The sequence below is a fragment of the Nothobranchius furzeri genome, chromosome 6 (assembly GCF_043380555.1).
Source record: "Nothobranchius furzeri strain GRZ-AD chromosome 6, NfurGRZ-RIMD1, whole genome shotgun sequence".
In the NCBI taxonomy this organism is placed as follows: Eukaryota; Metazoa; Chordata; class Actinopteri; order Cyprinodontiformes; family Nothobranchiidae; genus Nothobranchius; species Nothobranchius furzeri.
In genome coordinates this window covers 36,913,977-37,045,764 of record NC_091746.1, presented here as the reverse complement: position 1 = coordinate 37,045,764, position 131,788 = coordinate 36,913,977, and the positions used below count along the sequence as shown (strand labels likewise).

At 41.4% G+C, this 131,788-nt stretch overlaps 5 protein-coding genes and 1 long non-coding RNA gene across 9 annotated transcripts in view; 3 read left to right on the top strand and 3 right to left on the bottom strand.

Moving 5' to 3' along the window:
• ajm1 (apical junction component 1 homolog) overlaps nt 1-14,523 on the top strand; it is a 24,863-nt gene extending 10,340 nt beyond the window's left edge. Inside the window, exon 2 of the mRNA XM_015941735.3 lies at nt 9,343-14,523. Within this exon, the coding sequence (XP_015797221.3) occupies nt 9,397-12,666 (3,270 nt within the window). The 5' untranslated portion in view covers nt 9,343-9,396 and the 3' untranslated portion in view covers nt 12,667-14,523. The remainder of the gene's footprint in view (nt 1-9,342) is intronic.
• On the bottom strand, nt 2,657-7,474 carry LOC139070457 (uncharacterized). 2 transcript variants are annotated; one of them, XM_070552718.1, is made up of 4 exons: nt 5,689-7,474; nt 4,815-4,906; nt 3,892-4,017; nt 2,657-3,447 (listed from the first exon to the last, which is right to left on the bottom strand). In XM_070552718.1, exon 1 carries the CDS (start codon nt 7,012-7,014, stop codon nt 6,508-6,510), a length of 507 nt encoding a protein of 168 aa, XP_070408819.1. In that variant the 5' UTR covers nt 7,015-7,474; the 3' UTR covers nt 2,657-3,447; nt 3,892-4,017; nt 4,815-4,906; nt 5,689-6,507. The 2 variants fall into 2 exon arrangements, with proteins under 2 accessions (XP_070408819.1, XP_070408818.1); XM_070552717.1 differs by lacking the exons at nt 2,657-3,447; nt 3,892-4,017 and having other exon boundaries at nt 4,691-4,906.
• A 1,107-nt stretch (nt 14,524-15,630) lies between the features above and the next one.
• On the bottom strand, nt 15,631-17,777 carry LOC129157039 (uncharacterized). The gene is made up of 2 exons (XR_008560430.2): nt 17,670-17,777; nt 15,631-17,131 (listed from the first exon to the last, which is right to left on the bottom strand). It is a non-coding gene; the product is annotated as an uncharacterized lncRNA (long non-coding RNA).
• An 8,801-nt stretch (nt 17,778-26,578) lies between these two features.
• Nucleotides 26,579-61,482, bottom strand: mapkap1 (MAPK associated protein 1). Of its 2 annotated transcripts, none has more exons than XM_070552191.1 (12): nt 61,268-61,482; nt 59,201-59,647; nt 37,223-37,312; nt 35,965-36,113; nt 35,595-35,767; nt 34,166-34,342; nt 33,349-33,458; nt 32,946-33,053; nt 29,647-29,787; nt 28,911-29,048; nt 28,147-28,244; nt 26,579-27,143 (listed from the first exon to the last, which is right to left on the bottom strand). In XM_070552191.1, exons 2-12 carry the CDS (start codon nt 59,481-59,483, stop codon nt 27,021-27,023), a joined length of 1,590 nt encoding a protein of 529 aa, XP_070408292.1. In that variant the 5' UTR covers nt 59,484-59,647; nt 61,268-61,482; the 3' UTR covers nt 26,579-27,020. The 2 variants fall into 2 exon arrangements, with proteins under 2 accessions (XP_070408292.1, XP_070408293.1); XM_070552192.1 differs by having other exon boundaries at nt 35,965-36,110.
• A 10,078-nt stretch (nt 61,483-71,560) lies between these two features.
• Nucleotides 71,561-83,597, top strand: mvb12ba (multivesicular body subunit 12Ba). Of its 2 annotated transcripts, none has more exons than XM_015973993.3 (10): nt 71,561-71,762; nt 72,737-72,859; nt 74,888-74,995; nt 75,116-75,212; nt 75,358-75,487; nt 76,401-76,547; nt 80,741-80,835; nt 82,187-82,242; nt 82,573-82,632; nt 83,369-83,597. In XM_015973993.3, exons 2-10 carry the CDS (start codon nt 72,749-72,751, stop codon nt 83,453-83,455), a joined length of 891 nt encoding a protein of 296 aa, XP_015829479.1. In that variant the 5' UTR covers nt 71,561-71,762; nt 72,737-72,748; the 3' UTR covers nt 83,456-83,597. The 2 variants fall into 2 exon arrangements, with proteins under 2 accessions (XP_015829479.1, XP_070408291.1); XM_070552190.1 differs by lacking the exon at nt 83,369-83,597 and adding an exon at nt 82,782-82,985.
• Nucleotides 83,598-90,506: 6,909 nt separating this feature from the next.
• Nucleotides 90,507-129,978, top strand: LOC107394638 (LIM homeobox transcription factor 1-beta.1). Its single transcript, XM_054744034.2, has 8 exons — nt 90,507-90,932; nt 91,610-91,793; nt 119,952-120,184; nt 120,328-120,500; nt 121,822-121,899; nt 123,608-123,671; nt 124,578-124,742; nt 128,707-129,978. Exons 1-8 carry the CDS (start codon nt 90,866-90,868, stop codon nt 128,838-128,840), a joined length of 1,098 nt encoding a protein of 365 aa, XP_054600009.2. The 5' UTR covers nt 90,507-90,865; the 3' UTR covers nt 128,841-129,978.
• Nucleotides 129,979-131,788: the final 1,810 nt, after the last annotated feature.

Genomic DNA, 131,788 nt, shown 5'->3' with positions numbered 1-131,788 from the left:
TGAATACCTTGGAGACAGAACTCAGGGCACAAAAAGGCCCACAAACACCTGGCCCAGCAGGATCAGTCTGCAATATCAGAGCTGTGCTTCGAACGGGAGAATTTGGAGTCTGATTTTCAGATATTTAGACATCTTGCCCCAGATTGGATAAAAGCAACGCGACTCTCCCACTGACTGTTTGCTCGGGGACGTGGATGTTTTATCTCCACAAATAAGCTGGAAGAGCTTCTGTCATATGTTTGAGTTGCTAATGTTAGCAGTTAGCTTCTGCTGAAAGAGATGTCCTCTGCTGATTCTGGACGCTAAAATAACAACCTTCCCGTCTGACACAAATAAAAGACAGAAAATATGATCAGAAATGAACAATTGCATGTTAGTTATTTTCTTTTGCTGGTGACACATTGAGAATGTTACTGTGGCTTTGCGCAGGTCAGCAAGAAGCATCTGGAGTGACTGAATAATCAGCGCTCTCCATACTTGAGAATATGCTGAATAGACGTGAGAGAGGTGCACAGACTTGGAAAAGAAGGTGGAGTAACTCCACATCTAAAATAAAGTCTGTTAATTGATCATTTCAGTGGTGTGTGTGTGTGTGTGTGTGTGTGTGTGTGTGTGTGTGTGTGTGTGTGTGTGTGTGTGTGTGTGTGTGTGTGTGTGTGTGTGTGTGTGTTGGGCTCGATAGCTGAGTCAGTTACTGTATGAGGAATGTCTCCCTGATGTTTCTCTGTTAGGCATCTTTTTTTCCCCTTCCTTGGGCTGTTCACATGGGCCCCCAGTGGGCGTAGGCCCCTGGGCCCATGTCCATAATGCCCATTGGATAATCCAACCTTGTTAGAGGGCCTACACGATGTGGTTTATACCCTAATATACACACATAAAAGGTTCAAAACTATACTCGTATCCACTTTTTGAAAAGGCAGCCAGCGTTTTGCCACCTGTATCTTCCATCAGGCCAGTGATTCTCAGGTTTTGGAATTAGACTTTGATTTTCTAAAGAGTCCACTCTGTTATCCTTTGGATCTGAGCTTCCCAAGCTTTTACCCTGGATGTATGAGGCCAGAACAGTCTCAATAAGAATTAAGTCACACAACGTTTTCCACAAATGCACACGTTCATTCGGAAATCCACATTCTGTGTTTCACAAATATAATTCGGAGGAACACAAATCCACACGCTCATTCGGAAATTCACACTCTTTGACTCATAAATATAATGTGAAAAAATAAGTCACGCAACATTTTCCACAAATGCACACGCTAATTCTGAAGTTCACACTCTGTGGTTCACAAATATAATTTGTAAGAACACTTGTAATATAAACTCAGATCATACGAATTGCTGAACGTGCATTTACGAACAGCTTCTCATTTGTGAACCTTTCTGCGTTTGTGAGTGAAATCTGTGTGGTGCATTCACGGACAGCTTCTCATTTGTGAACCTTCCTGCATTCGTGAGAGAAATCGGTGTGCTGAATTTTGAGACTCTCCTAACGTCGCAGGTCAACAAACGTCACCATTGGCTAATGAACCTGTCAATCAAATATATGCTTCTGCCAGGGCTGTTCGCTTTCAGCCAATGGCTCCTTATGTTACAGAACAGATCTGCTGTGCGCATAAGTCGGACACAATTTCCTGCATGTGTAGCTCGGGGGTGACGATGGATGAAGATATCGCGTTAGCGTTCATACTTGTTTAATTTTCAATTTTAATTCTGGTGCCTGTTAGCAGCTGAAACACATCATCACGTGCTTGTGGATATCAAATATCGAATATGAAAACATGACTGTAATAATAAGTAAAGGTTAGCAGCTGTAGCTTCAGTGTGCTCATAGGAAACATGACAAAAGAACACAAACCACATTTCTCTTTATGGCCTATATAGTTGTCATCATTAACGTTACATGATTTACAGAATACATGTGACCAACTAACATTTCATGTTCTACCACCGGATGTTTGGATCAAAATATGAACCAATCAGATCTTAGATCAGGTGAGAGCCAGGCGTTTCCCATCATGCCCAAGGTTTTGCAGCCAAGGGAGAACAACTGCAGCGCCTTGCTCCAAAATCTGCGGCCGCCTTGATCTCAAGTGGTTATCGTTGCCTACGTATGCATGACGTCAGAGCAAGTCGGCGTCAAGTCGGACACAAATCTAACCGGTTACATTACATTACCAACGCTCCACCATATGGGTGGCCTCTTAATAATCTTATTCAGAAAAATTATGCATTTTTACTAAGTGAAAGCAAACCCGTTAGGGGCAGAGACCTCTTGAAGCTCATATTAAACATTGTCTGCAGAGAAGGTAAGAGAAGCTAGTAAATCATCAGGCCTATTCCATGGGAGTGACTCTGAAAAGGAGCAAAAGCTCCAGGTCTTTATCTTGGCAGGTGTCTCTATTCTCCTGTGTTCAGGCTTTTGGTTACATCAGTTACTTTTCCTTTTAATGAGCTGCATATATTTCTAACACAGCCTTCAGTGACATCAAGAAAAAAAACTTTTTAATTGTAAAAGACATTATTCTCATTCTAAGAACAAATGAACAAACTGTGTGTGGGTATGTGTGTCCAGTTGCAACTTAACACAGACTCAGAAGCATAGAGAATCTTCTCACAACACCTAATCATCCCTTGATCAAAAAACCAGTAGATAGAATCTTGTCATGTTATTCCATTTAATAAGTAGATGGACGGAGGTATAGTACAAGTTTTCAAGTGTAATGAAGATGATCGCAGGGTAACACAGTTCCCCTTAAATGTTGAGCAAAAATTATGAAACGAGACAAAATTCAAACAATAACATGTAAAAATAAATGGATCTCCTGATAAGTAGGTGCTTCACCTTTAAATGTTTTTATTAGAGCTGGATACACAGGAAGATGCATGTTACTAAACCAACTCTAGCAATGATAGCACATTTACATTTTGAAGAATTGTAGCATAGATTAAGTGGACAGCAGCCTTTTCAAATACATTCCTGGTCTAAAATAAATCAGGCTGACACAGCCTTTAAGGAAATACACAACTATAAATGAATTTAGAAATCTATTTTGGGGTCTATCCTTTAGCATTTCATATTTACAACGGCAAATCCCTTGAATAACAATATACAGTACATTAACCTTAAAATGGACCACTCCTTCACTTTTTAACTTCCTTCCTTCCTGTCTCTTTATTTTCTTTCTTCCTAACTCCCTACCTTCTCTCTCCTTCCTTCTTCACACATGTAATCATCTAGCCTCAAGTAAGTTCTCAACATACTGGACAGTGTGAAGATATGTGTCCACTCCCAAAAGAGTCTGAATGTTTCAACGGATTAATGTTGTCCTGCAGTTCCAAAATTTCATGATCTGTAAGAGGACTGTCCAGTACAGGGACATTGATCCCAGGATGAGGTTCAGTCATGTATCCATTCTCCTCCCATTCAATCTCTGGTACCGGTATACCCTGGAAAAGGAAAGTGTGTATGAGCATTGTGCATAATGAATCTCAAGAAAACACATTTAATAAAGCCCTATCATGACCTTTTAACAATTACTTAACATCAATGATTTCAGGCAGAACCTAGCATCTCCATTATTTCATAAATTATTATTTTTTTAATTAATGGGCTACTTTTATGTTAAAACAGCAGTGAGAATATCACATCTGGAAGGTCTAATGCCTTGCATTTTGAACTTGCAGATGTGTCATGACTTTGTAATGTCATGACATTATAGTTGACAGTGTCCATTTCAGTAGAGGTGCACACAAACAGAACTGTAATTTCAACAGCCATTTTGTCTTGAATCCAAGAAGCATAGAGCAGAGGTAGATTATCAAAGTGTTGAACATTTGATTTTTAGTTAAGGATCAACTTGACATGTGATCAGTCATTTTAACAGAACATACATTTGCCCCTGGATCAGAAACAGGATTCAGAGCCTGGCCCAGATGCCACAGCTGATTTGGTGTCATGTTTTCCTGTGTCCTGATTGGATGGTTGTCCCACGCATCTCTAAAGACATCCAGGCTGGCCTGGATGCGAGACAAGAAAATATAGTGGCAACAAAACAGGTGAAGGATGTTACTGATGTCGAGCAAGTCTTGGTCTTCCAGAGAGTGCAGGATGTTGTAATATAGACCAGTAACACTCATGAAGACATCACGCCACAGGCGCTCGATCCTGGATTTGGAGGGGGATTAAATAAAAGAAAATTATTAATATACACACACATTTACATGTCCATACATCCGTTTTCAACTTGAGTTATCTTTTGAATGGTCGCAGGAGGACTGGTGCCTATCTCTAGCAGTCACAGTGTGAGACGAAGGGTACACCCTGGGCAGGTCAACAGGCACAGGCACGCGCGCACAGACACAAAGCTTCCAAATTAGGTTAAACTCACCGTTGATTGTGTACACTTTTTCCTGCAATGAAGCTGTTGGTGTCAGTTCCACGAACTGAGAACATTAATTATGCAACACCTACATTTTCTCCGCCATGATCTCCTCTCACCATGAAAAAAAAAACATTAGAATCTTGCTTCAAACATTTTTAATGCACATCTATAACAATCTACATCAATTTGAGTCTCACAGAAATTTCCTTATGTACCTTGCTACTAAGTGAGTAAACAATGTGGCATTATTAACCCTCTGCTGGGGAAATATTTTTTGAAAGAGGGAAATGTTCACCCCCCCCCCCCCCCCCCCCCCATAGATTTTACTATATGACCTCAAATGGCATGTTATCTTTGGTCAATAACACACTTTAGGCAAAAGCAGATTTGTAACAGGGTAACAGAGGGTAAAGTTGGGAATAACATGAATACCTCAGAGGAAAGCCATGCTCATTCACAGCTTCACTGAAGAAGGCAAGGTGGGTGTCTGCCCGGTTGTTGTCAGCTACCTTCAGGTACATGATCTATGTAATTCAAGCACAAACACTCGTCTCATATGACACATTTTTATAGGGGTCAAAACAATCAATTACCAAATGAAAGGTACAACAGCCATACAATAACATGTTAGATAATTAAATAAGTTAAGATCTGTGAAAACCAAAAATAGCAATTATCTTCTATGAAAATATCTCAGTTATTAACGTTCATGCTTTGGAGCAGAAAAAGTGCATGACAAATATTTCAAGCTCAGTTCGCTCCACTCTGATGGTCACCTGTTCCAGCCAGATACCTTCTTTCTAGGCATTCAAAGTCGGAAACTCGCTGAGTAAACTGGGTGCTTAGAGGAGTATCTTCAGTTGTTTAAGACTGAGGGTAACGCTGCACACGCTGATTCGACTAGCATGGATGCTAATGATGTAAACATAAAAGAGGGCTTGCTTCGTCTCGCGCGCTAACGCCGCAAAGCACTGTGGGATTAGTAGTCTTATTAGCAAAATCGCCCGGCGGGCCAGTTTAATATTATATATTTGATATTTGATTTCGCGGGGCAAATAAAAATAGACCAAGGCCTTGAGTTTGACAACCGTGGCCTAAAAAATGGTACCTAGATACGCTAACTAAACAAATGTTCACTTGAGTTTAGCTTGATGTTAAACTAGATGAAGAATGGACCAGACTTCACGTAACGTCTGGACTGAATTTAACATAAAACATTTTACTTGATCATGAAGAACGCTTCTACTCATAATTCTATAACATTGCATAAATTACAACGAGGGAATAAGATAAAACTATTACTCACAGATCGTGACCGGTCCATCCTGCTCTGCCGTGTGAACTGCAATGCGCATGCGCACAGCAGATCTGTTCTGTGACATAAGGAGCCATATGATTGGCTGAAAGCGAACAGCCCTGGCAGAAGCATATATTTGATTGACAGGTTCATTAGCCAATGGGGACGTTTGTATACCTGCGACGTTAGGAGAGTCTCAAAATTCAGCACACCGATTTCTCTCACGAATGCAGGAAGGTTCACAAATGAGAAGCTGTCTGTGAATGCACCACACAGATTTCACTCACAAACGCAGAAAGGTTCACAAATGAGAAGCTGTTCGTAAATGCACATTCAGCAATTCGCATGATCTGAGTTTATATTACAAGTGTTCTTACAAATTATATTTGTGAACCACAGAGTGTGAACTTCAGAATTAGCGTGCGCATTTGTGGAAAATGTTGCGTGACTTATTTTTTCACATTATATTTATGAGTCAAAGAGTGTGAATTTCCGAATGAGCATGTGCATTTGTGTTCCTCCGAATTATATTTGTGAAACACAGAATGTGGATTTCTGAATGAACGTGTGCATTTGTGGAAAACGTTGTGTGACTTAATTCTTATTGAGACTGTTCTGGCCTCATATGGATGTGTCATGATGTGATGGTGGAGATGATGGACCATGTGTGGTGGAGAGTTCCAGGAGGCAGGAATGCTGGCACGGATAAAGTAAAAGATGAATTTAATTACAGAACGGGAACGGCAGGAACAAACACAACGATGACTTGAAACAACAATGATCTGACAAAGACTGGCACAAGGAGGGAGGTATAAATACACAGGGAAATCAGGAACACATGGGCAGGCTAACAAGGGGCAGGTGAGGAACACAGTCAGGAAGGAAGGGGCAGATCGTGACAGTACCCCCCCCCCCCCCCCCAAAGGGGCGGATACCAGACGCCCACAAGGCCACACAACACAGGAGACTGGGAACACTTGACTTGCCTTGGGACAGGACCGGGAAGACTTGACACGGACTCGAACACTTGACCAGGAACATGAGCACATGACCAGGAACACGAGCACTTGACTGGACAGGAAACAAACTGCAGCAGCAGACGTGGGACCCAGCAGGAACTGCAGCAGCAGGCATAGGACCCAGCAGGAACTGCAGCATGAAGGACCTGCAGGCATAGACCCTGCAGGCGTGGACCAGGAAGTGGGACGAAACAGCAGGAGCGACGTGAGGAAACCAGGAGCGGTAGCAGGCACTCGGCAACAGTCCTGAGCAGGTGCACACCGTGACTTGACTGGATCCAACAGGCGGAGGCTTGGGTGAAGGGAAGCAGAACATGGAGCAGGAAGACCAGCCCTACCACCCCGGTGAATGTTGGCGTGCGTAGGGGGTTTTACCTCCATCAAAACTCCAGGGTCCTCGGCTTCCATCGGAAAAAACAGGACGGGGCAGAAAGCAGGAGAGGAGAAGGGGTTCGACCACCCCGGGAACGAGTAGGATGCGCCAAAAACTCGAGTCAGAATCTCCCTCTGCTAAACGGAGAAAAAAGAAAAAAATAACCCTCCAGAACAGATGTTGCAGAGCTCACCACAGGTCCAGGTTGGTCAGATCATTCTGTCATGATGTGATGGTGGAGATGATGGACCATGTGTGGTGGAGAGTTCCAGGAGGCAGGAATGTAGGCACGGATAAAGTAAAATATGAATTTAATTACAGAACGGGAACGGCAGGAACAAACACAACGATGACTTGAAACAACAATGATCTGACAAAGACTGGCACAAGGAGGGAGGTATAAATACACAGGGAAATCAGGAACACATGGGCAGGTTAACAAGGGGCAGGTGAGAACAATAAGGGCTAATCAGGGCAGGAGAGAGACACAGTCAGGAAGGCAGGGGCAGAACGTGACAGGATGCTGTCGTTGCTGATACATCCGGATTATGGTGGCAAAGGAGTTAGTGCCTGCTGCAGGAAGTGGGAGTGAAGTAAGACTCTGGTAAGGAGTGACTTGCTCTTTTTTCACCTGCCAGTCTTACTCCACTCCCACTTTATGTTTGAAAAATGCAACAAATGCTTTTGCTTGGCAGACTGAGAGGGCAGAGCTGCTAACAAATACACACAGAGACTCACAACAACATTTGTGACATCATAATGTACTAGCTAATGTCATAGTGTACCTCTTAGCCAATAGCGATGACAGATTTAAATTCAAATGTAGTGCATAGTTTTTGCCTGAAGACAGCGCAACACTGTCAGTTTTATGCAGAATATTTAAATTTGAACTAAGATGTACTAAAGTGCCAAATTCTTGACTACAAGTATCTTCGGCACAGTTAGACACTCGTTTATATAGTTTATCAGCAAAAGAAAGTTGATTTGGAGGATGACTTGCTTTTTAAGTAATGAAGCGTCTTAAAAATCTCACTAACTGGCTTAATTGTCTCACTATTATTTTGTTTAGAGTAACTCTGTTGATCATACATTTACATGTATCTTGTGGAATGAAAGATGTGGAATTAAATTTGTGCATAACATCTTCTAGATCGAGCTTGTCGTTTTGACTGACTGTGGCCTCTTATTTTTGCTTGCCTCAGGTTTAGTAAAATACACGTAGAGTGACATTGTTAGAACTTACCACTGGTAGAAGATATAGTAAAAAATAAATAAATAAACTAGTTTGCAACAATCCAGCAAGGAGCTATTACTTCCAAAGTCATAGCTTTAGATTATTTGATCCCTTTGTTAAAGTTGTGAGTTGTAGCATGACATCAGCATGGAGCGGTGGAGAACATTTTGAAATTTGAATGGCTAAAGCTGCCGCGGCTGCTTCCCCTTTTGGAAAGAGATGAAAGCCACACCTCACACCATGCACAAGAACACAAAGCGTTAGAGGAGAACCACTATGGCTGGATAATCTTGACATTTTCCTGCTTAGACATCTCAGTTATCTTCTCTGCCTTCATTTGGGTTATCCTGCTGATAAATCGTTTTAATAAAATCTGCAGTGTTCAAGCATTAAAACATCAAAAACCAGCAAGAAACCGGTACTTGCGATTGTTGCTAATTCCACAACTGGTTAAAACAAAAGACCAATGCAGAGCAAGGTTGAATGCTACATTAATCAATTAGCTCCGATACGCAAAGGACAAATCTCTTTTTGTTCCCCTCCCTCATCTTTCACAGTTAGCCTGAGGTTTACTGATTGACATCAATTTAATGCAGGTTGGGTTAGCATTCAAGCTAGACTAATGTGCATCAGAGTGCCACCCCGTGGAGCCTGCTGGAAACTGGGCTACATTCTTAATGATTGCCAGCTTCCTTTATTGAACAATGCCAATCTATTGGTCAAAGCTGTAGCCTCGCAAATTGTTTAGCTGTAGAGGCTGAGGGAAATGTAAATTATGAAATATTACTTCATATAATTTAAATAGGTCAAATAGTCAAATGTAAGCAGTCTTTGAAAGTTAATTTATAATTTTTAAATTAGGTACCCAAGGTTTAAGTATTTTAATACGTTTGGTCAAATCTTGATTACAACATTTTGTTCAAAGGAACTTGCTCACAAGAAATCCATTTAGAAAAATTGTCTTCATACTTTATAAGTGGTTGAAATATCTTGACCATAAATTTTCACTCACTAAAACTTTCTGTTTGTTTTTTCAGGCAACATCAGCACAAAAGCAACTTGATGGAGAAAAATAAAGGAATCCCTTTAAGATGACACGCACAGACCCACCTGACATACTGGTATCAACTGTGCATCAAGATATAAAAGTGATTCCCATATCTTCACACTGCAAGTCTCTGCAGCCATCCAAACAATGTGATTTTGTGAAATACAGCACACTGGAGGACAGGAAGAGCAAAGTCAGTAAGAGGCACTGCCGAAACTTTGACTATCAATCATTGGAGAGTCCCACGTCAAACAAGAGCTTCATGGAGTCCCCATACAGGAAGGCTGACAGACAGGCAGCCAACCCTGATGTTGCCTGGAATGCCTTGGGACGCCAGCAGAGATATCGCTTTTCTGCCCCAGACATTTTCAGCAACAGATTAACTGCTCAATCCTTGGCTGCAGAAATGGCCAGTGAAGTAGTTGCCCCAGAGCATAAAAGAAGGACCAGGTCAAAAAGTGCCTCTCGGGTCCAGACCAGCCTCACTCCTGTGTCTTTTGAAGAATCATCGTCTTCAGGAAGGAAAGGCAGAGAGTCCCAAAGAGCTCCAAGAGATTCTCATTGGAGACCTCAAGTATCACCACGTAGGGAGTCATCCTATGCAGCAACAAGGACTCATATGCATGAAGTACATCCCATTAAGTTGCAACCTCAAACTGGTGACAGCTGTAGATATTCACCACACTATGCTTCTGATAAATTTGAAGATGGAGGTCTGGATAAACCAGCAACTAGCCCTCATGTTAGGTGTCGAGTAGACATTAAGCCTGATGGATTGCATCATTCAGGACGGAAACAGACTACTGCTGCTCCACTGGACTTTCCCTGGCAAAGGCACCACAGTGTGGGGAGGAGTCTGACTGTGCCACGTCATTTCTCTTACTCTAGGACCCCAACTCCCACTGACTCAATGGGTGCAGAAAGCAGGCAGGCCTATCAATATTCCAGCAGCATGCCAAGTAGTTACCTACAACAAATGGAGCATCCCTCACAAAGAATGCCTTCTTCAGGTTACTATGGTAGAGAACGCCGAGCTCATTCCAGTCCTAATGTGCCAACCAAGTTCTTTTATGCAGGTGACCCAGGAAGATATGTGACTACTGTTCCTCCACAACCAAGCTCTTATTTTCATGATGAACGTTACACACCAGGACAAGCATATTCTCCAAAAGTGCAATATGTGCAAGATCCAAGGACTCAACTGGTGCATGCTGTAGCTTCAAGACCACATTACCCTGAAATGGAGCCCTATTCATACTCTGTGCAGACAGGGTACCCCAAACAATATGCAGCAAGTGAACCAGGCCCGTATATTATAAAAACACCCCCAACAAGAATATTTTATGGTGACGATCCAAGATCTTATCAAATTCAAACTGCACCACCAAGATTTTATTATTCAAGTGACATGTATGCAGTGCCACCAGAACACCACGTTCCCGCAAGGGCATATTACACTGAGGGCAGAAGACATGCCAGAACTACTCAGCCACAAACAGATGACTGGTATGGCTCAGATGCATCTGGTTATTCCACCAATCCAACATCTTATACTTCTCAAGTCACTCCAACCAGAGTTCGGCAGGAGCCTGTGCTCCCTCCATGGTATGCCACCCCATGTGTAGAACCTCAAAGAATGGGCACAGATTCCAAATCTTACTCAAGGTCTTGGGACAACATTCTCAACTCACGTGTAGAAAGAGAACAGCCTTTCTCTGTTCAAAGAGGTCAGAGCTATGATGATCTTCTTGACTCCAGAAAGCCCTCTACAGCCACTGGTGACAAGCTACAACCAGTAGTAGTCAACCTTTCTACTTCCCCAAGACGATATGCGGCCTTATCAGTGTCTGATAACTCACTCATAGACAAAAGCCCAACAGAAACATCAAAAAGCACTACCAGTAAACTCTGGTTTGTCACTCCTGAGATAACGATCACTGATAATGACATTAGACCAGGGAATCTTAACAAGGTTGAAGGACGTTCTGCAAGTTGGGATATTCTTAACTCTCGAAGCACCGAAAATCCAGAAATGTCTCTACGCGATTTTGAAAGTCCAGCCAAAGAGAAGACACACGACAATGCCTCACTTCAGCAGAGCCTTGAGCAGCTTGATGAACTTCTAGCAGATCTTGTGACTGACTACAAGCCGCCAAGTAGAAGGGCAAGTGAGGACATTCTGGATCAAATAAAGAAGTTAATTGACGAAGAAGAAGCCGTATCTCTGTCCAGAAAAAGCTCAAAGGCAGGTGCAGAAGAACCACCTCCCTTGGACAAACAGCCAACTTCAATCAAAATAAATCCTGATGCTTTTTGCGACCTGGATGGAGCAAGTGATGCCATGAAGACTGCAGAAGAGTGCTCTCCTGATCAGAGCCCAGATGAAGATGATACAATGATGTGTTCTAACAACAAATGCCGAAGAACAGAGACCCTATTTAATGCTTGTTTGTATTTTAAATCCTGCCACAGTTGTTACACCTACTACTGCTCCAGGAACTGCCGCAGAGAGGACTGGGACATCCACAAGGAAAGCTGCTTGTATGGAAGAATTGGGAGCATTTGCCGCCACATCATAAAGCACTGCCGGGAAACTGTTGAAGTCCACAAAGCCTTTTCCCGTATTGCCAAGGTTGGTTACCTTTCTCGAGGTAGGGGGGTTCTTTTCCTTGGGTTTCCAAATCCTGCATCATCCAGTAACTTCCTGCAGTACGGTCTGGATAGTTTACCTATGTCTCCCACATATCTATCCCTGCGAGAGCTTGAAAGTTTCAAGGATAATCTGGGTGAGTACTGCAAGGAGCTACAGGAAGCTGGTAAAGAATATGACCCAAACGAATGTTTCATCTTGAATGTATCCATTGCTGTGGGCGAGCAGCTGCCTGATGGGCCATCACCAAGGAATCAAGCACCAACAGTAAGAAAATATGCAAAGGTCGCACTGGCTTCCTTTAGCCCCGAAACAAAAGTTCACAAAAAAGAAAGTGATATGGAAACACTCATCCTGACGCCACCTCCAGGAACAGCAGACATCGACAAAGAAGGGGAAGAAGGTCGCAAGGCTAGGGAAATTTGTTTCATCAATATTCAAAGAGAGTTAAGAATACGAGGGGTATTTCTGCGTCATGAATACCCACAGGTGTATCAGCAGCTCTGTGAATTTGTGGAGAATAACAGAAGGTTCACGCCCACAACCATATATCCAATCGATAAAAGGACTGGTAAACAGTTTATGTGCATGATTATGGCTGCCTCAGAGCCCAGGACATTAGACTGGGTTGGCACTCCACATCTCCTTGATGACATTATTTAAGTGCACCTTTTGTTACAAATATATATGTATAGAAATGCATATATATTGTTGCACATATTTATATATTGATCAATTACAAGCATTTGTAGATAAGTATTTTGTTATCAAAATGATATACATTCATGTCTGCTTGGTCAGTATTATACTTTACCAAACAACTTCCTATCAGGTGCAGAAGAAATACAATATATTAGGTATTTATTTTAACCCTAAATACTTTAAATCCACCACAAGTCATTTTGTAGTTAAGTACTTTTATGAGACATTCCCTTTGGTGGGGAGCATCTAAATGGACATTCTCGTGTTTTATTATGTCAGGTAAACATGTACGGAATATTCTTTTGATCTCAACCTCTGACATAATTTTACACATCTGTGAGTGCAACACAAATATTTTCATATGTGACTTCAGCGGTGTATCATGCAGGAAATATGAAACAATATTTTCTTAGCTGCGCAAATACTTTCTATGCAAAGCTGTTTGAAGAGTTAAAGACTGCATTCCTGCAGATGGAGTAAATAAATAATATATATATATATATATATATATATATATATATATATATATATATATATATATATACACATATATATTATTATTATTATTATTATAAAATGTATCTAAACACATCTAGAATGGAACTGTTGAAATTAAGATAAGATGTAAAGATCTCCTGTGGGTGTGTCAACTCTCATTATGGGTGGCTGAAAATAAAACTGTGCTTCTTGAGACATCTATGAAAATGGGCACACGTGTTTATTTTTAGGATGGTGTACTCTACTGAATTTTTTTTCTATGTTTCTGTCTAAGTAATACTTTGAAAAAAAATTCTAATTTTTGGGTTTTCCTGCTCTGCATAGCTACTGGAGCAGTGCTGGACTTGAAAACTTCCAGAACGGAAATTAACATGGTGCCAGTTACAAGCCAGTTGGTGCTGGCCTGTACTGTTCAATTTAAACACTGTGAATAGTCAAAGATATATAGTACAAATAAAGAATAATAATGAAAAAAAACTTGGCAGAATGCCAACAAATAATGCAACTCCATTTAAGATGAAAGATTATGAGTTGTTTGTTTTTTAAGAGATATTTACAGAAGAAATGATAGACGTTATTGTCTTTAGAACAAAGTGAGCCAGGTTTGGCATGGTAGCTAAATGTTAGGCCACAAAAATGCTTAAATGCAAACCTAGATGTGTATTTGTGGTGAACTAGGTTTATTACATGTATGATGTTCTTTTCGGTTCTAGCAAAGCCACTTCCTTGCTTACTGGGTTTAGAACGTTTAGCCTTATTGCCTCATTCTTTTATTAAAACATTCCATCTCTTTGTGTTTGTAGCATCCTGAAGCTTCATTTCCTTGACAGAATACGTTGTATGTTTGGAATGCTGATCTTCCTCTAGTTTTAAGTGATTCCACTGAGGATACTTGGCTGAACATATTTGGACGATGTAAAGACAGTCAGCCAGTTGAGAAATCCTGGTGTCATATTGAATCTTCTCAAGTGGAATGACGGTAAGAGAAAGTTTGAAGCCGGCTTCCCAGAGTTCCATGTGTCTGTCTGAGAGGACGTGTTGTACAGGTGCTTGATGTGTTCCTGTTTTCTCTGCTTTGATCTCATTTCAACATGACATTAATGATAGTAACCTGCTTGATGAATGGGCTTGTGAAAGTGAACATTATTCTGTGTACGATTAAATACGTTTTTCATTTTTGTTACTACATGTCAAAGACAAAGAAGAAGAGACCTCACTAAAATGTTTAGAAAATCCTGTAATCTTGTATTTTTTATACTTTCAATATATATGTGTGTGTCTGTTTATAAACCATGCCCAATAAATGGAATAGGAACTGCATTGTGCCTTTTTTTTAAAGGACATCACTTGTGATGAAGTTGTTCTAACTACAGGGGTAACAATTTAGTAAAGATTAATAACGAATATGTTATGAAATGCTTTTAAAATGGGCACTTTTTCAATATTTGGGGAAATATTCAACTTGTGAATTTAACCAGTTTCTTCATCAGAAGAATCTCTGTCACCATGGGAATGAATTTCAGAGTCAACGATGAGTAGGATAAGGTTGATCTCATAAAATCAAACATTTGTGATCTGAAAATTAACCCCAACCCCAAGAGTCGGTGCGCACAAAGTTTTAATTGTTTCTCTGCTCCAACACTCTTGAATAGGTGGTTGAATTGCATCTTCAGCTGCTCATGGAGCTCTTCAGAAGCCCGTGAATCACCTGCTGAATAAAACCAGCAGGGAAACAACTAAAACATGCTGGATAAGGGGGTTGCCAACATCTTTGGTAACAAATCATATAAAGGTTTATGTGGAAACTGGAAACCTTCAGGATTAAATGTCAGACAGAGACATACATTAAGATTAAACAGTGAGGGAGGCAAATGAGAGCGAATGAACGAGGGTAAATTTGGGGAAATATCACATGTAAATAAAGATTTCAAAAGGGATAACCATCAGACCTGACCACATCCTGTAGCCAAAGTCGGGGTTTTCCAATAAGATTTAGCAAAGTGCTTGGGTACTGGTCTGGGTAGTGATGTGTCCGATCAGGTGGAAGTCCCAGAAGATGGGTCAGCAGGGAACCAGCTGACTGCTGAGTTCTGTTCTTATCTGGAGGACATGGTGGCGGACATCTGATGGGTCCGGATCTAACAGCCAGTGAAAGACGCCATGATGTTCGACGGATGATTCAGGCAAACTGAGATTCAGGTGAGCTGTTTAAGCACAGCCATGTTCTGTCTCCTGGTGTCAGAAATGTCTGAGTTAGGACAAGCATAGCAAAACGTGTTCATTTGAAACAGTAATGATGTGGTGATGTACTCAGACATAAACAGAGGCAAAAATCTAAATCCTGACCCCTTCTTTAAACTGGCCTATACTGAATCTCCTTGGTTAGATTTCAAACAACTCTTACCTAAAATAATGATTACACATAAATTCTCATGAGGAAAATGCATTTTATTTACAAGAACCAAAGCCGAAAGAGCACAAAAAAGCAAAACTACTTTAAATCTGGGTTTTAAAAAATTTGCATTTAATCATTAATGAGCTGCTGTGTTTCTGTGGAAGACACAAAGTTATTTCATGAATATTAAATGAACACAAGATATAAAGCATAAAATTATAAACAACCATTATTTGTCTTTAAACCACCTGGCAAAATGTTCGTGATCAAATCTCAAAGGAATGTGAGGGTCTAGGTTGGTGGTTTGTCTCAGTCTGTACTGGGACACAAAGGCTGGGTGGTGTTGTGTTCTTTAGTTAGGGGCCGTGGGAAAGCTTCAAACAAATAACCTTCAGCCAGGCCATGACCTGGAGCAGTTCATGTCAGGAAACAAAGAGGGTTTGTGCTACACAGCAGAAAAAAAGAGAATATACTGTAGGTCTAATGTTTTCTAATTCTTGTTCAACAGCTTTTAAGTCACACATTTGAATACATTTAAATGCTTGTGATGTTTCTAACAGAAAAATCATAAGTTACAGAATTAAAAGGCTGTAAACAAACAATTGTTTTAAATGCTACATCAGCATTTGGCCAGTTAGGCACCAGGGATTGGATCAAACCCGCAGGGACAATCAGAGGGCAGGTCTGAAAAAGGGGTAGGCAACTCTGGACCTTGAGGGTCACTATCTAGCATGGTTTGGTTCTTTCCCTGCTCCAACACACTGGTTCCGCTGTACCTGGACCCATACATGAATGATGCTTTATTATGAGCCTAATATGTGTTTGTGTATCTAACTTTTAGAGGTTTAGCTGCTTCAACACACCTGATTTTTATTCGAGTGATTAACAGACTTCTGCAGAGCTTAAAGATCTGCTAAACAGGTAATTCGATAAGTGGATCAAACGTGTTGGAGTAGGGAAACAACTAAAACATGCTGGATATGTGGATGTCAGATACCAGAGTAGCCTGTCCGTGTGGAGAGTACAATCTGATCTGCAGTCATCAGCTGGAGCAGCAGCTTCAGAGCCAGTGATTGCAAAAAGCTGATGAAGAAGTCTGGTTCTGCTCTCTGAAGCTGCAGATGTGCAGGTATCACAAAATCTAAAGATGAGACCACCTCCAAACTCTTATGATGGAAATTTGTTTGAATGGGTTTCACTTTGATGGTGTGTGTGCAGTGTATGTGTTTACACTTGTATGTAGGCCATGCCAGTATAGAATGTAAAGCAGAGGATGAAGCAGAGACCTCCCTCCTCTAGCTTCAATTAAGAGTGGCTCAGCATCCTTTGTGGAGACGTGAATGGGAGCATTCCAGGACATTTTAACAGGGTGGCCAAGATGGGACACGGTTCATGAAAAGAGAGGCTGACCCAAAGTGGAAAGCCCCTGATGAATGTGATGAAGATAAACACTTATCTTCTCTCTGCCTTGGATGGACCAGAAACATTCTCTCAGCTGAGCCTGAGTGTAACTTGATGGTTAAACATCTGAACCTGGCAAAAAAAAAATTCAAGTTCATCAGGGTGAGACATGGTGTTGTTACAAAGTCCCAACATCAAAACATCAGTAACAAACCATGACTGAAACATGGTCTCTGAAAAAGCATTTAGCTACTTCGGTTACTCTCTAGCGTAGATCAGTGAGAAACCGAGAAGCAGAAACAATATTTTATATAGATAAAAATCACAAGGTGCTTCAAAAGTGAATATATATATATATTAGGCCTGTCAATTGATTAAAATTTTTAATTGCGATTAATCGCCTGATTGTCTCTAGTTAACTTAAAGTTAATCACAAACTTAATTTTTAATAATAACTTTTAATAATGATTAAAAAATGTTTTTATTTCTAATATGGAGAGAATAAATATAATTTTTTATAAAAAAAATGTTTATTATAACTGGAGCAAACTCAAACATAACAAAGAGTTCAGAATCCTCCTGAGAAAAACAAAAATATTCAGGTTAACAACATTTTCATCCCAAAATTAATGCTTGGTATCGTTAAAACAGAATGAAAAACTGTGCCTACCTCCATTCTGCCAGCTACCTCTCTCTCTCTCTGTCATAGTGATGTGTCGGTCGCAAATGAACCGGCTCGAATGACGGAGCCGTCACCCCCACCCCCACCCCCACCCCCCACACACACACCCTTGTCTTGTCTTTGTGAAAACCACAGGCGAATGGTCAACACATGTAAGTGTGTGCCTAGACTGTCCACACACAGAGCAGTAGGGGCGGGAGGGAGACGAGAGAATGAGGAGGAGGAAAAAGGCAAGCGAGAGAGAGGAGAGTGCAACGAAGACGGTGAGAAAATGAACGACAACAGTCAGAAACGGAGCCAAATTTTGACCCATTTTAGTATTATAAACAACTCAAGGGTTGAGTGTAAAGTGTGCAAGGTGAAGATATCACATAGAGCAGGCTCCACAAATAACCTGCACAGGCACATGAAAACTGTTCCCCCATCAGTGCAGTTAGAAGAAAGTAGACAAGCACGGCAACCTGAAAATAAAGGTGCCAGTGTGTCTACTGCAACTGTTGCTGCTGCAGTGTCTACAGCATCATTCAATACACCACCTCGACCTACCCAGAGCTCTATGAGCCAGTTTCTGCAAAAGGCTATGACCCCAACCAGACAGAATGCAATTGATGAGTATTACGTCCCCGGCTCTCTAGGAGAGATGAGGATAGGAGAGTAATAAAATTGGTGTGCGGGTGAAATAATAAAGTGCTGTGTCGCTAAAATAACAAAGGATTTTATTACAAAAGGAATATTTACAAGAAGGATATCAATAAATACAATACAGGAAGGAGCTATATACAAAAGGGGAGAACGGAAAACGCCACCCCAAAAGGGGGTGCTGGTGGTGGTCGGAGGGACCGGTGGCACTTGTGCTCGGCAGCCTCGCCTCTGTCAGTGCGCCCCAGGGCAGCTGTGGCTACATTGTAGCTCATCCCCACCAGTGTGTGAATGTGTTTGTGAATGGATGAATGATACACTGTAGTGTAAAGCGCTTTGGAGTCCTTACTCTGAGAAGCGTTATACAAGTGCGGGTCATTTATCATTAAACAACCGAGAATAATAAGAGCTTTCCTGATAAGCAGGAAATCTCTGGGGAGATCAAAAGTCAAAGTCAAAGACGGTCCGAAGTCGAGAAGCCAAATTATCTATTCCTAAATCCTAAATCCTAAATCCTAAAGAGTGTGTAAACCGAAGACTAGCGAGCGAAACGAGCTTTACCAAATGCACACGAGGAGAAGAGAATAGTATAAACTCAACTGAGTCTACACTAATCTGGACCTTCTCGTTGACTGGATGCCGGAGAGCCGCTTTTAGCACAGACCAGGTGATGACTAATTCGGAACAGCTGGCAAGGGAACCGGATGAGGAGGAAGCAGCAGAGGCCATCCAGTGGCTGTATAGGTGAACGTACGTGCCCCCCCCCGAGAATAAATGGGAACTAATTTATTCCAAACATGAGGTCTCCCGCTGGTCTATACACACAAAACCCTAACCAACTAACCCTGGTCTTCGTGGACCACAGAAGGCGAGCTGATTAAACACAAATTATCTCGCTGCGCTGATCCCCAGTGCTGCGGAGTGTTCCCGAGAAGTCTGCTTGCGCAGACAACACTAGCCTTCATCGGCTCCAATATCTACAAACAAAAAGCCTACAAGGGAGCCCCATGATCAAAATTGCGGGACAGAGCGTCAGCGATGAGGTTGTCAGAGCCCTTCTTGTGGCGAATCTCCAAGTTGAATTCTTGGAGCAGGAGGGCACACCGCATCAGCCGCTGGTTGTGGTCATACATCTGGGAAAAAAAGACGAGAGGGTTGTGGTCTGAAAAAAAAATAGTTGTCAATGAACTGTTTCCAACATAAACATGGAAATGTTGCAGAGTCCATCTGAGTGCTACAGTTTCCTTGTCATCCTCAGGGATGAGGACAGCTCCAGCCCCTGCTTGGCTGGCGTCAACCTCCAACTTAAAAGGTCGGGTGAGATCTGGAGCCACCAAAACAGGAGCACAACAGAGTAGTTTTTGCAGAGACACAAAAGCAGTTTGACACTCCGGGGCCCAGGAAAAAGGGACGCGAGAATTAAGCATATCAGTAAGGGGCTGAGCTACCACTGAGAAATTACGGCAACCACCCCTGCATAAATCAGCCGAGAAATTACGGCAACCACCCCTGCATAAATCAGCCGAGAAATTACGGCAACCACCCCTGTATAAATCAGCCGAGAAATTACGGTAACCACCCCTGTATAAATCAGCCATCCCTATAAATCGCCGGAGCTCACGACGAGTCGCGGGAGGCGGAAAAGACCTCATGCGTGGGACAGCGGGAAGAAATCCGCGACGAAGCAAATTTTGTTTGGTCTCAATATAACTGCTGGACTAGTAAATAGAAACCTGAACAAGGACTCGGGGTTTTCGTTACATTCGACGTTCAAGGACTCAGAGCTAAAAGATACTCCTAGACGATGGAATGAGTTTGCAGTTTCCAAAACATTAAAGAAGAACCAAATGCCACTCGGTTGAAAAATCGAGAGGTGAAGTCAGTGCCCTGATCCGACTGAATGACCTTAGGTAACCCCAAAACCAGAAAAGAACCCAGGTAATGCTCTTATCACAGCCTGGGACGTAATGGAAGACAAAGAAATATCTTCAGAAAAACGAGAGGCGATATATGTTTGATTTAAATGGCCGGACCACTCGCAGTCAGGGGTCAAGGAGAGAACATAATTCCGTAAAGTTTCAGGGACCACAATCTGTTCAACTTGGGCCCAATCAGACCTTTTTGCCAAGGCTGGAGTCCGGCGGTGAAACAAAACGTTACCCTCAATCCAAGGCCGGATTAACCATATGGGCACCTGGACAATTGCCCAGTTGCCCACAAACTCTAAAGGACCCAGGGCACGAGCAAAATACTGTATCTGTAATTTCCCGCTTTCTGACCGTACGTCCTGTTTTCCCCAGACATGTCCACTTTTCACTCTATGTCCGGGGCGTCCGGACTGGGGGTTCTTGTATTGATGAAAATGTCCGGCTTTTGCAGGAGCAGGGATCGAATTATGGGGTAGCTGGATATCCTACACATCCGGGGAAGCCGGAAAAAAGTTTTCTACCTATATTACATCATTTATGGACTCTTGAGCAGAGAGCACAGAGAGCGGCACAGGCAGCTGCTTCCAGCGCACGGTCCATTCTCAAAGTGGCGCAATCAAAAAACTATAATTAGCACACGATCGTTCATGTCCGCACATGTTCTCTATTTTCTGTCTTATTTGCACCTGAAGCGCTCTGCCGCTGCGGAGCTCATCACCTGTGCTGCGGTGATTTCACCTCACTGACGCAGCATCGAAACGCGCTCTCCGCTTTGTAGTCAGGAGATCCCTTTGATCTGCTCAAAAGTAACTGATGAGGTGAAAAAGTAAGAATCCAGGCAGCAGATTTTCTGGAGAGTTTAGAGGAGATGCAGGAAGATGAGAGACAGACAGGACAGGAAATAGTTAAATTAAAACAAGAAAACAAAACAAAAAGTAAAATATAGGTAGATTTATCTCCACTACATGTTTTTACCTGTATAAAGCAATAAGTTACACACATGTTATAATTGTACATCTGATACAATTCAGATCACCTTCAACACTCAGTCACACAGCCAGAGCTGTTTCAAGACATTTCGGGGGCCAAGACAAAATCCACCCCCCCCCCCCCCCCCCCCCCCCCCCATTGCTGGGATCCCCAGAAGCCTCTGTGTAATTCATACCCTCTCCAGGAGTATTAGTTATACAGTGTTTGTAAAAAACCCTCAGACATTGCTGACATGTTCTAATATTATCAGATGAAAAACTAAATTATCAGACATGCTGTCTCATCTGCTTCTTTTCTAAACTTGTAAAAAGTAACAAAACCATTTGAAGGCCGCTATTTGTGGATTCTCTGAAAGTTTCCATGGAGTGTGTGACAACTTATTTTATCATTGATCCTATCGTCTAATCTCACAGCTGAAACAAGCATCCTTAATGATCTGTGCACAGGAAGCTTACCGATGGTGTAGTAAAACAAAAGGTATAATAATTTATTATTAATAAAACCTTGTTGCAGCACTAAAGAAGAAAAATGAGATTTTGCAATAAATATGCAAAATATTTACATATGAATTGTTTTTGAGCCCTTTTATTGGCAGAATCTGATATTAATTTAGTTCTTACAAAAAAATGGGTCCCAACGTGGTTTATGTGGCGTTGCCATAGTGTGACGTCATAGGCACAGATCCCCTGTCCTCTTTTTTGGAAATGGAAATGTGGTCGCCCTACATTAAACTAACTGTCCACCCGAGCTTTTGCGCTGCACAGAGACGCTTCGCTGCCTATGACTTTGAACGTCAGTTGAGAGCGGTTGAGAGTCAGTCTCGTGCAGACTGACCAATGAAGAGAGGGCCTCAAGTTAAGACCCTCTCCTCATTGGTCAGTCTACACAAGGTGGGTCAAAGGTTAGCCTGAGCAGGTTACGTGATGTCAGGCATTCAATTATTGAGTATATTTACTGCATATTACAGTAAAATATTCTGTATGTGACCATATTATGGTGATCCTTGGGTCGTGATGATGGGGCCCTTGAATATTGTTGCCCAGGGTACAACAAAGTGTTAATCTGGCCCTGCTTCAAGGTACTCATCAACGAAAGACTAAAACCATCCTGATCAACGGAAGAGGACGCTGACCTTCCAAACTATCTTCCAACCGGGACTCTCAGTCCACGGACAAGCCCTCTGATGAAGAACGCCTGGTTTGCCTCAGCTCTGCTGTAGTTAGAGCTACGTAAATTAATATTTCGCCTTCATTTTCCCTCATTCACAGAAAGAGTCATCTGGAACTTGAAGCTTTAAATTAAATTCATCTGATGTTTCAATAAACTCTGATGTTTTATATTATATGGTTTTGCTAACCCTTCCCAATCCCTTTACAGGAACTGCTATAAATTGTAGAATTGTTGCATCACAGTAAATTCACTTCAAAATGTACGTAATAGCTCTTCTTGAGTTTATGATGGTGTTTATTTAGCTGATTTCCATTATCTCACTTATATCTTTGTAAACTGCTGTTTAATGTTATTGTCAGTCATGTTTGCCTTATCGTGTTTTATTATTTTATTAGTTCTTAATTATTTTACTTATTTGTTCTTTGTTTTGTTGTTTTCTTTTTGTTTGGTTATCCTATTTGGATAATCAGGAGAGATTACGTTATGGGAATTTTATATTTCATTACTTTAATCCTATTAAAAGATGTATTACCTTATGCCTGAAAGCATTCCCACACACACATTCTTGTTACCTTGTAACTTCCCACATATATACCAGTACACACACACACACACACACACACACCTCTGTTCTTTCCTTATCTCTGGTTATAAAATAAACTTGCATGGCAGAATTCGGGGCAGTTGCCTCGTTGCTCTGCCACAAATTGCAATTTGGTTTACTCGCCTGTTTATTGTGTCTCTCCTCTTCGACTGCAGGAAATGGGTTTATTGATAAAATATATTGATAAAATTCCTAACATATATATTTTGATATTATAATATAATGATAAATTTAAGTAATAAAAAATAAAAAATACAATTGAAAATGGTAGTAATAAAAATTTCCCCTTTCACTTTACAATTAGTTCTCAAACTGTCATATCACCCAGCAATTTGATAATACATGTTCACTGTCTACTTAAGACTTGGTTACATCCATGTACTCTTGCAATAGATTTTTTAATATATTCTTTTTTAAATGCCTCATATTAAAACAGTGTTTCAAGTCCTCATCCATACTGTTCCACAGATTCACTCCACACACAGCTGTGCACGTTTTCCTCATTGTTCTTGTTTTATGTTTTCTAAAATTGAGTTCTCCCCTTAACTCATATCCCTTTTTTCTTTCAGAGAATATATTTTTTAAATTTTCAGGTAACTGATTATATCTTGCTCTGTACATTATATGCCCAGTTTTGAATTTGAAAAGCTCCATAAATTTTTGTATGTTTGAATTCAAAAATAATAAATTTGTGTTTTCCATATGTCCCACCTTATGAATTATACTTATTGCTCTTTTTTGTAATATTTAAAGTGGCTGTAAAGTACATTTGTGTTTCCCCAAATCCCCACACGTTAATTAAAGTATGATGGGACCATTGAATCATAAAGTGTCTTTAGGGATACGTGGTTTAACACATGACTTGTTTTTGCTAACACTGCTATACTCTTTGCTATTTTTGCTTTGATATGTTTAATGTGAAGCTTCCAACAGATTTTATGATCACACATAACACCCAAAAATTTGCATTCATATACCCATTCAATACATATATAATCTACTATTACTTGTACTGGATCCATAATTTTGTTTTTCAAACCATATAATCTTTGTTTTACTTAAATTTTTTGACAATTTATTCATATCAAACCACTGTTTTAAATTACTAAGTTCTGATGTTATTGTCCCTACAAGCTCCTGTAAACTCTCCCCAGAGCAAAAGATGTTGGTATCATCTGCAAATAAAATAAAAAATTTTAAAAACTTTACATATATATATATGTATATATGGCGGACCATGTGGCCAATAGAATAGGATAACAAGGGTGCCGAATGAAGGCGGTCCCCGTTTCGCGGCGCTTTGGCGGTCGGTGTCCTAGGTGTCAGCTTCTTTAGATGAACGTCATTGTCCCAGAATGCTTTATGCAGAGTTTATAATGGCGACCTCTGTCGGCCATAAAAGGTAGTAAACATTAAACCAGACCAAACAGGTGGGAGTGAGTGCATCAGTGGGACTAGATATATCTATAATTTCTGTAGTACCTCAGGTGCTCTTCAAGATCATAAAAACTTCAAAAGTAGATATGGAAGAAAAAAGTCACGATCTGAGTCTGGCACTCCAAAAAATAATTTATTACAATATAAGCTGACACGTTTCGGTCGCGTGCGACCTTCATCGGGGCATAATCCAGACTTCTCTTCTGTCACTAGTAGCCTAACAACACATTAGAGCCAGCTGGAGTCTTTCTGAGTGGTTTCTAGAAGTGCCCAGTCATGGGCGTATTTGGGGGGTGGGACAGGGGGGCACCACCAAGCCATTTTTGTCTCCCCCACTTTGAAAATCTAATTATTTTAGGCCCAAGGTTTTAGAAGTTATGTGTCAGTAACAACATAATTTCAAGTTTTACCAACATATAAATCTTAGGCCAGTTTTTATAATTTGGACAGAACAAAATTCCCTGATTCCCCCCCAAAAAAGTCTAACTTTCAGTATATGAGCTCAAAGGTAACATCAAGGGTTGTTTTCCAGAACCTCATGTAGGACAGGATTTGTAAAGGTCTCTTTTAGTTATCTTAGCCTCAGTGTTTTAGGTTTAAAGTTCAAATTGTATCTTTTTTTAGAAGAAAATATTTTTTTTCTGACACTCACCAGCCTTAGATTTTCATCTAGGATAAAGATAGCTATTAAAGTCTGTAAGTGAGAACTCATCCTAATATATTCACACTTTACACACATCATATGATCTTTGAGTCCATTTGACCTTACAGACCTTCTACTTCACGCACACAAACACACACTTGTAAATCTGCCTTTCCCGAGATCCACCGAATACCTCTTTCTTATTCTGTTTCCCTTTAATCTAATTTTTAATCAGTTTTTTACTTCTCCCAATTGTATGTTTTTAATAATTTTTTCATCTCTTTTTTTTGTTGTTCTTGTGAAGCACCTCACGACTTATCTTGAGAGGCACTATATAAAAGACTGTTTCTTCTTCTACACACACAGAAAGAAAGAGAGAATGTGACATTAAGACTTAAGTACTAAGACACTCATTTTCATGCTCTCTATCCTCCATTACGTTGTCTGCTTAGAACGCTTTTCAATAATACCATTAGAAAAAGTCATCCTGGGAAAAATATTACACAACTGAATCAAAGACAAGTGTCAGCAATGTTCAGGCACTTCTGTTTATGCTCGCAGACGGTGGAAAAGGTTAAACAAATCAGTAGCTTTCAGATAGTCAGCAAGTAAATGTGTTAAAATTAGCCCTTGTTCTGTGTTTGTAGAAAACAGTTGTCACTCCTATGAGAAAGGGTCCTTATAGAAACTGGCTCTAAGGGAGAAGAGCACACACTGATCAGATGGGAGGTCATGTTGGAGGCATTTTGGTTCAGAGCAAATAATTATACCATAAAACCATAAATTAATCAGATTAAAAGTGAAAGTAGAAACGTGAAACTAAAGCAGAAATAGAAACTAAGTCAAAGAATTGAAACATGACGCTCGACATTTTCATTAGTTGTTTCCTCGTGCTTCGATCCAGCAGAGTGGCAGTGACACAGCAACAATAGAGAACAGGATCTGTGCATCACTGTACTGAACCTTCATGGTCATCGAATCAAAACATCTCTATTTTAATTAAACATGGGATTATTATAAAATTACTGGTGTCATTCTCTACAGACAGTTGGAAAATTTAAAAATGCCGTTTATGTCCTGTTCCTCTGAATTCATTTTCATTAAGTCTCAGTGAGTTTGTCTTTAGTTCGTTCCAAATGTCTGGAAGCATTTAGTTAAACCAGTCTCTCACTGGGCTGTCAATGGAAGCAACACATTTCTAACACTACTGGTAGACTTTCCAGATCGCCTTTAAACCCTCGCTGGGATTCTAAACATCCGTTAAAATGATGAGCAAAAGTTTTCGCCAGTTAGCTGCAGGGTTATCTCATGCTTCTCCAACCCATCTCAGCTGCTTCTTAATTAATTTTCATGAAAAGAAATAGTAGCTTTGTAGGTGATGGTAAAGCGTAGGGCCAGAAATAACCCAGGTGTCTGGTGCAGGTACCAGATGGTTAAAACGATGCTTTCAGAAGGAGGACTGGAGAAAGAAGGTAATTCAAAGCAGTTGAGCTAGTATGGTTTGTAATATTTCATTTCCTGAATAGAAAATGTTTTTAAACAGTACATAAAAACAGGCCCACTCCAGTGGGTTAAAGAAGGAACAGAAGCAGATTTTTGCCTGTAGCTGTGATCTGTTTGTTGGGCTAACTCGACCAACTTGTAGAAGTTTTACAAATACATCTTGAAAGACAGAATTTAAATACAGAGGCAGTGAGAGAACAAAATACTTGACTGCTACACAACAGCCAAACTGTCCACAGTTCTTCAGTCTGTTGAAATTAAGTTTCCGTTTTGACGTGATCTGCTCCCTTGCGGAGATTCAGAGACTCCAGCTTGGATCAACGAAAGCAGGAAAACCTGCCTGTTATCCTGTAGGTCTCCAGCTCCGGATCAGGAGCATCAGAGAGACAGATGGTCAGGAAAAGGTCTGCACCAGCAGCTTCTGTCTACTGACCCGTCTTCTTCTCTTTCTGGAAGCTGAAACTTGTCCGACGACTGAGCTTTCTCTGCTTCTGGGCATAGTAATCAGCCCGAGAGGTGCTGGCCCGAGACTCCAGGATGTAGTTAACCTACGCAAACCCCAAAACACAAAACTGCTTCAGTCATAGCATGTATGGCGTGATGATGGAATGTGTTCTGCTCAGATATCTATTCAAGAATATCACATCTGAACCGTCTCCATCACTGGAAAATGGTCTCCCAGAGCAGAAAGAACCGGATATTTAGGGATGCTGTGGATGATGGATGACGGCATTTTTATGAAAATCACTCAAGGTACATTTGACATAAGTGGTTTCAACAAAAACAGCCAGAGTGGGACTTTAATACTCCACCACTGGTTATCCTCAAAGGTTCAGAAAACCTCAAACTAAACAAATAATCAAAATAATGAGGAAAATAATTATTCTTTTAACTTTCTGGTGAACCAGATTATCACCATGAGCTGCAACATTCCTCTGACCTGAGTCCAGCTGCAGCACTTTGGTGAAAGCAGCATTTCAGTCCCATTTACAAATATCACTGTCCATTATGTTCATTAAGGACGTTTTTAATTAAAGAACATGTGATAAAAAAGCCTAACTGAATTAGAGTGTTGAAGAGTTGCTCCAAATGGACGCACAGACATCAGACTGTAAACATCTGTCAGGCCTGGGCTCAACTTCCTGTTGGGGCGACAGTGGCACAGGAGTTAAGTGCTCGCCTCGTAATCAGAAGGTTACAGGTTCGAGCCCCGCTCAGTCTGTCGCTGTGTCCTTGGGCAAGACACTTAACCCGCCTTGCCTGCTGCTGGTGGTGGTTGGAGGGACCAAACTCACCTCTGTCAGTGTGCCCCAGGGTAGCTGTAGCTACAGTGTAGCTCATCACCACCAGGGTGTGAATGGGTGAATGACTGATTGTGTTGTTAAGCGCCTTGGGGGGTTCCAGGGCTCTAGAAGGCGCTATAACAAACACAGGCCATTTACCATTTAGGTAAACAATTTAAACCAATGAGTTTCTTCCACAGCAGTAGAGAAATGTGAGTGTTTGTCCTCAGACAGGAGCAGGTTACAGTCAGAGTCAGAAAAAACTCACCTTCAGCACTATTTCATTGACCGTAGCAGCATCAGACTCAAAGTACAGAGGCTTATAGTCATGGTTGCTCAGATAGGTGAGTTTAAATATAGCATGACCTGTAAGGCAAGAAAACAACAGAAAAAGCACATCATCAACTCTCTTGGTTGTGTGGAGTCCACCAGCTCTAAAACAAATAAGTCCCATCTCAGACAGGATGCAGCATCCCTGTTAACAACTTTACCCTCCAGTCACTTCATTAACACTGGAGACTAGTCCCAGAAAACAGGAAACTGGACTTGTTGTCCAAATGTTTTCAAACGAAGACAGCTGGAGTTCGTCCAGTGGCAAAAGAAGTCCAGTTGCCTTCATTTGAACCCTTTTGGATTACCATGACCTGGATAACTGAGAACCTTCACCAGCATATGAAACTAGACTTGGTTTGCTTTCTACCTGAGAAAATTCATCAATTAAAAACGAAAAGAACCAAGTTTTAAACTGTAGTGGGATGTTTTTTACAGATTATGTCCTAGCTCACTTCTCAGAACTCCTTCTCTAGTTTAGGGCTTTTTAATCTGAAGACTGTACTGGTCCACACTCCTTAGTGCTCCATCTACAGCAGGTAAGATACTTAGTGCTGATAACACCACAGAACCTTTTAAAGCTCAGCTGTTCTTTAACTGTGTTTGTTTAGTGAAGGTTTAGCATTTTCCAGGGGAGCTTTCATTCAGATCGGATCAATGTTTTAGTCTTTATTAAACAGAGAGAACTGTGACTGGACTTACTGGGACTTCTCTCCTCTACAAGGTCACAGGCACACAGGAGGTCCGAGTCAATAGAGATGGGTTTCTGTCGAATCCAGAACTTAGTGCTCGCCTTCTGATTGGTAACTGGATCGATTTCCACTTTCTCTCCTGAAACACCTGCAAACACACCAGAGACACATTCCCTACTGCCCAAAGCTGGAGAGAACAGTGTGTAGCAGCAGGTAACAGCTTTGGGTCTCTGCTGACTTACTGGATAAAACAAACAGAAATGATTCCTTTATTCTGTCACTACTAATCCCCTGAACTAGCTCTAGCTCTAGGCTGAGCCCTGAAACCTTTCTTCTCCTCTGATTTTAATGTTCATAATAAAAGATGCAAGCTGTGTCTGCGTTATATTTGTATTGCAGAAGAAGGCAGAAACAAAGTGGTGTCACAAACACTGTGTGGACCTCCAAGAAAGACATGAGACGAGGAACGGGTCTGGAGAAAGACCCAAAGCAAGAGACTCCACAGTAAGTGCTAAGAAGCCACAGTCTCTACATCTGATCAAACGTAGAGACACCAGGACAGGATGATCTACCAGCCTCAAACATCTAAAACATAACAACAAAACTATAAAAGGCTCCTGCAGCAAATATCTACTTAGCGACCTAAAAACAGATCCTATATCAGATGTTCTGACCACAATTTCAGTATAACAAAATTGCACTCCTGTAAACACCACCAGTGTTACGGCACTGGGACCAGTAAGTACCGAGCTGCACGTCTGTAGTGAAACGCAGCTTGTGGATCATGCTGATCTTGAAGGACTTATAGTGGTGGCTGCTCAGCATGTCCTGGACCGATGTGATGTCGATAGGAGGGTCCTCTTCTGAGCTCTCTTCACCTCTGGAGCCTGGAAAAATACCAAAAAGAAAGAACTAGGATGATCACCTAATAAATCAGATAATTTAAAGAAGTTGTTTATGGGATTCCGGATGGTCTCCCTTCAAGGAGATTCTGGTCTGTCCATCATCCAGCATCTCAGGAGGGGAAAGCAGTGCGCTCCCAACACTATTTATAGTGGGCATGGCGTAATGCTGACCTCGACTCTGGACAATGTGGATCGGTGGGCAAAGTACTTCGAAGACCTTCTCAATCCCGCTGGCATGTCTTCCAGCGAGGAAGCAGAGTGTGGGGACTTTTGAGCTCTCCAATCTCTGGGGCTGACGTCATTGTGTCAAAAAGCTCTTTGGTGGCAAGGCTATGGGGTGGATGAGATCCACACAGAGTTCTTTGAGGCTTTGGATGTTGCAAGACTGTGTTGGCTGATGCGGCTCTGCAATATAGCATGGACATCGGAGGCAGTTCTACTGGACTGGCAGACGGGGGTGGTGGTCCACCTAAATATTTAAAAAGGGGACAGCAGATTGTGTTCCAACAACAGGGGGATCACAATCCTGAACCTCTCTGGTAAGAACTTTTCAGGGGTTCTGGAGAGGAGGGTCCAGCGGATTGTTGAACCTCGGATTCAGGAGGAACAATGTGGTTTTCATCCTGGCCGTGGAACACTGGACCAGCTCTATACTCTTACCCCCAAATTCCACTACCTCCGCTCCGCTGCGGTCCGCCCCTGCCTTCCGCAGCCGCTCGCTTCCGAACTCAATTTTTACTGGTACCCGCTCTACAACGGCTCCGCTCCGGTGCGGAGACCTGAGGTGGGCAAACAAGCATGCGCGGGATTTTCAAGATCTTGCGATACAGTCCGAGCAATAAACGCGGAAGTTAGATCCAAACACCCGTTGTGTGGGAGAAGCATCGGCATGAGCTGTTTAATCTGCTCATCATTTGTATAGAGATCAGCAATGTTTGGATCAACAAAGTGTGACTACTTTGATAGTGGAAACTGTATTTATGGCTTACTTTTGTGCATTTAAACTTCAGCCGCCACTGATAGTTGTTAAAAGTTGTTAAACCTGTGCATATGAAACAAAAAACGCCTTTTGTTTATCGATTTATTGTGAAAAACGGAAGTTGTGCTTGCTCCTTTTCCTGTTGGGCTGTTGTGATTTCTGTCCATTTACTGCGGAGGTGTTCCGGCGTCCGGCGAAAATAGGATCGATTCTATTTTTGCCGGACGCCGGAACAGAGGGCGGCGCACGGCGCCGCACTCCCGGAGCACGGCCGCAGTAGTGGAATTGCTCTGATTGACTACAACGGGACCGATTTTGCTCCGGCGTTCGTGTCGGAGCGGAGGTAGTGGAATTTGGGGGTTAGGGGGATCTTGGAGGGTGTGTGGGAGTTCGCCCCAACTAATCTACATGTGTGTTGTGGATTTGGAGAAGGTGTTCGAGGCCTTTGATATGGGCTGTTAGGTCCCTGTATGACCGGTGTCAGAGCTTGATCTGCATTGCCAGCAGTAAATCGAGCTTGTTCCCAGTGAGAGTTGGACTCCGCCAAGGTTGCCCTTTGTCACAGATTCGGTTCATAACCTTTATGGACAGGATTTCTATGTGCAGCCAAGGTGTTGAGGGCATCCATTTTGGTGGCCTGAGGATCAGGTCTCTGCTTTTTGCAGATGATGTGGTTCTGTTGGCTTTATTGGAACGTGATCTCCAGCTTTCATTGAAGCGGTTCGCAGCCGAGTGTGAAGCAGCTGGAATGAGAATCAGCTCTTCTAAATCCAAGACCATGGTCTTCAGTCATAAAAGGGTAGAATGCCCTCTATGGGTCAGGGATGAGGTCCTGCCCCAAGTGGAGGAGTTCCAAGTATCTCGGGGTCTTGTTCACGAGTGAGGGAAAGATGGAGCATGAGATAGATGGGCAGATTGATCCTGCGTCTGCAGTGATGCGGGCGTTGTACTGATCTGTTGTGGTGAAGAGAGAGCTGAGCCAGAAGGCAAAGCTCTCAATTTACCAGTAATCTATGTTCCTACCCTCACCTATGGTCACGAGCTTTGGGTAGTAAAGGGAGACAAAAGCAACATACAAAGTGTAAAAGCAGCACAAAAGCATATAACAAAGTCACATGAAGGCCAAATTATAAAAATGAGTCTTCAAACGACTCTTATAAACCTGCAGTGAAGGTGACAGTTTAGTGGAAGCTCATTCCGGAGACAAGGAGCCAAGACCGAGAAAGCCCGATCTCCTCTAGACCTGTACCTAGTCAGTGGCTCCAGGTCAGCCAAGCAAAGGGTTCGTAATGGTGTATGCCTTTTTATTAGAGCAGCCAAATATGGTGGAGCACCACCATAAGGAGACCCAAAGGCATATCACAGAACGTTAAACCTTGCCCGAAAATCTACAGGGAGCCAATGTAATGAGGCATCTGATTAGGATGCCTCCTGGACACCTCCACGGTGAACTTTTCTTGGCACATCCAACCGGGACAACGGTCCTGGCCCCATCACTGTGGAACCAGCTGCCACCTGCATTTAGGCCGTCTACCTCTTTGTTTTTAAGAGTCGACTGAAAATTCTTTTTTCAATTAGAGTTTCCAGAACATGTTTGAAGTCGGCTTGCTTTTGTTATTTTTAGTTCTTGTTTTAAAGTGCTGTTTTATTCCTTGTTAGGGCGCTTTTATTCAATGTTTTATCCCTTTGCCTTATTGCTCTACGTTTTATGTTCTATGTTTTAACTTCTCTTTTTTGGATTGTATGTGTTTTTACAATGTTTTATAGTGCTTTAGGCGCCCGAAAAGGGTTGTGGAAGACGCTATATACAAATAAAGCTTTGATTGACTTTGGAGGAGACCTAAAGAGAGACCCAGGACACGCTGGAGGGACTATGTCTCTTGGCTGGCCATAGACTCCTTGGGATTCCCCCAGAAGAGCTGGCACAAGTTGTTGGGGAGAGGTAAGTCTGGGTCTCTCAACTTAAGCTGCTGCCCCTGTGACCCGACTCTGGATAGGCGGAAGAAATGGATGGTTTCAGGGACTCGGGTGGTACTGGATAGAAGTCTTTAAAGGTTCTGAGGGAGCTGGTGTGGCACGTTTCATCAGTATTCATATCAAGTTTAAGAAGTAGAAGTAACTGAAATCAGCGCAGGTCACTGCTCACAATGGGACGACTTACTGTTTTCTCTCACCAAGCAGAACTCCAGTGTATTCTGGTTTTCTAGTGTTGAGTCCAGATCAACAGCAACATTTGGCTCCATCTGCTTCTCCAGACGATACATGGGCCCTGTCCAGAAACCACAACGTCACAGTTCTGTTCTAAAGTTAGGGTTAGCTAAAAGTGTGTGTGTGTGTGTGTGTGTGTGCGTGCGTGCGTGCGTGCGTGCGTGTGCGTGCGTGCGTGTGTGTGTGCGTGTGAGCATGCGCGCGTGTGCGTGTGTGTGTGTGTGTGTGTGGTGTGTGTGTGTGTGTGTGTGTGTGTGTGTGTGTGTGTGTGTGTGTGTGTGTGTGTGTGTGCGTGCGTGTGTGCGTGTCTCTTACAGGAATAAGAAAGCATAATAAATAATAGAACATCAGATTACCAGAGCCTTTCTGTGAACCTTTCCTCTTCTTGAGTGCTTTCTGAAGGATTTCCTTCATAGTTACCTTCAGGCTGTCTACAGGTATCAGAGAAAAGCCGTGAGCTGCATTTCTAAAAGGAAAAAAGACACAAAAGAAGTTAAGGATGTTAAGGACATAAATGTAGGGCTATAAGAGTAACTGTAGCTCAAGCTCTTTATCAGTTAAATCATCAACATAAAGGTCACTATGACAAAAACACTAACCAATTCATTTATATCAGATTCCATTTGAATCAAGCCACACGCTATCATATATAAAGCTGCTACAGGTTCAGTAGAAAATGCTTTGGGTTGTTTTCCCACTAATGATGGTGAAGGTTCAGTCATCCAGGTCATTAATCCTGGAAGGTTTAAGAGGGAAAGAGGATTTCTTTGAATCCTTGAAGAAGTTTAGCTTCTCACCAGATGAGTTTCATCTGTTCTAATTGGAATATGTGGAGAGTCTTTCTTATTAATCATTTATAAGCTTAACACTATGAACATTCCACATAATCTTTATATTTTATCTTATTTTATACATCTAATTTAATTTGTGTATTTTTAAATTTGATTTTATGATCTGCTGTTTCATGTTGTCACACTGATTTTGATGTTCTTGCTGTTCTTGCACCTGGAAAGCAGATTGAATTGCTTCTGCGTATGAAATGTTCTATATAAATAACGCTGGCTTGCCTATTCACAGTTGAACGTTACAAAATAGCACTATTGGTGCTTGATAACAATCAGGTTTGCTAAAAATGTATTGCATTTTGTCAAAATATGATTATTCTGAGCTTACATTCTGACAAACAGTGATTGTCTAGAAGTGAGGCCAGGGGATGAATATTTCTCCACCAGCGCTAAAGTGCTGAAGCCAAACTTGTGGATTGGTTCGTTGGAGTCCAGCGGCGGGAAGTCGGTGTCCACCTCACCATCATCCTCAGCAATGTGGAGGCAGTAGGCATCTACATTCTCACTGTAGGCAGGAGCAGAGGGACACTTAACAGCTGTCACACAGAGGCAGACCAATACTGGTGCATAATGCACTTCCTGGTCAAGCTGTTATGTGGAAGTTTCAGGAAGGTTAGCCACAACAGGAACAAAGCTGAGAGATTGCAGAATCCCTTGTTCCACGGAGGGCTGTCTCAAAGCCAGTTTCAGGCTCTTCTCAGAGATGAGTCCAGGGTGACAAGATCGCAACCCTAACACCTTCAAGGAGGGAGTTTGTTCTGGAATCATCTGAAGGTCATTGGAACCATCTTTGAGACAGCACTGCAGGCTGGTTTAGAATGGTTAAACCACATTGCTGATTCTTATTATTTCACACACTTACTTATACACAGATGAACATCATTACTGTCATGTGACTACATTCACTGAAAGCTTGAAACAGATCAGGTGTCAAGTAACTTTAACCAACCAATTTCATCATTCTTCTCACATTCAGAACATCATCACATGGGGATTTTTTGGCCTGACCAGCCAGCCCCACCCTCGGAGAATTCTAATCGAGCCAATCAGTGCTGAGCAGCGTACGTCACACACCGCAATGCTGAGTTTCTCATAAACATGGCGTCTGAAGTGGAGTTTGCTGCGGCTCTTTCCTCTGTTCTAAATGACTTGGACATGTCTTTAAAACCACAACAAGAGGAAGCGATAAAAGCCTTTCTTCTAAAGAAAGATGTTTGCACCTTCGCCAAATGCCATTTTTGACTACAGCTGAAAAACTACAGCGTTGCGTGGTACAGTCTGCATTACGCCTTTTTTCTGATTGGTTATTTTTGAGCTGGCTAGTCCCGCCCCTCATGTACCTCCCTGCCTGTGAGTAACCAGACTAGTTCTCTGTGTAGACAGAGGATGAGTCTGGCAGGCCAGGCTAGGGATTTACCAAGACACTACTCATGATCAGTAAACAGCATGAGGTGATCTGTATGCTACGCAGAAACACCACTCAGCACAACAATTGCGATGATTATGAGCATTGTGCTCAGTCGCTGGCTTTTTGTCAGACTCTGAACCAGTGAAGCATCAAGTAGAAAGCTCTGGAATAACGAGTGACTCCACCCCCTAGCCAATCAGTGACTGACTTGGTCAGAACGCTAGGAACCACAATCAAGCAGGTACTGAAAAGTTGGGAGAAAATTACTGGAAGTGCCACAGACCCATCAGTGAAGTGGGTTGAGTGAAGAAACACAGCTGGAATTTTCTTGGGATGTCTTTGAACTCACTTGAGTTTGGGTTCTCTCCCTTCGCCTGTATACTGCCAACAAATGAGCCCGATGAGGTCGTGGACGCGGGCATTTGCAATGGTGACCACAGTCATTGGATGCACTTTCTCCTGAGTCATCTGCATTGAGAGGTAAACGTCGATCTTTTTCGTAGCTGTCGTTCCGATGTGACCCTAAAGTTGTAGAGAGTAAGAACTTTCAGCTCTAAATTAGTTTCTTTTAACATCTCCTCTGAGCCCGCCTACCTACAGCACAGATGAGTTAGTTTTACCATTCAATGCCTAACATACACACCTTTAGCCATTAGGCAGTGGGTGATCACAAAGGTCAAACTAAAGTGACATAGATGGACCGATAAAGGGATTCTCACCTTGCCATCAAACTTGGAGTATTCATTAAAGGGGTTGTTGAGCTGCTGAGGACACTGCTCCAGACGCAGGGACAAGGTGGATTTAGTTCCCAATGTCCGCAGCCTGTCCTTATAATCCCGTTTCTCAAACAGAGAGCCCAGATCTTCTACTGAACAGAAAATCAAAAAGTAGTAAACATAAATATATTCATGCCACTTTTATTTAAAGATGTGGATCACTGAAAAACCATTTTAATGATTATTTCTGATTATAATCAGTCACACTGAGATTTCATGCAGGCAGAACATGAAAATGGTCTCCTACACCTATCTCCTGCATTAGCTTCTAATAGAAAATAGACGGGGAAACTCTACGATTTGATAAGCCTGACAGATCTACGTCACACTGTCATTTAAGATTCATGGACTCACTCATTTTGACTCGAGATGGGAAGGGCTGTTGTTGAGTCAAGTATAGAGCAGAGGATGTCTCAACTAGTAGCCATTAGCATTAGCAACTCCACCACACAGCAGAACTCCTCCACGCTTGAGTTAGATGTGGAGATAAAACATCAACGTTACAGAGCAAACAGTCAGGGGTAAAGTTGCGTTGCTGTTAGCCAATCAGAGGTGAGATGTCCAAATATCAGGAAAGTCCAAAGTCAGGAGAGTCCAAAACCTATCGTCTGAAGCTAGTTTTTCCTCCAACTGACGTCCTGATTACGTGCATCTGAGCTTTTTTCCCCCTGAGTATGACTTGCTTACAAGGCATTTATTCCTACTAGAGACCACTGCAAATGTTTAAATTATGGAACCACTCCTTTAAGAATCATAAAAAATTTGATATTTGATGTTCCATATTATTAAATCACACAGACGACTGCGTTCAGTCCTTGTTTCAGATCTGTTGCAGCCCTACTCATTGTAAAAACAAAAGAATATGTTTAACAGTCACAACATGTTAGTTTTCATGTGTTTAACGGGAAATCCAAACTTTAAAAAGGGTTGTGGATATTTTAGATCTGGGTGATAAGGCCATAAAATATGATCACAATATTTAAATGAATAATTGAATACAAAATAGATCTAATAAAACAAAAATACATGACTATGTTATTTATGCCTTAAATGACCACACATGATCCTAATACACTAAAAGATGTGCAAGAACTCCCCTTTTACAGCAATGTTTGTCTAACCTGTTGGAACGTGATGATGACATCAGAGCTAAAACAGACGAGAGAAAAATTGATTATTTGAAACAATTTAAACTACGTACCAGACTGGGAGGATGTCCGGTCCTTCCACTGAACATTTTTACATTTTATTTGGTTCTGACGTTCTTTCCTCAGTCTTTCAAGCCTCTGAGCTGAAAACAAAAAGATGTTTCATTTTTATGTAATGGGAAAACAGTTCTGATTCACCGAAACCTGGTGAAACAGAGTTGGTATTTATGTAAATCGCATCATAACATGGTAAAACAAAACCCAACTGCACAGTAAAAACAAACGATATCCACTGCATTATTACTGTAATAAACAAAACTATTTGTTTTATTATCAATGTGGATGTTGTGAGTAAACACAACTACTTTAATACATTTTTTAAAACAATAACAGTTTTTATGACAATTAATTTCCTCCTATGTCTCAAACTCTGGGATTAATCACACAGCCTCGTTTTAGAAGACCTTTGAAAATAAAATGACAACAATATGAAATGTAACAATACAAATAAACAGAACCACGGCCAACACCTGTGGAGGCAGCAGTACGTAAACACCAATAACATATCACATCAAATAAAACCAGCAGACTTTACTTTAAAGTGGTCTGGATGTCCTACATCTTACCAGCTGCCCCAGTTTTCTCACGGTTATCTTGTTGGAGTCCTGATGAGACAGCCACCACAGGTCAGTATTCAAGTTACACCTGGAACTTGTCAGAGGATTGCAGCTTCCCCCTCAAACCCCAGAACCTCCAGCATCACCCCGCCAAATGCTTCAGAGAGCCAAAAGGAAACCAACGGTCTGCCTTTGGACTCCCTTACAGGACAACCTTCAGAGTCAAATGCTTAAAAAACACATTTATGATCCATTCAGTTGATTTAGATTCAAAAAAGCAGATTTTAATATTATTATTATGAAGGAGAGATGCACTGATCAGCCTGTTTCAGTCCCATTTACCTATATGAGGTTCACTGAAACACTGTATGTTTAAATCTGGGAATCCTACGAGGCTAAAGGGAATCAACTTTTGGAATAACAAGGAAAGCATCAATCAGTGCATCTCCACGTAGTTCTGAGCACCCACATCCCACCTTAAACACAGTTCATTCCTTTAGGCATGGGCCGGTTCTGGTTTTGAGGTGTACCACAGTCAGTGCGTTTACATCAAGGGGAACCCCAGCCTCTCAGACCTGTGGCTAAAGACTGCAGTTCCACCCTCATCTGCTAGGGGCTGGTACCTGAAGTGAGCAAATCCTCATTGACTCCCATGTGAAAAATGCTAATTTCACAGCAGAAATAAACATGTTAACATCTTGGTTCAAAAAACATTTTAATAGATCTAGTTTACATTCAGGAAACTGGGGGGGGGGGGGGGGGGGGGGGTGTATTTTGCAACTCTTCTGTTTAAGTGTATTTAAATGCTTCAAATTCTCAATAATTAATGAGCATCAGAGCCACGTGACTTCAGAGCTAGCTCCAGGGAAAGGCCTCAGCCTGGGCCTCACGTTAATAGATGTTCTGAACTCTGAACTTTAGTTGTGTTTGTGTGTGGATGTTAATTGTGGAATTATTTGGACACAGAGAGCACACTGTAGTTACTAATATATCATCCAAGCAGTTTCTGCTTCCCTTTTATCAGTAAGTAAAACTATATTTCTGTACTTTATTTTGCTGGTTGAATGGGGGGATGCTGTGTCATTTAACTCATTCACTGCCATTGACGACAAAAGTCGTCATTTTAAATCCAACCGTTCACTGCCAATGATGACTTAAGTCTTCCTAATGTAAGAGGTGATTCTCCTCTTTGTTTTGTTAGTTTTGGCGTTGACATCATCTTAGTGTGCAATGTTCTGCGGCTCTTAAATAAAACAGTAAAAACGCAGAAAAACACTGGCAGCGAAGGGCTTTTCTGATCAGGAAACGGCTGGCAGTGAATGAGTTAACTGCTTGGTGAAGCGTGTTAGTGGGGCTGCATAAGAAACTTAAGCGGGTGCCCAGCTTCTCCTGTCTCCTGTCCAGGAACAGTTGCTAGAGTCCCGTTTCCTGGGGCAGCCGGGACGCGTGGACCGGCTCCGATGCAAGGCTGTAGTCATGCTGGTCACTTGTGGATCTCTGAGGGAGACCACAGAAACACCACAGCTATTTTAGTTGACACTTCTTCACTTTTGAGTAGCTCAACCGCATTTTTATTGCTAATAATTTGCTGGTTGAATCAGGGAAAATTCTATGTGTTTACAGAGACGGGAGATGAGTCAATTCTTCCAATTCTCGCGGATCTTTGACCATGGTGCACCAGCGAAGCCCAATATCCTCGGTCAGCTTACAGTAAAGCAGGCTGAAGGTGCCTTCACTTTGGAGTCACCCGACTGCATTTTTCTTGCTAAAAATGCCTGAAAAAACTCAGTTAGTTTTGGGTTGGCATGTAGCTATTGTCCCACTGATCTCTGACCATGGAGCATGAGCTGATGTAAAAGGCCTTGGCACCTGGCTACGATCGCACCAGTCTAAGGCTCTGCATGTAATTAACAGTCCCAATCAAAAATTAGATCTCCACAGGCGACCAGCATGACTACAGCCTCGCACTGAAACCAGGCGGCCAAGCGGGTGGGCTACCCCAGTCCCCGAAGCCCCGTCTTAGCTTCTTGGGTTAGCGAAGTTAGCTAGTAGCTACACCGGTTCATTTGTTCCAACCGTAACAGCCCCACCCTCCACCTCTTTTCCCATTTTTGGATTGTCTGGGCAAGATGAGATGTGTGACACAGTCAAAAGGGTGGTGGTGGGAACCTCCCATTTGGAAACAAAATTTCAAGCCTATTTCTGCAAGTGACGAGACCGTGAAAAGGGTCTTATGACAAGACCATTGTCACAAAGCAACACACGTAACACCATAAAACAAGACAGTATGTACCAAAAAGCTGTGCTGCAGCATTGTTGTTGTTTATTCCAACAGCCAGTGTGCATAACCTGTTTCAATTCTGTCTACTTCATTCCCACCAGCCTCTGTTTTCTGCTTGTGTTTCTATAGGGAGTCTAAGTCATACCCATCTACTTCCAGACCATGGGTCCTTGGAAGAACAAAAAATTGAATGAAAGTCAATGGGGCTAAAGATGCTATTTTCTAATTCCGCTTGCTATTTACCAAGGATTTCACATATGATGTCAGTGAATTTTAAAGACACATTTTGGTACCAAGAAAGAGCTTATTTTCGAACAGGGAGAAAAGTAATTTTAGGATTTGTGTGAAAATAAGTCCAGAACTACAAATGCACTTCACCAAAGTGACGTCACCATCCGTACACAGAGTAAAACAGCGGGAAAATGGCTGTAAGTTCAGCAAACATCAAATCCTTCTTTCAGGAGGACAGAACCACCAAAAATATGGCCATGTGGTCAAGGGCGTCAGTTTGTTTTCAGAATTGCTGGGGACACTAACCATACACTTGAGTGGGGTTTAAAAATTGCTGGGGACAATAAAGTAGGCTAGCACAGGGGTCGGCGGCTCTGGAACCGCATGCGGCTCTTCCATCCTTCTGATGCGGCTCTCTGTGCTTGTGAAATAATGAATGGATGTTTAAATAAAAAGCTTTATATTTTACTGCATTAATTTTACATCTGTAAGCTAATTCTAAATGTAAAGATTGTCTGCGTAAACCTGAACAGTTCCAACCCGGTCTTACTGTGAGACCGGGTTGACGCGTCACGCTTGTGCGTAATCATATCGGCGCTTCTGAGCTGCTTTCTGACCTTCCCCACCTACAAAGTTTAATTACAACAATCAAACGTGACAGAGCCTGGATTTGTATTCTGAACAGTCTAAACATGTTTTAAAAAGAAACATAGGACAAAAGTGGCACCTGCTCAGTAAAACCATCAACAGGGTGAAAAATACCAAAAATTGAAGGCAGAGACGGGCTACAACTTCTGGATCCATTTTATATAAATTGTTTTATTGATTATCGTCTAATGAAAGATAATTAAGACGTACACGAGCGATCAGGCGCGTTGCAAGCTTTTCAAAAGTGTGGGGGATGTTGTCTGTGCCTAAAATAATTTCATGTTATTCATCTTGTTAGTTTAATTTCTGTAATAGCAGAGCAGGTGCGAATTTTAGACACGTCATGCATGTCTCCGTTTTAAACATGTTTAAACTGTTCAGAATACAAATCCAGGCTCTGTCTCGTTAGATTGGTGTAACTAAAGTTTGTACTGAATGAAACTTTACATTAAACCATGTTGAAAAGAAAAGGATCCGATTAAATCGTTTCCCCCTCATTTACAGTCAGTACAGTGCAGTGCGCACGGCTCTGGGGTTAATCAAGTTTAATTGTAACATTAATATGTTACTGGACACGCTGGTCTGGTTGGTTAGACCAGTGTTTGAAGTGGAAAACACACACACACACACACACACACACACACACACACACACACACACACACACCAATTAAAATAATGCTGATAGCGTGGACTAGAAGACAGGTGATGGGTTACGTATTTAAAAGATGATCAGGCTGCTGTAAAATGTAATCTCCATCCACATCCAGACACAATCATCCTCTATTCTTTCTCTATTTGCTCTGCTTTTGTCTGGGCTGATCAGCTGATGGTGCGCGCGGCGCGCCTAGCGGCTGATGCACATTTTACGCATTTGGAGAGGTGGACTGGATGCTTTGCGTTTACTGGAAGTTGGTCCACTTAACGCACGGTTGTAGACTAAATATTAAGGACAAATGAATGAAAATTAAATTGTGAGTTTTTACTTCATATTTTAGAAATAAAAATGACTGGGGAAAACATTTATGACGTCTTTTTAAACTAAATTTTTCTAGTGCGACCTGCCTGCTTCACTAAGTCACTGCTTATTAAGGTCCGTCCAAAATTACTGTGGCCCACCCAAAAATGAAAACCTGGCGCCGCGCCAGTTATAAACCTCTGCAAATTGTTGTTCTTCACTTTATCAAACTCAGACTTTGTACAGCTAAATTCAAGATGTAAAATTATGAATTCAGTCGAGCTCTTCCGTCCCTCCCTCTCCTGCTCTCCTGGAAACCCGACATCGGCTGGGAGGTGAAGAAGGAGATGAGGCAAACAGAGTGAGTGCGACGTAAAGAAACCAGACTGGTGTGGAGGTGAGCAAAACAGCTGGAAAAGTGTGGGTGTTGAATCCCCCACGGGTGCGATGCCCCCGGCTGCTGTCACCTGTTGTGAGCAGCGCTCTGCTGTCTGAGGGTAGGCCCCGCCCGCAACGCTGCGGCTGCTGCGGTGTTTTCTTTACCGTGGGAAATGGGTAATAATGGCTCTTTGATGGGAACAGGTTACCGACCCCTGGTATAAGATCTGAGCTGGTAAAACAAAAATCCTCATCAGCAGGCTTTTTTGAAAGTGGGGGGGGACACAGCTGCCGATCACGAATTTTGCCGGGGACATGTCCCCGGCGTCCCCGGTTAAAATGACGCCTATGCATGTGGTAAGTAGCAGCTATGCTGGGGAGAGGAGACTATGTGGTGACGTCTTATAAGCGACGTACCAACATCCGATTTGTAGTCATGCTAATTACAAATTTTTACATGCTGATAAATCTCAAAGTACGTGACTGGCATGGTCGAAACACATGGTGTCGGTACAAGATCTGCTCGGGTGCAAGATTGGCTCGGCGTCCTTCGACTGCCGATGACGTCAAAGTACGGCAAACCCACTCGGACAAAATACACTACACACCCATACTGTTGGAAAGAATTTAGCAGTTTCGTTATTAAAATAATGTTTCTTAAGACGTAAGTTTGTGTTTATAATGGTATTTTAAAATAAAACACTATATTGTATTCATAATGTTGAACTCCTCTTTGAGCACATCCCTTGAAGGATCATAGGTATTAGCAACACCTGTGAAATTGTATTTGCAGGAAAGAAGTGTGTCAAGTGGGAGTGAGCACATTCAACGGCATTTGGCAGGGGGATATTTAAGCCTCCTCCCGGGTGCCGGTGCCCACTTCCAATTTTAAACCGCACTTAGACACCGAGGGCTGAGGGTGTAAGTGGGGTGGTGCGGTGGCATCAGCTGGCACAGGCCGGATGATGCCCGCACTGCCCGCTCACCACAGCCATGGAATACACCTCATGATCACACAACACTATAATGGAGTAGGCGGAGGGAGACTAGGGGTCTTAGCCACCTCTATTGTTGCTTGGCTTCCTGGGGCTGGAGGCTTGGAGGGAGATTTGGCCGTCTGGTTGGGGTCTGAGGTGGTAGATTGCTGTGCTCAGCGTTGGGCAGGGGAGCCTGCTCATCAGCACCCCAGCAGAAAGGGTCAAACTCTGGTTACCGGTGATGGTTGTACCCAATGTGCAGCAGTACCGGGACCAGAGTGAATAGGGTGTGTATGGGGAGCATGAGTGGGTGTCCGGCGTGCATTTTTGTAAGTCTTGGGTTGTATGTGCATGTGTGAGCATGAGGGAGGGAGTGTGTGACTGTGTTTGTGTATGACTGTATATGTCAGCTGGGGCCTTTGACTCCTCCCCTCTCCTGGAACTTCTTTTGATGATATAGATCTTCGTCCCCCCTCCCCCTGCCACACCTGGTGTGAGGGGTTGTGCCTTGGTCTGCCTGAGTGTTCGTGGCAACCGGGTCTGGGGGGTTTAAGATTTTGGCATCTGCCTGATAGATCCCGGTGGCTGCCTGGTGGGGTCTGGGTCCCTGGGCTCTGCTGGGTCCCAGACGGGGGTGGTCGCGCCTGGGTCCCGGGTCGCTGGGTCCCGGGCTCGGCCGGCTAGGGGGTGGGAGGCTGCGGGCGGGCCTGAGGGCTTGCCGCTGATGTCTCCCGGGACTCTGCCAGCTGCTGGTTGTGGCCCCCCGGGGCGATCCTCTGTGCCTCTCGAGGGGGGCGGGGGCCTTTCTGGTTGCAGTCTCCTTGGGGTTCCTGTGCTCTGGGGCAGCGCCTGGATCTCTGAGACTTGGAGCTCCCCCCGTCTCCTGCGCATCTTTGGGGGGCGGATCTGTGGTCCCTCACACTCTCTGTTGGAAGCTCCTATAGAGAAACCTTACATAAACAAGCGCGTGTACACACACAGGTGCTCACATGGTGCTCTCAAAAGTATGGGCTTGGGCACGTTAAACACAGGTCTTAAGACTATAGTGGGCACTTAATGCACTGTGATTTATTATCGTGATTCTTCAGTTAAGCAATGTTAATTATATATTTCTTCATCAAGTTGACGCAGTGATAGCTTGATCTTGTTGTATTGTTGTTGTGTCCCTTTTTTTTGCCCTTTTGCTTTTTTTTGTCTTTTTCTGCAGGTTTAGAAGCAGACTCTTGTTCATTTTTGTTTATTTTTGTGGAACCCCCCCCCCCCCTCTCTCTCTCTCCCCACCTTTTCTTTTCCTTTCTCTTTCACCTCTGTCTCCGTGTCTGGTCGGAATTACAAAGCATTCAAAAACAATAACAATAAAGTTTTAAGTATCAGGCGTGACATTAAAAGCAGACGCTTTGATGCTCCACCTGAGAGTAAATCTGTAAGGCTTGTCACCAGCATTCAGACATTAATTCTGTTTGCTTCACAGCCAGACAGGACACGGTAAAAAAAAAAAAAGGAAAGAAGTGTGTCCCGTTTATTGAAGTATTTTGTGTTTAGTTTTTGACGTCTTGTCCATGCGTAGTTCAGTTACGCTCATAGCTGCAAGCCAAAACTCTGGAGTTAAAAGTTTTCTGGCTTTACTAAAATACCTGTCTGTACTTATTTGATTGATGGTAGTTTTACTTTCTTTAAGACTCCAAATGTAATCATTTGGCACGTTTCTAATTCATAATTTGTAATAATGTAATCAGTGATATTAGCATTAGCATTCCTATGGGTTTTTCCACGTATATTAGCATTGCGCTAACCACTCGCTGCCAAAATGCAGCCTTTGCGATTAGAAAATCTCCTTTTGTCACATCGCAATTTAATTGCACATGTAATTAATCGTTCAGCCCTAATATACATGCAGCTCTATGCTAAAAGTGTATTTTCAAAGAGGTAATGATGGATTTCTTTTTAAAAGTTGCCCATCTTTCCAACAGAAAGATTTGCCTGGACCAACGTAGCGTGATAACAATGTAACTGTAACTGTCCCTGAGACAGTTAAAATAAAGTTGTTTATTTCAAATGTTTCTGTGATAGAGAGATGCTTAATTTGGTTCATTTAATTACTAGATAAGATGATAAAAGTGTAACATTGATTTAAAAACATGTCTAAAATATGTGATTAAAAAATATGGGTTTGTTAAATATGTAACGTGCTGTAAAGTTTGTATGAGGTAGAGTTTGTAATGGTCACATGATCAGAGTTTGTTTGACAGCGCTACCATAGCAACCATAGCATGGATACATAGCTACAGATGTGTCTACAGCCTCGACGTTAATGTCATTCTGCATGTGGTCCAAGAGGCGCACACGGTATGGTTTCATGTATAATGTTTGTATAATGTTGCATATGTGTTCTACACTGTTAATGAGAGGACATTTTGTGATTCATTATTGCGCATTTTCTTTCTGTTCTGCTTGCACGAGACTGTTTATGGACAATGGTATGAGAGACTGATAAGTTCAAACCGTTATTGTGTAAACTTTGTGTTTCTTCAGTTTTCACGGTGTCTGAAGATAATAAGAGAGAGAGAGAGAGAAAGAGCAAAATAAACATCCGAAGACATCAGTATGATGCGTGGCCATTCTTTGTTGGACCCCTGTAGTTACAGTGAAAACGTACCGCCAACGTGCCTGGAAGTTCAACGTAAGAAGCAGTGAATGTTTCAGAAGAAGAAAAGAAGAAAGGTTCGTGACAGCGCAGTGTGTGTGGTTCGAGAACGCAGCGGAAAGGAGGCTTGCAAACTCGGAAAGAGGAAACATCATTATTGGCGCTTTGGACGGCAACGACCACGACTTCACCAATAGAGGGCGACATTGACCATCATAAACTACAGCTCTGCAACCGTCTGCAACTCTGCCGTTGCACACAGCAAAAACTGTATAATCCTCCGTCTTCAAGGAAAAGATAACGGCTCTGCAGTCAACGTCAGGTTGGGCTGTGATATATCCACAGCTGTTAGTAAAGTTTGGAGAGGTCTATTAATATAATAATTTATTTTGTATGAGAAAGGTACTGAGCTAAAGGTAACCAGCCTGTCATAGCCAAACTGTTCCCCTTTAATTTACAAGTGGTGTTGTTTAAAGTGTTCTAATGATGTTTAAGAGTTCAACTTAAAGGAAGACTAACAAGGGGTGTTGTTAAGAAAAATTGTTGCAAGAATCAGATTGTATTGAGAATTATATGTTTGCCAGGATCGCATATACATATAGCAACGACTTGTTATGCAGCAGGTTTGCTGAAACATGTGCAATGTCAGTAAACACAGAAAAATCACATATTGAAGAATTCTGAGAACAAATGTATTCCCTTAAGGAAGAGCTAAGTAGATTGAATGAACAATTGAAATTACAGACTGATGATGTTGAAAGGGAGAAATTGGAGTTACTCATAGGTGATATTCATGCTAAAATAGAAATAAAGCAGAAGCCTGCCACTAATACTTCAAGACTAGAGCCCAGGAAATCCTCAAGGGAGCGAAAGTTAACACCCAAAATGTTAGAACTTAAGCAACAAGAGTTTTCTCAGAAGGAGAGTAAATTTATCAAACTATATGAAACCTGGAAAGAACAAGTTAAAGCTACACGTTCCAAACTTAAAGAAGAGTGCTCTGACCAGGAATTAGCTGACATGATGGATACTGTCGAAGGGCTGGAGTCACAAGTGAAAAATACATATGAAGATATAAGATCGCAGGCAGCCCCTTCTACTGAGACTAGAAGAAAAATTGATTCCTGCACAGCAGTAACAGCGGACTTGATGAGAATACTTAAAGTACGTATGAGCGAAGTGGGGATAGAAGAGTTTGATGCTAAGGCAGAAAATGCAAGACTTCACATGGTGCTAGACAGAGAATATGCTCAGTCAATATTTGGGACTACAATCTCCCGACCTTCAGTACGTAGCCACCGCTCAAGCTGTTTATCGGAGCAGCAAAGCATCAATGTAAAAAAGGCAGAGTGTGCTGCACAGCTTGCTGCGAAGCAGGCCGAGATAGAAATGGAGGAGGCTATTGCTACACAAAGGCAAGAGCTTAAAAGACTAGAAAATCAGCGAGATCTTCAGGTAATAACTGCAAAGCTAAAAGCTTATTCTCAAGCAGATTCAAGTGAAGTCTGTGGAGAAGTCAAAAGTGCACACAGTGAGGTAGTCAGTTGTCCTCCGTTAGCTCCTGAAGAAATCGTACCAGAGCAAACCTACAAGAATAATAACAATGAACAACCAAACAATAACAATGAGTCATTGTTAATGCAAGCATTGCATGACACAATGGTCCTCACCAGACTTCCTGCACCTGAACCCCCAGTCTTCTCAGGGGACCCACTTAAGTTCTTAGAGTGGAGCACTAGTTTCAAAGCTTTGATAGAACGGCGATGCACAAATCCAGCCGACAGGTTGTTCTACCTACGCAAATACATCAGTGGAGAAGCACAGTCTGTATTGGAGGGAAGCTTTTACAGAAAAGATGACCAAGCATATGACCAAGCTTGGGAAGCTTTGAATGCTCGGTATGGTCACCCCTTTGTAATTCAGCGTGCATTTAGGGAAAAACTGAACAACTGGCCAAAGATTGGTTCAAGAGAGTCACTTAAACTGAGACAATTCAGTGATTTTCTGACAGCCTGCAGCAATGCTATGCCATACATCAAAGAACTGCAGGTGTTAAATGACTGTGAAGAGAATCAAAAATTGCTCCGAAAACTTCCTGACTGGGTGACTTCTCGTTGGAATCGTCATGTCACGGTGCAGTTACGGCAAACAGAAGAATATCCAAGCTTCAAACAATTTGCTGACTTTGTTACACAAGAAGCGGAAGTTGCATGCAATCCCATAACATCATTTAATGCCTTGAAACACACTGAAGCTAGAGACATAAAGCATCCAAAGGCTAATGCATACATCACAAGTGTGGAAGCATCAGACAGAACAACCACAGGATACAGCAAAGTGGAGAACAATTCAAATGAGGCTGATATAGAAAGAAAAGCACATGCTTTGCCATCAAACTCAGTCACATGTATTTGCTGTGGAGAAAGCCATTCTATTCATAAATGCCAGACCTTTGCTCAAATGTATGTGGAAAACAAGAGAAAGTTCATACTTGACAATAACCTGTGTTTTGGCTGTCTCAAAAGAGGACACAATTCAAAAGACTGTAAGCGCAAGGCGACTTGTGAGGTTTGTAAAAAACATCATCCAACAGCTCTTCATGAAGACCGTCCAACAACTGCAGTGAACACGTTATCACATAGAATGCGGGCAGAAGAAAACATATCTGCACTTTCTTGCTGCATGGACAAAGGAGATGGTGGGAGCACATCCATGATAGTCCCTGTGTGGGTTTCTTCAACCACCACTCCAGAGAGAGAGACCTTAGTGTATGCTTTATTAGATACGCAGAGTAGCAACACTTTTGTAGATCAAGAGGTGTGTGAGGAGATGGGGATGAGTTTAGAGCCAGTGAAGTTAAAGCTAACCACTATGATGGGAAGAGATTCCATTGTTCAGAGCAAAAGGGTTAGTGGGCTCAGAGTTAGAGGGTTTTACTCCAAAGGCTTTATCAACTTGCCACTTGCCTATACCAGAGACTTCATCCCACTTGAACGTTCACACATTCCCACCTCTGAAACTGCCAAGAGATGGAAACATCTAATCAGAATAGCACAGGAGATGCCCGAGTTAATGGATTGCAAGGTCGGGCTGTTAATAGGCTACGACTGTTCTAGAGCACTGGCACCACGGCAAGTAATCGCGGGAGGTGACGAAGAGCCATATGCAATCAAGACAGACCTGGGCTGGAGCATTGTTGGCAGTTCACAAAAAATGGCAACATCAACAGAAGTGACAGGCCTGTGCCATCGCTTATCTGTTAAGGAGCTTCCACCTCTGACACCAGCCACCATCATCAGAGTACTTGAGTCAGATTTCAAAGACACAGCTCCTGGAGAAAAGAGCATATCACAAGATGACATACAGTTCATGCATCTGCTAAATGAGGAAATACACCAGAATGCTGACGGGCACCTAGAGATGCCACTTCCCTTTAAGGCACGCCCTCAGCTGCCAGAAAATAAGCGTCTGGCTCTGGTGCGACTTAAGCACCTGAAAGGGAAGTTTGAGAAAAACCCCAAATTTAAGGACGATTATGTAAGGTTCATGGACAATGTCTTCAAGGAAGGTGATGCTGAAAGAGCTGAAGATGATCCCAGAGAAGGAAATACGTGGTACATTCCACATCAAGGCATCTATCACCCAAGAAAACCAGAAAAAATCAGGGTTGTGTTTGACTGCTCTGCAAAGTACAGTGGCACAGCTCTGAATGATCACCTCTTGACCGGACCTGACCTCATCAACAGTTTGACTGGAGTCCTCTGCAGATTTCGCCAACACCCTATTGCAATAATCTGTGATGTAGAGAAGATGTTTCACAGATTTCATGTAAACAGAGAAGACAGAAATTACTTGCGATTCCTGTGGTGGGAAAACGGTGAAACAAACACAGAGCCAAAAGAATTTCGCATGAAAGTCCATCTTTTCGGGGCAGCGTCCTCACCAGGCTGCGCAAATTATGCAATGAAGTATCTTGCGAGCCAAAATGAAAGGGAACATCCAACAGCAGCCAACTTCATCAGAAGTAGCTTCTATGTTGATGATGGGCTAGTCAGTGTAAAAACTGTGAATGCAGCCATTGAACTAGTGAGAGATGTGCGGAAGGTGTGTGCGAAGGCAAGATTACGGCTTCACAAGTTCATATCCAACAACAGAGAAGTCCTGGAGTCAATTCCAGATAGTGAACGAGCTAGTGGAGCCCAGGATGTGGACATCAGTCATCATGAACTCCCAGTTCAAACTGTGTTGGGAGTAAGGTGGAGTGTAAGCTGTGACACCTTCTCCTTTAAAGTTGCCCTGGAGGAGAAACCAGTATCACGACGGGGAATTCTTTCCATTATCGCCTCTGTGTTTGACCCATTAGGCTTCTTGGCTCCTTTCCTTCTAATAGGAAAGAAAATTCTACAGGAAATGTGTCTAAAGAACATTGGATGGGATGAGCCACTGCCTAGTGAATTGAAGCCACAATGGGAGAGTTGGGTCACTGATCTGAAGAACCTGCAGCAACTCCAAATCCCAAGATGCTTTATACCTGAAAACCTTGGAAAAGTCCAAAGAATAGAACTCCACCACTTTTCAGATGCGAGCAATCGCGGGTATGGTCAGTGCTCATATGTCTGGGTGATGAGTGAAGACAAAGTGCATTGCTCCTTAGTCATAGGCAAAGCAAGAGTTGCACCCACGAGAGTTGTAACCATACCAAGGCTGGAATTAACAGCAGCAGTGGTGTCTGCAGCAGTCAGCAGAATGCTAAAAGAGGAACTGGAGCTCAAAATTGATCAAGAGTATTTCTGGTCTGATTCACGGGTGGTTTTGGGCTACATTAACAACGAAGCCCGCAGATTTCATGTTTTTGTTGCTAATAGAGTGCAAAGAATCAGAGAAGCAACTGATCCAGCACAGTGGCACTATGTTGACACCAATCAAAATCCAGCAGATCACGCTTCCAGAGGCCTCACAGTGGCAGAACTGATCAGTTCAAATTGGTTCACTGGACCTCATTTCCTGTGGGAAAGAGGGTTTGTCACACCAGACTCAACTCCAGACCTTCTGGTAGGTGATCCAGAGGTCAATACGACACAAATACTACGTACAAAGGTAGTAGAGGACAGGAACTTCTTGGAGAGACTCAAAAGGTTCTCAAAATGGCATACAGCAGTAAATGTAGTTGCTAGGATTCAGCAACTAGCCAAAAGAGCCAATGCAACAAAGGGTATAAATGTGGAAGATAGGAGAAAAGCAAGTCATGTGCTTATAAAATTAGCACAAGAAGATGCTTTCAAGGAGGAAATACAAACACTGAGCCATGGTAAATTACCACAGAGCCATCCTTTGTACCAACTTGATCCAATATTGCAAGATGGCGTTCTCAGGGTAGGAGGGCGGTTAAGGAAGGCTTCCTTACCGCTTGACTTGAGGCATCCAATAATCCTACCCAAACATGGCATAATTACTCACCTGATTTTAGATCAGTGCCATGAGAAAACCCAGCATCAAGGCAGAGGACAGACACTTAATGAACTAAGAGCAAATGGTTTCTGGGTTATTGGTGGGAGCAAAGTTGTAGCTAATCACATTAAGCAATGTGTTACATGCAGGAGAGTTCGCAGGCCAACAGAAACACAAAGGATGGCTGATTTACCGGCAGCTCGTGTTGAACCCTCACCACCATTTTCCTATTGCGGGATGGATTGTTTTGGACCTTTCCATACTAAGCAAAACCGCAAGGACTTTAAGAGATACGGTCTTCTATTCTCTTGTTTGTCCTCTAGATCAATCCACATAGAAATGTTGGAAGATCTCACGACAGATGCCTTCATAAATGCTTTACGGTGTTTTATAGCTATTCGTGGAGCCATCAGACAAATCAGATCTGATCAAGGAACAAACTTTGTTGGGGCAAAAAATGAACTGACAGAGGCCTTAAGGGAAGTAGATAAGGACAGACTGTCTGCTTACCTGGCCAGGAAACAGTGCGACTTTGTCATGAATGTGCCTGACGCCAGTCATATGGGAGGTGTTTGGGAACGGCAGATAAGGACAGTCAGGGGCGTCTTAACCAAGGTCCTTTCACAGAGTGCTGGAAGATTAGATGATGCTTCTTTGAGAACATTTTTCTATGAAGCCATGTCGATTGTTAATAGCCGTCCTCTTACCACAGACAGCATCAGTGATCCCAAAGGCTTAGAGCCACTCACCCCAAACCACTTACTCACCATGAAAACCTCTGTACCACTGCCTCCACCTGGAAAATTTGTGCCAGAAGATCTGTATGCCAGAAAAAGGTGGCGCAGAGTTCAATATTTGGCAGAGCAATTCTGGAGTAGATGGAGGAATGAGTACCTCTCAAATATCACATTAAGACAACGCTGGCACTCCCCAAGACGAAATGTTAGAATAGACGACATTGTCATTGTGAAAGAAGAAGGAATCCCTCGCAGTGAATGGAAGCTTGGGAGAGTACTGGATGTTTGCAAAGATGAAGAGGGTCTGGTTCGGAAAGCCAGAATACAACTAGGAAACAGGAAACTATCGAAAGAGGGTGAAAGGCTCAATAAACCATCCACTCTTGAACGCCCTATACATAAATTAGTGGTCCTAATAGAGAGTAATTAGAATGTTCCATTGGAACTTCTGTAAATGTATATGGGATGGTTAAAGTATTAGACTTGACTTGCAAGATTAAGTACTGTTTGGTTCTGAAAATTTCTAGATTTATTCATATTATTAACAGTTCATAAATCTTAGTAATTTGGTGGGAGTGTAACTGTCCCTGAGACAGTTAAAATAAAGTTGTTTATTTCAAATGTTTCTGTGATAGAGAGATGCTTAATTTGGTTCATTTAATTACTAGATAAGATGATAAAAGTGTAACATTGATTTAAAAACATGTCTAAAATATGTGATTAAAAAATATGGGTTTGTTAAATATGTAACGTGCTGTAAAGTTTGTATGAGGTAGAGTTTGTAATGGTCACATGATCAGAGTTTGTTTGACAGCGCTACCATAGCAACCATAGCATGGATACATAGCTACAGATGTGTCTACAGCCTCGACGTTAATGTCATTCTGCATGTGGTCCAAGAGGCGCACACGGTATGGTTTCATGTATAATGTTTGTATAATGTTGCATATGTGTTCTACACTGTTAATGAGAGGACATTTTGTGATTCATTATTGCGCATTTTCTTTCTGTTCTGCTTGCACGAGACTGTTTATGGACAATGGTATGAGAGACTGATAAGTTCAAACCGTTATTGTGTAAACTTTGTGTTTCTTCAGTTTTCACGGTGTCTGAAGATAATAAGAGAGAGAGAGAGAGAAAGAGCAAAATAAACATCCGAAGACATCAGTATGATGCGTGGCCATTCTTTGTTGGACCCCTGTAGTTACAGTAACGTTATTACATAATTCCATAAGGTTCATGTTCAGCCAATCAACTACTTTGACGTCATCGGCAGTCGACGGACCCCGAGCCGATCTTGCACTCGAGCAGATCTTGTACCGACAATGGCATTACTTTTCATTTAAATTCCAGGCAAAGCGGATTAGAAAATAGTGTTTTTAGCCCCATTGACTTGCATTCATTTTTCCGTTCTTCCGGGGATCCATGAGCCAACCAAAAAGGGAGGAGACTTAGGCCCCTACAAGTTAACCGAAAGAATGCCGACATGAAAAGGGGCATGTCGCCACCTACTGTACCGGAGTGGAAGGAACTTTATTTGAGAGGCCGGTTTTCTAATGCACATGTAAATATAGTCTTAAATTAAAAAAACAAGGTTAGTAGCTGATGTCACAGATTTAAATCAGTGTCATTATTAAAACCATCAGATGCTGATTTGAGACATTGTCAACAGACTCCCTTGTTTTCTCTACAGATTTCCACCTGTGCCTCAACCAAAATAACAATATGTTAAACCTATAATATAGCTATTACTAGGGATGTATTGATATGGCAATATATCATGATTTTTTTCCTGTGATACATATCAATATTCAAAAGCCGTGTTTATAATATTTGGAAGAATTTGCATGCAAACATTTGTGTATTTTCTTTTTTTTGGGTGCAATTCAAACGCTGACCGCTAGTGAGCAGCAGTGTAAATGGATTGTGTTTGCACCATTTAAATGTAAATCCCTCTATTATGGTTCTAATACCTCATGTTAAACAAGTTACACATCAGTTTGGACTGCATTTGGACTGCTTATTTAACTTATTTAATTTAATAAATTCAGTCAAAAAATTGATATCGTCTACCTGATTGTGTCAACATATATCGTGATATATACTGTATTGTCTCCCCTGTATCATGATACATATTGCATCGCCAGAATTTCACCAATACACATACCTAGTGATTACATTCATTTGCTTTGTTTCTTTAAAACAGAAGCAAATAAACCCAATGATATATTTTAAATGTTTGTTTTAATGTCAAAACTATGAAACTAGTATTTTTGCTTTTGCCGGCCCATGCCTAATTAATATGATTTGTTGATGATGATAAAAAAATACAAAAGACTTCATTAGATTCAAAATCAGCTGGCAGATTTGGTATTCTGACAAATATTAGTTACAAATATTAAAAAAAGAACATTTCTGCACAGTAAAACCCTTAAATGCTGAAGGAAACAATGACTAAAGTAACTGGATTAGCTGTTATTGCCAACAGGTTTGACTGCTGTTTCTGTTATGATGCTGAACACACTATGTTCCTGATCCAGGCTCATATTCTCAAACACACTTGCCTAAAGACCTCAAAAACAAATAAAACATCCTCTCAGGTGGCGTGTGTTAGTAATGATAACATGACCGTACAGCGAGCACTGAGCTAAGATGTTACGGTCCAGTCATTAAAAAGGTTTAGCAGCTCAGGTGGACAAAACAAGTTAAAGAGCAAATTGCAGGTTAGAGACTCCCATGAACCAATGTTTAGAGAAACATAATAAAAACTCGTTTTTAACGGGGGTTTTTTACACATACATAAATTATTTAGGCTTGTAGAGTCATTTTTGTGAGGTTTTTTTTTTTTTGCCAAACCAAATGACGTCAGCTGAGGGAGTCCTGTTAGCTTAATCCAGAGAAAAATATGGATTCTAATGCGGCTCTGTCACAGAGGAAACTTTAATTGTTTATAGTTCTACTTCTGATGGACCAAAACTATAAAGTTCTGAGCTTGCTGCACGCCCCAGAGAGCAGAGACAAACCAGAGGGAGAAACCATCGGCCAAAGCAGAGAGATTGAGGAGGAGAAGCAGCGGGGGAGCAGCAGGTGAGTAAACAGCTTAAACTCGTGTGCTAACATTAAAATATTGTACAGATTACTATCGTGAACCAGACAATTAAAATTGTATTGGTCAGTTAATATAATATTAATACTAATGAGCATCTGTCAGCTGTCTCACACTCGTTAATATCCGTTCACGTAATGTAGTTTAGTGCTTTAGAAAGAGGGAGAGCTTCCGGTTCTGGAGCTCATGCGGGCTTCTGTGAGCTGGATCCGACCCAAACACCAGCGAGCCAGTCCAGTTGGTATTTTTAAAAGCTGCACATAATCTTCTCCTGGTTGTCCAGGCGGCGATTCTGATCCGGCTCCGACCCCGAAACCAACTGGTGGTCGGTTCTGACGGTGATCTGAGCTCCAGAAATCCGCATTTCATTTTTAAACCCCACCACGGGTGTCCGGAGCCCAGCGCGGACCTCTCTGTCCTGGTACCAACCGATGTGGGCTACAGAAGTCCGTCTTTCAGCTGCAGAAACGCCCTTAGGCACGGAGATAGAGGCGTTGTTCCTCTTATCTGGAAACCCATGGACTCGATGTCTGACAGGCTGGAGTTGGTACAGCCTTCACAAACTATAATTTATCAAAATGAACACAATCCAGCACTAGTTAACACACACACACTGACTCGATAACATGACCTCTCTACCTTAAAACTAGCCACACTCCACACTGAGCTGAGGCAGCGCCTAGCTTCCAACTCCCTGTGGTTACGTCAGAGGTTCAGATTTAGGAAAAAAGAGCCTTTTTAGAAGCTTTGCTGAGAAAGGTCACTTTTTACTAGAAAAACTGCTGTTATGTATTTTAAAATTAAATATCCACGATAAACATTTCAAATAGGATTTTTGGACAGCATTTTATATGAATTAGAAAAAAATTTACCTGCAATTTGCTCTTTAAAAGTCCATAGTCATTATCACACACTGGTGAAATTACATCTCTGCATTTGACCCATCCCGTGGGGTGGGGTGAGTTGCAGCAATGACTGCGCTTGGGACCTATTTGGTAGTTTGACCCCCCAATCCAAACCCTTAAGTGTCAAGCGTGGAGGCATTGGTAACGCTTACACCAGACTACCTCAAATCAGGTTAGTTTGAGTTCCTCCTGTCCTCCTACAGGACACTATGTTAATGATACTGCGATATCTTAGGGCTTTAGCTTTTTTTAGTCACCGAGTTGGTACCAGAATGAAACAATTAGCACAGTTTAGCATAGCAACTAAAGTGTTCCCTGTCTGGAGCAAACACAGAGTTCTTTGTCACCAATTTCTACAGCTGCACAAAAACTTGAGACCAAAAACAAGAGCACAGCGTGTGTGTTCTCTGACGGGGTGACCCACTGGTTTGGTGAGAGCACACACCTTTCTGGTTGCCATGGCAAAGAGTCACTGGCCTGATGCGACTCCACAACAGCGCCAGACTTAACCTGCATGTCTCCAAGTTGAGTGTAGACCAAAGTGTTAAAACATGAACCAGCTGCTGGCTCACTGTTGCTGGAAACCATTTCAGAAGGAGGTTTCTGAAAGTGGGATTTTTTGGTTCACAAATAAACATTTTGATGACATGTTTGTTAAAAATCTGGTATAATAGAGGACTGTTTTGTCAGGATTAGTAAGGTCATGCAGAAGACAACTGAAGCAAAGCTTCCAACAGTGGGTATACAAACTGTTGGATCATCAGCTGGACTCAGGCATGCCAGCAGATTGATTCTGACCCTAAACTTAGTGTCTGCATGATAAATAACATGAAAAAGGTTGAGTATTTCTTTGTCTAAGGTTATTTTTTCATCATTTTAAAACAAATAACATACATTCATTGTTATAAACTTTAGAATTAAAGCTTCTTTCCGGAGTATTTATCTTATCTAATGGCACCATCTAGTGGCTGACAAGCATACCACACAAAAACGGTGTTCCTTTGTTTTTTTTAAGATGGCGACTTCACGTTTCTGTTTATAAATGTGCTTCTGTAGCCGACAAACAGAGCTAAAACACGTTGTTTTACGAGTATTATTCTCATGTCATGTTTTGTTTTCATATATCTATATTTTAGAGACTTTCTTGTCCGTGAAAAGTTCATCAACTCTGCATCAGCCGAAGTATTCCTTAAATTTGAAGCGTCTAAGCGGCAGTCTAACACTACTGGTTAGTTCTGGTCGGCGCTCAGTGTCCTATTGCACAGAGCTCTGCCGGGCAGGGGGCGTGCTTAGCACAAAAAAAAAGGCGTATTGTTTATATTACATCACAGTACATGATAAGATAATCACTTTTATGGATTTCTGACAAATCATACATCATTTCTGAAAGAGGAAAACTCCGGAAAGCAGCTTTAAGAGCCTGTTCCTGTTTGCCTTAACTTATATTACTTACATGGTTGGATTCAAGGAAAGGACCTTTGTTACATTAATTGAGTCATTTCTTATCCATATTTCAACTCACTCTGGGAGAAACCAGACAGGCTGTGCAAAGGGGTTTGAACGAAGGCAACTGAACTTCTTTGGCTTCTTGAAGACATTTAGCATCTGACCCAAGGAGCTTTGTCAAGTCTGTGATATGGCCTAAAATCCATATGACAATTTATTGAAGATTTCACCTCGATAACGACAAATGGACGATAGCTACAGATATGCGCAGAAACAAAAGTTGTCCACTAGATGGGGCTGTCACATGTATTACATTGGGTGCCACTTTTGTGACTCAAGGTGGTACAGTTTCTTAAAGGGACATGAACGTTACCGACCTACACACATCTTTTCATTTTTTCTATCATCAAATTTATTGACATGGGAAAAATTATCTCGATAAGAGTAAAAAATTTCGACAACAATTAATTTTCGATTTATTGGCCGATATCTAAAGATGATTATTAAGGCCAATATATATATATATATATACACATACATACATATAATATACATACATATATATTGGCCTTAGTAATCATCTTAATATATACATAAATACATTTTAGCAGCCCATTGGTTGTGAAAGAACTGAACACTCACTGTGTGCAATATTAATTGCTTAATATTTATTGAACTTCAAATATAAAACAAACTCAAAACATAAAAAAATTAATAAAACGGTCTGTTGGGGTCCTTTGGCAGTTGGCCACACAGGCAGTAGGGCCGAGCTCCAATTGTAGCCACAGCCACGAGGGCGCGCCAGTAGCCACAAATGGCTGTGACTGCTATCCTGTAGCTACGAGAAGAGTCAATGGCCATAGCTATGAATTGCTGTGACAGCACCCACTGCCCAGACAGACTCCTTTACTTTAAAGGTTTTGCGATAGGTTAACACTTAACTGAGAAGGATTGTTTTGGCAGTTTATAAGTACAATGACTACAAAATGTGTTCATATTTGAAACTTTCTTCATATTTGATGTTTAATGAATGTCTTTAGTGTACTTCAAACTGGTTCACCGGGGCTGTGCGGTGCTCTGCCCGTAGCACAGTAGCTGTGGTCATAGAAGTCAACTGCTATGCTCATAGAACAGTGGCTATAACTACAACCACAGACCCAGCCCGCCTAATGAGTACCACTGGCCTATGAGCTTGACCCTCCCATAGTCCAGTCAGAATTGACAAAGCTCCTCTGGTAAGAAGCAAAACGCCTTCAAGAAGCAAGTAAGTCCAGTTGCCTTCACCAACACAGGGAGGTTGTGATGTCATACTGAACAATCAGAAACGTCATGATGATAGTGGTAATGCTAATGTGTTGTACATTTTATAAGGGGATATGTCAAGTCTCAGTTCTGGAGCCTCAAATGAAAAGAAGCAAAGGGCACACGAACACACACACAAACACGGTTCTACCTGCCTCACACCCACACATCCCACAAAACAATCAATTAAATTCACATCGACAATCATGATTCTTGTAGCAGCAGCAACATGTTTTGATAACATGATTTCCTTAAACAAAACAAACCAAACCCACATTAGTCCAGATTAGACCCCTCCAAACCTCTGAGGAACTGTACACCTACAAACACGCCAGAGCCTGGACACGAGCTCACCTGTGTTGGAGCGCCGACGAATGCCAAAGTCCCAGCTGGAGGTGATGTCCATGGACTGAGACAGCTCGCACGTATGACCGTCCACCATGCCACTGCTGTTTTCACTGAGAGAGTTTGAACCAGAAGATCCACAGCTGCTGCCAGGCACCAGAGTGAGCTGGCACTTCTCCAGATCCACATCCTGGTCTATTAATACCATCTCACACATTCCCGTATCATCGCTGGTCACGTGGGACTGTCTGATGTGGGCTAGAATGATGGCCGGATTGTCCAAGAAAGCCATTTCTAGTGCTTTACAAACAGCTTCACTCTCTGCTGAATGAGGCTCTCTCTTCAGTTTTTATTCAGCAATGTTGAAGCAGCAACTGATGATACGCAGAGAGGAATCATCTCTTCCCTCTTGTTCTCCTTACTTCTCCTTCAACTCCATTAGACAAGTCCCACTACCTGTTCAGAATGAAAAACTTAATCCACAAAGCAGGATAAAATTAAGAATCAGGACTGGTAATACATAAAAATTAATATTAATAAAATATTTTGTTTATATTAGTGTTTTGAATAGTTTGCATTGTGATACATCAATTCAAAGATACTTTAATCCCAGCGCTGCAGGAAGAAGAGTGTAGTAGTTATGATGAGAAGCTCTAATTTCTCATAAATATATAAACTGAGCTGAATTCTTGCAGTTTCACTGAGATGACAGTTTGTTACTGGGCACACCGGGCTGCTATGGATGGACATAAACAGAGAATACAACAAAAACAAAATAGGTTTCACACTCAGCTTATCTGAATATTGTTCATAATCTAGTCAGAAACATCAGTTTCTTTTGTTGACACTGAACGACCATGTTGTTAAATTGAACAGATAAACACCATTAGCAGGGTGAACATAGTCACATCCCATAACAGACAGAAATCACGAGATTTGCAGAAGCCACTCATATGTATTCCGCAAATCATAGTATGCTGACGAAGACAACTATACAGGCCATAAAGAGAAATGTCAATTGTTTTCTTTTGTCACATTTCCTATAAGCACAATAAAAATCTACAGTTGACAACTTTACTTGTTATTATAGTCATATCTCCATTTGCACGTGTCTACAATGTGATATCCACAATTATGTGAGAACGTGTTTCAGTTGCTAACAGGCACCAGAATTTTAATGTTGGGAAAACTGTCAACCTACGCCGCTGTTACGTTGATATGTGTTCCCCCCTCTATTTCTGCTTCTTTTGCACCCAGCTGCAAATGGAAACAAACCAAACACAAGAAATAACCCTCACCCTAACCCTTACCCTAACCATAACCATAACCACCCTGGCACCAAAAATGTATGTTTTGCATAAATATATATATTATAAATATTATGTGTAGCACAATTTTTATGCTTGTTTCAGGGTTATGGTTAGGGTAAGGGTTAGGACACATTTTTTTGCGAGTGGATGATTCAAACTCGCTGCTGAGTGCCAAAGAAACAGATCTCGGGGGGGAGACACATATCAACGCAACTTCTAGCTGCTGCGTCCGTCTGCTTCTATCTGTTTTCCAGGCGAGGCGCTGCTCATCTCAAACAAGGCCAATGTCTATGGTGGCTGTTGCGTGGCTGGATGCCACCGCCACGATTTGAGCTCGGCCCTGCTGTTTTAACCTTACACTAACGAAAAAAACCAAACTTGGTTAGCAACGGTCACATCTGAAAGTCAGTTCCAGGAACAACTTTAGCTATTGCTAACATCGACAGGTGACAATTTTCAGTGTCGAGTTTTCACTTTACCCAAAACAGTTCGTAAATAGTTTTGTTATGACTTTATTTTACGTTAAAGGCTTGTTCATTACGTTTGTACAAACGTTTAAAATATCCAGGCTGAACATTCAGGCTCAGCTAGAGTTAGCCTCCCAGCTCTTCTAACCTTCAACATTAGCGTAAAACTCAGAAGTAGCTAAGCCTTCCGTCGACAGCTAAATGTAGCAGCAATCTTTGCAATTTACACCCAGGCCGTGTCACTTCAAATGAGTAAGACGAAAATCAGCTGTGGTGTTTGAGAGAACACTGGACCTAACCTGGAATCAGAGTCAGGGTAGTTAGCCGCTCTCACTGCAGTCAAAACAAGGAGCTTCATGAAAGGCCTCGATGAGAAAGAAAAGTGTTCACAACACAAGTCTTCTTCTCCATGAAAAATAAACTCAAAAGAAAACACTACTTTACTATTTTAAATATTGTAAAATCACAACACTATCTGGAAGCCCGTTTTAATCTGTAGTGCTCAGTGCACTGCTCACCCATGGTAAATCCATTTTTACTTCCGGGTAAAGATTTTCAGAATAAAATATCTACTTTCAATGCACTTTTTGTTTTAACACCATCAACGTGCCTTTTTAAAACTTATTTTTGTTTTCTGTCGATGGGTTGCCGATGTATTACACAGCCATGTCTTCACAATTTCCTGAAAGAAACATCTAGGATTTATTTTATGTGATGGCAAGACCGAAATTTCCAAGTGTAACACCAATACTTTGTAAAACATAAATGTATTTATTCGTTCATTTATTCATTTGTTCATCATTCATTCATTTATTTTTCCAGTACAAATTTGTAATAAAAAATACAAACCGAGCAGGACTACTCACATCAAATGAAACCTCAGAGATCCTCTTTTTGATGACACAAACCACTCTGACACAACAACCACGGCTTTGACACTTAAGCCTTTTTTAAAGTCAAGCAAAAACTTTAAGAGTTGGCTTCTCCTACCTTTGAGGCTCTCTGCAAGTCAAACTTTAACTCATTAGTTTAAGTTTTACTGGCATTATCCTGTTACACAATAACACTGCAATATTCATTATGTGTTCAATACTCGTGCAATACTGGATTTCCATTGCATGTCTGTGTCTCTTGCAGAATGCTGCATAGTTTTGGAACCCAAATTTTTTAATTTTTTATTCATGGTTTTAGTGGTCGAAGGTTACAACACTAGATGCCTATGTGTATATACATGTACCTTAAGGATGCACCGGCAGCAGGCCGATACCGGTATCAGTGAAAGTTAACCAATACCAGGAACCGATACCAATGCAGTTCAATCAATCAATCAAAGCTTTATTTATAAAGTGCCTTCCGCAACCCTGTCAGGAAGCCCAAAGCACTGAACATGGTACAGTTGTAAGTAAATATATTGAAAAAATCAGGACTGGTAATATATAAAAATTAATATTAATAACACACGGGGTGGGGGTGGTCGATGTGCATGTTGTGTGCGGTGGGGTTTGCTGGCTTAGTGTGTTGGCTGATGTGGCAGCAATGAGCCTTTTAGGCATCCAGCCTGCCTAAATTACTGAAGAAGGCTGTGCCATCAGTAGCCTGGGAGACAGCAGTGCAGGGGTCTTGCTGTCCTCCAGGCCTCAGAGAACGAAAGAGAGAAGAAGTGTGGAACGAACACCACGGGGAAAGGAGCCCTGCCCCCCCCCCCCCCCCCACGCTATTTCTGTCAAGCCAGACAGAATAGCTGAAGTGCAACCAGCTTACGCAGACTCGTCCCAGAGTCTTTGATTTCTGAGTTAATTTAAACTTGAGAAAGCGCATCTGCCGAACGCTTCAGCAACGTGTACCGAGGTCAACCCGGGACTGGGCTGCCACACATCTTCGTCTTCTCTGCCAGCCCAGGTGTCTTCTGGATAACACATCCTCCGGGGTCCGGATCTAAAGGGGGTCCTGAGTACGGTGAGGCAGAACACGATAGATAACGTTTTGATGCTGTTTTTCCTAATAAAAACTAAAGTTTAATTCAAAACATAATTTTTCACTCAGATCACCTTTTCTCTCCCTGAAGCAATCTCAGACACCTGCATGCACGCATTCATAATTAATATCCTCAATTTTAGCACATCCAACACAAGGTCTATTTGTGCAAGCTTAAAATATCAACAGTTAAAGATTGTCCAACAAGGTTGCCAATGTTGATTGTTTCCTATGATTGTCATTTCAAATCGTTAGTTTAAATTGAAGAATTAAAACTCTTAAATTTCAAACTTGTCTTTTCATTGAACTGAAACACAGACAACCGGATATGATCGTCAGTTTATCGATGAAAACAATCTTTGAGTCTTCTTATCTCTATAAATTTGGTTATTAATTTTGTTAAAATTTATATTTCAGATTATTATGTAGAATGGTTCATCTTTCATAAAAGAGCCATAAACCATTACGCTACACCTTCATTTTGATGAGTTTTAACAGACAGGTTAAAGCTCCGAGATGATCCAGTATGATCTTTGATCGTTTGCCGGTCTCGCTGAGGGTAATTCCCTCTTTGATATCAACTTATGTTGACAAAGTTATGATCTTTGGAATATTTGATTTTGTTGTTTTTAAAGGTTAACTCTAGTTTTAGACTCTTATCAACTTCCATCCATCCATCCATCCATCATCTATCCATCCATCCATCCATTTTCATCCGGTTATCTGGAGTCGGGTCGCGGGGGCCTAAGGCGAGAGGCCCAGACTTTCCTCTCCCTAGCCACTTGGGCCAGCTCCTCCAGGGGAATCCCAAGGCGTTCCCTTGCCAGGTGAGAGACATAGTCCCTCCACCATGTCCTGGCTCTACCTTTAGGTCTCCTCCCAGTTGGGTGTGCCCGGAAAACCTCACCAGGGAAGCATCCAGGAGGCATCCTGACCAGATGCCCGAGCCACCTCAACTGGCTCCTCTCGATGTGGAGGAGCAGCGGGTCTACTCCGAGCCTGTCCAGAATGACCGAGCTTCTCATTCTATCTCTAAGGGAGAGCACAGCCACTCTTCAGAGAAAACTCATTTCAGCCGCTTGTATCCGTGATCTCGTTCTTTCGGTCACTACCCAAAGCTCATGACCATAGGTGAGGGTAGGAACGTAGATCGACCGGTAAATCGAGACCTTCGCCTTCTGACTCAGCTCTGTCTTCACCATGACAGACCAGTACAACGCCCGCATCACTGCAGATCCAGCACCAATCCACCTATCGATCTCACGCTCCAGTTTTCCCTCACTCGTGAACAAGACCCTGAGATACTTAAAATCCTCCACTTGGGGCAGGACCTCATCCCTGACCCGGAGAAGGCATTCTACCCTTTTCCGAATCAAGACCATGGTCTCAGATTTAGAGGAGCTGATTCTCATCCCAGCTGCTTCACACTTGGCTGCGAACCACTCCAGCGAAAGCTGAAGATCACGTTCTGATGAAGCCAACAGGACCACATCATCTGCAAAAAGCAGAGACCTGATCCTCAGGCCACCAAAACGGATGCCCTCCACACCTTGGCTGCGCCTAGAAATCCTGTCTATAAAGGTTATGAACAGAATCTGTGACAAGGGCAGCCTTGGCGAAGTCCAACTCTTACTGGGAATGAGCCCGACTTACTGCCGGCAATGCGGACCAAGCTCTGACACCGGTCATACAGGGACCTAACAACCCGTATCAGAGGGCCTGGTACCCCATACTCGTGGAGTACCCCACACAGGGCCCTCCACAGGGCCCCCGGAGGGACACGGTCAAACGCCTTTACCATATCCACAAAACAAGATGGGGGGCAACTAGTATGCCCACCCCTGCTCGGCACCTCTCAGTGGGAGCAAGTCCAGAGTGGTAGAAAGTCCAACCCCTCTCAAGGAAACTGGTTCCAGAGCCAGAGCCATGCATTGAAGTGAGTCCAACTATATCCAGTCGGAACCTTTCAACCTCACACACCAACTCAGGCTCCTTCCCTACCAGAGAAGTGACATTCCATGTGCCAAGAGCCAGCTTCTGTAGCCGAGGATCAGACCGCAAAGGTCCCCGTCCTCGACTACCACCCGTCACACACTGCACTCAACCCCTTTGGGCCCTCCCACGAGTGGTGAGCCCATGGGAAGGGGGACACACGTTTCCTTTTCGGGCTGTGCCCAGCCGGGCTCCATGGGTAAAAGCCCAGCCATCAGGTGCCCCACCTCCAGGCCTGGCTGCAGAGGGGGGCCCCGGTGACCCACGTCCGGGCGAGGGAACACGGTTTCCATTTATATAATTCATCATAAGAGGTCGTCGGGCTGCTCTTTGTCTGATCCCTCACCTAGGACCTGTTTGCCATGGGTGACCCTACCAGAGGCAGAAAGCCTCAGACAACTTAGCTCCTAGGATCATTGAGACACTCAAACCCCTCCACCACGGTAAGGTGGCAGCCCAGCCTTCTTATCAACTTCATATTTTAAAATGCCTTCAGTTCTGATAAAACTTTTAACAAGTTTTAACCAGGTGTTTTTAATGTTGGTAATTGGTAGGGATGTCCCATTCCAATATTGACATTGGATATCGGCCCAAAAACACTGTATTGGATTGTAACATCATGAATGGCCTGATTTTGAGATCCCACAGGTAAAATGCACATCCAGGTCAACTTACCCTGGCTATGACACATCCTACAGTATCTTTTCCCCTCATAACAGACTGGGAGTCTACATGATAGGTAATTTTAGATTTATCCCATATTACCTTAAAGGACGACACAGAGAGAGAGAGAGAGAGAGAGAGAGAGTAGATTGATTATTCGTAATGTCCATGAATCGTCATGCGAGAGCTGGGCACAGAAACCCCTCCATGGAGCTAACCAGCCACCCTCTGTTCCTGGGGAAAGCCTTCAGCTCACCAGCTCTGCATGCCCGCATTCTCCACCAAAATGTTAGGTAATTAAATGTGGGGGTAATATTTAATCTCCATAACCATGGAACCTGAAATAACACACATGACAACAAGGATGACATTTTACCCTGAGTCCCCAAAACACAGAGATTCATGAAGTGTTAATAACACAAATTGGGCATCTTTTAAGCCTCAAAAAGGTACAATTATAAAAATACTCAACACTACACGTAGACCCTTTAATCAGAGCATGCTTCCTCACACCAGCTAGACCGCAGCCCTGACAGAGATAATAATAAAATAAACAATAACAGTCTTTCCTCCAAGGTCCACCACAGAGGAGCTCTTGTAAATGAACTCCTTTATTCCAGGAAGAAGAAAGAAGATTTTATAATTAAAAATAATCATTGAATGAACTTTTGTTATTTATAATTATAAACAATGACATGTTTCATTAATCTGTGCTCAGTGATTGTTTTAGTATGTTTACTTGACGAGGTCATAACATTTTCACTCACAAGTAAGTTAAGTTAACGCATGTCACATAAGTTAACCTTTTGCCCAGATTCGGAGTCTCCATCACAGAGGGTGTGTCTCTGAGATGCTTGGTAATATCTTCAAACTTGTCAGCCTGTGGTTGGCTAGTCCATCATAACATCAATACATTAAAACTAGCCAGCTCTGGTTTTTCCCTCAGTTCAAAACAGTTCGAACAGTTTAATAGTTCGAGGGTTATAGAGAAAAGCTTCAGACCGGTCATCTAAGCGAAAGCCTCTTTAACCAGAAGGATTTTGACACATTGTCAAAACCTTAAACCTTTTTCGCACCTGCGAAGCTGAAACAACAAGATAGTTTCCTGCAGAACAAAGCTGACTCAAAACTCCTTCAGAGTTATTTTCAAGACGCTTGCTTTCATTCATCTATCATTGTGACCCGGAGACATCTGAGGACTGATTTGGTCGCATCGAGGTTTCTCTACGAACCAGGTGCAGTGGGGTCGTCGGCTCCTGGACATCTCGGATCCAAAAAGGGTCTCCAAACGGGTGAGGTAGAGCAAAGCGAGATAGCGTCTGCATGCGGTTCTGATATTAACATCTTTCTAGCTTATTTGCAAACCAAATTCTTTCCATCCAGAACTCCGATTTCTGAGATACGGAGACTCTGAATACATTATATTCACACATAAGTTCCAGACACCATCCTTAGTTCCATCCACTCACAGTATAATAGTTCAACCAATTTGTCAAGTCTTAATTGTTTGTGAAATAAATTCTTAAATTTTATAAACCTGACTGTTTATTGAGTCCAACAAAGTGTGTACGATCCCTTAATGAATAAAAGAATCCTAGAATCTTCTGACTAAAACAATCAGACCAAGCAGGTGATATTCTAGTTAAATAGAGTATCACCACTTATTGGTCACAAGTAGTGTTAATAATATAAATAGATTTTAAAGCAATTTACTTAACCAAACATACTATTTATCTAACATTACAGGATTATATCGGACCGCATCAAAAATCTCCAACATTAGCAGTCCGTTCCTCTTTAAATTCCATTCCAGCAATTCTATCTAGCAGCGCCCAGATCCAGCATGCAAAGTCCATGTGATCAGAAGAGTGTGAGCTAGCAAAGGAGCAAGGAACAATGTCAGCCATGTGGCTGTATTTTTCGTTAAAGTCCAAAAACGACAGTTTGGCTCTGTGCAGCACTTGTCATGCACTAGTTTCCCGTTGTGGAACAGAACCGGGGAAGATTAATATGCCCAACCTCATCGTGCATTTGAAGCAGGATCACAAAACATTGCATGAGGATTTTTGCAGTGTGTGAAATTGAAATTTTAGACACTCAACTTGTAGTATACTGACACTAAACACTGACACAGGTAAAGCATCTGTTCTAATGATGCTCAACCTCCGTGCAGCATTTGATACAGTGGACCACAACATACTCCTCGACAGGCTCACAAATTGGGTGGGACTATCCGGTACAGCCCTTGCCTGGTCCCAATCCTATCTGAAAGACAGGGGCTATGTTGTTTCTATTGGGGATCACAAATCAAAGCTGATCACCATGACATGTGGGGTCCCCCAAGGCTCAATTCTAGGACCGCTACTCTTCAGTTTCTACATGTTCCCCCTGAGTCAGGTCATACTTAATAACAACATTGCCTATCATAGCTATGCTGATGACACCAGATCTACCTAGCCCTATCACCTAATGACTATCGTCCGCTGAACTCACTTTGTCAGTGTCTGGAGCAAGTAAACAACTGGATGCAGTCAAACTTCCTTCAGCTAAACAGACAAGACTGAAGTTATTGTCTTTGGCAACAAGAGGGACAGAATGGATGTTATTGCTCAGCTAGACTCCAGGGGAATAAAGACAAAAACCCAGGTTAGAAATCATGGTGTTATTATTCACTCTGACCTGAGCTTCTCTGGACATATTAAAGCTATAACTAAATCAGTGTTTTATCACCTTCATCAAATATCAAGAGTCAGAGGTCTCATGTCCAGAACAGACTTAGAGAAACTCATTCATGCTTTTATTTCTAACCGGCTGGATTACTGTAATGGTCTCCAAACTGGTCTTCCCAAAAAAAAACTGTGAAGCAACTGCAGCTTGTTCAGAGTGCTGCTGCTAGAGTCCTAACAAGAATTAAGAGAATGGAGCACATCACTCCTGTCCTTGGATCTCTACACTGGCTACCAGTAAACCAAAGGATAGATTTCAAAGTGCTCGTCCTAGTTTATAAATCTCTTAATGGCATGGGGCGAAAATACATGCCAGATCACATTCCTATTCCTATATATCCATAGGGCTCTGAGATCCTTAGGAAACAATCAGCTAATAGAACCACAGGTCAGAACCGAACATGGTGGAGATGCTTTTAGCTATTATGCTGCTCAGATATGGAATCAGCTTCCCGTGGACCTCAGATCTGCCCCAACGCTAATGTTGTTTAAATCAAAACTTAAAACCCTCATGTGCTCATCAGCCTTTGAATGAATTGTTTCTTATGCTGCATCGTCTCCACTGTAATCTGTGATGTAGTTGCTCAACCTTAATTCTGTCTTTTCCTTTTAGCTCTAAACTATGATTTTATTTGTGTATATTTTTAATTAGAGTTCTCCTGTTTATTACCGTTTCATGCTAATTGTAAAGCACATTGAATTGCCCCTGTGTTTGAAATGTGCTACATAAATAAAGCTGCCTTTCCTAGCAGTTGGTCAGTGAACAATATTGTGTTTTTCCTTATGTCCCTAACCTCAGCTGTTCGCATTCATGCTACCAAAGGTTAATTAACAATTAATACTGTTGCTGGCTTTTGTTTTCTGTTTGGGTAATATCACCTGTTCAAGCCTTTTATACATTCCACACTATGAAATAGGTAGAAGTATGTATGATTTGTGCTGATATCAAATCAGATTGATATTGGTATCGGTCAATACTGAAGGCTGCAATAATGGTATTGCATCGGAAGTGAAAAAGGTTGTATCCGAACATCCCTAGTTATTGGTCTTAACCCTTTGATGCATGAATTATGAAATCTTCAACCATGATTTTTTAAACAATTTTTTCCATTCATCTTAAGGTGTGAATGAAACAAATTTCATAGTTACATATTTTTTGTAACATTTTATTTACACATAGTTTATTACATGTCCATCTCAGTGGACAGCGTGCATTCTGAACATGAAAAATGTTGGCTTGACTTACTGAAGTCCAAATGGAGAGGCTGAAATGCAATAAAGTCTTCAATAGCTGTGCTTAATAGCAAAAATAAATAAATAAATGACAATTTTGAGTACCTGTCCACTGTAGTGACCATTATGCATCAAAGGGTTAATGTTAACCTTTTCGTAATTTTTGTTTGTTTGTTTGTTTGTTTGGCATTATTTTTAAATGCCCTCCATCTGTTTGCTCACTTGTTTTTAGAACCTTTTTATGACAATTAAACCCATTTTAAATCCACAGTCATGTTTCTTATGTTACCTCCTCCTTCACATTTTTACACCTCCTGTCGGGGTCGTAACACCTGGAGATGGTGTTATTGAATAGGCTTGAGAGATCTGTCCTGATTTGAGACAGTCAGTTTGGTTTAAAACTAAACTTCTTTATTTAATATTAGACAGAAACACAACATAACCACAACACTTGGCCCACAACACTTTCGGCCTGCCACTAGTTTTGCCATCAGATTTTAGACTTACCATGAGATTTACCACCACCTGCCACAAGATTGTACAAGAAGATCTGGCCTGCCACAAGACTTTCTGTGAGACCTTAGACCAGCCTCAAGATTTGCCACGATGTTTGCCACAAACTAGGCTTGCAAAGAGGTTTTCTTTTTTTCTTCCGTCAGTTGCTTCTTTAATTTCTGTGGCAGCTAGATTTTTTTATACTTTATTAAAGCTGAAGCTATCATGGAGAGCACACAGTGATACACGTTCAGGGAACATAATCACATGAAAGAGACAGAAAAAAATAATAATCGTGCAATCAGCTAACACTTAGCTAAAAACAGGATATCATATAGTATCAGCGTAGAATATGAGGTAAATTTATGTTTTTGTTTATGTATTTAGCAGACGCTTTTGTCCAAAGTGACTTACAAGTGATATATATATATATATATATATATATATATATATATGTGTGTGTGTGTGTGTGTGTGTGTGTGTGTGTGTGTGTACATAATATGGTCTAGTTCACTAGGCTAGGTTTTTAAAGCAAATAAACCTAAATTCAGGTGTGTGTGTGTGTGTGCGCGTGTGTATTATATAGATACCAAAAAAGTGACCATGGACATCTCCTTAGTGGCAGACTGAGATGTCCAAGACGCAAAACAAAATGCTATTATGAGTCAATTCCCACTCCAGAGTGGATAACTCCTCAGTTTAACTGGTACTGGCATTATCCCCAACACCAGTGCTATTTTCAATATGTGTGCAATACCCAGATGCATATTTGTATGTTTGTATCCTACATCTGTTTCTTTTTGGAAACATACCGTAATTTTCCATTTTTATTCATTATTCAAATTGCTGAATGTTACAATAATAGCCTACTACCTTTGCATATTTTTCCCCCTATTCTCTAAGTGTATGTGCTGCCTTAAATAATTTCCCCACTGTGGGCTTAATATGGTCCAGGTCCATTCAATTCTACTGATTTCCTAGCCGTGGCAATATACTATGTAAGGGAAACACTGCTCTTCACCACATACCAGAAAAAGGACATGAACTCAGCTGTACAAAGACCCACACTTTTTATTTCTCCTAATGGAATAGAGCCATGTCTTCATTTGTCTTCCCCATATTGAGGTGGGTTGTTTGCTGTCCTCATTGAGCAAGATTTCTCTTTTCATCCTTGTTGTTGTTGGTCAATCCAACAACGTTATAATTCCCACATAAAGAGCATGATACAGCAACATTATTTTTATATATTTGGATAAAGTATTTAGCTGAAGAGAGTATGAAATAATTTAAATACGGTTTCCTAAACTTTAAGGAAATATAAAGACCAAATCATCACAGACTGACAAACTGACAAAGACTGCTTTAAGTCAGGGGGATGAGATAATTATGACCCCTATCTTGTACCAGCGGGCAGGTCTCTTTTTAGATTTTTTCAGGAATGGTCTGGTTAGTATTAATAGTCTATTAACCATCTATTAACCAAATATGTGTGCATTGGTGACGCGCTTAGGGGCGGGGCGAGGGAACGGTGTTTCAGGGTTCTTCTCCGTTACCTCCGCTCCGACAGTCCAAGCCTTCTGGGACCTCATTATGCAAACAGTTGCAGGACAGCTAACTTGTCTGACTGCTTCACTTATTATGATGATTTCCTAAAGCCGCGCTTCTCTCATAATCCAAGAACCAAAACAACACCGGGGTCCAATTCCCACTGGTGAGCAGCTCTCTAGAGCTAATGCTAACATTAGCCGTGAATGCAGATTCGCCGTGTCCGAGCTAATGTAAACTTACTTTATGTTAGGCTGTGGAATACAGTAAAGTGGACCAATTTGGTAAAATTAAAGCGTCTTTTAGGCAGAGGTACGTCTCCAGGTGGAAGCGATCACCAGCTGGCCCGTCGGTCGGAGCTGCTGTGAGGACACTCCCCGTTAGCAACTTGCTAGCTGGCGGTTTGTTAGCCATGATGTCGCTGCTGTTATTTCAACTGCTTGCTCTAGTTAGCAAAACATCATCAGACTAAAAAGCAGTTAGAGTTTAATAAACAGCATTTTAATGAAGAAATAACTGACCTAATAGTACCGTGTTTACCTGAGCTCAGTGAAAAGGTGTCCTTAATTTACGGAGAACCCTTCATGAACACATTCAGAGTTTTCCCTTTGGGTCCAACAGCTGTAAAGGTTCCGCTGCTAAACATCTGGACAGAACAGATGTGCAGAAAATATGCAAATTGGTAACATTAATCCCACCGATTAATAACTGGTTCAGAAACATCCTCCTTGTACAATTACCCTTTACAACATCTACTGTTATTCCGCGAAAATATGCTTTCGGTGGGTAGTTTAGTAGAATCTGTTTGTCAGTTATTAAGATTTTGTTGGTTATTTACCCAGAATTTGATTGTGTTTGGTTTGTCTTTGTTCAAGCTGGTCAAGCAGACTGCATCTTTTGCAATGATATTTAGATAATCATGTTAAATCATTAAGTTTTGACGGAAAACATCCTGAAATACACCCTATTTACATATTGAGATGACACCATCAGGAAGTCATGGTTCATCTCTGGAGAAAAATACTGAAACATAAAATAGTTGTATGTAAAACTTTCCCAAACTTTTAATATCAGCAGATTTTGGGTGTCCCTTTTATTCCACTTCTCCTGATAGTGATGTTGTGGTGAATTCTGTTGCAGAGTTCTGCAAACATGCCTGAGGTTCGGGATCTTTCTGAAGCTTTGCCTGAGATGTCTATGGACCCGATCACTGGTGTTGGAGTTGTCGCCTCTAGGAACAGGGCTCCCACTGGATATGATGTGGTAAACTCTAGCACATAAATTGATCTGACTGACTAAACTCAGAAAACTGAAATAATTGCTTTAAATTTGGGTTACATGATTTTGTATTTCTTGCATCTTTTAAGCAAGTTTCCAACAACCTTATACCCTCTAGATCAGAGGTGTCAAACTCACAAGGGAAATCTTGGTCCAAGATGGAGGCAGAGTGATGTCAATATAAAAAAAAGTTGTGTTTTTAGATATCTTATGACAAAATAACTTAGACAAAAAGTTGAACATTTTCTTATGATGTGTTGGATGTCAGAACATCCTAAATTTACTGGTTATAATGATCTTTTTAAGATTTTATTATTGATTGTGTTTTAGTTTTAATCTGTACAGCACTTTGGTCGGCTGCCATGCCGTTTTTAAATGTGCTTTATAAATGAAGTTGTATGGTATGATATGGTAAGATGAGATCAAATGTAAAAAATTTCAAGATCAAATGTAAAAAATGTCATTTCAACTACTAAAAAAAAATAAATCAACCAAACTTGGAACATCTATATGTAAGTTATGGCTTTAAATATTCCTCTTTGGGTCCTTTTATTTTTCCAGAGGTAGCAGCATACCTTCCAGTGACATCACTCGAAAGCCCTCTTCAGACAGGCCATGAAAAACGGAAATGTTCCGGACTCTGTCCGGAAGATCTTTGTGTCTGAATACAAACATCTGGATAACGTTTTCCGTCATTAAACCGGACAACGCCCCTAGTAACAGGTCCGGACTTGTCACGGTCAAGGTGGCTGCTTCAGACTGGTGAGGTCGAGTTCCGGACAGGGAGGAGGGGGAGGAGGAGGGGACCGGGGGACGCTGTGCGCACCTAGATAGCTCGCTCCTGTAGAATGCGGCGAACCATGGCAGCTCGCCTCCTACGGTACCGTCTAGACGCGCGACGGAGTGCTTTACACCGCTTCCGTGATTCCTTTAACCATTGAGCTTCATCATCCAGGTCTCTTATGAGTCTTCGTGTGCGCAGAATTATGCTTAACATAAGCGCCCCCCCCCCCCCCCCCCCCCCCCCGAGATCTGGAACTTTTCCCTGCTGTGTGAAGGCAGCCGAAAGGACAAGTTCCGGTACAAAAGTGGTGTGTCTGAAAACACAGTTCTGGTTAAAAACCGGACTGAATTGTCCACACATATTCCAGAATGTCAATCTGAAAAGGGTTTAAGTGAGTGTCAGGAGCCCACCATACTCAGGAGTAATGCTCTCATGTGCAACACATGCTAGATCTGCAATACTTTACCCATTTTTGGCTTATTAAACCTCTTTTGTGGTCAAATCAAAGCAGACTTTCTGAATTCTATATAAAACAATTGTTAACCTCTTTGGTGGAAAAAACCCCAAATTTAAACAAACTCAAACCTGATGTAGCTCAGGTTCATCTGAATCTTGGATCGGAGACGTTGTGTAAGTTCTCTAGACTGAATCAAGGAGAATCTGTGAGACTCGTTTGTGATGTTTTTATCATTTTCATCACAGAAAAGGTTGCAGATGTGTTTCTGTGCTAGTGAACTCGGGGACCAGTGTAGCTGCTTGTCTGAGGAACAGGAGCTCAGGAAACCTGCAACTTTCAGTCAGATTTTATAACTCCTGCTACTTTTTCCTCATCAGTTCCAAGCTCATTTATTCAGATGTTCAGACATTATTTTTGTAGCTTCAGCATCGTCAGACTGGGGTATAAGTTCAGCTCTAAGTTTGTCCTTTTTTAAGGTAAAAGAAGAAAAAACTCATGGGGAGGGGCTTGTGACTGAACTTCCTGTACCAGTGCATTCTGGGACTTGAAGTTTTTATGGTATCTGTATTGTGCAGTCATTGTCTAGTTGTAATACATCTCATGTTTGTGCTAGATGGAGTTTGTGAAACTAAGGGACCATTTGTAGTTTTGGATCTAATGTTTTCCCTTTTCTACTTATTTCAATTTACAGCAATGTCCCTTTTTGCTGACATAAAACACAACTTGTGCTCGGTTTAGGCAGCTCAGTGACTCCTGAATCCTCTTTCTGTAGATTTCCACTACAACAGACGGCCTGGATGCTGACCTGTGGAAGGATGGCCTTTTCAAGTCCAAAGTGACTCGTTACCTTTGCTTCACCAGAGTTTTCTCCAAAGAAAATGTGAGTCACATACTAACACAACAATAATATTGGTGTTCCCATAGATTTAAATGACTCTCTGTTTTCCTTTGACTGTGGTTATTACTGAATTTCCTTTCACCTCTGACCTGTTCTTTCCAGAGCCATTTAGGCAACGTTCTTGTGGACATGAAGCTGATCGATATAAAGGACACTTTGCCAGTGGGGTTCATCCCAATCCAGGAAACGGTTGACACTCGTAAGTGACTGGTTCCCGTCAAACACTACAGGCACTGCTCTGAGGGCAAATATGTTCATCTAATATTTAACCATCTAATATTTAGAGCAACTTTGTTGTATCCAATCATTGTCTAAGGAGAAAGCTGGTTTGTTGTCTCCTACAGAAGAGCAGGCCTTCAGGAAGAGGCGGCTCTGCATCAAGTTTATTCCGAGGGACTCGACAGAAGCCGCCATCTGTGACATTCGTATCCTGGGTCGCTCCAAGCAGGCACCTCCTCAGTACACCTTCATAGGGTAAGAAGCCTCAAATCAAACAGCAGCGTAACAAGTTCAGCGCTACAGTTCACATGTGATTAAAATAGATTTGCACTAAGCATTATAATAATTTTTTCCTGGTTTAATTTAATCTCTCACTTTCAGAATCATATTGCTCCTCATTGACTCCTGCTGCTTTTCCAGTTTTCTCTAGATCATTCACTTTCCTTAGTCTCCACTGGTCTACCCTTAGGTTCCTTTGTGCCTGACAAATACCACCAGGTCACACCTGGACCCTTCCACTTATTACAGTCAGTACTCTTGTGATAGCCATTGTCTACTGTTACAGAATTATCTGACATCAGTGGGCCTCTTCTGAGCCTCTCAAGCATTTGGCCTCTGTAAAGGCGTTCCTCGTGCGTGGAAAGCAAAGGGCAGTAAGAAAGAATGGGATGGGACGGGAAGAGATGTAAATCTTTGCCATTATCACAAGAACAATGGAACAGTGTAGCAGCTCCTGTTTAGCAGCAGGGTTAAGAAAAATACTTAAACCATGTTAAAAAGTACAAATGAGTAGGACAGGTGCAGGCGGACATATTTGACTGTTGTTGCTCAATGTTCTGCATGTTGGATTGTGGATGTTTAACCAGCAGTAGATGAAGTATGTTATTCTCTCCCTGGGTGGAGCTGAAGGTATATTCGTGGCTCAAGCAGGCCCACAGCAGCTCTTGGGTTGTAGGCTGAAGCTCTGGGGTGGCGGTGTTCCAGACTGGTTGAATTACAAACACAAGCTTCTTGTGGTGGTGGTCCCAACAGTATCATAACCATTTATGATTTCTCATCACATTCATTTAGAATAAATTGTTGATGAGTATAAAACACAACATGCATCCTTAAGCTTTAAATGTTTTCATTCTTTTTCCTAATTTTTTTCCTCTTTACCGTTTTACAGAGAGCTCAACAACATGGGAATCTGGTATCGCATGGGGAATGTGCTTCGTGCTCAGGACTCGGTGCAGACTCCAACCACCGCCAACAACACCCAGAACATTAACTCCTCCACAGTCCTAGCCCCAGTCCCAGCAGCTCCAATGCCCAAGTATGCCCACTCTGGGAACGAGTTTACACGCACACACACACACACACGCTCGCACACACACACACACACACACACACACATCTAAAAGTCCTAAATCAAAAGATGCCCATTGTCTGGTTTTCTCTCACATGTACGAAATCCAAATGAAGCTGGTTTAGATCCCAACAATACAGGGGAAAACAAAGATGAGCAGTATTCATTTGCTGCCTAAACCTAAAAATGTCAAATTAATTCAAATGTCTGTTTGAAGAGTAGTCCAAAAAATTCTTCACAATTTTATCGGGATTGTACTTATGAGTAGGGCTGAAACGAATCATCGAATGGTTTGATTAATTAAATTGCTTGTTTCATTGTCTGAACATATTTTACTGGGAGACAACGTGCTGATCTGGGTGCTGTGGAGGAAAATAGAGAAACAGGCAAAGACACAAACGGGCCTGGATGTAGGCATGGGCAAGGAGGGGCAATGCCCCCCTAAAAATAGTGACTGCCCCCCCAAACGCGATGACATGTAGAAATCTCAAATTTGAAAAGATCTGATGAAAAACGGGGTGTGTCCGAATCCACGGGTAGGATGCTTATGAGTACGGGTCCTCGCCGGTCTAGCAAGGCCGGGTCCTTTAAGACCGCTAAAACCGGAACCCAGCGGCTCTGAATTCGGACAGTCTAGCCTTCATCTCTACGGTGGTCCGTAGGTCCCGTCACAGCCGTGGCGGCAGCTACACGCAAAGGAAAAATGCTAAAGCTAGCGAAAATCGAGCAGGAATATTAAGGAGCCACAGCAGCTTCATGTTCATCAGTAGCGTTTGTTCACAGCCGTTTTCAGGTAAAGTAACTTTGTTTATTCTAGAAGCTTTCAGGACTTACATGTTAACTTGAGATGGTTTCATGCATGTTTTAAGCTACTGAATGAACTGGTGAAATGTACTTGTTCATTAAAACATGTCAGCTGTGTAAATCCCTGAATGTAAAACTACCTTTCACAACAGAACACAGAAGAACTTCTGTGGTCACTCTTCACCTCTAAGCTTAATAAAAACGCTTCTTTGCGCTGTTGTCCTTACAACAAATGACAAGTTTAATTCGCTACACAAACACACACACGGGAATAACTGGGACCCGCGAAACAAACATGTTCTGGCTGATTTCTGCCTAAAATGTAATTTAAAAAACAAACATACAAACGAAAAATGTCTATAAACTGAACCGCTCTAAGCTTTTTAGGTTTCTACGGCTAGCTTTTAACAAACTTACGTTAAAAACTTTGTAGCTCTCCCCATTTTCTCTTCCTGTTGAAAATCCACAGCCGGCACGCAAAGCATGCTGGGATAGCCTTGTTCTGTGAGGATACAACAGACCTGTCCTTGAAAGGTGGGCAAAGCGAGGACGCATTTGAGGACACGAGAATGAGTATTCTTGGAATTCGGACAGTACTCGTCGCTGCGCTGTGACATCATCGACCTCAAAATGCACTCTACAAGCATCCTTCCCGTGGATTTGAACACACTCAAGGGTCAGAGTGCTCTCTCCTCTCTCTCTCTCTCTCTCTCTCTCTCTCTCTCTCTCTCTCTCTCTCTCTCTCTCTCTCTCTCTCTCTCTCTCTCTCCTCACTCAAAGTAGCTGCTGATTGGTAGATGCATAGGGAGGGTGTGGCCAGCCACTGCACTTTGTTCTCTATGTCTCACTCGCTTCACATGCCTCAGACAGCAGCAGAACACAGAGACGAACCGTCGTTATCTGAGCTCAGCCACTGGTTGAAGTTTTCTTCTTCTGTCGGTCACTGGGGTTATTTGGTACTCTTTCTCAAGGTTTTAGTTTGCCTCGTTCTCTTCTTTAAATTGTTTTTGGAGTGAACCGGGTCAACAATGCGCAGGTTTCTGGTTTCTAAACCGAGCAACAGTGCTAAGCCACTAGCGGCAGAAGCCGGCTCGTCGGCTGCTGCTTCTCAACTCACCACAACCAGTTGCACAAGCACTGCAGCCCCTCCTGCTGTCCCCGTCGCTATCAACCCAGCCGTCGCTGTGGGTGACACAGGCCTGAACAGTAGCACATCGTCCCAACCGACCACTCTTGTTTTCCCCAAGCGCCATTTTGGGACGAACATGCGCTCATTTTGCCCTACCTAGTATCGTGGGAGACGATGGTTGGAATATTCAGTAAAGCCGGATGCGTGCTTTTGTTTCCCATGTTGCAAATTTGGGGGGACAATGATAGGGATTTGGCTTTCACAAAACAAGGATTTAATAATTGGAAAACAGCACTGGAAAAGGATAAGGGATTCACAAAGCATGCATCAAGTCAATGCCACATGAAAAAGCCTGGTCTGAGATGTCCCAAAGAGTGGCCGCAGGGTAAACAGTAGGTAATTTAAAAAGTCCCACACAAATCTAGAAAAACAGATACTATGTAAAAACAATAGGAGAAGTAGTTCAGTTCCTAGCAGTAAATGAACTGCCACTTGGTGGTGGCAGTGTGGAAAACTCCAGTGGTGATGATTTCTCTGCAGGAATGTTCTTAAAAATGGTTGACTAGACACTGGCCAAAGACTTCACATTTAATGAAATAAACACATCCCAGAAAATGCAAAATACACGGGATGAGATCTTACGTGGAGCCCCAGATCGAGGGAGATTATCAGTGGTCTTGTATGTCTTCCATTTCTGATAATTGCTCCCACAATTGATTTTTTCACACCAAGCTGCTTGCCTATTGTAGATTCATTCTTCCCAGTCTGGTGCAGGTCCACAATTATTTTCCTGGTGTCCTTCGAAAGCTCTTTGGTCTTGGCCATAGTGGAGTTTGGAGTCTGACTGTTTGAGGCTGTGGACAGGTGTCTTTTATACAGATAATGAGTTCAAACAGGTGCCATTAATACAAGTAACGAGTGGAGGACAGAAAAGCTTCTCAAAGAAGACGTTACAGGTCTGTGAGAGCCAGAGATTTTCCTTGTTTGAAGTGACCAAATACTTATTTTCCACCCTGATTTACAAATAAATTCTTTAAAAATCCTGCCATGTGAATTCACGGATTTTCTTTCACATTCTGTCTCTCACAGTTGAAGTGTACCTATGATGTAAATTACTGACCTCTGTCATCATTTTAAGTGGGAGAATTTGCACAATCGGTGGCTGACTAAATACTTTTTTGCCCCACTGTAATTCACAAACGCTTCTATATTTTTATACAATTTAGACTGGATTATGTTGCCAACCTGTACATAATACAATAGATATGCCACCATTACATTGTTACCAGTAGAAATGACATGTTATTAGCATTTCCAGTAACTTATTACTGAACATGTAGTAAATTCTACTGTGGGCATATTTAGATATTTGACTAGGATGACTGATGTATAAAAACAAAAAATGTTAATGAAATATAAGTCTAATTGTGTTTCGTAAAATATTTATTAACTAAAAATATCAGTTGGGAAAGAGGAAACCAGACAACGTCAATTTAATACATGTTATTGAGCTTTTTATCGTTTTATTTTCCTATTTTTAGCAGCAGACCTCTGTCTCGTTTCACTTGAAACGTTGTCAAATAGAATATTCGATTAATCGACAGAGGATTCAATAGAATATTGAAATACTGAAATATTCAATTGCTGCAGCCCTACTTTTGAGTCAAATTCCCTTTAAAAATCAATGTTATTGTTGAGAAATTTGAGGAAATGCCCTTATGATGTTTTTATTGTGAGCACCATGTTTTGTTTTTTATTATGAGAAGATAGTTCCCAGCAAGTGTTTTAATGTTGCTCTGTTCTGTTACTGTGTTCTGTCAGAGCTAAAAGCTAAAACACTTCTGGGAGTTGTAGTGATGGAGATGAATAAAACTCTGGGGAAAAACGTATTTCCTCCAGAAGGGGAGGGCAGATGAGGAACCACTAGACCTGGTTGGGGCGGCTCTAGTTCAGCAGGGAAGGCAAAAATATACGGAACCTCAAAAACCATTGGGTACCGTACAAACAGCAGCTCCTTATGAATGGGTCTCATGCAAAGACATTATTTCTCCAAGGAGATCCATATAGTGTGAATTTATTGAGGGAGGATAGGAAATGTTCCCCCGCTGGAATGCGGGTGTCATTACAGACCTCAGCTGTGTGCTGGAAGGCTGCACACTTGTCTCTTGAACTCTGCTGCTGTTGTCGTTGTTGTCTAAATGCAGCATCATTTTGTTTTTCTTACAAGACACATTTCCATGACCCTTCCTGCCAGCTTCAGAGGGAAGAACACCACCAGACCAGACTATGAGCACCAGAACTCTAACCTTTATGCTATCTCAGGTCAGAAATGGTTTAATTTTTATATATTTGTACCCCAAATGTCTCACTGTGTTAAAAGAAGTCAAGATTTTTATACTTCATTCTACATTTTTTAAATGTGCATTATGTAGAAATGAAGTAAAAATGATATCCTGTGGTATAATCTGGTTCTTGCAACCACTTTAAACAACTCTGGAGCTTTTTGCCAGCCGCCGTCAAATTACATTTGTCGACGCTGCAGTGTTAGCTTGCAGGAGACACGGCACCACCACACTCACTGATGGTAAACAGCAGTTACGTTCCTCCTCCTTTTGTTTTAAACGGAGAAAAACTGACAATCCCTACAGCCAGCTGGATATGAGATATGTTTCAGTATGAAACATTAGACTATTTTGGGATTTTCTCACTGTAAAATTTTCACTATATTCTTACATACTGCACCTTTAAATGGCCTGTATTTGATATAGCATCCACTAGTGTTATACAACCCCCCAAGGCGCTTTACAGCACTACTGTCATTCACCCATGCACACACGAGTGGTGATGAGCTACAATATAGATAGCTCTATGAACAGCCTTAACCCCAGTTTCACACTGAAAGCATCAGCGGCGCGGAACATCTCTGCTTCAAATAGAATCCATTATAGTCCACAGGGGTGTTTCAAACCAGCCGCGACGCGTCAGTTTTCAGGTGCGTCCCAGAAGCAGCACGCCGCACCACTAAATATAGCATCATGTTCTATTTTTGCCACGAGCCGCTTCTGGGACATGTCAATGTGCACAGTTAGCAGTGGGCTAAACAGGAAATCACACACGGGTTCAGTGTAACAACCCAGTAATTTTCTAAATAAAAGTACTGCAGCAATGCAATTTCATATATGAAGCTTACGTGAGACCCAATGGTTTATTTACATCCAGCATCGTTCCAGACGTGCAGCGGTGTGTTTTTCATGGCTTTAATCCTGCCAGTGGAGAGGAACAACATCCTACATGGCATCAAACAGTGATATCATACAGGATTTTCTTCTTTTTGGTTTAATGGCGGATTGCATAAACAAACCATGACCTTTGAAGTCTCGAGGAATCTTGTGGTCTTGCGAGTCAAGCTGGGAGCACAAAGCCGTTCCATGGCCAAGACTCCCAGGGGGAGTGGACAGCATTGAAGCTTGCGAGTAAAATGTTCTGCCGTCATTCCGCACCGCTTGATGCTTACAGTGTGAAACGAGTAAGTCGGAGAAACGGAGATTAGCTCATTTTAAAAGGGAGTTACTGCCTCTTATGTTGTAATCTGTCCACAGAAATGTCTGAGCTGTCTCTCTAATGTATGGTAGCTGCTTTAGGCTCAGGTTCTGACCTCTGAACTCTCTTTCAGCTATGGACGGAGTGCCTTTCATGATTTCTGACAAGTTTGCCTGTGCCTCTTCTGATGTAAGTTGTTTGTCCTCCTGATGTCCGGTTAAGTTTAGTCCTGGTGGAAGTGGGTGACCTGATTATCTAGTTACACATAAACTAAATGGGAGTGTTGGGCTGTAGATGCATGAGTTAATTTAGTCTATAATATTTATGATTACATCTGTGCCCTCAGCCGTATCTGTTCTGAACAGTGTGAAGTAGGTTTGTATATTGTTTTTATGGTCTGTTTGTATTAATTTGTTTTATGAGCCATGTCAAAAGGGAAGTTTCCGTGATCTTTGGGCACAGACAACAAGGTTTTATCTGTCATTATGTGAACTAACCAGCTGTGTCTGCTTTCTGCAGCTGCAGCAGGTGGACCTGATGGGCATCACAATCAAGTCTCTGGCTGAGATCGAGAAAGAGGTGAGAAAGAAGAAGGTTTCCACAAATGTCCTGCCCAGCAGCTCTGCATGGTGGTGGTGAGGGGGTGTAAATGTCTGCTTTGTCAGTGTGTTAATCATATCCTCGTTAGAGTGGGTTTAGTGATATTCAGGGATGCTCCTTTCTGGCAGGCAACAGCTTGGGGTCTCAGAGGGCTGAGCAGCTTTGAAGGCAGAATCACAACAGCGGTGGGACAGTGAAAAGCTGTCATTTGACAGTCCTGTTGGCTGTCTTGCGCTCCCTGATGGGGTCTCTCCTCCTTCCTGACTGCTCTGCCACACATTTCCTCCCCTTTACACCCCCAACCTGCTCAGAGATTCTCCATCAGTGAATCGGTTGCTAACAAGAACCCACACTCGGAACTAGACAACACCAAGACTCGAACGGAGAAACGGCAGCACACTTACTAGTCTGCGCCGGAGAACAACACTTTTTGCTTGGGGCCCCATGACAACCTTGCAACACCACTAGTGATGTCACCTCTGACCACACCTTAACCAACCCAAACGTTTACAAGTCTAAAGGACTAGCAGTGATTCTGTGGGTCTTAGGAGTAGTTTGGGTCAATGTGGTCTCATTATGAGTTCACATCTTCTTTTGGTCTCCTAAAAATAAAGGGTTTGTGCAGTTGCACATTGAGTGCACCAGAGGGCAGCATTGCTTTAATGTTTCTGAGAGCTTCAGGCCGGTTTGTACTGACCGGTGTTTTCCCTGTCAGTATGATTACAGTTTCCGTACGGAGCACAGTGCAGCAGCTCGCCTCCCTCCTAGTCCAACACGGACCTCCCTGAGCTCCGAGGCCTGATCTGCTTCTCCTTAAAGGATTGGACACCAGCAAGAGACACTTGGACACCACGACTGAGAACCTGTCCTGAACTTCTCTAGTCAGCTGCCCTGAAGAGGAATAAAGAGCCTGATTAAAGTGGAGCTTCTGTAGGTCTCCTGGAGATCATCTGGTCTCTGTTAAAACATAAAAACCTCACTGTACACACACACATACACACATTGTCTTCTAAAGGAGCTGGATCTGATGTAGAAAAGAGGACCTGCTTTTTGTGTGGAAATTCTTGTTTTTCTTTTCAGAGCCTCAGAGGGTTCTTTGTGATACAATTAACTTCTCATCAAGAGGAACGTCTTACAAACAAGATAAAGGATACAAGAGTTCCTGTAGTGAAGAACATCTGTCTGGCCTTTCTGCTGCCAGGATCTGGCTCCAGGAGGTCAGGGGTCAGCTGTTTAGGTGTTCCTGATGGAGTTGGATCTGTTCTCTTCATGTTACTGTGTTATTCTGGACTAAGTGTGTGTTCTGTTTGTCTCAGATATACTTCCTGTGTTTCGTAAATGAGCCACTGCTACAGATGCTGAACCCAAACATGGATGTTTACTGCTTTGGTAGCATTTACCCACAGGGCCAGGCATTAGCATCAAAAGGTTGGTCACTGCGTTACGTTTAGAAAACCTCAGATGGTAGAAATACTGAGCTCGAGGTTTAGCTTTAGCCCTCATCTGGCACATTAAGAGCTACGGTGTCCGAGCTTCTAGGGATGGAACCACATTTGACTTTAGAACTTTTTAAAAGCCAGTTTTCATAGTAAATATATTTATTAGCAACATTTCTCAGAAATAGCTCTCAGACCCTCTGAACTTGAGTTGAAGGGTCACATAAGAACTGTTCCTTGTTGTCATCAGTCTGTTTTACCAGTCTGAAACACTGATCAGACTTAGTGTGACATATAAAAAACAGAGCTGACTTCTAATGTGGGACTTTATCGTTCTCTTTAAGAGTCCGATGCAGGTGACCAGCTGCTAGTTCCTTCTAATAAACCACTAATGCACCACATCACAGGCACCATGCAAGTCCTAGATGTACTCATGTTTTTCCACGTTCAGAGTGTTATTGCACTCATGTTGTTCTAATAATGGTGAAGTGTGCAGAAGCAGCATGAAAGCCTTGTTTTTGTACCAGTCCATTTACTCTCATCGCTGCTGCTCTTAACAGGAACTGCTTCACTGTTTCGTGGTTCAGCCCTGTGTCTTCTGATGGTTTTTATAAAGAATATTTTGAGTTCATGTTTTTCAAGAAAGGTGTTGAGTACAGAGCCTCAGTGATTCTCTCTGGTGTCCCATGATGGTGATGAGGAGAGCTGTGTGGTTGTTGGCTGGTGTGGAGGCTGGGTTAGGGTCAGAAGGACCAGCCTGCTACAATCTCTCTCTTCCACTTAAACCCATCAGCCCTGCCCTGCAGCTTGAGCCTGGTGACCTTTAGAGGGTTGAACAATGTGGACACGACTGTTGTAGTGAAAGTTCCAACATGAGTTTGTTTGGACAGCAGATCTCAGATCAGATTGCTGATTAGAGCATAGATTGATAGAAATCAGTTGCTTTCAGCACCCACATTGTCTCATATGACTGTTACAATCAAAATAATGATGATGTTCAGTATTTTCCAGTCCGTAACATTTGGATGAGCAGTTTTTGTCTTAATTTATTAATCATTTTCCGTATTGTGACTGTTTTTGTTTCACATGTACCATGTCAAACGTCCAGTGCACTGCCGACGGGCGTGAACTCTGATCCACTGTTCGTCGAACATTTCTTAGCTGGTTGGGTCAAACATTTGAAACGGACTAACAAAAAACTGACTAATGTGTTTGATAAGGTAGTTTGCATGGTGACACAACGTGACGGAGCTTAACATTATTTTTCTTGGCAAAAGAACAAAAGTCTGATGTTGGTTTGTAAGCAGATTTTATTCTCCAGGTGTGAACAAATCAGCTTTAGTGTTATTTGTATTCTAGGTTTTAATAAACTGTGGTGAACTGAACCGTATTAAGGTGGTTCTGTCATTAAAATACCAGAGTCTGGATAACTATCCACCTTTTTTTTATGAATCATTCCTTCCAGCAGCCAGATGGTTCTGTGACACTGGTTCTAGGTCACCACTTCTCTAGATGTCCTGAAGGTCTGTCATGCTTCCCCTTTTGTTACTGGAACACCTGTACATGAACGTTCTGACCTCTGAACTCTCCAGACTCCACTGATGCAGAGCTGTGAACACAAACGGACAGCAGAACCTGCCTGGGTTCCGCTTCTGCCACTCAGCCCAACAGTTAAAATAAATGATAAGAAAAACATTATTTGACACAAAAAATTTACATTAAATTTGTTATATGATAATTTTCAAACATCCGTTAAAAGAAATCTTGATCAGCTGCAGGAAGAAACAACTCCCAGGGTCAGGGACACCGTCCTGTAACGCTCGTCTATCTGAGGGACACTTTGGACCTGTCTGATGATGACGTGCTACTTTAAGCTGTTAGATAAAATTCTGAACTTTGTGTCTTATCAATGCTTTTCTGCAAGATTAAACCTTCCTCCTGAAGGGCTGAGTCTGCTTTGGGTGGAAACGGTACTTCCTAAGTGAAGTGAACTAGATTTAAAATGGCCTGTTAGCCCAGAGGGTTTGAGTTTGGCACCTAAGACTTGTCTTTAGTACATTTGCTGCTTCCTGAGCTAAAGTCTGCTCCGTTCCTGATCAGTTCCATGGTTTCAACAGAGTTTTCTCCAGGTCAGACGATAAGGTGTCCCGGTCCGGCGTCCTGGCTGGTGCTGAACCATGTGCTGCACCCAGCCACCCAGAGAGCTGCTGTGGTTAACTCGGCTCATAAAACTTCACACAGACAACATCATAAACATGAGCTGCTGCTGCTTTCCTCAGAAAACCCTCTTTACAGCTTTCCTTCATTAAAGCAGCTTGTTTAGTTAACACAAACGGCGACGGTCGGTGTGTGGGTCACGTTTGATAAAAACTTTACACACAGCTTTGAATTTGTTTTATCTGTCTGTAAACCCGTGTTTCATCACATATACTGGGTGAACAGGACCTGATTACAAAGATCAAACCATCACAGCTAGACTGGTTCTGAACCGACTGGCACCAGAACCAGGGAATCATCAGAGACTGAAACAAGTGTTTCCTTGTGCTTTGTTCTCCTTTGGTGGTGAATGAAAACGGCATCTTTTCACTTTACAAAGCTCTGAACTTCGCCTTCATTTAAATGTTCCTAGTTTTAATTAGTACTATTACCCAGATGGGAGAAGGCTGTCCTAAGTTAAAAGGACAGATCCTGGTCTAGAATTCTTCACATTAGTACTGGAGGTCAACTTAATGACATCCAGAGAAAGTGAATAACCACAGTTTGTCCTTAAGGAGCTCCAGTCCAAGAAACAACCTCTTGTTTGAATTTAAATTAGAAATCCTCTTCAAGCTTTGGTTGTTTGTCCCCAGAGAGAAAACACTGGAGGCCATAGGCGGAGATCCCGAGGGGACGGGGGGGACACGTCCCCCCCTCACACAAAGTGCCCCCCCCCCCCCCCCCCCCCCACAAAAGTTATTGTAAACACATAAATGCTATCAGTAAACCTGTATTGTCTTCTAAAACCACAACGTAAAAGTTAGTCTGCAAATACAAAACAATGTGTTTTTAATTGTTGAGAAATTATAGCCCCCCCCCCCAATTCTTCAAGTTGGTACGGTCGGTCCACACGCGCTGTTTCCAACGGGCGGGGCTGCTGGCTTTGCCCCGCTCCCAGCTTCACAGCAGCCCGCAGGCTCACAGGAAGCAGGAATCAAAAAGCCAGCGGTTTCCAGCAGTAGCCATGTCATTTCAGGACATGTTGCTTCAACTATTAACGATCTACTTTTAAATCTTTATTCTGAATTCCGTTTTAGGCCACAGTCTTGTTATTGAAATGAAAACAAAAAGAAAGGATGCTTATGGAGATGTACAAAATAGGCAAGATATTATTGTTGATCAATATCCTCCAGCTCCGTTCTAATGACAATATCCCATCTGTGTGTGTGTTGCTGTCCAACTGTCAGCAGACCAGGTCAGTTGAAATGGCAGAGAAATGAAAAACGGCAGACATCAGGTCGTTTTTTAATGCTCCAGAACGTCAAGTAGAAACTTGCATTTTGATAAAGACATCTATAAGAAGGAAATGAAATGCCTATGAAATTGTTTCTAAATGGTTTCATTTGGCAAAGTCCAGTCACTTGAGCACAGGCAGCCAGAGCCTGTCAGACACAGGCACAGAGTCACAGGTCAGTCTCTAATAAGGACATACAGTGTTGTATGTAGAGAGCATTTTTTTTTCATGTCCCCCCCAAAAATTACTTTCTGAAGTTTTACAGTTTATTGTCCCCTCCAAAATTGAAATGGGATTTCCGCCCTTGCTGGAGGCTTTACACCTGTTTGCTTGGGGACCTGCTGTTGAAGGTGAAAGATAATGCTTCTGAATCAATCTTTGTTTTTATTTAATCATATGTGAGGTTTCTACAAAAGGTTCAATCATGAGGCATGACACCGACAGTCCTCCAGTCAGCGACCACGTGATGAGCATCTATAAGACATCTTTGTGTTGTCTACGGCCAACCAGACCTTCACCTCTCCCCTCTGCTTGCTGCAGATCTCACCTTTTATCTACTGAACGCCATTAAAAAAACTCAGCAGGTCACAAAGAGAAAGAGAAGAGCAAAACATCAATGTGATAGAAGAACTGCATTACTCATCCTAACAGAATAAACAAATAGATCTAAACTAGAGATGTTAATTTTTATAGCTCCAAATCATGACAAGTGTCGTCTCAAGGCACTTCACAAAGTAAACATGCAATTGAGTTCAGTTTATTATGCCATTTATGCAGATTGCATGGATTTCAGATGCTGATTTCAAACATCGCTGCATGAGAATGTCTGAATAAATAAAAACTATGTAGAATAACCCATTTCAAATTCTCTGACTGTTCTGTGTCCTGTCAAACACTCATTTCTGATTTTAATTCAAAAAATAATTGTACATGTTTCTGTTCCATATTCCCATAAAGCAAAGGGCCAACATGTTCACTAGAACCTGTATGGAACAGCTGATGAAAGCACAGCGTTTGTCTCCTCTTGCTATCCAAAATTGGAGAATCTTGTTCCGCATACACTGAACAGAATGAAGGTCAAACTAAAAATCTTGTGTTGACTCAGCAGATGTTGGTTATGTCTGCTGGTGTCAGAGTTCTATCAGGATCAGCTGATGTCACGGCGTGGTCACAGTTTCATCTGAACGCACTGGATCCATGAGAATCTCTATGTAACTGCCACATGTCAGCTCTCGTGTGTTTTGTTTATGTATGAAGAAGAAATCACAGCATGATGAGAAGCAGAATGCTGACACCCGATGACCAAAGAGATCAGAGCCGAACTGGAAAACCAGATTAACAGAATGAGCCAGTCAGTGAAGACTAGGCCTCTCCTGTTCCATCAAATAAACCCGAGGCTGCTGCATCATCAGCATCTCAGTCATCAAACAGTCAAATATCCATAAAAGTAAATTTGATGTATTATATCTTTATCTGGACCCTGACCTCCATGTGGAATCGGCCCTACTTTATGGTGCTATTCTTGTTTTTCATCACCCCCTTTTCTATCTCACACACAAACACACACACACACACACACACACACACACACACACACACACACACACACACACACACACTCACTCTACCAGCTGGGCTCAACTCACACTTATGTGCACACATCCCCACCCCACCCGTACCACGTCCTGTATGTACTTTTACGTCATGTGTTGCATTATAACAAGCAACACGTGACCCGATGGATCAAGCTGTATTATTATAAACAATGACCATGTGTGTGTTCCTGTATTCACCTATTTAATCATCTAGACACGTGTGATGAATCATGGCACGTGCCAGCTGAGATTCTCAGCAGGTGTTCAGATATTAGTTTCAGAGCTTGTTTGCTGTTTTAAACCAAAAATGTTTTACATATTTTCTCTGGATCAACCCCCCTGCAGCAGTCAAGAAAAGAGCGCTTTACACCTGCAGGTCACCAGTTCATCAAAGGGACATAATAATAATAATAATAATAATAATAATAATAATAATAATAATAATAATAATAATAGAGTAATATAATAATAATAATAATAATAATAATAATAATAATAATAATAATTCATTTACATTACTGCACAATTCAGCTTGTGACCGAACATGTGTAAAAGCACATATTTGATGTTGAGATTAACGGTGCCGGAAAAATATTTATGTAATAAACTGAATTCGAGTCGTTTTCATTCCCTGATGCATGTGAATTACCGTGGGCCTATTAGTCTTTTCTGGAGCCACGAAGCTGGTTTTGGTTTCATATTTTGTTGTTTCCGAGGCTCTGTAGTTTATAGGCCTATGTATTTGTGCATTTCTGTATGTTTTTCTATTGAATTGATAAATAAACGAATCAATTAGTTTTAATTACTTTTCAGAATGTTTTTGTCTTGTATAAATAGCATTAAGTCTATTTGCTTTTAAATAACTGAGTTATTTATTTTGAGTTTACTTATTTTGTAATAATAAACGATCTAATCGATCAGTTGTACTTTGTAGAAATGTGTTTTTATGTGTTTTCTTATATTTTTGTGCCTAGTTTTTTTTCAATTATGTTTTTATAGTAAACATTTATTTTATAATTGTGCAGTTAAATGTATTTATTTCGTGTTTATCATTTTAATTACATCATTTAATTAATGTGTTTATTTTTTACAACTGCCATTTGTGTTTATTTATATTTCCATGGCTTTGTTATTTCATTGCTGTTTATATCAGTTATTATTAATTGATAAACTGATTTTATTTTTATATGTTGAATATTTTTAACTGGGCATCCCCTCGGGTCAGCTGGATCTTCTGGTTCTTTTTGGTAACTGAACCGACTTGCACGTGAGGGTAACCTAATAAAACCGGGTCTGGAGGGTCTGGTTTTTAGGTCTTTGCTGTAGCCGCAGACCCTCCCTGAGTGGATCTGGATCTTCTCTGATTCAGGCCTTCATTCAGCTCTCGGACGGGGCCGGAGGCGGATCCAGCGGAGCTCACAGCGGTGGAGAAGCGCTGCGGAGACCAGGAGACGGGACAGGGAACAGGGAAGGGTTTCTGTTGGACCAGTCTGCGTCTGGAGAGAGAACCACAGGCTCTCCACAGCTGGATCAGTCCGAACCTCTGGATCTTTGGAGCGCACTGCCCGATTTCAGGGTTTGGTTTGTTCTCTCGCAGCAGCTCTCAGACTTTAGGTGAAAGACCGGAACTGACCGAAATCCCGACGTTTATCACCGTAAGTGTCCACCGGTCGGTACCTGTTCGGAGGAAGATGCTGAATGACATTAAAACGGAGGACCGAGTGCGCGCTGATACGGAGGCTCTACAGGTTCTGACCGGTGGGTTGAGTTTTCTGATTCTTTTTCAGCTATAGTGTAGTCCAATCAGGCAAAACCCGAATAGTCAGATTATCAGATAAAACCGCCTGATAACAATGGTAATAATAATAATAACAATGATCATAGTAATAATAGTAATAATAATAATAATAATAATAATAATAATTATTATTATTATTATTATTATTATTATTATTATTATTATTATTATTATTAATATAGTTAAGTTAAGTGACATCTGGTATTTGCTCTGTTTGTTGCAGGTGTTTATATATTTTGTTTAGAGATTGCTTGTTTTGTTAAAAGGATGTACCTATTTCCCTCTTTTTTCTTATTTTATTTACATGACGTCATCATCAGATGAAATGACCAAGAGCACGTTTCTTTAATCAGATTTTACATTTAACAACAGTTTTTTTATTTATTTAATTACAATAAAAAAAGGAACACAAATCTGTTTCAGTCGGGATTTGTCTGATCAGGATTCCTCTGGATCAGGATCATTTTTTTACGTCTGCTTTTATAATAAAACGACTAAAATTATTTTCTTTAAAGACAAACAAACATGTAATGACTATTACTTTATGTTTTGTATAAAATTACAGAAAGTCGCACACATTTTACATTAAATAACTTATAGACCCATATATGTGTCCTCCTTGTCCCTCCTGTCTCAGGTGCGTCTCCTCCTCAGACCGTCTGTGAGGGCTGCCAGCGGATCATCTCCGACCGCTTCATCATGCGGGTCGACGGTGCGTCCTGGCACGAGGAGTGTCTGCAGTGCGCCGCGTGCTACCGACCGCTCACCGCGTCATGCTACTGCAAGGACACCAAGCTGTACTGTAGGAGCGACTACCAGCGGTAAGACCTGGGTCCGGGGCTCCGCAGCATGGGTTCCTGCACATTTTAACCCAGATGAGTCAAACAGGAACGTTTCCATTTTGTTTGTCTTTTTTAGAATTCAAATCTGTTAAAGAACTCCAGAACTCATTTATTATGTGTTTTAAATGCAAAATAATAAGTATTTCTTAGCTAGATCAGTGGTTCCCAATCTGGGGTCTGTGACCCCCCCTGAGGGGGTCCCATAAGGTTGCAGGGGGTCTGCACAATTCTGTGTGTGCTGAGGTTATGAGGTTACCAAGATTATATACGTAAATATAACACATGCAATAATACAATCAAAACTCTGTAAGAGGCATGTCTATGGAAAGGTTGTAATTATTCACTTTTAACTGCATGCCTGTAGGAGTAGGGGGGTCCTGGTTTGTCTTGGACACATAAGGGGGTTCTCGCGAAAGAACCACCGAGCTTTAAACCACTCAGCTGCTCAATATTATTTTTATTATTATTTAACTTAAGCTCTGGGCCAATAAAACCACTAGAAATGGACTGATTGAATCACAAGATTTTCTTTTATTCAGCTCCTTCAGGTCCACCTCATGGACACCCGGACATGTGTCCTCATATAGACTAGAGAAAAGCAGACACGTGTCTGAAGTGTGTAGGTTTCTGAAACCTGAGCTCGGTTTGAAGGCTGTTTCAGGGCTGATGGGTGTTTGTTATTCTTTTTCAACAAGAGAAAAACTCAGAAACCTTCGATTGTTCCCCCGGAAATACTTATCAGATCAGATCAGCTGCTACACATTTACATTTATATGAAGTGTTTAAATTGGATAACTGATTCCTGCTAAAACAATGAAAATGTGAAGTGAATCTAGAATTTTAATGATAAATTATGGAGTAACAATTTTATTAGTGTCTGAGATCAACAAAAACAGAACCAGCAGCATAAACCAAAGTTCTATTTGTATGAGCCACCAAGGAAAGGCAAGGCAGCTTTATTCATACAGCACATTTCATACACAGAGGCAAGTCAATGTGCTTTCCATTAGCAAGAACAGTATAATCAACGTGACAGAAAATACAATTTAAAAATTTAAAACAAACAATGTTAAAGGTTGAGCAAATACAGTGCAGAAGGTGCAGCATCAGAACATTTACTCAAAGGCTGGTGAAAAAATGAAGGTTTTCAATTCTATTTAAAAGTTTCTAGAGTTGGGGCACATTTGAGGTCACGAGGAAGCTGATTCCATCTGCAGCATAGTAGCTAAAAGCTGCTTCATCCTGTTTGGTTCTGACTCGGGTTTCTACCAGCTGACTGCTTCCTAAGGATCTCAGAGCCCTGCTGGGCACATACCTGAAGGACATCTGACATGTATTCTATGCCATTGAGTGGCATGGTATATTCATAAACTAGTAGAAGTACTTCGAAATTGAATCTGTATTGTACTGGTAACCAGTACGTGTAGAAATTTAAGAACAGGAGTGATGTGCTCGATTCTCTTGGTTCTTGTTAAGACTCTAGCAGCAGCATTCTGAATAAGCTGCAGTTGTTTCACAGCTTTTTGGAAAGACCAGTCAACAGACTATTGCAATAGTCCAGCCTGCTGGAGATGAACACTTGAATGAGTTTCTCTAGGTCTTGTCTGGACATGAGACTTCTGAGCCATGCTATTTGATGCAGATGATGAAACAGTGATCTAGTTATAGCCTTAATGCGACCAGTGAAGCTCAGGTCTGAGTCAATTATCACACCAATATTTCTAAGCTGGGTCTTTGTCTTTATTTCTCTGGAGCTAAGTTGAGCAATAACCTCCATCTGATCCTTCTTTTTTCCAAAGACAATAACTTCTCGTGTCTTTGTTTAACTGGAAGTAGTTTGATTGCATCCAATCCTTAATTTGCTCTAAACACTGATGGAGTGAGTCTAGGGGACTACAGTCACTAGGTGATAGAGCTAGGTAGATCTGGGTGTCATCTGCATAACTATGATAAGTAATATTGTTATTGTTTATGACCTGAACCAGAGGGAGCATGTAGAGACTGAAGAGCAATCTCACAGCCTTAACAAATTGCTGTTCATGTTGGGACAGCATTTGGAGACAGAAGCCTTCATAAATACTTAAAGTTAAATGCCGCAGTAATGACTGGAGGAAACCCTTACTGTATTGTGTGTTAGATATCAGGGAACTGTGGAAGGTTCTGGAGCAGAAACATCCAAACGGTTTTTATTTATTCAGGAGAGTGGGCTCTACTTTCTTGTATAGACATTTAAAGATCTGAAAACTCCTCAGCTGTCCACCAAATAGTCTGTGTGGACAGAAATGTCCAGTTTGTGGACAGAGAAGACTGGTGGTCTGAGATGAGCTAAAGAAGAAAAAACACTGTTGAACAGAGAAGGAGGTCTCAGGATTTTATTTTCAAGTAGGTCAAGACAGGTAACAAAATATCTGTCAGTTGGAGAGAAACCCTTAGACCCTCAGGAAGAAAGGGCAAGGGAAAGAGATGTACATAGACGTTCACTTTATAAAATAAATCACTGTCATTTAGAACTTAAGACTCCAGATTTTCTGTTTGACTTTAGAAATGCCCTCAGATATAAACCAAAGCATCTATAAAGTACAATGCTCCTAAATTTCAGTCACTTGTATGTTTTCAATTCATCCATCCATCCATCCATCATTCCATCCATCCATCCATCCATCCATTCATCCATCCATCCATCAATCCATCCATCCATCCATCCATCCATCCATCCATCCATCCATCCATCCATCCATCCATCCATCCATCCATCCGTCCATCCATCCGTCCATCCATCTTTCCATCCATCCATCCATCCATTCATTAATCTATCCGTCCATCCATCTATCTATCCATCCATTAATCCCATCACCCTTCCATCCATCCATCCATCCATCTATCCGTCCATCCATCCATCCATCCATTTGTCTATCCATCATCTTCCTGTGTTAACACACCTGTATACCAGCTGAATGACTAAACTCCTCCACCTTTAGCTGATAATTGTAATCTGATGAGTTAACATGTCTGAACCAGTCTCCTGGTTCGGAAATCTGATGTATCATGTTGTTGTTGGAAATCTTCATGAGGATCAGGTTGACTGGGTAGCTTCTGAACACTGATATTTACAGTTGAAGTTGAGTTTATGTGAATGAAGAGAAACCACCATTTGGTACCTTGAGTCTCTCTCTCTCTCTCTCTCTCTCTCTCTCTCTCTCTCTCTCTCTCTCTCTCTCTCCTGTCTCTCTCTCTCTCTCTCTCTGGCTGTTTTTCTGTTTTTCTGTCGTGTTTCCTCACCAAACAGAAGGAATGTGGACCATTTGACTGTAAAACTGAGCAGGTTTATCTTCTTTAACACAAGAGGACCTTGTGTGTTTGTGTGTGTGTGTGTGTGTGTGTGTGTGTGTGTGTGTGCGTGCGTGTGCGCGTGCGTGTGTGTGTGTGTGTGTGTGTGTGTGTGTGTTCAGCCTTAATCTAAGCCGAGACCCCTGCAGGTGAAGATTCAGGAGTAAATCCTGGACCCAGACCCTGCATGCTGTCAAGGACTCAGCTCCTCCTGGGAGCGATGGCCAAAGTAAAGAGAAGTCAACCCAAAGAAACAACACAGAGCCCAGCAGGAGCTACTTAAAGCCCTGTTCTGTTTGGATACCGCAGCTGATCAACAGCTGAGCCCGACACTAGAAAAACAATCCTCCACCAAAACTCTGTTGCTCAGGTTTCATGCTCTTTCCAGAATCAGAGGCCTCCTCTTGAGGTTTCCATCTAAACACACTGAGTCAAGCTGCCCCTGACACTGTGTGACTTCAGACTGAGCCAACATGTCATGGAACTGCAGGAGGAGCAAGTCATAGATCTGACTAATACCTCATATTACACTGAAATGCCAAAGGCTTTGATTATGGGTCAGGGGAAGTCACCTTATAGAAAGACAGAGAGTTCCTGCCTGACCATCTGAATCAATGATTGAAGACCAGACATTTTAAAATACTCAAAATTGTGATCAATATCAGGTAGAAGAATTGAATAAATTTGATTAAGTTAATAAAAAAAGTTAATGAAAAGCAACAAAGCACCCTGTTGTTGAAGCAGTGTGTTCTACTTTGTACCACATAATTCTAAGATGTGATTTTAGAAACGAGTGTCGGAGTGACCAGAGCATGCTTCACTCACAGGAGCAGGATCCAGACTTTATTTAGTGTCGCTCAAATCAAAGGTTTCTAAGTGCCTTAAATGCTGAAAGCCAGAAGTTTGGTATCAATAAAAAAGTTCATTTAGGCCCAGATCACTATAGTAACCCAGGTTGAGAGGGTTAGGGATTCACTCATCTGGAAAAAGGGTCTCCATAAAATCAGACTGAGATAGCAGTTATATTCTGTGTAAATAATAATAACAATACTACTACTACTACTACTACTACTACTAATAATAATAATAATAATAATAATAATAATAATAATATTGTTGTTGTTGTTGTCATTATGACTAGTATTGCTATACACAACAAGTTAGTAAAAAGATATTTACATAAACATGAGATTGTCAAATGCATCATCATATATTTCAATGTTATTTTTTTCATCAACATATTTACTCAAATTCAGTAATATTTTTAAAGTTTTATACTTTTGTAAGTGTCATTTCAAACATAACTAGAAAAACTGCATTTATTGCACAAATGCTGTTTGAATGCTGGATAGCTGAAACTGTAAGCTGAAGCTGCTGAACAGCTGAAACAAAGCAAAACTGTCAAAATGAGCTGAATGTCTTGAAAGATGTAGAAGCAAAAAGCACCAACAAGCAAATAAAGCACAAAAAGTAAGTGAAGAATAGAGAAAAATTATGCTAAATAGCAAAAAACTGCAATATGTGAACATTGTATAAAAACTGGACAGCTAAAATGTCTCAACACCTGTTATTTCAGTTGGACGAGTTTAACAGTTTAATCTTTACATTTAGCTGAACTGTGAAATTAGCAGTTTATGCTGAATTTGGTAATTGATTGCTGAAGTTGTTGAATAGCTGAAGTAAGCTGAAACTAAGCTAAACTGTCAAATGAGCTGAATGTAGTGAAAGATGTGAAAGCAGAAAGCACCAACAAGCAAATAAAGCACAAAAAATAAGTGAAGAATCAAGAAAACTAATCCTAAACAGCAGAAAACTGAAATCTGTGAATATTGTTTAAAAAACTGGACAGCTAAAATGTCTAAACATGTTATTTCAGTAGGACTATTTTAACAGTTTAATTTTTACATTTAGCTGAACTGTGAAATTAGCATCATATGCTGAATTCAGAAACTAATTACTGAAGCTGCTGAATAGCTCAAGTGAAGCTGAAACTAAGCTAAACTGTTAAAATAAGCTGAATGTTTTGAAAGATTTAGAAGCAAAAATCCCCAGCAAGTGTATTCAAGCTCAGAATATAGGTGAAGAACAGACAAAAAATGCTAAACAGCAGAAAACTTTAATCTTTGAACATTGATTAAAAACTCGAAATCTGAAATGTTAAACAGCTGGCATTTGAATGAGAGTACTTTACTGGGTACATTTTTAAAATTGGCTGAACTGTGAATTTAGAAATATTTGCTGATATCTGAAACTGATAGATTAACACATGTTCAGACTTGATATGGGATGGATGAATGGTTGGATGAATGAAAAAATGGATGGATTGTTGGATGGATGTTAGATGGTTTATTGGATGGATGGATAGATGGATGGATAGAAGCATGTATGTATTTATATGTAAATGGATGAATTCCTTAGGCCAAGCCGATCGATTTGATGTCTCACTTGCGTGGGTGTGTAATTCCATTTAGCCCGAAGATGATTGACCTCTGTCAACCAATCAGGGAGCTGGGAGGGAGCGGGGCACTTTCCCCCCTTCTGACAGTCAATCAAATTTAACTTGTTTCTAGTTTTAAGTACAAAAAGTTCAAAAAAATCAAAAACAGGAGTCTGTTATTGGCTCAATATTCAGCTTTTTATATTCATTCCTATGAGACTTGGTTAAAGTGATTTGTAGTTCCTTGTGTTGCCATGGAAACAGATGACAGGAGTCTGCATTAATAAAACAATGTACAATGCCATATGACTCTTCTAAACTTTGAATAACATTTCTATATTAAAGTATGTTGATATAGTTGTGTCTAAAATGTTGTTGCTTAGCACGTTGCCATGGTAACGCAGAACACAATATCAAGTTAATACAAGACTCCTGGGACCAAGCAGGTTGAATTGATGTATAATATGTGTGGGTGCACGTTTCCTTTTAGGCAGAAGACGAATGAAAACTCTCAGCCAATGTGAGACAAGCGAAGGAGGAGGGGGCGGTTCCTTCCTTCTGACTAGTGTTAAAATGTCAGCTATGCTGCTAGTTTTAAGTGTATAGAGCTCAGAAAGATAAGAAACAGCAGTATGTTATAGGCTCAATATTAGGCTTTTCATATTCATTTCCATAAGACTTGTTTGGGGATATACTTATGCACTTGTGTTACCATGATAACAGATAATGCGTTTAAAATCGAATACAAGAATCCTGAGACCATGCTGGTCGATTTGATGTGTCATATGTGTGGGTGCTGGATCCTGCTTGGACAGAAAATGGTTGAACACTCTCAACCAATCAGAGAGCAGCACTGCCTTTTCCCTAGGCCTGCAGCTGTACCCCGTTAATGACTACGTTTACATGCAGCCAATATCCGGGTTATGATCGGGTTAAAGTCGGTATTCGGGTTTCTGAGTTGATCAGAATAACCCGTTTACAAGCATAAATAGAAAGAGTTACCCCTAACTTGCATAACCCAATTTAAATGCGGACGTTGGGGAAGCGTCAGGACGTATGGACTACGTCCAGATGCAATATGCGTAATTTCCGGTTCTTCTTGTTCCGGTATCCGTGAAAACAACATGTTTCCCAGTTCGGAAGAGATAGCGACCGTGTTTGTTTGCGCTTTAGTTTCCTCGTCACTCCAAAAGTGTGGTGCTGTGCCGCGACTCGCCATTTTGCTCCCAACTTGTTGTTTACTTCCGGTGTTCTGGCACATACAAGACGTCTCGCTACTCAAAAGACCACGATTCCTTGCGAACAGAGCATGCGCAGAACACACGCTTTGATGGGGACCAAACATTCGGGTTAGAAAAGGGTTACCCCAGGTGTAGTAACTGGGTTTTTAAAAACCCGGTTATGAGCATATCTGGGTTTTTGGCAGTGTTTACATGGACCTGTGGAACTGGGTTATTGTGAATATTCAGATTTTAAAAGGGTTACTGGCTGCATGTAAACACACTCAGAGAAGCCTTTAAATCTGTCCTTCAGAAGTGAAATTGGACCTGTCAAACTTCTCATCACCATTCGAAAAGTACTGCACCGAATTGAAAAATTCAAAAAGCATGAATGGCAGAAAGCTTTGATGATCATCTGTGTGAATTTTTATGTGCCTACCATGAATTGTCCAGAAGCTATGACGAGAAACTTTTAGCTGTCTGAAGCCGATCAGAGGAGAAAACCTCTGTTCCTTTAACATGGGTTTCAATGAGGGAAAATCTGGGTCTCTCCTCTTTCTGAGGCTTGTAGCGAAAGAACGGTAACACTTACAGATAAAATGAAACCAATTCTGCAAAGCTGACAAAAATTCCTACTTTTTGAGTTATAATTCGTTTTGGTAGTCCAAACGGTCTGGGGATAGTAAAGAGTTGTTCACAGAAGATGTGAAGTTCAAAAGTTAGAGTGCAGAATTTTCAGTTTAGAGTGGTGAGAGACATTTTTTTTATTTGAATTTTCTCAAACAAATGAACCGTACAACCACAATGTGTGGAGTACAGTCATGAATTATAGCTCAAAACGAAGGTATATTCGTTAGCTGTAAGCAAGTGTGTGTCCCATTTCAATCGGACCTACGGTTCTCTTGGGACAACGCCAGAAATAGAGCAAGGGCGGGTCACTGCTCCTCTTTTCCTATAACTTTTGTGAATTTTTCTGAAAATTTCATGTCGTACCTCAACTTCTACCTGCGATTTTAGAAAAACCATAAAAGATATCAAAAAGCCTCTTTAATAAGTTAAACAGGAAAGTCTTGTGAGTTTGTTAAATTTTGAATGAAGTCTCTAAGTTAAAAGGAACCCAATAGGGTTTTAGGTCAAAAAAGTGACAGGAATTTGCTGAAAATTGACCAATCCCATTCATTTCATTGGGAAATTTTTAACAGAAAAAGCTTAATAACTCGACAAATTTTAAAGATATCAATGCCAAACGTAATAGCCGGAAAGAGCTTAACGAGCTGAATGTTTTGATATAAAATTGTTGAAATAGCTAAAAATTTGAAGGAGTAGAAAAGGTTCAAGAAGTGTACGGAAGAAGAAGAAGAAGAAGAAGAAGAAGAAGAAGAAGAAGAAGAAGAAGAAGAAGAAGAAGAAAGAAAAACAGGAAAACAATAGTTTGAATGCTTACAATAAAACCAAATATTTACAAATGCAGACCAATCATATGACGAGAGGCAAGATATAGGAGAAAAGAGGCGGGGGTTGGGTGTGAATGAAACTAACTGGCTGTGATTTGTCTGCCAGTGTGTGTGTGTGTGTGTGTGTGTGTGTGTGTGTGTGTGTGTGTGTGTGTGTGTGTGTGTGTGTGTGTGTGTGTGTGTGTGCTGATGTTTTTGGGCAGTAGACCAATTGCAGTTTTCTGAGTAAACTGGTGCCTCCACAGACTACGTGGGGCGTAGCAGAGATTAGATGTGTTCTTTTCCCCAAAGGTGAATTATTTCATAATTCCGCAAAACATTTTCCCAATGGAGCACACATTTATTTAGAGAAAGCATGGTTCAAATAGTAAAATGCAGCTGACAGAAACTCCGTTATTGTCTCCTACTATGAAAAACAATGGAGAAACAGAATTTCACAACAAAAGGTAGATGAATAGGTTTGACACGACAAACAATAATTAAAAGAAGAATATACATCACCTGAAGACTGAAATGTTGAAACATCAACTGTTGCATGTTGCTGCACTAAACAATTCCAGCATGCATCTCTTTACATTAGCTTCCTGTGGTTTTATCACACAAGCAGAGGTGCCATGCAGGGAGGATCTGATCACTTTCTTCCTTCTGACTTCAGAATAGCTCAGCTTACCTCCACCACACTGGGACATTAGAAGCAGACCCAAAGCCTGCCCAGGCCCATGGATCATTCATGATGATCCATGGGCCTGTGAACACAAATTTAATCAAGGTGTATTTAATACTCGGAAAGCTCTGCTAAATCAGAATACTGATGCTGCAGATAGACCTCTTTAGAGGTTGGTATGTTGCACAGTGGTGAAAGAAAATAAACCAGAAACCCAGCCATTTGCAGTCAGTAGACTTAATCTTTTGTTGTTTCACTTGAATCAGAATCAGGATATCATATCTATTTAGTCACATTCACTCATATTTTAATTGCTGAAGAAGAGAGCCCTGTGAGTGGCTCATCTGAGGTAAACTATAAGGGCCTCATTAATGAGTGTGTGTTTTCACTAAATCTTAGGATCAATAGATATATCAATAAAAAACTGACCATGGACTCTCAGCTCTACACCAACTCCATGTCTGGGGAACACACGTTTCTAGTCATCTGTCTAGTCAACGGTTCATGATGTGAACAAAATTCTGGTTCACATCAGAGAGGATGAAAAAATTACATGAGATATTAAAACATGAGCAAACATTAAAATGAATTATTTATTAAGTAGTAAAAACTGCTGCCACCTAGCAGTCAGAGTTTGAATTGCACCACAAAAAAGGTGAAAAAGTCAATGTTTGCAAGAAAATTCTGAATAAAACTCGATACACTGCTTTTAATATTGATTCAATATTATAATTAGGAATATTGGGATATTTCAACATATAGATAATTTCTGAAATCCCTACTCCTTAATGAGGTAAAGGTGAAAACATTGTGCATTGTCTTTTTTCAAAGCACTAAAGGACATCCTGCCTGCATCTCTCATCCACACAAAAATGATCCCACACAAACTGAGGTTGACACTCAGGGCCTTTCTATCAAACGTGTAAGTTGTGTAACGTCCCTGAAGCATAGTATGCAGCACATAGCCACTGTTACAGTGGACGGGTGTGTCTCCACAGGCAGCAAAGCATTAGGTTTTGGATGCATCCCATAAGCCTAGGGCTACATCATTCTGCTAAACTTTGGTTCTATTTTTTTGGACGCTACACTTCCAGAATGGGTCCAGCTCAGCAGTTCAGGCCGGGCCAGACAGGAAGTCAAACAAGGAAAATTGTTTAAAAAAAACTCCAGAAATTTTCTAAATAAAAGTCACATGCAGATTTTAATTTGTTTATCTGGTTTATTACCTGTGAAACCTCGTTAGCTGATGTAAACAGAACAGAATTAAACCACAGATCTTTTTGGATAAATGCTGCCATCTTTCGCCTTGCTTGTTTTTTTTTTAACTTTATTTTCATTTATTGACATTAAAATAAAAATACAAAAATAAATTGCTAAAAGCCAAAATGAAAAAGGGGACAGAAAGAAGAAAAACTTACATTATCTGCCCCTTCTAACTAAAATAACATTAATACAAATGAAACAATCATATGATTCTTAAAAAATGTGAACAATATAGTTTCTGGACTGGTTGGCCGACACAACCTCAACCCACGAATAGAAAAAAAGAGAGAAAACAAGTTACACAGAAAGAAGCACAAAGTTATAGACCTATATACTTACATATTTACACATATGCATACATAGACTTGTTTCCTTTTTCCCTTTTTTTCTTTTAATTTATTCTCTTTCACCCCCCAACCCCCCTCCCCTCATGCGTTTATGTAGCAGATCTATATAAGTTAATCATTTCATTTTTTATCTCTTTTTTGAAAGCCAATATTGTTTTTGCATTCTTGATTTCCGTATTTAATTTATTCCACATTTTATCTCCATATATGGACACACAATGTTCCTTTTTGAGTATCCTATGTCTAGGTATATTAAATAATTCATGTCCTTTTAAATCATATTTGCTATGTCTTTTTGTAAATCGTTAGATTAAACATGCAAGTGCGTACCCTTTGTTTGCATTATACATAAATTTTAAAATATTGTAGTCCACCAGATCATAGAGTTTTAGTGTTTTTAATTTTATAAATAATGGATTAGACAGATCTCTGTAGTTGCTCCTTGTGATTATTCTTATTGGTTTTTTCTATAAGATGTAAATGGAATTTTTGTAAGTTTTATATGTTGTTGCCCAGATTTCAATGCAGTATTTCAGGTATGGTATGATCAGTGAGTTACATAACAAATATAGGGAATTATTATCAAGTAACCATTTTGCTCTATGTAACAGTGCAATAGTTTTAGATATTTTAGTTTTGACACTGTTTATATGTAGTTTCCAAGACATTTTTTCATCAGTGAAGACTCCCAGATACTTGACTTCTTTAACTCTTTTAATATTAATCTCATCTATATTTAATAAAATTTCATCATTTGAATATGTATTACTAAATATCATAAAACATGATTTATCACTGTTTAATGATAGTTTGTTCCCATCAAACCATAGTTTAATTTTTTTCATCTCTGTTTGTATCACTTCTATCATCTGCTCAACATTATCTCCTGAATAGTAAAACGTTGTATCATCTGCAAATAAGGTGCATTTTAATATATTGGATACCTCAAAAATGTCATTTATATAAATGATAAATAGTTTAGGGCCCAATACTGACCCTTGTGGTACACCACAAGTAACGTTTTTTACATGTGATTTTGTGTTGTTTATTTGAACATACTGCTGCCCATCAGTTAGATAACTAGTTATCCATTTTAGGACCATCCCTGTGATGCCATATTTACTAAGTTTTTTAATAAGAATTTTATGATCCACTGTATCGAATGCTTTTTTTTAAATCAATAAAGATACTTATGAGATGAGTTTTTTTGTCAATGGCTTCTGATATTTCTTCTGTTAATTCCATTAATGCCATGGATGTTGAATGATTTGTTCTAAAACCATACTGACTGTCATTTAATATCTCTTCTTTGATCAGGAATCGGTCCAACTTAGCAACATATAATTTTTCTAGTATTTTTGAGAATTGTGACAGTAAAGATATTGGTCTATAGTTGGAAAAGATATGTTTGTCTCCACTTTTATTAAATGGTATGACTTTTGCAATTTTCATCCTGGTAGGAAATGTCCCTGTTGCAAAAGATAAATTACATATGTAAGTCAATGGATGAATAATACTTTCTGTTATATTTTTTATTAATGTTATGTCTAAACCATCACAGTCAGTACTTCTTTTACTGATGCATTTATTGATAATATTTCTTATTTTATCACTAGTTACTGGACTTAAATATATACTGTTTTTATTGCTTTTGATATCCTCGCCTGTACTATAATTAGTTCTTTTTGGAATGTTTTTTGCCAATTCAGGTCCCACATTAGTAAAAAAAAATTGTTAAATTCATTTATTATTTTACTGGTTTCACAAATTTAAGACTGTCCGTTTTCAAAATAATTCGGAACAGTTGGAGCTATTTTATTTCTTTTTATTACATTATTTATTATTTCCCAAGTTGCTCTAACATTATTTTTGTTTTTTTCTAATAAATTGCTATAATAATCCTTTTTTTGTCTTTTGATTATAGAAACAAATTTATTCTTATATTTTTTGTATTTCCTTTCTGCTTCACTTGTTCTTAGTTTTAAAAAAGATCTGTATAATGTATTTTTTTTCTCACAGGCATTCAGCAGCCCTTTTGTCATCCATGGTTTGTTCATCCTCCCTCTTTTTGTTTGAGTTTTTGTTTTACAGTTTTTGTCATATTGACTACATAATATTCCTATAAAAGAATTGTAAGCCATGTTTACATCATCAACATATACTTCTTCCCAGTTTTGTTGTTCCAGATCTCTTTTTAGTGCATCTATAGCGTTTTGTGACCTGTCCCTTCTAAGTTTTCCCATTTTTTGTTTATTTTTGATCTGGTGATTTTTATAGACTGTGACAATTGGCAGATGATCACTGATATCAGTCATCACTATTACACTTCTCTCTATCCCCTCTGAAGCATTAGTAAATATATTATCTATAATTGTTGAGCTATGCACGTCAATTCTTGTTGGTTTGGTTATCAGTGGAAACAGACCCAGTAGATACATTGAATTCATGAAACTGTTTGCTGTCTTTGAATTGTTTACATTTTCCAGATCAACATTAAAGTCCCCACAGAGAAATACATCCTTGTTACAGATTCCACTCAACATCTCAGTAATTGTATTTGTACATGATTCTACACAAGATCCAGGCGCTCTATAGATACAACTTATTATGTTTTTTGTCTTTTCAGAGATTATTTCAATAGTGATCATTTCCATTACATCTTGGATGGCTGTTGACATGTTATGAATGACTACTTTTTAAATTGTGACATACATACAGTGCAACACCACCACCTCTTTTATTATTCTGATTCATAAAGTACATTTCATACCCCTCTATTTGTACCTTCTCCTCATCTCCTTCTTTTAACCATGTTTCCATTATAGCAAAGATTTGAAAGGGTTTTTTATTTTGTGTTAAATAATCCAATATTTTAACGTAATTGCAATACAAACTTCTACCATTGAAGTGAATGATCGAGAGTGTACCTTCTGTCAAAACTGAATCACGTAGTTCTTGTTCACTAAAATATTCACATTTATTATTAATTTGTATGTACAAATTATTTTATAGTTCCTTTCCAGGGTCATATATCTTGTATTCTAGTTCCTCATATGTATTTGTTGTTACGTCCATATGCTTTTATTGCGTGAACTGCCGAAATCTTTTGTGATCTCGCGAGACCAGCTGTGTGGAACGCTGGTGGGAAAGCAGCTGGCGGGTAAAAAAAAAAACATATTTTACGTTAGGCGCTGCTTACGTATCCAGTGGAATATAGAAGTGTGCTAGGGGAAATGCAAAGCATCACACGTGAGTTTATTTAAATTACAATACACAGAGTTATATACAACAAACAGAGAAATTCAGCAATTGGCAGAATACTTTGCAACTGTAATGTGACCAAAGAAAACAGGAAGTCTCGTTTGAAATTGTTGATCAGTAACAGTGTTGTGAAAACAGAATGAGGTTCGAGGTGACACAGGTCTCCTGTTCTTCAAGTAGCCCCTTTATCCTGACGGGACAAATATATCTGCTATACCACTGGATGTGGCTTGGACGCATCTGATGTGTGTTTTATAATCAAATTCAGTCTTAAAAATTCCAAATATTCTGAATCTGGCCTTTTGGATCATTGTTTTGTCACCCCTGTATTGTGACATCATGGTACCAGATTCTTACCAAAACACACCCCCTTTAAGGAGAATCTCCACCACGATTTCCCTCATCCTCATGCATAGAGAGAGGATTTCTGCCCGAACAGAGAGGAAAACGAGACCTTTAGCATATCAGATAGAAGACTGTCAGTGAGAAGAGTCTGGTGTTGCCTCATGTGGCTCAAGTCCATGCTAATGAGGATCAACAAATGAAATGTGGTTAGAACCATGCATTCTCACAGATTAGAGAAATCCAGGTTGGAGAAAACCATCCCCCCCCCCTCCCCCCCCCAGTTTAGCATTATTTTAGTAAAAAGTCCATGTTAATCCTCAAACATGAGGATCTATGGCACTGGTTATGATTATCTGTCTTATTTTGGAACGAGGATGCACATTTTTACCTCTCATTGTTTTATTAGTGGACATTTACACCACCTCCTCTTTATTTTTATGTCCACGACTCCAGGCCATGCCATGCAGAGCTGTAGCCATAAAGCTGTCCCTAAACTGAAGGCAGAGTGGGGGTGAAAGAACAAACCACAGAAGCTACGCTAAACTGCTGAGCAGGAGGTGAAAGGCACACTAGCTGATCTGGAGAGTGAGACTTCTGAGGCATTGCGTGGAGAACAGTTATGTTAGAGGAATTTATGAATGTCATCATTTTTACTGGAAACTAATGTAGAGAATCAACGCCACTCACAACAGACTTTAAGAGATCAACAGATTCATGATGCAGACTTGCAACTATGGCAGTGTAACCTCTATTAGCTTCTTTAAATTTTCATTTTCATTTTAATACTAATATTCATCTTATACTCATGGGGCTGTGCAGTGGCGCAGTGGTTAGAGCTGATGCCTTGCATGTGTGGGTTCTCTCCAGGTACCCGGCTTCCTCCCACAGTCCAAAAACATGACTGTTAGGTTAATTGGTCTGTCTAAATTGTCCTTAAGTGTGTGTGTGTGTGTGTGTGTGCTAGATTGTTTGTCCTGTGTGTCTCTGTGTTGCCCTGAGATGGACTGGCTCTCTGTCCAGGGTGTACCCTGCCTGATTGCCCATTGACCGCTGGAGATAGGCACCAGCACCCCACGACCCTACATGGACAAGTGGGTTCAAACAACACATGGATGGATGGATGGATGGATGGATGGATGGATCTTATACTCATGCTGATTCTAATAACACACTAAGGTTATGATGTTTCAGCTGTTTAGGGGTTTATCTCCATCCAGACACAGCAGAACTTTCCAAACAAAAATAAGAAAAACATTTCACTACATAATTAACAAAAAGATCATTTTTCACTAGCTAAACTAAAAACACATCATGCTAGCATAACTGTTAATGTGTTTTATAAAACATTAAGCTGATTACAAACATATTGCTTCTATGAAGATGACGTGATTATATTATGTTTGATAAACTCAAGGCTGGTTCCTACCGGGACATTTAATGGACATGATCCAAAAAGCTTTCACTGGGTATTCTGATTATTTTTATTCAGGTTCTGGAGTTACCTCGTCACTGCAGGGAGAAAAAATGTCTGCCATAAAACATAATATTATGATGGTGATGGAGGTTGTTAGTGGTTCAGAGCTCAGAGGAGGTAAGAATATTCAGGCTTGCCTCTGTGTGTGTGTGTGTGTGTGTGTGTGTGTGCATGCGTGTGTGTGTGTGTGTGTGTGTGTGTGTGTGTGCGTGCGTGCGTGCGTGTGTGTGTGTGTGTGTGTGTGTGTGTGTGTGTTGTTAGAGGTTAACTCTGTGGGGTCGGAACATCTCTTTTTTCAAACACACACATCCATCAAACCCTCTGCAGTAACTTCCTCTGGTAAAGAACGAGCGCTCTAGCTTTGCAAAGAAAAGTCTCAGCATTTATTCTTTCATCACACAGAATGTATGAGAGTTAGGTTGTAGGGGGGGAACCACTGCTTACACACTACACAGGTAAATAATATCAGTTTGTGGAAAATTGCAGTTTTGTTATGAGTAATGCTGCATCTTGTTTCTCTTATAATACTCATCCTTTAGGTCCTGTTATTGTTCCCAACGTGTTCTAGATGTGAAACACTGAGAGCATTAAATGTAAAGAAGCGGTTGATGTACTCCTGCCTATGCCGTTCTGAAGAATTCTCGCTTCACTGAGACAGCTGGCCTGTTTCCGCTGCAGAAACTAAATGATGATGCAGATGAGATGCTTCACCCTCTGTCACAGCTCTGGCTGAGTTTAAGAGGGAAAGCTGGGAATTTGAGAATTCTCAGCATCTCACCGGCTTCTTACTGATTCAACCTCTCATGTTAAAGTTGTAGCTCATAAGACCCGTTACCTTTGAGTTTTGCTGCGGGTATGCTTGGTTGGAAACAACCGTTAAGCTCAGACAGTCCTGCTGTTGCAGTCAGCTGGAGGCTCACAGCGTTCACCACAGGAGTGAAGGCAGTGACTCTAAAATCACAGAAAGTCTGGGCAATAATGTAAATATCTTCTTTCAAAGCATTCCCAATCGGAAGCACAGGCAGTAAAAACACCCACGTGCATCATTTAAATCTTTATGTTTATTACAGCTGAAGTGAACTTTCATGAACAGCTATCTGTTTAGCCAGTAACAGTGTTGCACACTTTCCCTGACCTTTGACCTCAGCAGAAACATAGACGTTCTGACTCTGTTGGTAAAAGTGAACCATTAGCCTGTGTTTGTGCTGTGTTTACACGACTGCTGTGATTGGTCTCCATGCTGACAATCTTTTAAATGTCTGTTTTCTTTTTTACTCATTTGGTCAAATGTCCGTACACCTACTGAATCTAAACAAGAACAGGTTTTCTAAGAATAAATCAACAACTGAATGTCTCTTTTCAACTTTTCTTTTGAAACCCACACCCCAACCACTCCCCCCCTTGATTGATGGGGTTTTCACCTTGTGGTTAAAGCTTAGTTTCAGCCCTTGAAAGAGCTTGTAGACAACATCTTTGTCTCTTTTCACCAACTCTGCAAAATGCTGTTGACCTACAGCACATTACTTTAGATATATGCTGGTTCCTAGTCTGATAAGTGAGGCAGTCCCCACAAACCCCACCCCCCTTCCTCCCAGGCCAGAACGAGAGACTTGACAGCTTTGCTTCTGAAGTGTAAACATGGAGTGGTGGTTGTGCAATTAGATATTTTGAGGTGTAGCATTATCAAGCGTTATAACGCCACAGGGGCATTGAAAAATGTAATGCTGTAGCAGCAATTCAATACTGAATTCACACACACACACACACACACACACACACACACACACATACACACTTGTATTTATCTGTTTGAGTGGACCTCCATTGACTTCCATCCATTTTAGTTACTCCACTATACCTAACCCATACTCTTTTCTTCTTTTTCTCTAATCTGTTCTTCTTCTCGTTTTTTCTTTATTCTGTCCTTTCATTTTTTTCTACTCTGCTCTTTTACTCTTCATTGATATGAACCAACAACTGGAGGGGGTTCTTGAGTGACATGCGACGGCCCGTGCATTGCCAGTGACTCCCTATTCAAACTGTTTCGGTTAATGGACTGATTCAGGGGGAACTCACTGAGATTAATCTACTCTATCTACTCTACCTAACCATAACCAATGGGGTTTTATTCCTAACCCTAATCTAAACTAAATGTTAATCCGCACAAAACCTCTAAAACCAAGTTTTAGGGTGCTTAGCATTGTGTGGGCCAGCAAAATGTCCCCACAATGTAAAATGTCAACACAGTACAGGTTAAAGTTAACTCTATAAAGACAAGTACACACACGCACACACACACACACGCACACGCGCGCGCGCACACACACACACACACAGTTTGAAGCCTTCTTTCCAATAACAGTGTTTTGTATGTGTATGTGCATGTTATATTCATGTTCTCACCTTACACTATAGGAGGAGATAACAGGAATATTGGATCAGCACCCAGGACCAGAATCTGGACGTGGTTCCTGGTGGTTGATCCTAGACTCCTGATTCTTGTTCAGATTCAGCATGAAGATGCCCATGAGTGGGTGGTTGGGTCTGATGTCAGCTGGGTCAGTGACAACAAGCAGCACAAAATGAGTTTGTTGTTTTAATGGTAGGGTGCTAGTCCAGATTCAGGGAGAACAGATCCCAGAGCAATAAAGTGGTGTCTGCTGCTGCAAAGCAGTAAAGTTTCTTGTGCTGCAGTTCTTTGTCATTTAACACCTAGGGAGTGAAATGCAGCTTCTGTTTATCCTTAGCCGGGCGTACACTGGTCAGTATTCACAGGATGGATTGGTGTGTGTGTGTGTGTGTGTGTGTGTGTGTGTGTGTGTGTGTGTGTGTGTGTGTGTGTGTGTGTGTGTGTGTGTGTTTACAATGGCCAGTTGTGCACACACTACATTAGAACAACATACATGGCTGATCCTCTTCTGTTTCTTTCCAGAGGATATGTTTCTGTTGGACCTTTGATCTCCTGTGTTACAGTGAGGCTGCTGTTTCATCCACAGCGATTTCAGCAGATCCCAGCTGTTAGCAAATTGCTGCTAATTAAAACAAGCTACCACTTCCACCACAGTGCAAACAGCTGTGACCAATGGTTTTGTTTAAACCACTTGATTGGTACCATGAGGGTTTCAACAGTATTAAATCATCTCAAGCAGTATTGGACCGATACCTGATTCTGGTATCTATGGATCATATTTTTTGATCAAAATAGGCAGATGAAGAAGTCTTTGCATCAAAGCACCAAGAACACAGTCTTTGACTGTCTTCTGTACGCAGAAGCTTGACTGATCTCAGGATCCAAATCTTGCAGTGAGAGCGGACCAGCATGTGGAGTCTGCTGAATGAGGCCTTTTCTATGTTCAGTCCCAGTAGACGTTGGACTTTAACAAACAGCCACTGGGCTCTATGTGTTGTTTGTTTTGTAGTGTTTTTGTGCTGCAGCTTTCAGACTGGCTCAAGTAGATTCATGGAAATGTTCAGTTCATTTGAGCCAGGCTCTGGACCACCAGTGCTTGGACCACCGCTTTAAAGGATCCATGACCCTTGGCCCGTCGCTCTGTGCCTCCATACTGCTCCAGCAGCTTCAAAAGTTTAAATAGGTGTGGGATTAAAGAGGATAAGAGGACTGGAGAAAGGACGAAGTAGTAAAAACAGACTGTGTGTGTTCTTTCACTGTTCTGATGTTTGTTTTCCCTCTTCAGGGAGCTGGGTGATCTAAAGGAAGAGGCGGGCTGGGAGGGCGGCTGCTTTGAGTGGCAGCTTGTTGGGGTTTTAATTAGTTGGTGTAATCAAAAGATGATTGTGAATGAGGCAGGGGGAATCAAAAGCAGGCTCTACTGGGGCTCTGCTGTTTGTTCAACCAAAGCTCAAGAAGTCAGCGTTAGATCAGGAGATTCCCTCCCTGGGGACTTACTTCAACCTGTTTGGTAGCAGCTAACAGTCAGATGAACTCTAATCACCTTCTGATCACTTCAGTGTTACCACAGCAGCACTGCTGGACCCAAACGAAAGGCACAAACTAAATCTCTATTTCATTTTCATATGGTCAGTAAACGCCCGAACACAATGTAACATAACTGAAAGATGAAAGCCCCAAGGCTCAGCTAAAGGAAAACCACAAACCTGCCTATGTGACAGTGTGAGCATCCTGTCACTGTGTCCCGACTGATCATGCACTCTGGCTACTTGGCCAAGGGGGTGCCCCTTTGACTGGTTAGCATGTGTGACTCTCACCCAGGAGTCTGGGGATTGAATCCCCCCGGTCCCTCGTTTCTCCACCTTGTCACACCTATCCAACACTTTTCCAGTAACTGTCTGATCCCAGAACAAGATAACCCTAATGAAACTTTCATTAAACAAATACAGACAGATGCAGAGCTGCTGTGTGGTTGTCCTGATGGAAACATGGCTTACCAACAGCATGCCAGATTTAACTTACCAAAACGAGAGACCACAACATTTTCAAGACTCGTCTGTCTGCAAAAAAGGAAGAGGATGAGTGTATCAGCAAGTATCGGTGTACAAAGTATGGTGAGGGGAGCTGCCACTGTTCTTAGTTAGTGGAGGTAATCTAGCTTTACTAGCCCTAGAGGCTCACAGCAGTGTACATGTGGACATACCATGTGCTAATGCCAGCATAGCGCTCAGTGAGCTATATCAACACACACGAGCGTTCATGCCGGTAGCAGCAGATTTAAACTGACACTTTTTTACCAGAAGGTCTTCACAACGACAAGAGGAAACAAAACAGACCTTGAATATATTAACAGACAAGATACACAAAAGCTAGTGTTCTACACCACATGAACTTTTCTGATCACACCTTCATCTTCTTCATCACTGTAGACCAATGTCAGGATCCACAGATGAAGAGCCGGTCTGTGTTTGATGCAGCATCAGCTGTCATACACCCCGCTCTTGCATGGATCACCAACACAGCCAGCATCCTTAAGAAGACTGACCAACGGCCATGTTTTATCAGGAGGCAGAAAAATCCGGTTCTTAGGGCTACGGAGATTGTTTCTTTTAACAGAGAGAGTCCTGGGATCTTCCAAAAGAATCTGGTCCAGAAGCTGGTTGGAGGCTGTCAAGAAGGACGAGTGAACAGTGGTTAGATCTGCTCAGAAAATGACCAACAGCTACTTTTGTCAGTAGACATTAAAGGCCCATTTGAATTTTGTTCAGCTCGACCTGGGTTGGGTGGGGACAGCCTGCTCATCTGCGTCCAGGTTGTGTTTACACTGCCTTCTCAGGAATGAGGACATGGTCGAGAATGTTAGCATGTCTGCTATAGAGGCGGGGAGAGGTCCATGGCGTCCATCCTATGTGCCATAGGTTAGTAAACTAAAACGGGCGTGAGCAGTTTTGCTTTTGGAGACTCTGACATGAAGCACACAGCTTCCTACTGTTCTCACTGAGCAGCGGTGCTGCTGTGGGGACGTCATCCAAGAGCACTCACAGCAGATGATCATTCCCAGTGCTGTGGCTCAAACCAGTCAGAGCCGCAGTCAGACAAGATGTTTACCCCGCTGCATCCAGTCTGATAACGAATCACGCATGCGGAAAACTGCCGCTGGCTGCTTACCTGCAGCATTCAGAGGATCCCACTGGTAGGTAAGCATGAAAGTGACGTAACTTTCTGGTTTGTGTTGATTTAGAGGTCTGAAAACAACCGAGGGTGGCTCGGCTGGTAGAAGCTAACTGTTAGCATTAGCAGCTTTACAATGTGGCCGAACTCCTTCAGGCTTGTGCCATTTGTGGAGATAAAACATCAAAGTTGCATTTTTCACCCATGAAAATTTCTTACCTGAGTAAAAGATATGACTCTGCCATGTTTGTACCAGGAACACAGTTTCCATAAATTTCTCAAGGATGCTTCAACACCAAAGTAAATACATGTAACAATACTCTGGTTTACTTTCAAATCTGAGCATCAACAACTTAAAATTGTAACACTGTTGTTAGTAAAATGCTGCATTCTCTGACAATCTCATTTTCATATAGCACAGTCCATGTGTCGAAGTGAGCACAGTGTCTTACTGCAGTTTGTGTACATTTAATCAGCAGTAACATAAAGTTTGTGAGAACACCACATAGAACATCCTTCAGTCACCGTTATCACTGTTATTCATGAATACAGTTTGAAACATTGTCTTTCACATCGCCAGCTGGTGTTTATAGATCCTGGTTTAATAAACACAGATAGAGCTCATTAAAGAGCATTCACATGAAATGTTGACTGTTGCTTATAAAACAGACAGGGTTTGCATTTTGCAGCATTAGAAAGCCTGTGTGTCAATAAATGGCTTCCTTTCTCTTTTATTCTTTACAAAAATTCACAGAGACATTGTATCAGCAGCTTCTTCACTGTCCTTCACTGAGAAACCATTTTTTATTTATTATTATTATAAACAATCATTTACTTTAAGTGTTTCATGCAGGCCTAACATGAGAATAGTCTCCTACACCTATCTCCTGCATTAGCTTCTGATAGAAAGAGCACTGTCACACTGTCCCTTAACATTCATGGACTCACCCATCTTGACTTGAGATGGGGAAGGCTGTTTTTGGTTTAACGCACAGGAAACAACAGAGAACGTCTCGAGTAGAAGCTAACTATTAGTATTGACAACTCCTCCACCCAGCAGAACTCCTCCAGACTTGTATTATTAGTGGAGATAAAACATCAACATTGCAGAGCAGACAGAGTCAGTGGTAGAGTCACGTTGCTGTGAGCCAGTCAAAAGAGAGATGTCCAAGTATCAGGAAATACGACTCCATCTACGTCTGAGGCTACTTTATTTTCTGGCTGAATTCTTTGTGCTGACACAGGCGCACCGGAGCCCAGAGTACCTACTCACAAGGTATTCATTACTACTAGAGACCACTGCAAATGTATAACAAATATGAGTGAAGGATCTTTTATAAATGACTTGAATCAGTGTCATCAACAAAACATCTTCATCTGAACGTTCAGTAGATTTGTATTACTGATTTGAAATGTAATTGGGAATTTCCAAACCATTTCATGACAAATGTTTTCATTCAGCAAGTAACCTACACGTAAGACTCACACCCCAGTTCTCTCTCAGGCATTCTCGTCTCCTGTACAAAGATCGATTACACTTGTTGTCCACAGTCACTGGTGTTTATAAGTATGGCTCTTTTCTCTCTGCCCGTCCTAAGTGTCACTGGAAGGATGTCAGCTCCGAACAGACAGGCAGGCTTAAAGAGCGAAACTGTGAGAGAAGGGCAACAGAGAGAAAGCTGTTGAATAAAGGAGGCTAGTATGATTTAGAGAGGAGTGCAGCTGTCCAAACACAGAGTCCTTCTGTAGCACCCTTCATCTAGCTCTCTCCTTCTCCCACTATCATCCACGGCCTACAATGCTTTATTATGCATTTTTGTTTAGCAAGACAAGTTCAAGTTTGAAAATGTGTCTCTTTAAATTAGAGTAAGCTGAATCTAATAGGAAATAAACTGCACCGACCAACAGACAAAATCCGTCAACATCTTTATTTACTCATCTAATACTAATATTGTTCTTTAACAACAGAAGAAATAATAATAATTATAATAATAATACATTTTATTTGTATTGTAGTTTGTACTTCAACAATCTCAAAGAGTTACAGAATAACAGCAGAAATAATAGTCGATGAATAATTAAAATAAATAAAAGGAGAGCCGATTAAATCCTTTTAGCGCAAGACTTTTTCAAAAAGCTCAGCGTTAAGGTTCAATTTAAAAGCATCTATAGTTCATGGGGCCCTCAGGTGGTGAGGGAGGGTGTTCCACAGCCTCGGAACAGTGGCTAAAAAGGCCCGATAGCCCATGCTGTGGAGCTTTGTTCTGGGGGCTTGAATGGTATTTGATGTTGCAGAAAGGAGGATGTGTGTTTTTGGGAAGGTGAGGAGGTCTTTTTGGTGTCCACTGATAGTGGAGGATAGAAACCTGGTGTATAATTCTGTGAAGAAATGATTGTCTTTGAACTTTATCCACAAGATCGTCTTTATTTACTTCTCTTAACTAAACTCCCACAATGTTTAAAAAAAACACTGCATGAAATTAGCATTTAGTAGGTAAAAGTGATGTTAATATTACTCATAGACTTTATTTGCTTTTCAACAATAGGTAGATGAGACATTACCAGGATAAAAGTTTAATATTTTAAACATATGACATCATGATCTGTTACTCAGACCAACGCAGTAAACAGATTATGAAACAACAGTCACCTCTGAAGAACATCAGCTCCCACCTCATCTACTGTAAATCCACTAAGCTTCATTAGCGTGAAGCTTCATGTTTACTTTACTGTACCTTAGAGACACCGATGGGGGTATCAGATCTATTCACCCCTCTGCAGGTATGCACTCATGGTAAGTTTTAGGTGTGGAAAAGGGCCACAGGTCTATGGGTACCAGCATCGGCTCAATTTAATTCAGTTCAAATTTCATTTATTAATCCACAATACAAAATTAATTTATTTTAAAGATTTGTTGTGTCTGGTTCTAGCAGGGAGCAGGAAGGATCTTCTGGAGCAGTTTGAGCTGCAGCAGATCTGAAGACGACTGAAGACCTTTTGTTTTTGACTGTTTTTTGAAGAGGAGAATTCAGGTTCTCCGGTATGTGCTTCATTTTATGACGCATCCTTCTTTGGTCAACCAACTCTAGAGGCTCTAGATCTGTCCCAGAACAGAAACAAGCCTCCTTTATCAGCTTGTTCAGCTTTCTACACCCTCTGGCTTTGATCCCTGCAGATGAGCATTCACCACAACCAACTTATAGAGGAAAGAGAACACCTTGAGTCGCCCATCAGCATTTACTTGTAGATCTTTTGTGAACATCTACAATAAAACTCCAGCTGCATGACATACAGCTGCAGAGGCTTTGCCATATCTGTAGAACATTTGGAACATGTGTTGTGGTTAAAGAGAAGACTAATGGAAAAGTAAATTATGGGTCCTGACTCTGAGTTTGTTACAGAAGACATCCAGGATGAGGAGCAGGTCCTTGTGTGAAGGCTTGTTGTCACATTTGGTGTTTAGTGGTCGGAAAATGTTGTTTCTTGTTTCCATGTGAGCCTTTGAGGAGGCTTCTTAAACCACACTCAACAGGGTTTAGGGGACACGTCTCCCAGACATCTGGCTGCCTGGTTCTCGGTTGACTCAAGAGAATCAGCATGACCACCTAGAACAGGGGTGTCAAACTCAAACTCACACGGGGCCGAAATGAAACTCTGGGACGGAGTCGAGGGCCAAACTTTATATTTTTGAAAAAGTGACGGCAAATTTGCACATTTTCTTTATCAACATATATGCAATTTTGAACCTTTAAATTTGGAAACAAACATATTTCTGCATTAACACTGAATGTGGAATAACCAAATTACACACGAGCAAGTCAGTTTTAAATAAAAGGCATCATTGGTATTCATTACTTGTGGTATAATCAGCATTTTTTAAATCTATTCAGGATTTATGTTTTCTTGTTTATTCATTTTTCTTATTTTTATTCTCCTTTTTTCTCCTGTAATAAGTGTCATCGCTGCTGTGACATCTAGCTTTCCCCACTGAGGAACAATAAAGGGATTTTCTATTCTATTCATCTATCTGCAGCCTTTCCACTTCCTGTTTACTGTAGGTTAAATCGTTTCTCACGGGCCAACAACAAAATAAAAATATAATTTTATCTTAAATGAAAATGCAACATCTCACCTGTTAACTTTCATGTTTTGGAGCAGAAAAAGAGCATAAAACAAACATATTTAAAGCTCAGTTTGCTCCACTGGTTTACTGTGATGCTCACCTGTTCCAGCCAGATACCTGCATCATGGGGTTGATCTGAGCTGAGGAGGAGACTCCTGTTGTTTTGTTCATCTTCATCATAATAATGACAACATTAGAGGACAACAGGTGCTCACATAGGTTAGTGCTGATGAACATGTCTGAGCAGCTTGACCACGTTGTTGTGTGTCGGGGAGGAAACACAACCACAGAGTCGTGCTGGTTTGAGCGTGTCGCTGCTCGCTGGAGTTATATCAGCTCTGTCTGGAAGTTAGTTGAAAAACTTTCTCTTTCAGTCGTGAAAACGTTACTGAGCGGCAAGAATCTCCGTTTCTGGGCTTCAACGTCAGAAAATAGCTGAGTGAACTCGGCGCTGAGTGAGAGGAGTGTAGTTTGTCCGAGACAGCGGAGCTGCAGAGACCGGCAGCAGGCGCTGAAAAAACACAAAGGAGGGGGCTTCGTCGGCTCCGCGCTGACGCCGCAAAGCATCATGGGAGTTGAAGTATTTGCGGTAAAATCGGCCAGCGGGCCAGTTTTAATATATTTTTGATATTTATCTCGCGGGCCACATAAAAATGCTCCGCGGGCCGCATCTGGCCCACGGGCCTTGACTCTGACATATGTGACCTAGAGTCTGGCTTGGGTTTGCTTCCCTCAGATACTTTCTACCTGGATACCTTAAAGGTGTGTGTGTGTGTGTGTGTGTGTGTGTGTGCGTGCGTGTGCGTGTGCGTGTGCGTGTGTGTGTGTGTGTGTGTGTGTGTGTGTGTGTGTGTGTGTGTGTGTGTGTGTGTGTGTGTAGACATGTATACAGATGATGAGGCTGGTCTTTAAACTCCAGGATTTAGCTTTTTCTAAACAAACATCGTCTCATTGCATCATGTGAGGAATGTTACTTTATCTGTTGACAGTTGTGGTCTGACCGATGTTTATGGGAATTGTTTTTCTTATTGGTAGATCTTTGCGTTGCTGCCGTGATTGGATACTTTACTATTGTTTTCTTTTTTCTGCATTGATTTACTAAACTAGTGGTGTGTCTTTAACCTATGTCACACTGGATGCGGTACGGAGGTGATCCGGTTTTCCTAGGGCTGTCAGACGGTTCATGTGCTGAACGTCTCCAGATATCTGCTCCCACAACATGTTTAAAAATATACTTGAAAAAATTAAGAGAACTATCATTCGCTGTGAACTGATATCCCTGTTAACAATACTAAAACTAAACCCAGCAAAATACCGCAACATGTGTTTTATTTTTAAATATTCTGAAATGTACCTCTCTAAAACACGTCTCATTTCTCTCTGGATCATCTGATTTCTCTTACTACATGACAATCCATCTGGAAAAGATAGACTCCCTGTGTAAACTTTCCAGCGCTCTGCATGCAGATCTGCACCACACCACAGCTGATGTGGAGGCTCTAAGTGGAATGAAGGATTTTTGATCCATGTGGAATTCGGATCACATCCGTTCCACATCGGTGTGAAACCAACTTCATGTTCCAAGAAGTCTGATGTCATTTGAAACTCAGAGATGTATTTGAGTTAGGTGCATTATTAGTAATGTACAAGGCAAAAAGTCAAGTATTACCAGCGAGTTTGCAGAAATTGTTTGTTTTTCATTCTGAGGATCGGTAAGATCAGTCAGTTTGCAAGGACTACCATAAAACAGAATTATGCGGTGTTAAATTGTGGAATTCATTACAGATTGAGTTGAAGATGTGTGTAAATATTTTTCACTTTAAGAGGTTTCATTACAACAGAATACTACAAATATATGGACTTGCTGAATAAGAGACAATATAAAGATTGTAAATAGGAGAAATATACAGTACAAGTTTTGATATAGATTATTAATTGTAGGGAATTGACTGACAGACCATCAATGTGTTTTCTATGAATGAGTCAGGTATTGTGTCATAAGACTTTCTTCTTCCTGCTCCGTTTCAGTCATGATCGTGTTGTAAGATCCCTCTCTTTTCATCATTTTGTTTCACTGAGAAGTGCACAGTCATGCAAAATAAATAAAAATGAATGAATGAATGAATGAATGAATGAACCTTATTTAAGATTTAACATTAGAATGAACATGACTTACTGGTTTATGTTCAAATTTAACGTTACACATAACTGATTATTTCCAATGAAACGATTCAGCTGGACATCAAAACAGTTATAAAATTACTAAATAAAGTCAAAACACAGATTTAATTATTATGACAAAACTCAGACAAATTACAAGAGTTGCTCCGTAGTTCTGACTTAAGCCCAAAAAGAATTTGGGAACATATTATAAAAATTTTCAAGACTGAATGGAGGATAATCAGACAACTGGTGTCAGATGTATGGAACAGTTCATCACCTATCTAGCCCAGTGCAATGTGGGATTTGTAGTTTTCCTGGCATTTATCACGTAAACCTTTTTGCCATTTATACATTATAAGACATAATGCTGCCGGCCAGGCCTTGCTAGCATAGTCTTTATCCTACAAGAAGGATAAGAAGCCACACCTGTCTGATCTCAGCTGATCATGATGATTGTTTCCCTGATTTCTGCCTTCAGATTGTTTTCCTCTACGTGCAGCGGCTGTCAGGGGACAATAGCCTCCACAGAGTTTGTGATGCGCGCTCTAGGACGTGTTTACCACCTCAGCTGCTTCTGCTGCTGCGTATGCGAGCGCCAGCTGTGCAAAGGAGATGAGTTTGTTCTGAAGGAGGGTCAGCTGCTCTGCAAGGGGGACTATGAGAGGGAGAGAGTCCTGCTCAGCACAATCAGCCCGGACAACTCGGACTCAGGTAGGACTGGGAAATCGCACCTGAGTCATCACGTCTGTTCCTGCTGCACGATAAAACCGTCCAGCTGAAATGTTGCCTGCAGTCAAATCCTCAGTAGAATGAAACAGAAGACTGCATTTCAGGTGTTTTGTGTCTGGTGACAGATAGGAGTGAGGATGAGGAGTTGAAGAAGTCAGAAAAACGTCTCACAGCAGTGAAGGGCAGTGATGGCAGCAAGGATCCTCACCGGCCCAAACGGCCTCGCACCATCCTCACCACCCAGCAGAGGAGAGCCTTCAAGACCTCTTTTGAGGTCTCCTCAAAGCCCTGCAGAAAGGTGAGCTGAAGTCTCCTGTTTACATTCAAATGTTACCACAAATAAATGCATACATACATACATACATACATACATACATACATACATACATACATACATACATACATACATACATACATACATACATACATACATACATATATACATACATACATATATACATACATACATACATACATACATACATACATACATACATACATACATACATACATACATATATACATACATACATACATACATACATACATACATACATACATACATACATACATACATACATACATACATACATACATACATACATCGTCTTCTGCCCATCCACGGTTGGGTCACGGGGGCAGCAACCTTAGAAGGGAGGCCCAGACTTTGCTCTCCCCAGACACCTGGGCCATCTCCTCCGGGGGAATCCTAGGTGTTCTGTGGCTGGGTGAGAGACATAGTTTCTCCAGCGTGTCCTGGGTCTTCCTTTAGGTCTCCTTCCACATCCCCAGTAGATGTGCCCGTAAAACCTCACAAAGGAGGCGTCCAGGAGACATCCTAACCAGATGCCTGAACCACCTCAACTGACTCCTCTCAATGTGGAGGAGCAGCGGGTCTACTCTTAGCCCCTCCCAGGTGACCGAGCTTCTCACCCAATCTCTAAGGAAGAGCCCAGGCAACCTGCAGAGATAACTCATTTTGGCCACTTATATTTGTAATGTCTTTCTTTCGGACACTACCCAAAGCTCATGACCATAGGTGACGGTTGGAACGTAGATTGACCAGTAAATGGAGAGCTTTGCCTTCTGACTCAGCTCTCTCTTCACCACAACAGACTGGTACAACGCCCGCATCACTGCAGACGCAGCACCAATCCACCTATCGATCTTGTGCACCATCTTTCCCTCACTCGTGAACTCTTGTTCACCCCGAGATACTTAAACTCCTCCACTTGAGGCAGAACCTCGTCCCTGACCTGGAGAAGGCATTCTAACTGTTTCCGATTTAATACCATGGCCTTGGATTTAGAGGAGCTTTTTCTCATCCCAGCTGCTTCGCCCCTCGGCTGCAAACTGCTCCAGCGAAAGTTGGAGATCTCGTTCTGATGAAGCCACAGGACCACACCATCTGCAAAAAGCAGAGACATTGTGACCTAAGTCAACACTATGCTAATGCTAACATCGCATTAAAAGTGATTATCATAATGTTCTTTTTCTCTTTTGGCATTTTCCTTCAGAGATGGACACAGCTAATCCTCTGTCTCCATTTAGTCCTAAAAGTGATTATAGAGACATCTGAGCTCTAACGCATCTCATCTCCTCTTCTGGTTGAGCTGCAGGTCAGAGAGACCTTGGCTGCAGAGACTGGGCTGAGCGTTCGTGTGGTCCAGGTCTGGTTCCAGAACCAGAGGGCTAAGGTCAGTAAAGGGGACCACACTAGTCCTTTTGATCCCACTACAAGCAACTGATGTTTGCAGTTTCATTTGAACAAATTTTAGTTTAAAGGTTGTTGGTCTCCTAAATCTTCTAAAACATCTTTCTAACTTGCAGTTCCTTCTTTACGTCTTTAGCCAAAATATTTAAAGCAGCTCATTATCTGTCAGGCTCAGAGGATCAACCATTTTTAATCCGTTGTTTGAGCTGCTTTCTGGTGTTTAGAGGAATAAGCTCTCCAAAGTCTGGCCATCCAGGCATGCTACCAGTTAGCTCTTACCCATCATGTGTGAGCTGCAGGTCTGCTCCTCCAGACGTCATTTAAGAAGAATAGAAACACAAAGGAAAAGCCTTTCAGAGCTTCCAAGACTGGAGCTTTCTCTTAAACCCAGATGAGAAAAGAGAATGGTTCCTTTAGCGGTCAAAGGTAATCTGGTGAGGAAGATCTCCGACGTCATGTTGAAGGTCAGACACTAGAGCTAAAGAACCTGTACTTCAGGAACCTGGTTTAAGGCTGTTTAAAGACTTCATGTAACTTAACTTAACTTGCATTTTGAACCTGAATCAGGATGAATATGGAGCTGTGAGGTCTTTAAGAACAGATGGAGACAGCATAGAAATTTGTGTTTAAGGAAAATAGCATCGTTATAAAAATTTCATGTCAGAGATAATCTAAAATGTCTACACATTTTTTGTAAGGGCAATATTTGGACATCCTGGTAATTTAGAACCACAATCATCTAGAATTTAAACCAGATTTAAGTAGTTAATGAACTGGTGAAAGGCCCTTTTCAGAGTATGGTGGCATCATTCAAACAATGTTCAAGGGATGGCGAGTATTTTCCCTGGCAATAGGGGCAGTACAAACCTAAATCATTGCAAGCAAGCATTTTTTTTTTGTTTTGTTTTGTTTTTTCTTCGAAAAAGACCTAACCAACGGATGGCCGTTGGGGTCAAAAATCCCTTGGTGCTCAATTTTTGAACAAGTACTTTGTGAGATTGTTCAGCCTCCAGCAAAATGACAATCACATCAGACGCCGTTTCATCACTGACAATGAGTGGAGAGGTAAATGTGCAAAATAACATTTAGAAATGCATTTTGTCCTCACAGGCTCATGTAAAACCAAAACATGCCGTTGCCCAGAGACTTAGACCCGCTCCCATGTATTTTAGACCTGATTTTTAAGATTATATGTTAGAAAGTCGCCAATATTTTTCAACAACTGGACATCATTTAGGTAATTTCAATAGCTTTGTAGATAGATTAATCTTAAAAATTACACATGGTCTCTTTGAAGTCTTCTTGGTCAATTAAAACTCATGTCTCCCTGGTCTGAGGATGACTCTGAGCCAGAATGGGTGGATCTATGTGTGTGTGTGTTTCTAAGCTTACGGATATTATCTTGTCCCATGAGATCATGACACACCCCCAAGCCTGTATACAAGGTCCGATCACAACAAGAACAAAGAAAAAAACTCCAAAATAAATATCATGAATATAAAAATGTAATGTCTGAAATCCTGAAATTAACATTTTTGTTATGTTTTATGTATGTGATTCTTCTATCTGTGTATTAAACATGTATTCATAAAGCTTTGGTTTGGATTTAGACACACGGGTGTTTCTAAAACACTTCATGCTTTTGTGATTGTTTATCTTTCAGACTAAACTGGTAATGTGTTTATTTACAGATAAAGAAGTTAGCTCGCAGACAGCAGCAGCAGCAGGAGCATCACAGTCAGCGGCTCAGCCCAGGTGTGTGTGTGTGTGTGTGTGTGTGTGTGTGTGTGTGTGTGTGTGTGTGTGTGTGTGTGTGTGTGTGTGTGTGTGTGTGTGTGTGTGTGTGTGTGTGTGTGTGTGTGTGTGTGTGTGTGTGCAAAATGACAAAACAGACATTTATAAGCTTCTCCAACCTGGAATTACATTGAAATGACATTGATTAGTGAGAGTTGAGTAATTGATGAACAATTTCAAGAAACAGCTTGAAATATTACATTTATTATGGGAACAATAAGCAGCATGCAGTCGCTCAGCAAACACTCCCAGTTTTGTCAGCTTTGCGGTGAATCCTGCGTTCTGGAGCCAGCGAAGCCTCTCTGCTGGTAAATGTGCGTTTTTCTGAAGGCTGAGCTGTAAAGTGGGAGCTGAGATTCTTGTCCAGCGCTGAGACTGGACGGCTTACTGCCTCGATGATCTCACAGCGGATATGAGCAGACAGTTTATCTGCCTGAGCCTGTATCTGCTCAGGGACTTCCAGAGAGTCAATATTGGCAGAGCATCGGGGCTTATTATAGAGGAAGCTCCTGCTGATAACCAAATGAGCAAAGCAGCCATGTGATTGTTTGAATTTGATGTTAGATCAAGTTGGAGCCTCGTGGACGATTCAAAGATTAGACAGACTTTTCGTTTACATATCTAGTATACGTTTTCTATAGAAAACTGTTTGCAAAAACATTAACACACGTCACTCACCAGATTTGTATCTATAGAGACACATATGAGAGCAGCTTCATAAATATAAAACACTGGAATTTTCAGCTGAGCAGGCACAGAAATGACTGGAAACACAAGTGGGTGAAAATGAGTGGGATTTCCTCACAAAAGCAAACAGGCTGTGATGCTTTTAAACCCTCTCTGACATGTTGCCTATCACTTCTTCAGAGATGTTGTCTGGTTGTGTGGAAGACCTCCTCAACTCTTACTCGAGGTGGCTACCTGCAGGCCACCAGCAACCGGGGACCTTGCAGCATGGTGGCTACAATACAGACCCCTTCCAACCAGGCCTCACCCCACCACAGATGCCTGGAGACCACATGAACCCCTATGGTAGGCATCACACCTATCTGGATCTGTTCGACAATTACAACATTCATATTGGTGAACAATCTGCATTTTTCTGGGTTTTCTCAAAATGTCAGGACCTACCCTGCAAACAGTCAACGTTGCATGGACGTGCAGATCGTGTCTATATTGAATCTGTCGGTCCAGACCACGTCTGCAGGACGTCCAAACTAGGTCTTTGCACAGTGGGTACTGTCTCAAGCTTAAAATCAACAACCTCTTGTATGAATTAGAAAAATTGCCAACAGGAGTCACCGGTCTTTGTCTCTCAGACATGTTTGTAGTCTGATTAACTGATCATATTCTTCAGGCTTTGTGAATAAATAGAACTCATCAACATAACTATTTATCAAGTAATGACTTATAATTTTACCCAGTAGGAGCACATAAAGTAAGGATTGGACCCTGACAAACTCTGGCACTAAAAGGAAGATTCAGTGTTAAAGGTTGAATATGGAACAACTGAATAAAAAGTTATATTTTTAAAAACAAATAATACCTTCACAGGGTGTTTAGAAGTGTGCAGAATGAAGTACAGTATTTGCTTTAACTCCTTCGCTGCCAGCGTTTCTCACCGTTTTTACTGTTTTTTAAGAGTCACAGAACGTTGCGCGCTAGGATGATGTCGACGCCAAAACTACCAAAACAAAGCGGAGACTCACCTCTTACATCAGTAAGAATCCACACGTTTCGAGCGTTATCCGTTCTTTCATAATCCGTTGTTGAATTGTGATCGGCAGAAGCTTTTCCGGTTTGCGTCTCACTTTTTTTACAGCAGCGGCCCAAAACAATCTCCTAACACATGGATTTTCTGCTTCCTGATCACGTGACGTGTGGCGGATGCAGATGGAGATCGGCTTTAGAGCTGAGATGTTTGTTCTCACAGTGCGAGGGCTCGTTCCAACGCCCACACAGTAAAAAAACGCTAATGTAAATTGGCAGCGAACGGTTGGATTTCAAATGATGACTTTAGTCTTCAATGGCAGTGAATGAGTTAAAAGTTATATTTAATAAAAAATAATCAAATTTTTATTTTGACAAGCACAACACTGGGTTTATGTTTCCATCTACCAGCCAGTAGAGGGCACCGTTACAGGTTACCAAACAGTCCGCTCAACACAGCGAGGCTGACACTGTGGAAAACGGAGGACTCGGTAAGTCAAGCAGCTGCTTCTGAGCCCAGAAGATGTCGTTGTCCTTCTCAGAAGAGAAGCGACCACAAATTGTCTAAAACCAGAGTGAGCTTAGGTGAAGCCTAAAAACCTAAAAGACAGTCTACCCAGATGTGAACACCTTATACGCTATACCATACCGGGGCGGGGCGAGCCAGCCCTGATGTGAAAGTGGCAGAACATAAACCAACAGATACTAAATAAGCTATGAAGTAAAAAAGATCCACTCTGTTTTACTAGTATTACTTACTTACATGTCCAGTAGTAACAAAGTCAGGTCCCCATCAGTCCGTGATTTCATAGCCTCCTTTAGTTCCCTCACAAGTGGAGTCCGCACTGATGTTCACTCTAGTTGAGGCTCCACAATGGTGCCAGCATCCATCCATCAATCCATCCATTTTCTTTACCCGCTTATCCTCGCAGGGTCGCGAAAAATGGTGCCAACAACAAAGCAAAATTCTCCTTCTTCTTGTGTTTTTTATTGACAGTCTACAAACTGAAAAGGCTAACTGCTAGCTTTTATATGAGCTACTGGCACAGTAAACAGCTATTTCCATGAAGCAGGTAGAGACTTCCTGCTAGTGCACCTGCCTGGACCACAAAACTGTTAAGTGCAGTTTCTGGCCAGCGGAGGGCTACAGACTGCTGTCCAAAGTGAACTTGGTCAAGTTTACAGCTCAAGAATCACTGAAACCAGTTTGAAAGCTAAAACTTGAAGTTTTAAGGTCTCTTTAGTGTTGTTTTTAAGCAGTGGTACACAATAGGCAGCCGGACTTGGCCTGTGAGCCCCTTTATTGTGGCCCCCGGTCCACCAAGACAGCACACCAGCAGTAAAACTCTATATCTGGTTTTCTGATCAGCGTCTCAGTGACTGACAGACCTTTAATAATTAGTGGAAGTTTCAATCTAGCATTTGTCAATTTGATGTTTATAAAAACATACCAGGGTCTGACTCAACTCAACATAATCGGGTAAACAGGAAATCTGGTGTCATAGTTCAGCCCTCAGATGAGTGGTGACTGTAGGAAAAGGTGAGAGTAGCAGACAAATGCCAGGGCAAAAGGGGAAACTAATAACAGGTAATCAGAATAGACAATGCACACTGGAAATATCCTGAATTCAAAGACAGTGGGATTTTACCACCCACCACCACACACACAGGGAACCCCAGACCTCTACAACCACCAACACAAAGCAGCATTCTTAACAAAGGACCCAGACAAACATGGTGCGACCTGCTCAGATTAAACCACAGCCACACCCCGTCACATGGAGAACAGCGGTCCAATCAGAGAGCACTCTAATGGGAGGAGGAGGGAGAAGACAGCCAATCACAGACAAGGATCCACACAGCTGGGCCAGCAAATCAGCAACCTAGGCTACGCAGAACAAAATGTCCACCTGGAGAAATACAGTTACAATAAAATTTACTTTAAAAGATCCAAAACAAGGAAACATCACATACCACAGAAACTTAAAACACATCATGAGACTGACATTGCACTTCAGGTAAAAGTAAAAAATGTGTCTTCAGAACAAATCCAATAGATGGAACAACGCTTAAGACCTGATCCCCTCTGGTCATCAAAACGCTTTGAGACAATAAAGGTATTCTCTATTCTTACAATTTATTCTAGTCTGTAGTTTAGAACTCCACTGAATCAATGACATCCAGCTGATCTGAGTGATCTCCCAGGGTTTTATACATGCAAAAAGGAGAATTTGTTTATAAAAATTAAGATTAAAAATATTGAATCAAAATTAAAAAATAAACATTGGAGCACAGAAATTACAGAATGGACAGAAACAGCAGCATGAAAATAAGCCAGTGAAGAAGGGAATCAACAGGTCTCACGCAAAAGCCAGCCTGAACAGGTGAATTTTCAGCTGCTGACCACTGAGTCCACTGATCTCAGGCTCGGGGGGATAGAGTTCCTGAGTCTGGGGGTCGCAGCAGCAAATCATCAATATTCTATACTTAAAGTGTCACACACTACTCAGCAATGAATCCAAAACACATGCAAAGGGTCCTGAACCTTTAAGTGGTCTCTTAGCCTAAACTGAAAAATTAAATACACGGACTTATGTGGGCTTCACAGTGGAGCCGTGGTCAGAGCTGTTGCTGTGGTGCAGGAAGGATCTGGTTTTAATCCTGGCCTGGGGTCTTTCATCATGGAGGTTACATTTTCTCACTGTGCACATGTGGCTTCTCTCTGGGTACTCCAGCTTCCTGCCACGGTCCAAAAATGTGACTGTTAGGGTTATTGACCTCTCTAAATTGTTCCTGTGTGTGTGTGTGTGTGTGTGTGTGTGTGTGTGTGTGTGTGTGTGTGTGTGTGTGTGTGTGTGTGTGTGTGTGTGTGTGTGTGTGTGCGTGCATGCGTGCGTGTGTGTGTGTGTGTGTGTGTGTGTGTTGTCCTGGACTGGCAATCCAGGGTGCAGTTAGCCTGTTTGCCTGAAGCCTGCTGGAGATAGGCCCCTGCTCCCCATGACCATGCATGGATAAGCAGGAGTAGATGATGGATGGATGGACTTTTGCACACTGTTCTAATTATTCATCATTCATTTTATCATTTACCATTTATTGGAGTTTCACCTGTAATCTGATCAGCTCAGATATTTAGCTCTTTAGAGCTTATTCTGTTATTATACTATTAATATATGTTACATGATTCTGTTATTTTGTGAAACATCTGATTTCGTTTATTTTCTCCTTTGGCTTTCTGTTTAATTCTGGCCGTGTTTTATTTTCCTGCTGTTCCCTCTACCCTTGTCAGGATCGGATCCCATCATCCATGACATCGACAGTGATGCCTCTCTGACTAGTTTCAGCGACTGCTTCATGCCGACTCCACTTGGGAACCCCATTGACCGCCTTTATTCCATGCAAAGCTCCTACTTTACTTCCTGAGACCCCATCATCCTTAACCTCATCATCACCATCATCTTCATCATCACTACCACCACCATCATCATCATCATCGTCCTCATCTTCATCTCTACCATAATCTTCATCATCATCATCATCATCATCATCTCCACCGTCGTCATCATCATCTTCATCTCCACCATCATCTTCATCATCATCATCATCATCATCATCATCACAAACCCCTACTACCACCATCATCATTATCGTCTTCATCTTCATCTCTACCATCATCATCATCATCATCACCAACCCCTACCACCACCATCATCATCATTTTGTCCTTTCACAGACCCTGGAACTGAAACTCTAAGAAGACTAAAGGGCACTGTGTCATGTCAGCATGAACCGTAACACCTGCCAGACTTCAAAGACCCTCTAAAGCCCATTTGAAATGAAACTTAAGAGTTTTGCTGTAGCAGACTATCTGAAAGCAGCAAATGAGAGAGTCTCCCTGCAGAGCCCACTGAGCTGATAGATTTGTTAACAACATTATTTAAATGCAAACTATTACCACATCACTTATGTAGAAGAAATAAGGGGGCTGGAGCACTGAGCACAGAGTTGACTCAGACAACGACACCTATGTTGAAGCGTTGGTTTATCTATTTTGCACCTACATAACTGTTGAGCACGTTACTCAATTGGCGGTAGCTCACAGTGCCTGCCGTGTGTTCCCACATCACATTACCTTTTAGGCAGATTGGTATCAATACTTCTGTAAGTCAGAAACATGAACCAGAAATAGCTTTGAAGATGTTAAACTACTAAGTGTGAGGATGAAGAAGAAACCAGCCTGTAAGCCTGCAAACTGAAAACTGTATTTAAATGTTTATATTAGGCTATCATTGATATCTTTTTGAGAACAATCCAGTTTGTGTGTTTGGATGAGCATCAATTATTTATTTCTTACCACTTTTATTAGTGCATGTAAAATAAATCAAAATATTTCTATTTAAACATGTTAAGATCCTAATGTAAAGCAAAAACCTCGCTGCCTTCTGTTTTATTGTTTGTGAAATTAGCTTTGCTATTTATTTTTTAATTCAGGGGATGCATTTCAAATGTTCCAACTTAACTAATCTGCTGATACTGTTAATAAATTATGCTTTCTCTGGTATTTCTTTCTTGCTTTTAATCAATGAGCAAATGAAAAGGCACCTGTGGACTCACCACCTGCAGAAGGAGCATGAAGGGACTGGTGCACTGTGTATGGGTGGCAAACCAGAGCAGAGGCTTTGATGGTCCAATTCCTGCAAAATTAGAACTGCCATTTGGGACATAGAACATCTCCTCTCCTGTAGGGAAGGAGCCTGAGCTTCAGAATCAGAATCAGCTTTATTTTTGCTGGGAACCTGTTCTCCCCCAGAGAGAGCAGCCGACTTCAGAGGCACTCATCCACTGTTGAATCACAGGTGGGAGGGAGATCGAGGGAGAGTGAAGAGTACATTGACTCCTTCAGTTGATGTCCTCACCAGGCTAAGTCCACCAATCTGAAGGCGGAGGGGGGGGGGTCACAGCATCTGTCTGCATTACTTCGTGGGGGATTTGTCTTCTCGCAGCTCGGGGCTACCAGGGTGCCAAATTCAGATAGGAAGAATTGTTTGGGTCAGGCAGAGATAATTTCCTCTCTGCTTTTCAGTCTTTAAATGATCATTCCAGTCCCTCATTGAATGCAATTTTGGGTGTAAAATTGCCCATACTGTATATTGACTTTCTCCAAGATCACATCCATTTTGCGTACTAATACCAGTATCGTAGCTAGAGCCTCTAGCTTACGATTCACCTCGAGTAACGTCCCAGTCTGAGCAGTTTCCACACGGAGACTTTCCTTCAGTACGGGTTGCCCTTCAATCACTCTGTCTTCCCAATTTTCCAAAATACCAATCCTCCCACTCCAAACAGAAGAAATCCAGTAATCATCAGCGCAAAAATACACACGTCTTTGATGTCCTCCACGGACAGCTGGGAGAGGCAAATAATATTCCACTCCTTCCAGGAATCCAATATATACCCCACCAGGTGTGTCCCCTGTGGACAGGCAGGAGCCCCCTGCTCCGGTCTCATTGTTGAAAAACAAAGCTTGTGGGGGACACTGAGCAGTGCCAGCCAGAAATAGTCAGACTCACCTGAAACCCAAGTCTTTGAGAAGGGTCAGACTATTCATTACAGGAGTTCTGGTGAGAGACGAAGGTCCAGAATGGGTTTTAATTTTAATCCAGACCCTCTGCCCTGGGTTTACTCCAGGAAACTAAAGAATAGCTTCCGTGTTCCTTTGGTTCGGAGTACCTAGTTTGATGTTTGGCCAATACGGACACCATAAAAAGATGGCCACAAGGATAGTCTAGATCACAGATCAGTAATCAGCTTTCATCTGAACTACAGCTGTCTGTTTTGCACATCTGGGTAAAAATTGAATGGAGCTCTGAACTGATGTTAGACAGACACCAGAAGTCTGGTAGTCCCAAAGATATCATGAGTGTCCATTGGGAGATACTTGAACTCCCACTTCCAGTAGATCTTTGACTGTGTGCTGAGGACAGAAGGTGGATGTTTCCAGCTGCAGCCACAAGGTTGCTTGCACCTTCTGCTGTGGTAATCCTTGGACCTGCTGGAAGACACCAGAGACTATGGGAGTCATCAGACGTTACTTAAGGGTGATCATGACCTCACAGAGTGGTTGAACTCACAACTGACCAACTGATTGATTGTTCACATTCATCCTGGGCTGTTTTAACTCAGAAATAAGTGTTTTATTTTCTCTGAACCCCGGCAGGAGGATCCCTCACCAACTAAGGCCCTCACACGTGTACACAAATGTTAAAAAGACTTAACTAGACAAAAAGTTTTACAAACACTGAGTTTCAATTGACTTGAACCTAGTTCACAGAAGTCAAGGAGATAAAAAGCACATTAAATGTCCATCTGGT

Excerpts from the sequence above, each read along its gene's own strand:
- mvb12ba (XM_015973993.3), top strand. The coding sequence starts at position 72,749 with ATGCCTGAGGTTCGGGATCTTTCTGAAGCTTTGCCTGAGATGTCTATG. Across the intron at positions 75,488-76,400 it reads CCTCAGTACACCTTCATAGG|AGAGCTCAACAACATGGGAA; the intron begins GTAAGAAGCCTC and ends ACCGTTTTACAG. Across the intron at positions 82,243-82,572 it reads TTGCCTGTGCCTCTTCTGAT|CTGCAGCAGGTGGACCTGAT; the intron begins GTAAGTTGTTTG and ends TGCTTTCTGCAG.
- mapkap1 (XM_070552191.1), bottom strand. The coding sequence starts at position 59,483 with ATGGCTTTCTTGGACAATCCGGCCATCATTCTAGCCCACATCAGACAG. Across the intron at positions 29,788-32,945 it reads CTGCTTGGTGAGAGAAAACA|GCTCCAGAGGTGAAGAGAGC; the intron begins GTAAGTCGTCCC and ends GTATTTTTCCAG. Across the intron at positions 29,049-29,646 it reads CACTACAGACGTGCAGCTCG|GTGTTTCAGGAGAGAAAGTG; the intron begins GTACTTACTGGT and ends GTGTGTTTGCAG.
- LOC107394638 (XM_054744034.2), top strand. The coding sequence starts at position 90,866 with ATGCTGAATGACATTAAAACGGAGGACCGAGTGCGCGCTGATACGGAG. Across the intron at positions 90,933-91,609 it reads GGCTCTACAGGTTCTGACCG|GTGCGTCTCCTCCTCAGACC; the intron begins GTGGGTTGAGTT and ends CTCCTGTCTCAG. Across the intron at positions 91,794-119,951 it reads TGTAGGAGCGACTACCAGCG|ATTGTTTTCCTCTACGTGCA; the intron begins GTAAGACCTGGG and ends TTCTGCCTTCAG.
- LOC139070457 (XM_070552717.1), bottom strand. The coding sequence starts at position 7,106 with ATGGAAGCCGAGGACCCTGGAGTTTTGATGGAGGTAAAACCCCCTACG.